Consider the following 120,964-nt stretch of genomic DNA (forward strand, 5'->3'; position numbering starts at 1 on the left):
CCCTCCGGTGCTCAGGGCTTACTCCTGGCTCTGCACTCAGGAATCATTCCTGGGAGCTCAGGGAACCATATGGGATGGTGGGGATCGAACCAGGGTCAGCTGTGTGCAAGGCAAGCACCCTACTGGAAGTACTATCGCTCCAGCCCCTACTTTCTTATCTACCTGAGGTGAAGGAGGTTTAGTTTCCAGAGCACTGACTTGTGTTCTAGAAAAGGCTGCTGCTGGGGCCGGAGCCTGTGAAGGAGTGACTGCAGGGTGTAGCCAAGAGGAGAGAGGCTGTTTGTGGAGTCCCCACTGTCCCTGACCAGGCTCCTGCCTTCTGGGACCCGGAGACTGATGAAAATCTGAGCCTGCACTGATAACTGAGATAAACCACCTGATGTCACAGGATGGAGAGTAGACTGGAGGGAAAGCTGCCACTCAGGGAAGCACCCTGACACCCTGGAAAAGTAGGCTTTTTTTTTTTTTGCCACACCTGATAGTGCTCAGAGCTTACTCTGTGCTGAGATTCCTCCTGACGGGCTAGGGGAAAGATATGGGGTGCTGGAGGTTGAAACTTGGTTAGTCGTAGGCAAAGCAAGCACCCTACTTATTGTTCTTCTTGGCCCAAAAGTGTTTTTTTTTTGGGGGGTGCCCGAGGCTATACCCAGCTGGACTCAGGGATCATTCCTAAGTGGTGCTCAGGGGACCACGTAGGGTGTTGCGGAGCAAACCCACCCTGGTCACATGTAAAGCAAGCCCCCTACCTCCTGTTGTATTCTCTGGTCCCCTAAGCAGATTTTTTTTCTTTTTGGGTCACACCTGCCGATGCACAGGGTTTACTCCTGGTTCATGCACTCAGGAATTACTCCTGGCGGTGCTCAGGGGACCATATGGGATGCTGGGAATTGAACCCGGGTTGGCCGCATGCAAAGCAAACGCCCTACCTGCTGTGCTATTGCTCCAGCCCCCCAAAGCAGATTTTTTAAATGTGTTGGGGGTGGACGGGCAATGACAGACGAGATGAGAGAGTGTGGGCTGAAGACTGGTTTGTTTGTTCGGGGTCACACCCGGCGATGCACAGGGGTTACTCCTGGCGGTGCTTGGGGGACCATATGGGATGCTGGGAATCGAACCCAGGTCGGCCGCGTGCAAGGCAAATGCCCTACCCGCTGTGCTATCGCTCCAGCCCCCAACAGTGTGGCACTAAGTAATCTCACTCTGAGGTTACTTTCCAGTCTGGGTACCAAGGCGTGTGGACGGACAGTGCCCACTGCCAGAGACAAGGGCCCAGGTCCCCGAAGGCGGGATAGGCTGTACCGGCCCACACCCCTCCCTGACCCGACAGCCTGGGCTCAGGCTCGCGCATCCTGGCGCCCTGCTCAACACCCACCTGCCCTCAGGCCCAGGAAGCCGCAGACTGGGGTCCAGCTCCCAGATGGCCGCGGTGCCTGCCTGAGGGGTCCTGGGCATGCTCTCACTGGGGGCTCCTGCTCCCCCAGCTCACACATGTGGGCATGGCTTATTGGGCTGGCAAGGGGGAGGCAGCAACTGGCCAGTCACCAGGGCCACAGGGCCCTGGGGCTTGCCTGGGACCCTCTGACGGCTGTGGGGACAGCAGAACACTGGGCCAGTCCCTCTTCTCCTCTCGTGGGGGCTCCTAGAGTGGCTGGTGACACCGCTGTGAAGCCCCCCGACCTCTGGGAGCCCCCCTTCACCTCTCCTTTGCAAGCACCCAGCACGGGGCCTGGAATGGGCGTCTCTCCTCACAGCAGCAATGGCAACCACTCTGGACGCTCCCTGGTGACCGGACTGATGTCTCTCCTCTGCCTGTGGCAGCCATGGGAGGCCTCGCCCAGGCTGGAAACCCTGCTTGCTCCTCCCTTTGGGGACCCTCTCCTGTCCCCCGGGCCCCCCACACCCACTGTTCAGAGGTGGAGGCTGAGGGCAAGGGCGTTAGGTGCCCACACCTGCCCTTGAACTTGCCTTGTAAGGCCCGGGAGGAGAGAGGCCCAGGCAGTGGCCTGAGCTCCAGTGAGGGCTGGGGCAGATGTTGAACAGGAAGGCCAAATGTTCCCTTCTACCTCTGCTGTGCAGCCTAGCCTGGAAGGCCATCATACCCAGCTGGGGAGAGCGATGGGGAAGGACCAGCTGCAGCTGATGGCCTTGCTCTGGGCTTGTCCGTACACCACGGAACCCCACACTTGACAGAGATGCGCCCAGCCTTGCTCCTCGAGCCCAGGTTCTTCCTGGAACACAAATCTCACTTGCTCGTCTCTCTTTTGTTTCTTCACCGGCACCTTTTTCCACTCTGGAGAAGCCCGTGAACTTTAACATGAACTTCCTCTCCCCTCGCATCTAACTTTAAATAAAAATGATCTTGCTTAGGGTCAGGGTGATAGTATAGTGGGTAGGATGCTGGCCTTGCATGCAGCTGACCCAGTGTGAGATTCCCCAGCATCCCAGATGGTCTCCTGAGCACTGCCAGGAAGTAACCCCTGAGCAAGTGACCCAAAAAATCAATTTAAAAAACCCCAACCCCCACCCCCCGAAACCCCATCCTGTCTTGCCTAAAACTGATGAGTCTTAAAGATTTTTTTTTCGGAGGGTGGGTATACTTAGCAGAGTTCAGGGTTTACTGCTGTATCTCTTCTCCCAGGGGTCCGTCCTGGAGGGGCTAGGCAAGCGCCCAACCCCTCTATGTCTCTGGCCCAGGACTCCACTACTCCTGCAAGCCCAGTTACGTGATCCCAGAAGGACGATATTTGATTCATGAGAATATCTAGCCAGGATGAACCTGAGTTAAATCCAGCTGGGATGGCGCTTGTGAAAGAGATCCGCAGGCTCAAACAAGGACACAGGGGCAGTTACATACAAGAGCGCCTCTGAGAGTGACCAGCAGGTGCCCCGGGAAGATGGACACAGGGCTGCTTTAGAGCGGCCGTGCAAACCGGCAGCTCATTCCATGGTGGAATCTCGACACCTGGAGCAAGGCCCTGCCAGAGGGCACCAAGTTTTAAACAACAACGACAACAACAACAAAGTGTTTCTATTTCCGTTTGAGTGGTGATGCGCCAGTGTCGAAATACTGAACCAAAGGAGAGAGAACGGGGGAAATTGTCAGCCACACAGGCAGGGGAAGGGTTGGAAGCAGGGGGCGGGCGGGAATACTGGGGATTTTAGAGGTGGAAAATGTGCACTGGTAAAGGTATGGGTGTTTGATGATTGTATGACCAAAGCACAAACATGGAAGCTTTGTATCTCATGGTGAATGAATAAAAAGGGGGAAAAATAATAATAAAATAAAATTAACATTCTGAATAAAAATAGTAATGTGGAGTTCATGCCCAATTCAATCAGCTTAATCAATGGCTGAATAATAGCAGTACTCCTACATTATTTACCTTTTTTTTTTTTTGCTTTTTGGGTCATACCCGGAGATGCTCAGGGGTTACTCCTGGCTCTGCACTCAGGAATGACTCCTGGCGGTGCCCGGGGGACCATATGGGATGCTGGGAATCGAACCTGGGTCGGCTGCGTGCAAGGCAAATGCTCTACCCGCTGTGCTATCACTAGCGATAGCACAGCGGTAGGGCGTTTGCCTTGCACACAGCCAACACGGCCGACCCGAGTTCGATTCCTCCGCGCCTCTCAGAGAGCCCGGCAAGCTACCAAGAGTATCTCGCCCGCACGGCAGAGCCTGACAATCTCCCCGGGACGTATTCGATATGCCAGACACAGTAACAACAAAGTCTCCAATGGAGACGTTACTGGGCCCGCTCGAGCAAATCGATGATCAACGGGAGGGCCTCCTACATTATTTAAGAAAAAAAGTTTCTATTTCCTTATAGCAAGCTCACCATCTTTTGCAGATGAAGCCTGAACCTCAGCTATTCATAACCTCATCCCCTCTGCACCCTGATGTGGGGTGGACCTTCACTCCCTTACTCTGTCAAGGTCTTATTTTCTCATTTCCCAGCTCCTCTCACCTCGACAAAGGTCTTTACTTTGGTTTTAGAGCCACACCAAGTGGCGCCCAGGGCTGACTCCTAGCAAGGCCCAGGGACCGTCTGGGGTGCAGGGAGAGCATGCCGGGTTGGCTGCGAGTGAGACAAAGCACCTTCCCTGCTGCACCGTCTCCAACGCCAGCCCCTATTACAGCAGCCTGCACTCACCGACTAAGCCAGGACTGGTCAGTCTTCTCACAGCACAGGCTTGTCAGGATCACGGATTGTTTCGTTCTGCTGTTGGGTCATTACTGACGGTGCTCAGGGAACCAGATGGGGTGGCTGGAAATCGAACCCAGTTCAACTGTGTGCAAGGCAAGCGCTGTACCATTGGTCCAGCCCCAGAGTCCCATTCTGAAGGCCTGTCCCTGAAGGGCCCATAAGGAAAATAGGCTGCCATCTTCACTCAAGGCCTGTTTTTATTCCCATTGCCAAGGGCAGCTGTTCTTGCAGTTCCCACAGGGCATATCTGAGCACGTACCCCCCTCCCAATGAGATTCAAAGACAAGCTTGCCAGATGTAGGGTTGGGGCAACCTCAGTGTTGCTGGGTCAGGAGACCTGGGGGAACAGTCCTGGAAACGCTTGCCCCAACTGGGCAGACCCGACAGTGGACACCCCATTGGACCCTCACGGTGCCAATTCTGAGAGGCACACTCAGTGGCATTGGGGGACAGGGGCATGTAGTACCCCACAGGGTCTCTTAGGCCCCACCAGGAGTGATTCCTGAGTGCAGAGCCAGGAGTAAAGCCTTGAGCATGGCAGGTGGTGGACCCAAAACCAGAATGTCGGGGCTGGAGAGATGGCACAGCGGGGAGGGAGTTTGCCTGGCAGACAGCCGACCTGGGTCCCCCGAGTACCGCCAGGAGTAATTCCTAAGTGCAGAGCCAGGAGTAACCCCTGTGCATCGCTGGGTGTTGACTGTAGTTGTCTTCTGCTCTGTTTACTAAAATATAAATGGTTTAGGGCACTTAAGTCTCACTAAAGGGTTTTTTTCCCCCCCTTTTTGTGTCATACCTGGCAATGCACAGGGGTTACTCCTGGTTTTTCACTCAGGAATTACCCCTGGTGGTGCTCAGGGGACCATATGAGATTCTGGGGATTGAACCCGGGTCGGCTGCATGCAAGGCAAACGCCCTACCCGGTGTACTATCACTCCAGCCCCAAGGTGTTTCTTCTTATTTGGGTCACTGTTTCATGATTTAGGTCACACCTGCTGGTGCTCAGGGGACCACACGCAGAGCTGGGGATGGGACTAGGGTTGGCTGCATGCAAGGCAAGAGTCTTAACCCCCAGTTCTCCCTCCTGCCCTATTTGGATCAATTTTTTAAATCTGATGCCACATTTTAACATAGGTAATCCTCCACATCATATTCAATCGACGGTTTTGCCTGACTGATGTCGCTGTTGTCCCAAAATTTCGAATGGGATCGGACCACCGTCTCCTTCGTGCAAAATTCTACTTCACAGAGCGGGGAGAAAGGGCTGCAAAGTTCAAAAAGAGAACTCCCAGAACGACCACCAACTGGGAACTCTTTGGTACTATTGCGGCAACATGGGAAGATGCCATTGTTGACAACATTGACGAGGAATACGATCGACTGGTTCAGCACCTCCATGAATGTGCGAGGAACGCCAAGAGAGAGATAGCCACAAAAAGTCGCCTATCTTCGAAAACTCTTGAGCTAATTCGCCAGCGTGGTTTGGCGCATGCCTCAGGCAACCGCAAGCTAACGTCCGAGCTCGCAAAGCAGTGCAGAGATGCGATCAAGGAAGACCTCAAAGAGAGAAGAGCAGAAGTACTGTTAGATGCGGCAGAAGCTGGGAAAAGTATTCGTAACGCCCGCCTGTCCTTCACCAACTATAAGACCAAGATGACTGCCCTCCGACGTCCTGATGGATCCATCACATCCTCCAGAACGGCAATGGAGAAGATTATCCATGACTTCTACTCAAATCTCTTCGATAGCCATGTCCACTTGCCGACATACCAAATTCCACAGGATGGGTATGTCGTTCCCAACGTTCTCCCTTCCGAAATCCGACACGCCATTTCGTCAGTAAAGAAGCAAACAGCACCCGGCCCAGACAAGGTCAGACCTGAACACCTGAAGAACCTGCTGTCAGTACTCATCAATACACTGGCTCGGCTCTTCACTCGCTACCTGTCTGAATGCAAGGTTCCATCTCAATGGAAAACCAGCAGGACCGTACTACTGTTCAAGAAGGGAGACATCCATGACATTGGCAACTATCGCCCGATCTGCCTATTGTCTGTCATCTACAAGTTGTTCACTCGAGTCATCCTGAATAGGATTGGCAGAACACTAGATGAAGGACAACCATGTGAGCAAGCAGGGTTCCGCAAAGGATTCAGCACCATCGACCATATCCACACGATAACCAAGCTCATTGAGGTTTCTCGGGAGTTCAAGATGCCGCTCTGCTTAACGTTCATTGATTTAAAGAAGGCCTTTGATTCTGTTGAGACGGAAGCGGTCATTGAAGCCCTAGCCAATCAGGGCATTCAAGCCCAATACATCAGGATCCTCCGTGAGCTGTATTGCGGATTCACTACCAGGATCTCACCATTCTACAAAGAAGTGATCGTTGATGTCAAGAGAGGGGTGCGGCAGGGTGATACCATTTCACCAAAACTCTTCAGTGCCACCCTCGAGAACATCATGCGACGACTGGAATGGGAAGGAATGGGAGTGAAGATAGATGGTCAGCAACTACACCACCTCCGCTTTGCTGATGACATTGTTTTAATAACACCAAACATCAGCCAAGCGGCACAAATGCTGGCCGACTTTGACCGTGAGTGTGGAAAGGTAGGACTACAGCTGAATCTGACGAAGACAATGTTTATGAGAAACAGCCTTGTTCCTGACGCCCCATTCGCTCTCAATGGAACGACCATCTCCGAATGCAACAGCTATGTGTACCTAGGTCGAGAGGTCAACATGACAAATGACCTGGCACCCGAGCTGCGCAGGAGGAAGAGAGCGGCTTGGAACGCCTTCAAGAACGTCGAAGAAATAGCTAAGAGGACGAAGAACCTCCGGCTCCGGGCACATCTCTTTGATTCCACTGTTCTTCCTGCATTAACATATGCCTCAGAGACCTGGGCCCTACGCAAACAAGATGAGAACGCCATTCAGGTCTCCCAAAGAAGAATAGAAAGAGCTATGCTTGGAATATCACGTTTCACTCAAATGAGAGAACGAATCCGGAGTTCTGACATCCGTCGACGATCAAGGATCAGGGACGCTGTCTCATTTGCCAAGGTGTCGAAAATCAGATGGGCTGGTCACGTAATGAGATTTAAAGACGACCGTTGGACTAGAGCTGTTACTGATTGGATTCCACGGGATGTCAAGAGACCGCGTGGCCGCCCACCTACCAGATGGTCAGACTTCTTTGTCAAGATCATGAACGATCGGTTTGAGGCCCTCCATGTTCCCGGAGCGAAGAGATGCCATTGGGCTACACTAGCACGCGACAGGGACAAATGGAGACGTTACTGGCGCCCGCTCGAGCAAATCGACGACTAACGGGAAGTTAAGTGATAAGTTAAGTGATAAGTGATAATCCTCCTATGTTAATACTTAAGTCTTTTATAAATCAGACATGAGAAAATATAATCAAACATATTTTTGGGGAGAGGGGGCACCCTCAGTTGTGCCCAAGGCTTAATCCTGGCAGACTCAGGGGACCATATGGGGGTGCCAGGGATTGAACCCAGGTTGGCTATGTGCAAGGCAAGGGCCCTATCCGCCACGCTCTCTCCAGCCCAATACTTACACCTTATAAGAATTATTCAGTTTAGTTGGGTCTGATTTTTCTTTGTAAAGCCCAAACACTTCCAATATGTTGATCTAATTGGCAATTGAGAGGAAAACCTGGAAACTTTGTAATAATCGATACTATTTTTCTATCAAAGTACAGTATATATTTTTTCAAGGCCTTGGAGGATTACACAGACAGTACACATCGGCAACTCCTGGCTCAGTGCTCAGTCATGACCCTTGGCAGAGCTCAGGGTGGTGGGGATTCGAACTAGGGTCAGCGGAATGCAGAACAAGCAGCTTAACCCTGGTACTATTTCTCTGGCCCTAAAGTTCCAGTGTTTAAGACAGTTTTCTTGTAACTGGTTTTTCCATGTACTACTGTTTTATATAATTTTGGACTTGGACTTTTCCTATTTGCATTTGTTTTCTTAAAAAGCTCAGTTAAGAACAATGATCATGATTTCTGAATGCTACCAATCAACAATTACTAATAATAACAAAGGTCAAAAAAAAGTCTAAACAATTCCAGAGGGAAAACTGGAGACAATGGTGGAGGGAAGGTGGAACGGTGGTGGGATTGGTGCTGGAGTATTGAAGGCCTGTAACAAATCATCATGAACAACTTTGTAAACCACAGTGTTTATATAAAGCAGAAGGGGGAGGGTGAAAAAGATGAATTAAAAAAAAAAGAAATTCCAGAGGGTACTGAGAAGTGAGTTTCTCACAGAATAATGCTGCTCCTTTTGCAGAGCTACTGCAGGAGAGAAGCCTTTATTCCCCCACTGGACAAGTGCTGAGAACCATTAGCTGCCAAAGACGCATCAAGTGCTGAGGTTAAAGAATACTGTTAGTAAGGAGAAAGCATTTTTAAAAAGTCATGACATCTCGGAGGCTGGAGCGATAGCACAGCAGGTAGGGCATTTGCCTTGCACGCAGCCAACATGGCCGACACAGGTTCGATTCCCAGCATCCCATATGGTCCCCTGAGCACCGCCAGGAGTAATTCCTGAGTGCATGAGCCTGAGCATCGCTGGGTGTGACCCAAAAAGAAAAAAAAAAGTCATGAAATCTGGGGCCAAAGCGACAGTCCAACAAGGAGAGTCTTACTTGCGCATGGCCGACCCGGGTTCAATCCCCGGCATCCTACATGGTCCCTCTAGCTATGCCAGGAATAATTCCGGAGTGTAGAAATGAGTGTGGTCAAAAAAAAAACAAACAAAAAACAAGTCATCACATCTAATTGAATGACAAGAAAATAACAGGCTACCCCAGTGAGACCAAGCAAAAGTGCTCAATCGTGCACTGGCATTTAGTGGCTGACTCACGTCAGGCAGGGAAATGAGTTACTCCTTAACGACCAACTGTTCATTCAGAGAAAGTAGCGGCGATTCCAGAGCCTTCTGCAGCAGTGCCCAAGCGGAAATCCAAGCTCGCCTCTAAGAGTCCGCCTGCTGGTGGTGGGACTCTCTGTTCCCCTTAAAGGGCAGGATCCCGGGGGTTGGTCGGACTCAACCCACAATCCCTTGAAAAGGTCATTCCGGTAACAGGAGAGCAAGCGAACTACCACGTGGTGAGAGAGGCTTATGGCCAGGCCACGGATGGCCCCACGAATGGCAGGGGTCCACCAGCGAGCAGGGCCCTGTGCCCCCCACGAGGCTCCTGGCCTGCTGACAAGATGTGGGTGTACCCTGCCACCCAGCGAGAGGTTATCTGTTACCTGACCTGCTAGACTCATGGACATGTTAACACAGCAGCTCCGACAGACCCACTACCCCCCTTCTCAAGGAATCTGGAATAAGTAATGTGGGAAATAATTATGTACTTGGCTGCGGAGAGCAAAACTAGTATTAGTATTTTCGACCTGGTGAACTCTTTACCCCAAATCCACGTGGGATCAATCTGTGTATAAGCAACACCCCAATGTCCTACCATGATCCCAGAAAGTGGGCTTCATTTGACATTCTTTGTAAATGTCAACCTATCGTGTTAATTTATGGCCTGAACAGAAGCCTGAGTGTTTTAACCTGAGTAACACCTTTTCATTCATAAAATTCACAACATGGGCCTTCTGTCTAATAGCAGAAACCCAGTTTTATTACACCGCAATGACGAATTTTGAAGAACTGGCTCTAAAATGCGTTGCTCTTAATCAGAAATGCAAAGCAAACTTAAAGTAAACTCTCTCTAGGGACAAAAAGATTAGGATTAAAAAATAAATAAAAGTTCACCAGAAGAAAAGTGCCTGCCATAGAGGTAGAAGTGGGAAGGGTGGCAGGAGGAAAAATGGGGTCACTGGTGGTGGGAAATGGACACGGGGTGGAGGGATGGGTGTTGGATCGTTGTAAGACTGAAACCCGGGGCTGGAGCAATAGCAAAGCAGGTAGGGCGTTTGCCTTGCACGCAGCCGACCTAGGTTCGATTCCCAGCATCCCATATGGTTCCCTGAGCACCGTCAGGAGTAATTCCTGAGTGCATGAACCAGGAGTAACTCCTGTGCATCGCTGGGTGTGACCCAAAAGGCAAAAGGCAAAAAAAAAAAAAAAAAAAAAAAGACTGAAACCCAATCAAAACCAGCTTTGTGGGGGTGGAGCTGATAGTACAGCAGGCACTAAGCAGGGCTCGATCCTCGGCATCCCATATGCTCCCCCGAGCACCACCAGGAGTAATTCCCGAGTCAGGAGTTACCCCTGAGCATTGCTGGGTATGACCCAAAAAGGCCAAAAAAAAAAAAAAAATCAAAACCAGCTAATTGTGGAGAAAAAAAAAAGTTCACCAGTAAGGATCTAATGAAACATACTAAGGCACCTGAATAATCTGCAGCTGTTACGTGGCAGCAACAAACTTGCAGTCACTCAGCTATACTGGATGATGGTATGAACTGTTCGGAAGTGTCTGCACACCCACGTGTGGGAGAGACACTAGGCGCTTTCTTCATTATGCCAAGAAACGATGTGAGGAGCTGCTGTTCGATGTTCACCTGTTTCTCTTCAGCAATGCATCGTGGATCCGATTCATCTCTTTTTTTTTCACAGAGTAACAACTCTTCTGTTAATCTTTTGGGACAACGACATCCAGTGCAGTGCTTGGGGACCATGCGGGGCCAGGGATGGAGACGGGCCTCCAGCACACAGAGCTCCTGTGCCGGCCCTCTGAGGTCTCTCCTGGTCCTTTTTTCATTTTTGTGGATTTTGGGGTCACACCTGGGGGCGCTCAAGGGTTACTTCCAGCTCTGTACTCAGGAATTAGTTCTGTTGGTGCTGGAGGGATTAATGGGATGCTGAGGATCACCACCCAGCTGATCAGAACTCAGGTCGGCCACACGCAAGGCAAACGTGCTCCCCGCTTTTCTATGGCCTTGGCTCCTCTCCTGGTCCTTTGAACTACGCCCACCCCCTTCCTTTCCTGTTTTGCTGCAGTGATGACTGGGGGTCACATGCACTGTGCTGTGGTATGGGGCGTGATCGATGTGGTGCTCACACAGTGCTCACACACCTCGTGGGTCCCACGCTTGAAGCTGCAGCGCAAGCTGACCTGGAGGGCTCTGCTGTGGTGAGGGGCTCCCAACACAGCGCCTCCTGGATTATTACACAGGGCATACAGAGGGGACGACGAAGATCAGACTCAAATTCTCACGCCTTCAAGGCAAAAGCTTTTTATTTGGGGAGGGGGATTTTTGGGGGCCACACCTGGCTGTGCTCAGGGATTACTACTGGCCCTCTGTGGAGAGATCTCTCCAGACAGGGCTGGGACCGTACAGGCTGCCAGGGATGAAACCCGGACCAGCTCCACGCACGGCAAGTGCCATCTCTGCCCCAATGCTTTTCCCACTGAGCCTTCCACTATATCATCTATTTTTTTTTTTTTTGCTTTTTGGGTCACACCTGACGATGTTCAGGGGTTACTCCTGGATCATGCACTCAGGAATTAGTCCTGAAGGTGCTTAGGGGACCATATGGGATGCTGAGAATCGAATCTGGGTCGGCTGCGTGCAAGTTTTACACGCTGTGCTATTGCTCCATCTATTCTTTTTTTTTTTTTTTTTCTCCTTTTTTTTTCATTCACTCATTCATTGAATCACCGTGGGAAAGGCCACAAAGCCTTCAGGTTTATGTCCCAGTCATGCAAACACCAAACACATTTCCCCTTACCAACACCCATCCTCCACCATGAAGAACCCCAATAAAACCCCACCCCCCACCCCTCCCCGTCCCCGTGAAGCAGATGAATTCCAGTCAACACTCCATCCGCCCTGACCAGATTCACCGCTTCAATAAAAGATTCACCACCATTATCTAGAGCTTACCCCCCCCCCCCAAATCAGACACGCTGAAAAAGCATTGCGAAGTGATCCGCTCTCCACGGCTGGGTTCAAGAACCAAATGTTGGTTTTGGATTTCTGCTCTTTTACCTATTGACCCTGGAAGTATTTCTACTGAAAGTCAGATAGTTAAGAAATTGGTTTCTGTGTTCTGGAGTCCTGGCCGTGCTGGAGAGCCGCTCGCGGGGGGCAACCGGTGGCCTCGGTAGGGCGTGAAGGGCGGACCGAAACGCCCCCCTTCCCATGAGGTTTTAGTCGCCCCCACACTCCCGGCTCATACCTGCTGTCCACAAGGCTCCCATGTGGCCGCCATCTTTCTTTCCAAAGAGGAGAGGGCGAATGGGGCAACACCCTTTCCCCTCCGGCAGACTTGATGGCCTGGATCAATGCAGAGTCCGTTCACTTTTCTGCTCCAAGCTGCTGGGTTCTGCATTAAGTCCTTGTGCTTCTGGGGCCGTGGCCGTGCTGGAGAGCCGCTCGCGGGGGGGCAACTGGTGACCTCGGTAGGGCGTGAAGGACGGACCAGAACGCCCCTCTTCCCATGAGGTTTTAGTCGCCCCCACACCCCCGGCTCATCTCTGCTGTCCACAAGGCCCCCATGTGGCCGCCATCTTTCTTTCCAGAGGGAGGAGGGCGGAAGGGAGCAACACCCTTTCCCCTCTGGGCAGAAATGATTGCCTGGATTAACATATAGTCCTTTCACTTTTCTGCTCCAAGCTGCTGGGTTCTGCATTAAGCCCTTGTGCTTCTGGGGCTGTGGCCGTGCTGGAGAGCCGTTCGTGGGGGGCAACTGGTGACCTCGGTAGGGCGTGAAGGACGGACCGGAACGCCCCCCTTCCCATGAGGTTTTAGTCGCCCCCACACCCCCGGCTCATACCTGCTGTCCACAAGGCTCCCATGCGGCCGCCATCCTTCTTTCCAGAGAAGAGAGGGCGAATGGGGCAACACCCTTTTCCCCTCTGGGCAGAAATGATGGCCTGGGTTAACGCATCGTCCGTTCACTTTTCTGCTCTAAGCTGCTGGTTTCTGCATTAAGTCCTTGTGTTTCTGGGGCTGTGGCCATGCTCCACACTTAACTCTGATTTTCAGGGAGAAAGATTGGGTGGTTTACTTCTCATTGATCACTTTGTATATAAAGAGATGTCGCGCGGCCGCGTAAGCGGCCGCGCGGTCTTGAGAAAAAGTCCTCGTTCCCGCCTACTCGAGCTGTGTTTGTAGAGGCTTCTGGTCACCAGGGTTCCATCTGGGGGAGGCGGGATGCGGCGCCTACTCCATCTGGAACTTCCCGGTGCTCTCGGCTCTTTTTGGAACCTGTTTTTTCTTTTTTCTTTTCCTCCGGGATCCCGCACCCTCCATGTGTTCCTTCTCTTATTCTGAACGTTTCAAAGATGGCGCTGGGGGGCGGGCTGTGGGCATGACTTCCGGGATCAGAGGTTACCTGGGAGGTGTAGTCCGGCAGATTTGAGAAAAAGTCCTCGTTCCCGCCTACTCGAGCTGTGTTTGTAGAGGCTTCTGGTCACCAGGGTTCCATCTGGGGGAGGCGGGATGCGGCGCCTACTCCATCTGGAACTTCCCGGTGCTCTCGGCTCTTTTTGGAACCTGTTTTTTCTTTTTTCTTTTCCTCCGGGATCCCGCACCCTCCATGTGTTCCTTCTCTTATTCTGAACGTTTCAAAGATGGCCTGCTCCATCTATTCTTAACAATATTTTTTATTTTAATTTTTAAAATTTTTTTCTTCTCAAAATTTTATTTTGATAAATCACCATGAATTACAAAATTATTTATAGTTAGGTTGACATACATTGTTCCATCACCAACCTTACCACCAGTGTTTTCATATTCCATTCTCCCACTCTACCTCTTTTTTTGAGGGGGGGAGGCATAGCCAACAGTGCTCAGGGGATACTCCTGGCTCTGCGCTCAAGAATCACTGCTGGTGAGCTTGGGGGACCTTATGTGATGCCGGGAATCAAGCATGCATTGGCCGCATGCAAGACAAGCACCCTACCCGCTGTATTATTTCTCCAGCCCAGCTTTTTTAATACTGTTTAAAAAAAAAAAAGAGTAAATGAAGGACTAAAAAAATAGTACACTGCATAAGGCATGTACCTTGCATGTGGCTGACTCAGGTTCAAGCCCTGAGATCCCCAAATGGTTCCCCAAACCTGCCAGGAGTGATTCCTGAGGTAGAGTAAGGACTAGTCTCTCAGCATTGCTGGGTGTGGTCCCACAAGCAATAAAAACCCAATAAATAAAAGAGGAAATGAGCCAATGTCCCCTTCTCCCCCCAAAAAAGATGAGCTTAAAAAAAAAAACATACAGGGGCTGGAGCAATAGCACAGCGGGTAGAACGTTTGCCTTGCACGCAGCCAACATGGCCGACCCGGGTTCGATTCCCAGCATCCCATATGGTCCCCCGAGCACCGCCAGGAGTAATTCCTGAGTGCATGAGACAGGAGTAACCCCTGAGCATTGCCGGGTGTGACCCAAAAAGCAAAAAAACAAAAACAAAAACAAAAAAACAAAAAAAAACCCATACAAATTATTTCAAAATCTTAACACAAGTTACTGTTCTAATCTTGTTCTACTGCATTATTCAGTTAACTGTAAATAATAGTCTTCCTAGCGTAGACGCCAGTGATTCATCCAATAACTCCCACTGTCTTGAGGAAGCTGCACATCTGCCCCAACAGGGAGGGCTCCACTCCCCGGAACACCCAGGACCCAGCGGGCCCGCAGCCAGGCCTGCAAGCTCAGAGCTGGGTGAGAGGCGCAGCCTGGTACATGGCTGCCCGCACAGCTTCACCTCACCCAGGGCAGCCCATGCATCAGCTACCACCACCACACTGCGGAGGGTCTGAGTGACCTTGAGACCAACTGAAAAAGCAAACAAGGGGCTGGAGCGATAGAACAGTGGGTAGGGTGTTTGCCTTGCACACGGCCAACCTGGGTTCAATCCCCGGCATACCATATGGTCTCCCAAGCACCGCCAGGAGTAATTTCTGAGCGCAGAGCCAGGAGTAACTCCTGAGCATCAATGGGTGAGACTCGAAAAGGGAAAAAAAAAACAAATAGTGAGCTTTCCTTTGGAAAGTTGGTCCTTTTTTTTTTTTTGGTGATGGGGGAGGAGTTAGGGGCCATACCCAGCGGTGTCCAGGGCTGACTCCCGACAGGCACTGGGGATCAGATGGAGTGTTGGGGATTGAACCTGGGTCGGCCATGTGTGCAGGACAAACACCTTACCTGCTGCACTATTTGCTCTGGATCCTCCTGTTGAGAGTTGGGAAGAGACAAAGGCACAGGGGGACAAATGACAGCAAGACACAGGAGGGACGGCTGAGTGCTGGGAGAACATTGTATCTGCCTCCCAGGACAGCAGAAGGAGCGGTCAAGGACAGGTGTGTGCCCAGTAGCAGGCGCAATGCTGCAGACACGTTCCTCGGGGACATCCATCCCACCCGGCTCCTGCCTGTCCGTACCCCCAGCGTCTGCCCTAGGAAGGAACACACAAGCGTGTGGCCCAAAGCAGTCTGATGCGTCTTCCCTTGATAGACAGACGATGAGAAGCCAACACGCGTCCTCTGTGGCCACCAGGGAAATCACCGAGTCCAGACTGGACAGACCCTTCCCGCCAGCGGACAGGCAGAGTCCCAGGCGGCTGTCCCCAGCCACGTGTGTGGGTGTACCCATATGGAACTCCCGGGAGTGCGGGTGGGTGGCCAGGCCAGTGTCCGGCCACACGGGCTTTCTCATGACACTAGATCTGCCACTGCCCTCCGGCTGCGCATCCCCACTTGCTCCCAGGACTCACCGGGACAACCACAAATTTAAATCCACAGAGGATCACAGCAATTTTACAACAGCCCCCGTGGGGGTTGGTGGGCTAGTGGAGGGGAGACCCATACAACTCCCAAATCCCTACCAGGACCTCCTGCCCGACAGAAAGGAGGGATCTTTGGACTCACACCACTCCCAACTCCAGGAAAACATAGGAAGGGGTGGAGACCGCGCAAAGGGCCGGCGCTTCTCCTGTCTCATGAACTGGGGGAGATGGCAGATGGGATAGAGAAGGGATCGCTAAGTCAATGATGTTTGGACGGATCGCTCAAGATGGGAGATGTGTGCTGAAAGTAGATAAAGGACCAAACGCGATGGCCTCTCAGTATCTGTATTGCAAACCGTAATGACCCAACGGAGAGAGTATGGAGGGAATTGTCTGCTATGGAGACAGGGGGAGGGTTAGAAAGGGGGATACTGGGGACATTGGTGGTGGAGAATGTGCACTGGTGAAGGGATGGGTGTTTGATCATTGCATGACTGAAACTCAAACATGAAAGCTTGTAACTGTATCTTACGGTGATTCAATTAAAACAAAAAGTAATAATAAAGGGCTCTGTTTTCATGCTGCCCAGCCCCAGTGGCCTCCACTTAAAAAGTGAGAATCTCTGGGGAGGAGAGAAGGCAAGGAGACTGTGCTGGAGTAAAGAAGCCAAGGACACAGAAACAACCAGAGACGCTGCACAGCCCTTGACATCAAGCCTGCTTTCAAACAGGGCCATGGTAGGTGAGGGTGTGGGTGATGGGTGTGGTGCTGTAGGTGGGAAGCCCCCAATGACAGTGCTGTGAGTCACGGAACTCCCATCAGTTAAGGATAAAATTAAAAAATAATAATAATAGGGGCTGGAGAGATAGCACAGCAGGTAGGGCGTTTGCCTTGCACAATTCCCAGCATCCCATATGGTCCCCTGAGTACCGCCAGGAGTAACTCCTGAGTGCAGAGCCAAGAGTAACCCCTGTGCATCGCCAGGTGTGACCCAAAAAGCAAAATAATATTAATAATAACAATAATAATGCACTGGATTGGAGGATTACTCCATAGCTTAGAGGCCAGCCGGGTATTCTAGGGGAAAGGACAGTTCAGATAGAAAAGGGAACACCAAATGGAGGGTGTTTGGAGGATCCTCCCAGGAGGGGAGATGCAGGTTGAAAGTAGACTGGACTGAACATGTTTGCCACTCAATGCCTCTTTTGCTGATCACAACACCCAAAAGGAGAGAGAGAACAAAAGGGAATGCCCTGCCACAGTGGCGGGGGGGATGGGGGGATGGATATTATCCTGGTGGTGGAAAATGGGCACTGGTGGAGGGATGGGTATTTGATCATGGTATGACCGAAATCCAAGCACAAAAATTTGTAAATCTACAACTGTACCTCATGGTGTTTCACTAATAAAAAAAAAAATGCACTGGATTATGCACTGTCTGCCTGTTGTTCATCAATTTGCTCAAGCGGGCCCAGTAACGTCTCCATCATGAGACTTGTTACTGTGTTTGGCATATCCAATATATCACAGGTAGCTTGCCAGGTTCTGCCGTGCAGGCAAGATACTCTCGGTAGCTTGCCGGGCTCTCCGAGAGGGGTGGAGGAATCGAACCCGGCTTGGCCAGACTGGCCACACGCAAGGCAAATGCCCTACCGCTATGCTATCGCTCCAGCCCACTAATCATCATCTCATCATCATCATCATCATAAAAAACAAGGCCACAAGCACATTCTTGGGCCAATGAGGAAAATTCAAATCTTGGGACAAGATGCACTCAAGTTCTTACAGAAATGCCGTTAGTTTTTCAGATGTGGTAACAGCCACAGGACAAGGCCTCCAATCTTAGAACGGAAAAGCTCACGTGTCCACAGAGCAAGGGCAGACCGGAGTGGAACTCAGGGGGCTGGGCACAGACTCTGCATGTGGAAGGCCGGGTCCTGCTCCCGAGCATCGCCAGGACCGTCTGGACACAGCTGGACCTGGTCCCCAAACCAAAAGAGGGGCTGGAGCGACAGGACATCAGCTAAGGCGCTCGCCTGGCATGCGGCTGACACAGTTAATTCCTGAGTGATTCCTGGTAACTCAGAGCCAGAAGTAACCCCAGCATCATCTAAACACACACACACCCAAAAAGACAAAATGAAAAAAATAAAATAATAAAATGAAGCAATTTGCTTCTCTTTTTTTTTTTTTTTTTTGCTTTTTGGGTCATACCCGGCGATGCCCAGGGGTTACTCCTGGCTCATGCACTCAGGAATCACTCCTGGTGGTGCTCGGGGGACCATAGGGGATGCTGGGAATCGAACCTATATCGGCAATGTTGGCTCTGTGCAAGGCAAACGCCCTACCTGCTGTGCCACTGCTCCAGCCCCTGCTTCTCACATTTGAGGGGGAAAAAATGTACTTGCGGCTACACGCTCTTTTCTAAAACATGACAGGATGCGAACAACAGTTTCATCAACATGTACTATACATGGATGTTCACTTGTTCATATACTATTCAAATTCTCCAGATAGTTCATCATTTAAAAAAAAAAAACGTACCATCAACCTCTCCGGCTCCTGATCAAGACATTTAATGGCCATGATCCCAGAGACTCAAAAACAAATCTAGAAACCCAGCGGCTTTTGGCAGAAATGCGTCTAGTCCCTGCAGTAGGTTACCAGCGCTGGGCCACCCCAGGTGGGAATAGGTTTTGTGCCTTGGCCTGTTCCTCCTGGCAGCCTGGTGACCACCATCCTCCAAAGGCCACTGAACAGTCAAGTTTGAGCCCACAGTAACGAGATACAAGGGGCCTTACGGGATGAGGGTGGAGCCGGCCTTTCTTCCCCACCCCAATGAAACCTCGAATCGCCACCCATGAATGGCCTCTCTGGCTCCTGATCAAACTGCTTAATGCCATGATGAAAGAGATTCAGGAACAAATCTCGGAACCCAGCAGGTTTTGGCCGAAATCCCTCCAGATTTAATTGTTAAAATTTCAGAATTCCAAAATCACGTGGCCACTACTGCAGCTACGTGATATCATATATTATTCTCAACCAGCAATAGAAAACAAATTGTCTACTATTGCCTTTTTCAGCAGATCTGAGTGTTGGGGTAAAATCCCAAACAATAATGGTGGGTCTGGTGTCAAAATATTGAATGAATGAGACAAAAGTAGAGAGAGAGTAATGTGAAAATCATCTGCCCCACAGGTAGGGGGAGGGTGTGGGATGGGGGTAGACTGGGGTTGTTGGGGGTGGAGAATGGGCACTGGTGAAGGTACGGGTGTTTCATTGTATGACCGAGACTTAAACCCAAAAGCTTTGTAACTGCTCTCAAGGTGATTCAATAAAAAAAATGAAAAAAAAAATGTAGTGAACATGAAAGCTAGAAGCTAAAAGTGATTTGGTGCCGGGCCAGGCTCCTGCAACAGGAACCAGAGTCATGTGGTCGTCAGTGTCACCGATCGAGTGCCCATGGCCTGGGCACATGCCATGGCCACGGACACGCACAAGGGAACCGCGAGGGGGCGCTGGACAAGGGGGCGGCTGCGGATCCCAAGCTATTCCAAAGTGAAAGTAGACTATGAAAAGGGACAACCAGTACATAAAAGCTAGTTTTTATTGGGTTTTAACAAACAGAGACTCGAACAACTTGGAGATCCAAGGGCCAACCATGACGTCGACTGTGGTCAGGCCGCAAGACTCTCCACACGCCCGGAGGGTTCCCTGGGCTCGTGGATCTGACAGAAGGGGCCCCCCTGGGCCCGAGACGAGGGAGTGGGGGTGGGGAGCCAGCACACGGGGGTTGGAGGGGTGGGAACAAGCGTGGTCTGGCTCGGTGGCGACTCCTTAGTTCAGCAAAGACATGGGCTGCCCGGGCCACTTGGGCAGCACCGACTGCAAAAGCGCTGCAAAGAGGAGGAAGAGGGTCAATCTCCCGCCCCTGCCCGCTGGGAGACGGTTCTGTGCACGTTCCTGGAGTCGAGGAGCCACCACAATGCCAGCCCTCCCCTGATGGGGTGTGTGCAGGGTGCGGGGTGTGCAGCCAACACCCCACTCCCCACCCCTCTCGACCACTGGGGGTTTCTGGCGCGTCTCCCCCGTGGCAGCCCAGGTTCGTGATGTCCACAGGGCAGCCTTGGGGGCATGACCCCAGACCCACGTTTCTCACCCTGACACTGAAGAACCAGAACCGGGGGACACAGGGGAATGCTGGCTGGTGGTGACGGGTGTGGCTGGATGAGCTAGGACTGATGGGTGTTTTTGTTTTGGTTTTGGTTTTTTTGTCAACCACACCTGTTGGTGCTCAGGACTGACTCCTGGCTCTGTGCTCAGGGATCCGTCCTGGAGGTGCTTGAGGGAATAGAGGGACGGAACCACACAGGGTGCGGGAAATTGAACCCAGGTCAGGACTGATGTGTTTTCTTTGGTTTTGTTTGTTGGTTTTGTCTGTTGGGTCACACCTGGCAGTGTTCAGGGCTGACTCCTGGCTCAGGAGTCAAATTTCCCAGGAATGATTCAATCCTGGTGGGGTCGGCGGTTGGGCGAACCATCAGGGTGCTGGGGATCGAAACCCAAGTGGGCTGTGTGTAAGGCCCTATCCCTGCCGTGCCAGTCCCAACCACCTTAAAGCTGTGTCACCTCACAGTGAGAGTGTGACAGCTTAGGGAGCAGCCTTGGGCGTGGAGCAGGTGGGGATGGGGGGGCCGGCTGGGATGTGTCTGGCCAGGCGGGGGGGGGGGGGGGGTATATCCCCTGGCGGGCGGATCTGGGGAAGGGACCAAGGGGCCCCGTGTGAGACGTGGAGACTAGGAGGGAACACGGCAATGTGGAGCCCTGCACGGAGGGCTCTCGGCTTTTTAAAGGTTTCACCGACGACCAGTCCTTGAACTCAGGACTGACAGGTCCTGAAATCACTAGAGGCCGCCACAGGGGCGAAACAAGGTCTCTTGGGTTCAAATAAAGCCCCCCCCCCCCACCCGCGTGTGTTGGGCAGGGTCCCGGGGAATGAGCCAGGGAGAAGGGGCACTGGCCCCGGGTCCTTCTGTCTCCCTCCCTGGCGCAAAGGTGCATTCTTGTCCTGACCAGGACCCCTGTCGTGTGTCCTTCCTGGGACCACTCCACCCCAATGGCTGCTCCCCCAGCCCCCATTCACGTCATTTGCACTGTGGAACCCCTGGGCTACCCCAAGGGATGCGGCCCACCATGGCAGGACCGGCCTCAAGGACACCGGCGTCACCGAAAGCCAGGACGAAACTCAAAATGGCGAACAGCGCCAGGCGCAGGAGACGTGGGCAAGAAGGCGGGTCCTGAAATCTCACGTTCCAGTCCCAGATCTTGACAGGAGAACAGGCGGGCGGAAGGCGCTTGCTCGGCACATGGCCAAGCGGCATTTGATTCCTCATCTGCTCTTAGGTGCTCCTGAGCCCCGCCAGGGAGTGACCCCGACCCCCCCCCCCCCAACAGAGCTAGGAGGAAGCCCTGAGCACCCCAGGGTATGGCCGAAAAATCAAACCCCTCAACCACCACACACACTCTCTCCCTCTCTCCTCCTCTCTCTACCTCCTTCCCTTCCTTCTTCCCTCCTTCCCTCCCCAAATCTCAGCACAGAACTCGAGCTGACCAAGAAGGACCCAGGAACAGTGAGAACTGAAGTTGGCAGGACGCCTGCTGGGCACCAACACCCCACTCTGGGATGCGACCTCGGCTCTTGGCCCATTTAACAGACCTGAGTTGGAGTCCTCATGCCTGGGGTGTTAGGGCCAGGCTGGTGGCCACTGGAACCGTCTCCCCTTCCCCGCCTGTAGCGGGAGGGCGGCCTCAGAGGAGGCGGAGCGGGGCAGAAGGGGATATGGCCCAGGGCCGTGGGGCTCCCTGATTGGAAGCCTAATCAGATCCCACCCTGCCCTCCTGCCAGGCCCAGAGGGTGGCAGGGGATGGGAGATGTTCCCACCCTGAGCCAAACAAGAAACCGAGATGCAGCCCTGAGCAGAGTCGGCTGTGCTGGGATGTGACCAAACCACACGCACCAGCCTAGAGGTTTCTCCAAAGCCATCTGCAGAGCCTAGGGCAGCTTCCGCCGATCAGGGGCCCAGGGACTGCCCTCCACACCGTGCTGTCGCTCTTCACAAAGGGAGACCGAGTCACACACAGCAAAACCCAGGGACATGGCTTTTGTGCCCCTTTTTTGGGGGGAGGGGGTGGAGTGGGTCATACTCAACAATGCTCAGGGGTGAGGCTGGAGCAATAGCACAGCGGGTAGGGCGTTTGCCTTGCGTGCGCTTAACCCAGGTTCAATTCCCAGCATCCCATATGGTCCCCTGAACACTGCCAGGAGTAATTCCTGAGTGCATGAACATCGCTGGGTGTGACCCAAAAAGCCAAAAAAAAAAGTGCTCAGGGATTACTCCCGGCTCTGCACTCAGGAATCACTCCTGCCGGTGCTCAGGTGGACCATACCAGATGCCAGTGCTCGAACCTGGGTCGACGTGTGCAAAACAAACACCCTGCCTGCTGTGCCTCCTGTTTTTCACATGGTCACTGATTTTCCAGCAACGGAGAATGAGACCTGTTTATGGCAGGGATGTGGGATATGCAGCTTCAAAAGACAGCAGCGAGGGGTGGGGGAGAAGATGGAGACATGGTAGATTTCCACAGGCCCCCCACAGCTCACTTCCTTCCCCCCCCCCCCCCCATGGCCAGGCTGCTGAATATGCCGGCCGGCTCAGAAGTGCGCTGCTCACAGCAAGAGATAGGACCCACACAGGCCAGCCACTGCGGCCCCCGTCACGGACATGAACTGAGATCTGTCCACGGTCCTGTCGGTCCCCGATGGCTGGAGTCCTTGCCTGCTGCCCCCACCCCAAGGAAGTCTGCCTCCTCAGCACACACCCGGTGGCTGGCTCAACAGCACACCTGGCGGCTTACCTGGCGGTGGTGCTAAAAGGCCTGGTTTCTCCCCGAGCATGGGGCGCTTGGCGGGCTTAGGCGGGAGACCCCCCAAAGGAGCAGGCCTCTTGCAGGGGGCCACCAGCAGCAGGGGTGGGGGAAACGGACCTTTGGGGTTGGCCAGTCCTGCAGAGAACAGAGACGGAACTATAAACAGGAAGACGTACCCCCCACCCCCAGGGCTGAGCATGTGTTCACACCTCCTGCCTCTGCTCTGCAGGGGTGGGGTGGTGGGTAGGGGGGTCTCCCAATTTCCCAGTGAACCCAGACAGTGCCTCAACGGTCCAATCCAGGAGTCTGAGGCTAGGGACCAAATCCAGCCTGGCGATTGTTTTGGAGGGGTTCAATTAGAGATTTTTAAAACCATTTTCTATGGTGGGGGATGGATTGGGGGTGGGGGGGGCGCTGACCCCAGCTCAGGGCTGGGGAGGGGGGTCTCAAGGTCCAGGGGGTCAGACACACAGAGCAGGTGCTCGGGCCCACTGAGCCCTGCAGCCTTCTTTGGGGGAACTGCATTCATGGGGCCGAGCTCTCCCCAGGCTGTCCCCCCTCTCCCCACTGTGTCCCCCGCTTTCTCTCTGCTGTCCCCCTTCCCTTCCCCATTCCCCCGCTCTTCCAGGCCGTCTCTCCCAGGCCGCACTGACCTGTGGACGCCGCAGACCCTCCTCCCGGCCGCTCGCCCAGGCGGAAGGAGGGCAGCGGGCCTGGGTAGGAGCACTGGCCCGGGGTGGGCAGCAGGGGCGGCGGCTTGCCCTCGGACGGGGTGCTCCGGCCTGCAAAGGAGGCGGCGTCGCTGCTGGCCAGAGGACTGGGGGTCTCGGGGCCTGTGGGAGAGACGTGGCGGGCAGTGAACCTCCAGAGTCCACCCGGGCTGTCCCGGCTGAGGGAGCCTGTGGGTTCCCCCTCCTGAGAGCACAACACAAACGCCCAGAAACAATCTCCACGTTGGTTCATTTGTGGGGGTGGGGCGAGGGGAGGCTAGGCAGGTTGGAGACGACCATACCCAGGCCCTGCAGTGCCCGCCAGCCACCCGCACTGCTTGGGGAAAGAGCCAGGACCCCACGCAGGCAAGGCAAGCACCCCACTGTCTCCTGGGGGCAAACAACGGCTTCCCGGGTATTTAACACGGTCCTCCAACATCTGCGGCCTTTTCCTCCGAGGGAAAGGAATTGTTTCCTTTAGCCTGCAAGCAAAGAAATAAAAGCCTCCTTCCTCTCCCCCTCCCTCTTTCTGTTGTCCCCTTCCCCCATATTCAGAGGGATTCGTGATGCTCAGGGCTGGCTCCAGTGCTGCTCAGGGGACCGTGTGGTGCCACGGATCACACTGGGACTGGCCACATTCAAGGCAAGGAAGTGCCTTAATTCTTCGCTATTTCTAGGGGTCAGAGCCGCATCGGGCTCTACCCCAGGCGGTGCTCAGAGAACCTCAGGAGATGCCAGAAACCTGAACTGGGGTCAGCGGCACGCAAGGCAAGCGCCTTAATGCCTGCACTATCTCTGACACAAGTTAAGGACTACTTTAAGGGGGTGGAGCCATAGCACAGCGGGTAGGGCGTTTGCCTTGCATGCGGCCAACCCGGGTTTAATTCCCAGCATCCCATATGGTCCCTGGAGCACCACCAGGAGTAATTCCTGTGTGCATGAGCCAGGAGAAACCCCTGTGCATGGCCAGGTGTGACCCAAAATGAAAAAATAAAAGACTACTTTTAAGTGTATGGGTAAACATGGAGGAAGTACTCAATTTTGAAGATTTCAAAGAATTTTCTAATTATCAGACGAGATCGGGCTGGAGCGATAGCACAGCGGTAGGGCGTTCGCCTTACAAGCGGCCAACATGGCCGACCTGAGTTCGATTCCTCCGCCCCTCTCGGAGAGCCCGGCAAGCTACCGAGAGTATTGAATATGCCAAACACAGTAACAACAAAGTCCCCAATGGAGACGTTACTGGGCCTGCTCGAGCAAATCGAAGATCAACGGGAGGGCCTTTACCTTTACCTTTTCTAATTATAAGCAAGCCTCCTTAAAAAAGTGACTTTTCAGAGGCCAGAGCTCAATGGACCACTCCCACACACAGACACTCCCATCCCAAGTCTTGGGGAAAAACTACGGGGGCTGGGAAGATCGTGCAGAGGGGGGATGCAGGCCCTGGCATGTGACCCAGGGTGGGAGTCCAGTGGACATCCCGGAGCACCCGCGGGTGCGGATGCAGCTCCGGTGGCCTCCAGCACTGCAGGGCAGGGCTGGCTGGAAAACTTAGCTGTCAGGCCCAGCGGATCTGAGTGTCACTGGGGGGGGTCCCAGAGACCTGGGCAGTACCTGGTAGGCCCCTGTCCTACCAGTAAAGAACTAGCTAAATAATCAACTACCAGAAACAGAATCAGTAAAATGAACTAGGGCTGGAGTGATAGCACAGCGGGGAGGGCATGTACCTTGCACACGGCCGAGCCAGGTCCGATTCCCAGCATCCCATATGGTCCCCTGAGGACCGCCAGGAGTAATTCCTGAGTGCAGCACCAGGAGTAATCCCTGTGCATTGCCAGGTATGAACCAAAAAGAGGAAGGAAGGAAGGGAGGGAGGGAGGAAGAAAGACAGGAAGGAAAGAAGCAGAGAGAGAGAGAGAGAGAGAGAGAGAGAGAGAGAGAGAGAGAAGGGCTGAAGCAATAGCACAACGGGTAAGGTGTTTGCCTTGCACACGGCCGACCCGTTTCAATACCCACCATCCCATATGTATATGGGCCCCCAAGCACTGCCAGGAGTGATTCCTGAGTGCAGAACCAGGAGTAACCCCTGAGCATCACTGGGTGTGACCCACAAAGCAAAAAATATATATGTACCAAAAGAGAGTCTGGCACCAAAAGAGAAACTGACAGGGGGAGCCGAGGCGGTGGCTCAAAGGGAGAGGCACAGGAGTGAGGCCACACTGATGCCAGCACCACACACTGCTGGGTGGCACAGAGTGCCGAACAGTGACACATCTCTGGGTCCAAACACCAACTCGCCAGGCTTGCAACGGGGTGAGGATTCCAAGGAGCGTCTCCCACGTCGCCAGCCCTGGATGGGGGAGGGCTGCCCGGGCCCTGACCAAAGCAATGCCAACACCTGGCAGCGGATGGAACTACTCCCTCTACGCTCGCCCTATTTCCATGCTCCAAAAACCCATGGCTCGGGAGCAACGCTCTGACCTGCCAAGGTGGCTGTGTGCAGCACACTCAGACCAGAGGCCTCCATGTGCTGTCATTGTGAGAGCGTTTGTCAGCGCTACGAGGTACTCTGAGGGGCTAGAGCAATAGTGCAGCAGGGATGGCACTTTCCTGTAACACGGCTGACAGGGGTCCGATAACCAGCACCCCACATGGTCCCCCACCTCAGCCCTGGCAGGAGCGATCCCTGAGCACAGAGCCAAGAGTCAGCCCTGAGCATCACTGGGTATGGCCCCAAAATAAAACGGAGAGATTCTGAGCCTTTGCTCTTCCAGGGGGTTGCAGAAATGGGATTTTCAGGGGGTCCCAGTGGGGGGGGCAGGCAAACGGACAGAGACAAATACCTTCCAGCTGACCTCTCCTGGTCTTCAGGTAGTCGATGAGCAGGTCCAGCTCATTCCGGTGCAGATGCTTCCCCTCGGTCAGCAGGAAGAGGAGGTGCCGGATGCCCAGCGGGACGGTGTGGCTGCTCAGGCCCTCCCGGGCCAGGAAGTCGTCCACCAGGTCGCCGGCGCGGAGCGCGATGCTGGCACGTTCCCGCTGCTCCCGTTGCGTGAGGAAGCGCTGGTACTCTCTGCCCACCAGCGCCAGGGCGTCCTCCAGCGGCATGTGGCGATGGACTGCGGGCAAAGAGAGAGCCTCTCAGTCAGGGGCCCCCCGCACCCCCTCAGAACACATTCCCCGAAAAGGCTAGAAGGAAAGACTAGCCCCGGGTAGCGCTTAACCTGTGTGTGTGTGTGTGTGTGTGTGTGTGTGTGTGTGTCGGGGGATGGGGGTGGGGGGAGACAGGCCAGATGCATCTGCCAAAGTCTGTGCACTGTAAAGAAGGGAGTAAAGGCTCATTTGGGGGGCACGGTCATGAGCTCCAGAACAAAACAGAAGGGAGAGAGAAAGAGAAAGTCAAGCTGGCAAGAAAGAACAATAAAAAAAAAAAAGTGAGGTAGGTGTGCGTGGTCCCCTCCCGCCTCGCAGCGGCAGCCTGGCCCCAGGCGGGTGTCTGAAGTGACAAGTGCCCACGCGTCATCGGGAACTTACTTTTGATAGACTCGTGCAGCAGAATCACGGTGCAAGAGGAGAGTTTTACATTCGACCGCTCAACGAGAATGCAGAACGGGGACCCGTCCTCCCTCACTTCCTGGAGCGCACGGGTGAGCCCGGACTCGGAGGTGAGGTGGATCATTTCCACCACGAGGCCGTGATCCTGCAACCGGTGGCCGACGGCTGTGGCGTATTCCCTTCAAACACACACACACACACACACACACACACACACACACACACAGGAAAACGGGAGGTCACTTGCCGTGAAGACATGCCGTCTTCAAACAACAGAAGAAAAACCTCCAGCACCTAGCAGCTGTTTTCGCAGACACATGGGTGCCATGAATTTAAGTGAGGGGTACAGATACACCATATTTATTTCAATCGGCTCAAGGGTTACTCCTGGCTCTGGCTGTACTCAGGAATCACTCCTGAGTTGGGGCACCACCAGATAGGGATGCGGGGTTGGAATCCAGGTCAGTCGCATGCGTGGTGAACACCCAACTTGCTGGACTGTCTTTCTGACCCTGATATACTATATTTCAATTCTGTGCAGGTAAATGAGCCAGACAGTGCCAGGAGTTTGGGGGAGCTTTGGGGGGAATGGAAAGTGGGGAGCACAGAGGCTCCCTAGCAGCGTCATGAGCCCAGGCCCAACACCCAGTATTACCAGGCTGACCAGGCTGGGTCTGGCACTGTGGTGCAGCTCATTGAGTGGTGCAGGGGGTCCCCAGACCTTCTCACCCTTGCCACAGGGGCCTGGCTTGGCACTCAAACTTCCTCAACCTCGTGACTCAAGATGGCAAGATGGCGGCAGCATCTCTCTGAAGTTTTGGTACCTCACTGAGCATCAAGCATCGGTTTCTTGTTCCAAATTTATACCTTCTTGTGATTTCTGGGCTCGCTCCAAAGTCCTTCCAGCTGGGCCGTCCCTGCCATTCTGTTTGCTGAACCCTTAGCAATTCTCCCCTCAGATCCCATGATCCCCGAGCACGACTGAACTCGCTTCCTGGGACCCTTCCCCAGCCTCCTCCTGGTCCCCGGCTGGTCCCCGTGCCCGGGGCGGGGCGGCCTCTCCAGCATCCCGAGACTCCTGCAGCACAAATCCCGACACTCAGGATGACTCCCGTGGACCCTCGCCGGGCACCAAGCTCGACAGGGAGCATGCGGCCATGCAAAGCCCACGTGTGGGGGCTGGAGCGATAGCACAGTGGGTAGGGCGTTTGCCTTGCACGTGGCCGATCCAGGTTTCAATTCCCAATATCCCATATGGTTCCCTGAGCACCGCCAGGAGTAATTCCTGAGTGCAGAGCCAGTAGTAAGCCCTGAGCATCGCCGGGTGTGACCCAAAAAGCAAAAAAAAAAAAAAAAAAAAGAAAAGAAAAGAAAAAAAAAGCCCGCATGTTGTGGATGAAGAACGACGATGGCAGTAGCTAGAACACTTTCCTGGCAACGGCAGAGACCGCGGATGACTTCCACAAATAAAGACAGGGCGCTGAGCAAAACACGACACAGCACCTATCCAGAGTGACACCGCCATACCAGTAGGTCGCCCACCCCATTCACCCTACCTGGGTGCGGCTCGCGCTGGTAATTCATTCCCATTTCAGAGGCTCATTCAGAGAATGAGTGAGTCAACCAAATCATCCCTACGAATCCTTCCAGCACTGAAGTGCCAACAGGTCATAGGTCAGCCACATCCCTGGCCCCCACGGCAGAGGCCTGTCTGAGTTGTACCTCCCGGGGTCCCCATCCCTGGGGCTGAGCCCAGCTGAGGCTCCAGAACGCAGGAGGAACAGCTTCTCAGCCCCACTCCAGATGGAACGGAGAGGAAAATTGCTCTCCAGCAGTCCACAGCCCTTGGCGGGGCAGCAGAGTCAGGCAAGGCCCAGAAAGGAGCACGAGACGCTACAGGAGAGAAGAGAGGAGGGCTGGGCTGCAAACAGTAGTTCCAGGCAACGGCTATCCCCCCCGCTCCCCCAGCAAAGGTGCAGAGCATCCTGAGACGCTGAAGCCTCTGGATTCCAAATGGGCTGAAATGACGGCAGGATCGGGGAACTGTGGTCCCAGGGCTAGAGCACCCACCTGGCAGGCGCGAGGCTCTGATCTGAAATCTCAGAAAGCACTAAAAGCCCTTCTCTCCCCCCACCCCCACCCCCACACGGTCCCAGTGGCTCTCAGGCACTGTCAGGATCGCAGCCCACCCCCCTCCCCAATTTATAAAATTAATTTATGAAATTAAACCAGGGCACGAAAGGTTGCCTTGCAATTATTCCAGAGAAACTCCCGAATTTTCTTAGGTAAAAGGAAGTGTTCTAGCTTGGAAAGTAGCTTAGTAGCTCAGCACTTGCCCTGCCCGTTTGAGGGGGAGGGAAAAGGGGTGGGGGGGGAAGAGGAAGGGAAGGAAGGAGGGAGGGAAGAAAGAAAAGGAGGGAGGGAAGGAAGGGAGGGAGGGAAAGAAGAGAAGGAAGGGAAGGAGGGAGAAAGGACAGGAGAGAGTGATGGGCTCCCCTCTCTCTCTTTCTCTGTGGTGCTTGAACAATATGCTGTCAGCCAAGGACCGATCCAAATACACTCCAAATGACAGCTGGCTAGACTGATGCTTCCACCGCTTTTGCAGTCAAGACGCCATGTACAAACAAAGTAGGTTGCTACAGAGGAGCTGAAAATCTCCATCAAGTAGTATAGGGATTAAGGCACTTGCCTTGCCCACAGCTGATCCCAGTTCAACCTGACTGACACCTCACCTGAGTCCCGCCCCGCCCCCAGCCCCACCAGGAGCGCTCCTTGAGCACAAAGCCAGAAGCAAGCCAAGAGCACCATGGGGTGCGGCCCTGAGCACCTCCAACAAAATCTCCATCACTGTTAAGATTTTCAGATCTTCAGAGAAAAAACAAAGCCCGTGCTGCCTTGGCGGTCAGTTCTCTGCTGGGCACCCGTAGCCTCCCGCTCAGGAATCCGGAGTTATCTGTGCCTTGGGCTTTGCTGAATCACTCACGACCTAGCCCAGAAGCAGTGTGCTTGCCCCCGGCCAAACATGGATGCCCCACACCACCCAGAACCCCTCCCGCCCCCCTCCCCCTCCCCCTCCCATCACGTCTCACATCCCTGGCCGCAGTGAGCACTGGGCACATGACGGGATACGCTGCTCAACAGGGCAAGCCTCTGGCCGGGCACGACCAGACTGTGGAATACACAGACCTTGGCCAAGCACACGTAGTGCAGTTCAGGGAAGCAACACACGCTTCTCTTGTCCCCCATCAATGAGGACGCTGCTCCCCACATCACATGCAGTACCCCACAACAACAGGCCTGTCTGCAGTGCACGGGTGGGGGGAGGGGGAGGCCAGGAATGGGTGGGCCCCTACCCTGAAGGGTGCCTGCCGTGTTTTCTGATTGGGAGACACCTGGCTGCCTGTTTTGTATGACCGTAAAGATAACAGAAAAGCCAAACAAACAGCCGGGACAGGTGGAACCGTCCCGAGCGCTGCCTGCACAATGCCCGCAGTCTCACTCTTGGGAGCCAGAGACCCGGCCCATCACGGCATGTGCACCCTTTGACCCGCGTGCTCAGCAAACCCAGCCTACCTCTGCTCTTGGAAAATGGAGACCACGATGCAGTCTGAGGGTCTCTTCTGTTCGCGATCTCTCTGAAGCACCTGGTAGAAGTGCCGGAACAGCCCTTCCTTCTGGGCATCCCTGCCACCGCCGCCGGCATCATCTGGAAAACAGGGACGGCTCAAGCCTGAGGACCCACGGGCCTTCTGACGGCAGGAGGACAAGGCCGCCGCCGTGGCCACAAGAAACGGGCCAGGAAGACATGCCAGAGGCACAGCCAGCAGGAGTCTTACCTAACTGAGAGTATCGCTCCTGGTCATCTTCGTTCCCCTTGGAATCAGTCATGGTCCGCCATAATTCTTCGATGCGGCTGGATTAGTGGAAACACAATCATTTGCGCAAAATGGAATTTTCCTCTACATGTGTAGCGCCCCCCCCCCCCCCAAAAAAAAATAAAAACTCAACCCAAATACCAGATCCTTCAGGTAACACAGAGAAATTTAAAGGCTGTAGTCGGGGCTGGAGTCATAGTACAGTGGGGAGGGCATCTTGCCTTACACATGGACGACCTGGGTTCACTCAGGAATTATTCTTGATTGTGCTCAGGGGACCACATGGGACGCGGGGGACGGAGCCAGGATCGACTGCAAGCAAGCACCCTCCCCGCTGTACCATCTCTCCAGCCTGAGATACATCAAAGGTGGTATTTAAGAACAAGAGAATCTTTCCGAAATGTCTGTCTTTTTTTCTTTTACTTCTGTTCTTTCTTTCTTTCTTTCTTTCTTTCTTTCTGCTTTTTAGGTCACACCAAACAGTGCTCAGGGGTTACTCCTGGCTCTACACTCAGGAATTACCCTTGGCAGTGCTCAGGGGACCATATGGGATGCCGGGGATTGAACCCAGGTTGGCCCCGTGCAAGGCAAACACCCTACCTGCTGTACTATCACTCTGGCCCCGACTTCTTTTCTTTTCTGCAGTCCTGGGGATCAAACCCAGGCAAGCCATGCACCAGGCAAGCCATCTACTCACCTCATGCTATCAGTTTAAAGAGGGGTGCATAGCGCTGAGGTTGCATAGGAGATGAATGAAAATAAATCCCAGTTTGCAGGGGAGGTGGGGGGGGGAGGCGGAGGTGTGGCACCATCGACAGAGGATGTGCCCAGCCTTGCTCAGCCTGAGTGTGAGCCTTGGCAACCACAGAACCCTCTGAGCACTGCCAAGTGGTGCCCTGCTATTCCCTGGGCATGACCCCTATTTTAAAAAGAAATCGACAATATGTTTTATTCTACTTTTAATTTGGGGGGAGGGCACTCCTGACAATGGTCAGAGGTTACCCTTGGCTCTGCAGTCAGGAATTACTCCTGGCAGTGCTCAGGGAGGTCATGTGGGATGCTGGGGATCGAACCCTGGTCGGCTGTGTTCAAGGCAAATGCCCTCCCCACTGTTCCCTCTCTCTCTGTCCGGCCCCAGTAAGTTTTCATCCTAAATACAGCACCAGTGAACAAGTCAGTCTTGCTACAACAATGTGTGAAAACGAGAGTCAGATGCTGGGCAGCTGATTAGCAATCTCAAGTCCCCTTTGCGTGATCAAACAGAACCAAGGATGGACAGGATGGATCCTGTACCCCCAAATCGGGCATTTTCAGGTGTCCCGGTCAGGGGAGAGCCACCGAAGGCAGCGATCACTCCTTGCCCCCAGAGGCGGCATCCTGTCTGCCCAAACGCTGCCAGGCAGTGTGGTGCTTCTGCCCCTCTGTCGCATGCTGCATCCTCGAGCCATCCTGACGGGGCAGAGCTGCGAGTCCTTCCCCTGGTCTCTGCTCCCTGCTGCTCTGAGAACCCCCAGCTTGCACACAGCAACACAATGGTCTTTCACAGGGGCTGGCTTTCCATTGTTGCCTGCCCATAGGCACTGGAGGTCACCTTTTTTTGGGGGGGGGGGTGGGGGGAGGCTTTTTGGGTCACACCCTGCGATGCTGAAGGCTTACTCCTGGTTCTGTACTCAGGAATGACTCCTGGTGGTGCTCAGGGAACCATATGGGATGCCGAGGATCAAACCCAGGTTGGCTGCATGCAAGGCAAATGCCCTCTCCACTGTGCTATCGCTCGGGCCCCCGGAAGCCACCTTTAAGTCACCTGTTCTCACACCCCCCTTGCAGTTCTTCTTGCATTAGAACTTAAGAACTCAGACCTTAGAACTTCCTGTAAATGCAAGGGGTCCTCAGATGCACCACAACCTTACAGGAGAAGAGGGGGTTGAGAAGGACTGGAACACCAGTACCTGAACCCCCCCCCCGCCCCCATTTCAAAAAGTAGTGTGATAAATGTTAAGGATGGCCCCCGCCCAGATTGGAACCTCAGCTGTCGCTGGCCAGGGAAGCCGGGATGAGTTACATCACCATGTCAAATTGGGCTTTATGGAGAACCTGCCTCTGACGGTGGTTACGAGAAAGAGTAGATGAGGGGCGGTGCAGGCCAGGCCCTCCGCAGATGAGGCCTGTATTGCCCATCTCAGCCCTCTGGCTCTTGGAGACCGGGGCCAAGAAAATCTCTGCATCTGGCTCAAGAGTTCTCAGTGTCGTTTTCCAGGAAAAGTTTACCTGGGAGGAACTAACCTCCATTAATAGTCACTCCTGATTCTCCACTGCCAAGTGCTTCTGTAGCTGAGGAAAGCGTTTTTCAATTCTGAATTATTAATCCAATCTGACACAAATCTCATATTTAATGCAAGCTAGAGAGAGGCCCTGTCAAGGCTCATACATATAAAAATCAATTCAAACACAGTTCAAGGAAAACTGCGTTTACCAAAATGACAGAGGGAGACCCAAGGCAGGAATCTTGAACTGCCATGTTGATTTACCTATTTAGTTACTCAGAAGGCCTCGACTGCCGCATGCAAAGAACAAAGTAAATCAGACACAGTAACTCCAGAAGCGGCGGGCACGACAGTGGCAAAAAATCAATGAGATGGAGGTGGGCAGACAGCTCAGAGGGTACAGGCTTCGCATGCAGGAGGCCCAGTGTGCTCCCCAAATGAAAACAAAATGAAACACACCAAACAACATTACAACAACAACAACAACAATTCCAGAACAAGAAGAATGAACACTCCTCTACACTCAATTGATAAAAGAATTCAGTCATGGAATTATCTACCAGATGCAAGAACAACTTAAGAAGAAGAGAGTCCAGCTGGCTGAGTAGATGCTTTGCATGTGGGAGGCCTGGGTTTGATCTGGGGTACCACATGGCTCTTCAAAGTCCTCTGGGAATGACCCCTAAATACAGATCAGCGGCTGGAGCGATAGCACAGCGGGTAGGACGTTTGCCTGTACGCAGCCAACATGGCCGACCCGAGTTTGATTCCCAGCATCCCACATGGTCCCCTGAGCACCGCCAGGAGCACTTCCTGAGTGCATGAGTCAGGAGTAACCCCTGAGCATTGCCGGGTGTGACCCAAAAAGAAAAAAAAATACAGATCATAAGTGTGGGCCCCAACCTAATAAAAACCAAATTCAAAGGTTTGCAAAGGCCAGGGAGGGGCTGGAGCAATAGCACAGCGGGTAGGGCGTTTGCCTTGCACGCGGACAACCCGGGTTCGATTCCCAGCATCCCATATAGTCCCCTGAGCACCGCCAGGGGTAATTCCTGAGTGCAGAGCCAGAGCCAGGAATAACCCCTGTGCATTGCCGGGTGTGACCCAAAAAGGAAAAAAAAAACATGCAAAGGCCAGGGATGGGGCAGGAGGGCAGCAGCTTGCTGTGTGTGTGTGCAGCCTCTGTGTGTGTGTGTCTCTCTCTCTCTCTCTCTCTGCAGCCTGGCCAGGGATGGGGCAGGGGGGATGGCAGGCCTGCCGTGTGTGCGCGCGTGTGTGCACGCATGTGCGTGTTCAGAGCCTGGCTTCCAGCCCTGGCACAGTGAAGGAAATAAAGGCAGGGAAAGAACCGGGAGAATTCTACAATGTTTTATTATTAGACATAGTTTCCTTGGGGCTCTGACATGGCGTTCAGGAGGCCTGAGGCCCCTTCTGGTGACTGGGGAACAGTGGGTCAATGGCCAGTGCTCAATGCCAGGGCCCAAGGGCGTACAAAAGGGTTACATGGGCCACCTCAGCAGTGCTCGAGGAACTCCAGGGCTGCACTCAGCAAAATGCTCAAGGACCACGTGGTGCCAGGGATCCGACCAAGTAAGACGCCTTAACCTCTGCACTATGTCCCTGGGCCCCAATCATCAGACTTTTGCTTCTTGGGGATGGGGGGGTCCCACCAGGGGATGCTCAGGGCTTTCTACTGGCTCTGCACTCAGAAATTACGCCTGGCCATGCTCTGGGGGTCATACGGGTGCCAGGGATCAAACCCTGGTCAGCCATCTGCCAGGCAAATACCCTACCCACTGTACTATCGCTCCAGCCCTTCTCCAACATTTTAACATATATTTGTTCATTCTTTGAGTAGAAAAAAAAAGAAAAAATATATATATATGTTTTGGGGCTGTTTGGTGGCCATACCCAGCAGTGCTCAAAGCTTCTGGCTTTGTGCTCACTTAAGAGGCTTATGCATATAGGAGTCAGAGTGAGAGTACAGTGATAATACAAAAAGAAAATGATTTTTGCTTTGCATGCGGTCAACCCGGGTTCCATCCCCAGCATCCCCTATAGTCCCCCAAGCATCGCCAGGAGTATCCCCTGAGCACCACTGGGTGTGACCCAAAAAAGCAAAAAAAAAAAAAAAAAAGAGACTGATGCATATACACTTGGATCTGGAGTACTGGTTCACCTAGTAATAAAATTACTTTGGATTTCTTCAACAGAACAACGGTAGTGCAATAAAGGGGTGAAAGGTATGGAAGAAGGGCACCTAGATCTGCTAGGGCCCCCCAGCGGGGAGCCCTCGGAAGCTGCCCGAAATGCTGCAGAGGAAATGCCAAAGCAGCCACGTCCCGACAGCCCGCAGGGCCGCTCTCCCCGCCCGCATCCGGGCGACAGCGATGGAGGGAAGGTAAACGCCAGCACTGATGGGCTCGAGATGATGCAGGCGACCTGGGGGACTTCCCCAAAAGTGAGTATTAATAACATCCACTTTAACAAACACACACGTCTGCACAGTAAGAACACATCTGAATTACACGAAAGCTTTTAGCAAATTGAGCCACAACAATAAAATTTTACCTTAGCATGTCTTCACCCTCCTTTAAGTAGCTCTCTTGGGGAGAATAAGCAGTCGGCAGAATGGGTTTATATGGCTTACTGCTAAAAAAACCAACAAAGACAAAAATGACTCTTTAGAAGAAATTCTTTCCCCGAGTCCACGCATTAGTCTCCGCGGCTCTGGCTCACTCCGAGGCGATTAACTCCCCCCGTTAACGCCATTTCCAAAACTCTTTTTAACAACAGCTCTTCTCAAGACCTGGTATTTTTTTCAGCGCCTCTATTTTTGCTTATGCTACGCCAGAAAATTTTCGGGTCTTGTTTGCCTGCTCAAATGCTTTTGCCGAGTTGACAACTGGAGAAATATCTGCCACGAGACAAGACCGTTATGATCTCTCCAACCTCACCGCCCTGACGGCGAGAGTGAGAATCTTCTTTTTTTTCTTTTCCTTATTTTCTTTTTGGTTTTCGAAGCTCGGGGCACCATAACAGGTGCCGTGGGGGGCCAGAGTGATAGTACAGTTGGTAAGGTGTTTGCTTTGCCCACAGCTAACCCGGGTTCAAAATCCCTGAGTCCCATTCGTCCCCTGGGCACTACGAGAAGTAATTTCTGAGCGCAGAACCGGGAGTTACCCCTGAGCCTCATCAGGTGTGACTCGAAAAGCCTCCCCACACACAAAAGAGAGTTACCATAGATAGAACCCATTCAGCTGTGTGCAAGGTCAGCACCCTACTCACTGCTCTATCTCTTAGGTTGTCCGTATTTTTCTTTTTCGTACTTCCCATTTACAGATACATGGGTTTACAAGAGTGCAATGTTTAGGTGACTTAGGGGTACACTTCCCACACCCTCCACACCAAACTGCCAATCTTCCCTCCACCACCATCCACAACCTTCCCTCTCCTGCTCCCCACTTGGTTGTCCCAGTTCTGGTACCAGACGGGAAGGTTGTTTTCCAAATCAGACACTTCCCGCTTGTTTTTACTCCAGATATGGATGAGATCATCCACGGAGTCTCTGTCCTTCCCTTGTTGACCTCTGGTTTGTTTTTCAAAGCCTCTTTGCAAGATGCTCCACCAACATCACCGCCATTTTTCATGGCTTATCAGCCGTTTTTAACATACTATAGGCTAAATTCCACGATGGGGCTTATGAGGAAAAAAAAAAACCCACAAAACTAATAAATCATTTGTGTACATCATGTCCCAGAACTAAGAGTACCATTATTTACATGCCTGGCACATTCAGACCTGGGAACTCATTTCATTTTCTCTCTTTTTTTTTTTTTTTGCTTTTTGGGTCACACCCGGTGATGCTCAGGGGTTACTCCTGTCTCATGCAATCAGGAATTACTCCTGGAGGTGTTCAGGGGACCATATCGGATGCTGGGAATCGAACCTGGGTAGGCTGCGTGCAAGGCAAACGCCCTGCCCACTGTGCTATCACTCCAGTCCCCAGCAACTCATTTCAGAGCTGCAGGGTGGGGGCAGGCTCCATGATTAAAGTGGGGCTGTACTCTGTTCAAGCCTCAAGAGTTGCTGGTGGATGGGTGTGGAGCCGGTTCTGTCCTCCCCGTCCCAACGAGACCCCAAGTCACCGTCCACGAACAGCCTCTCTGACTCCTGATCAAGCTGCTTAACAACCATGATCCCAGAGACTCAGAAACAAATCTCGAAACCCAGCGGCTTTTGGCAGAAATGTGTCGAACCCCACAGCAGGTTACTGTCACCGGGCTACCTCAGGGGGGAAAGGGTGTTGTCCCTCCGCCTGCTTCCCCCTGGCAGCTCGGTGGCCGTCATCCTTCAGAGGCCATTGGACAGTCAGGTTTGGGCCCACAGAGACGAGACATTTTGGGCCTCACGGGATGGGGATGGAACCAGTCCTGTCCTCCCCACCCCAACGAGACCCCAAGTCTTCGCTCATGAACGGCCTTTCTGGCTCCTGATCAAGCTGCTTAACGGCCAAGATCCCTGAGACTCAGGAGCAAACCTTGGAACCCAGCAGGTTTTGGCAGAAATCCCTCCAGATTTAAGTGTTAAAATTTTGGAATTTCAAAATCGCGCAGCCACTACTGCAGCCATGCGACATCATATGTTATTCATAACCAGCAATAGAAAACAACTTGTCTACTGTTGCCTTTTCAGCAGATCTGAGTGTTGGAGTAAAATCTCAAATAATAACGGTGGGTCTGGTGTCAAAATATTGAATGTGATCAAAGTAGAGAGAGAGTAATGTGGAAATCATCTGCCCCACAGGTAGAGGGAGGGTGTGGGATGGGGGTATACTGGGGTTGTTGGGGGTGGAGAATGGGCACTGGTGAAGGTACAGGTGTTTCATTGTATGACCGAGACTTAGACCCGAAAGCTTTGTAACTGCTATCAGGGTGATTCAAGAAATAAAATTATAAAAAAACTAAAAAAATAAAAAGAGTTGCTGGTGGGCACAAAGAACGGGCTCAGCAGCTCTGTGCTCTGGAATCCCACCCAGCGGTCACAGAGGCTGCACCCAGTATACGCGCAGGTGTATGTGAACACCAGAACTAAAAACGGTGGAGCACTGGGCCCGTGAATGGGACCCCCAAGAACATATGTGTGATCACCACAGTAATCCCCAGCATGCACAAGCCCACAACCAGGGGTCTCGATACTACAACCAAAGTGTGCGAGGTCCCTAATCATCACGACACCACAGCAAAGGAAAAGGGGCTGGGGGCAGGGGTGCAAAGCGACACCACAGCGGGAAGGGCGCTTGCCTTGTGCTTGGCCGACCCGGTTTGATCCCCAGCATCCCATACGGTTCCCCGACCACTGGCAGGAGTGATTCCTGAGTATAGGAGCCAGGAGTAAGCCCTGAGCACTGCCGGGTGTGGCCCAAAGACAAAAAAACCGAAACAATCATTTCCCCCTTCCTTTTTCATTTTTATTTTTTTCTTTTCTACCTGCTGTTCTGCGGCTGCAGCCAGGAAATGATTTTCCAGAGCTGTGATTAACGGAGAACGCAGATCTAAATCAAAGATGAAAACAAACGAAAATAAAGGCTCGGGTTGTAAGAAGAAAACAAACTCTGGCTCCAAATGGTGAGCGGAAAGGAACAAGGGGTAAAACGAATTCAGCTACGAGGACCGCGGATAGAGGGGGTTAGAAGAATTAACAGAAAGTGTTGCTTCACTGGTTGAACTCTGCAAGAAGAAAACATCTAACCCCATCAGAAAATGGGGTGATGAAATGAACAGAATCTTTCTCAAGGAAGAAATACGAATGGCAAAAAGACACATGAAAAAATGCTCTTCATCACTAATCATCAGGGAGATGCAGATCAAAACAACTATGAGATACCACCTCACACCACAGAGACTGGCCCACATCCACAAGAACAAAAGCAACCGGTGCTGGCGCGGATGTGGCGAGAAAGAGACCCTCCTTCACTGCTGGTGGGAATGCCGACTGGTTCAGCCCTTCTGGAAAACAGTACAGACGATTCTCCAAAAATTAGAAATTGAGCTCCCATTTGACCCAGCAATACTACTCCTGGGAATATGTCCCAGAGATGAAAAAAAGTATAGCTGACGTGACATCTGCACTTGTTTATTCATTGCAGCACGGTTTACAATAGCCAGAAACTGGAAAAAACCCAAGTGCCCAAGAACAGAGACTGGTTAAAGAAACATTGGTACATCTACACAATGGAATACTATGCAGCTATTAGAAAAGATGAAGTCATGAAATTTATATACAAGTGGTACTACATGGAAAGTATCATGCTAAGTGAAATGAGTCAGAAAGAGAGGGACAGACATAGAAAGATTGCATTCATCTGTGGAATATAAAGTAACAAAACAGGTGACTAACACCCAAGAATAGTCAAAGTAAGTACCAGGGGGTTTGCCCCATGGCTTGGAGGCCAGCCACACATGCTGGGGGAAAAGGCAGCTCAGATAGAGAAGGGACCACCAAGTAAAGGGTGTTGAAGGAATCCACCCAGGATGGGAGATGCATGCTGAAAGTAGACTATAGACCGAACATGATTGCCACTCAATACCACTACTGAAAACCACAGCACCCAAAAGGAGAGAACAAAAGGGAATGCCCTGCCACAGAGGTAGGGTGGGATGGGAGGGTGGGGGATGGGGTGGGGGGGAGGATTACTGGGATCATTGGTGGTGGAGAATGGGCACTGGTGGAGCGATGGGTACTTGATCATTGTATAACTGAGACCCAAGCACAAAAATCTGTAAATCTACAACTGTACCTCATGGTGTTTCACTAATAAAAATTAAAAATCAATCAATCAATAATAAAATTTTTTTAAAAAAGTGTTGTCTTCCCAAACACAATCAGGGGCACAGGTGCCCCACTGAGCCCTCTTCTCAAGGATTCTGGCCAAGTCTGAAGGCCACGAGGAGGCATCAGCAGATGGTTCAACGCGAGCAAGTCAAAAGGAAGTTGCATTCGCCTTGATCAGCTTCCTAGCAACTAGGCTGAACGATGCCAAGAAAGCAGCTGACGCCACAGGGAAGAGCCACAGGAGATGCAGAACCCAGCAGGGCAGGCAGAGGAGGGGAGGCCTCCGGACAGCCCGCCAGCAAGAGACTTACCGAGACCCACAGCCCAGCTTCCCTGGGACTCCCCTTTCCTGTTTCCCCGCCCCCCCCCCCCACCTGGCCATTATCATAACGCCAACCACCTGATTCCTCCTCAAAACTACTTTAAACAGCAGCAGTCCCACCCGAGGGCTGGAGAGAGTACAGGCTTTACCAGGCCCCTGGGTTTGATTCCCAGTGCTGATCACCCCCCTAGCGCCCATGGGTGCAGCCCCACCAAAAAAAAAATAAAAGCCTCCAGTTGCATCCTCTGAGCAGCCTAGCCAGTCGGCTGAGAGTAAACTCCCTGGGCTCCTGGTTCTCCTACTCAGGAATTACCCCTGGAGGTTTTCGGGGGACCCTATGGGATGCTGGGGATTGAACCCGGGTCGGCCGCGTGCAAAGCAAACGCTCTCCCTGCCGGACTACTGCCCTCAGGTATTCTCCAGCTAGCACCGATGGTACCCACAGCTCCAAAGGCCCAGGGTCTAAGAGGCTTCCTCCTGCAGCCTTAGGATGCTGGTGCCCCTGCAGGGGCTGCAGAAGAACCCCACTGAGGTGGGACGTCCTTGGGCGGAGTTACGTCAGCAAGTTCATCAGATACATCCACAGCAGGCGCCAATGCCAAAGGAAGGCTTGGACAGTAGTAAATACTGGTCTCTGGAGCCCTGGCAAAGCCTCTCACTCTATTTTGCCACCTTCTGTGTCTCTCTAACTAGGGGCACCCTGAAAACGGTGGTTTTCCTACTCGTTGAATGGGTACGAGGACCACTGCCACGTAAGAAATGAACTAGAAACTGAAAAAAAAAAATTGGGAATGAAGATGTTTTCAAAGTAAGAGATTTAAGCCTTACAACAATTGCAGGAGCAGGGGAACACCAATCTCCACACACTTTTTGGTGGTTGCTGGTTTGGGGACCACACCTGGTGGTGCTCCAGGCTTACTCGTGGCTCACTGCTAAGGGATCATCCCTGACAGGCCAATATGGGGTGTCAGGGACGGAACCTGGGTTTGCGGTGTGCCGGGCAAAAGCCCAAGTTACTGTCATATGGCTCCAGCCCCCACCCGCTACTTTTTAGAGATAGACAAGGAGGAGTCAAGGCCAAGAGTACAGTGGGGCATCTGCCTTCCATGCAGTCAGCCTGGGTTTATCCCAGGCACCACGTGTGGTCGGCTCCCCCACCTCGCCACCCCCTACTGCAGAGCCAGGAGTGATTCCTGAGCAATGCTGGGTCTGGCCCCAAGTCGAACACCAAAACCATCACCAGACAAGACTGAGGCTCTGGTCACGTGACTTCCCATGAAGTTAAAGCTGTCAAGTCCAAACCCAAGTTCAGGACGGTCTGAGTCTAAAATCCAGGTTCCTTCCAATAACACCTCACAGCCCAAGACACTCTCCTGGCCATAACCTGGAATTATTTCTAAAACAATGAGCAAGAGGACACGTAAAAGGGACAGAGATGGGGCTGGAGTGGCGATAGCACAGCAGGTAGGACGTTTGCCTTGCACAAAGCTGACCCGGGTTCGATTCTCAGCATCCCATATGGTCCCTCAAGCACCACCAGGAGGAATTCCTGAGTGCAGAGCCAGGAGTAACCCCTGAGTATCACCGGGTGTGACCCAAAAAGCAGAAAGCAAAAAAAAGGGATAGAAATCTTAAGTCACTCTGAATTTTTATGAAAAACAGATTTACATTAGCATAGAAAAATAAATTTTAAAAAACCTTTCATTTAAGAACATGGGGCATGACAGGGCCTGAGTGAACGTGTTACCTTCCTGACACCCCTGCCATGGGGACAGGAGCTGCCCCCCCATCTCCACCTGCTGGACCACACAGGGCAAATACAAAGGAAGCCTCAGAAGTCTCAGTGCTGGGTCGGAGCGCTAGCACAGCGGTTAGGGCGTTTGCCCTTCACGAGGCCCATCAAGGCTTGATCTCCAGCATCCCATAGGGTCCCCGAAGCAAGCGCCAGGAGGAACCCCTGAGCATCGCCACGTACAATGGCCCCATCACCCCAGAGAACCACGCCAACTTGCTGGAAAGCAAAACACACAGAAGCAAGAGTGTCGGCTCCTCCCGTTCCCCTGGCAACAGACCACAGCCAGTGTCCACACACAGGCCTGCGCGCTGGCTGCTGGCAGTCCCCGAGTGGGAACGAACAGTCGGAGTTCCTGGCCTGCTCAAGCTGCCACGGCAGGACGCACACACAAATAGGTTCTTGGCGGCCCGGAGGTAGGGGGTGTGGGGTGCAGGACCAAGATGCGGGCATGGGGTGGGGGGGCAGGGGGAGATAGGAAGAGGACGGGGCGCGCTCTCTGCCAGATGGCAGCCTTCTCACTGGGTCCTCATCCAGCTCTGGCCAGTGCACACACGGCGTCACAGGGGGTCCTGTCCAACCCGTCTTCCCTCTTCCAGCCCTGAACACCAGCCCACAGCCCTGCCTCCAAAGACACTCACACGGGCGCACAGTGCTTCTGGACATGAGATCTGGAAGGACGTCAGTCCATGGGGCCAGAAAGTTTAACACCACCCAGCAAAACAGAAAGGCAGCGGGGCTGGAGCAATACCACAGCGGGTAGGGCGTTTACCTTGCACGCGGCCAACGTGGGTTCAATTCCCAGCAGCCCATCTGGTCCCCTGAGCACCACCGGGAGTAATTCCTGAGTGCATGAGCCAAGGAGTGACCCCTGTGTATCACCGGGTGTGACCCAAACACCCAAAAGGAGAGAGAGAACAAAAGGGAATGCCCTGCCACAGAGGCAGGGTAGGGGGATGGAGGGGGGAGGGATACTGGGACCCGTGGTGGTGGAAAATGGGCAATGGTGGAGGGATGGGTACTCGATCATTGTATAACTGAAACCCAAGCACAAAAACTTGCAAGTCTACAACTGTACCTCATGGTGTTTCACTAATAAAAATTTTTTTAAAAATAAATAAAAAAATAAAAATCATTAAAAAAATTTTTTAAAAAAAGGCAAAAAAAATAAAGAGATGGAAATTTTGTTTAAAAAAAAAGAAAAAATGGGGAGTGGGAGGGATACTGGGACCCGTGGTGGTGGAAAATGGGCACTGGTGAAGGGATGAGTACTTGATCATTGTATAACTGAGACCCAAGCACAAAAATCTGTAAGTCTACAACTGCACCTCATGGTGTTTCACTAATAAAGAAAAAAAAAAAAGAAAAAAGAAAGAAAGGCAGCACTACAGAGATGGCTCAACTAACCAGGCTGACAGGGACCCCAGAGACAGCTCGGTGGGCTGGGGTGGAGGCTTCGCACACACTTATTTGAGACCCAGCACCACGCAAACCCTAGAACACATTGTACCCCCAGCTCCCACCCCTGCCAGACCTCCAGGAATGGCCCCTGAAAAATAAGACAATTACACATTGTCCAACCTGGGGGGCGTGAAAAATGCAAATCTCTTTTCTGGAGCACTTTTTACAATTGCCGGTTTTATCATCAGAAGGTTTCATGTGTGACAAGTTTCCCTACCGGTGAGAAAATGTGTTTGATTCTGGTATTCCTGACACAGTGAGAACCTGATCCACCCAGGGCAGAGACCACCAAAACGCTTTCCTCGGGATGGCAAATTTAAAGTGCATGTCACCTCCCAAAGCCTCCAGGAGTGCCTCTGCGATTATTTTTAACTTTCTACTGTTGTATCTCAATTTCCTTGACTTATTAGACAGCTCTCTATTAAGTTCTCAGGGTAGGACCCACTGGGGATAAATTTTAAAATTAAAAAGATTTTTAAAAATCCACTCTTCGAAGTTCCATCATAATTTCAAATTTCACTGAAAACAATTTCAATTCTAACACTCCTCTGGAGAAATTTCAATCTAGTAGGGAGAAGATGAGTAAGCTGGAGCGCAGGGGGAAAAAGTCCCCGAGTCGTCCTGCTCAGCGAGGGTCAACTTGGAGCTGACAGGGTCGCCTTGGGACTCAGCCACTTCAGAACCCCCACAACGAGGAGGAGCGTTGGGGCCACAAAACAAACAACAGCAGGGAAATTACAGCACAAAAATTCCTAACTTGCCCCAAGCAGGAAGCAAGCAAGATGCCCTTCATTCACGGATAAACAAACTGCAGCTGATCCACAGCCATACAATGAGTATTATTAAATGATAGAAGACGATCACGATCACGACCATCCTGTTGTTCGTCAATTGCCTCTAGCAGGCCCCAGTAACGTCTCCTTCATCCTAGCCCTATGATTTTTTTTTAAAAGTGCCATATTCAAGGCTCTTTCAGGGTTAGGAGAATGAGACCCATCATTGTTACTGGTGTTTGGCATATTGGGTACGCCACGGGGAGTTTGCCAGACTCTGCCGTGTGGGCAGGTTACATTCGGTAGCCTGCCAGTTTGTCCAAAGTAGGAATGAGATAATAAGATGTTGCGCAGCCGTGAATGCGGTTGCGCGCTTCCTGGAGCTGGGTTTTATAGTCTCTGAGTCTTGGCCGTTGATGGGATTACACGGGCACCAGGGGGCCAATTGGTGGGTGTGACCCCTGTCTACTGGAATTTGGAGGATCTGGGTGGAGGATGCTCAGCCCCAATCCGAGCAGGCTTGGAGATCTCAGCCCCGGGACCGCATGCCTTTGTCCCTCTGCCGGTACCTTCATACGTGTGCAGAGTGGTCTCAGGATGGTGGTGGCTGGTTCTGGAGGTCTTCGGCTGCCGGAGCCCTGGTCAGGGCGGGGAGGGAAACTCAACCTGCTCCCCTCCAAGGGGCCCAGGCGAGGACAGCCAGGCGCGGGGACAGGAGACCATGGGATATGTTGATATCTACTGATTTCAACATATCCCAATAACATCAAGTCCAAAATCGCTAAAATACCAGCACTCTCTGACTGATATAAAAATGTGAGCATGTCATTAACAAGATTAGCAGTTTATCCTTAAGATAAACATTTAGCCCAATTCACAAACCTTCCATAATCTCTTCTCCGCTTATTTTTCTAGATTCATTTCTTGCTCCTCCCTATGCTCTACTGAACAAGACTTTTTCAGATCTCAACTAAATCACCCAGACTTCCTTCTACCTAGCTATTCCCTCTCTACCTGTAATAGCCTCCCCCATCCTGTTTCTTCCTGTTTAAGTTCTATCTTCTTTCAGTTCTTCCCATTAGAATGGGCTTCTTAGGTCTCACCTGGTGCCTACGGGAGGTCAGATACATATGTACTTCAGAACAAAACTCTATTATTGTCATGATTTTTATACATGTGTACATTAGCACTGTAGCACTGTCCTCCAAATGTCCATCGATTTGCTCGAGAGGGCACTAGTAACGTCTCACAACAAATTGTGAGACTTGTTACTATTTTTGGTATATGGAATACATCACAGGTAATTTGCCAGGTTTTGCCATGCGGGCGAGATACTCTTGGTACCTTGCCAGACTATCCAAGAGGGCTGGAGGAATTGAACCCAGGTCGGCCACGTGCAAGGCAAACACCCTACCTGCTGTGCTATCACTCCAGCCCACGTGTGTACATATATAAATAGATATTAAATACATGTACACATTATGTCTAGCCCATACCAAATTTCAAGCCAAATGAGAACATGGACCATGAATTCTCTTTGGCTGTTACAGTACCCATATGTGTACACACTACCCATTCAAAGAGATGATCAATCATTCATCAACTCAGTTTTATATTAAAATACAGGGCACAGATATTCGACCTTTTTACACATGTGAAGCATGTGTCTATATACCATTGCACCTGTCTATATACCATTGCGCCTGTCTATATACCATTGCAACTGTCTATATACCATTTCATGGACCTGCAGTAATAACCACTGTGGTTGGCCACAGTGGGTTTTCAACCTTACTACACCTGTGGACTGGCAGTTAAAGACCACTATTATAGGGGCCAGAGTGATAGCACAGCAGGTAAGTGTTTGCCCTGCACGCGGCTAACCCGGGTTCGATTCCCAGCATCCCATATGGTCCCCTAAGCATCGCCAGGAGTAATTCCTGAGTGCAGAGCCAGAAGTAACCCCTGTGTATTGTCATAAAAAAAGACCTCGGGGCTGGAGCGATAACACAGCGGGTAGGGCGTCTGCCTTGCACGCAGCCAACATGGCCAACACATGTTCGATTCCCAGCATCCCATATGGTCCCCTGAGCACCGCCAGGAGCAATTCCTGACGGCATGAGCCAGGAGTAACCCCTGAGCATCGCTGGGTGTGACCCAAAAAGCAAAAAAAAAAAAAAAAAAAAAAAATTAAATTAAAAAAAAGACCTCAATGAATTGCGGGGCACCATACCTGGAAGTGCTCAGGAATCTCTCCTGGCAGGTTCAAGGGACAAGATGGGATGCCAGGGATTGAGCCTAGGTTGGCTGTAGGCAAAGGTAAAACGCCCTTTCCTCTGCACCACTGCTCCAACCCCAAGACCTGAATGAATCTCAGGTACGTATGGCTAAGTGGAAGGGGTCAGTCTAAAGAGGTTCTATTGCCACGATGGCCACTCAATACCTCTATTGCAAACCAAGGAAAAGAGAAAGAGAGCAAAAGGGAATGCCCTGCCACAGAGGCGGGGCAGGGAGGGGAGTGGGTGGGGGAGGATGGGAGGATTACTGGGACCATTGGTGGTGGAGAATGGGCACTGGTGGAAGGATGGGTACTCAATCATGGTATGACTGAAACCCAAGCACGAAAGTCTGTGAGTCTACAACTGTACCCCATGGTGTTTCACTAAAAATAAAAATTAAATTAAAAAATAAAAAAATAAAGAGGTTCTATTTCCACGATTCCAGTGAATGACAGGCTATGCTGGAAAAACAGAACTACAGGGAGGGTGAGAGAGAGCGCAACGGTTACCAGAGGTTCCAAGGAAGGCGTGGACTCCATAGCTGACAGTGAAACTGCCGTGTCTGACACAGTGAGGGGACCAGGGACACAGCACTGAACGAAACCCACTGAACGGAGAGCCGAAAGGAGCATAGTTTTTATCACAAGGGGCTGTGCTCAGAACTTACTCCTGGCTCCGTGCTCGGGGAATCATTCCTGGTGGTGCTGGGGACCGGTCTGGGTCAGCTTGTCAGGGCAAGCGCCCTGCCTACTACCCACAGTTCTCTCTCTCCGGCTCCTACCTGGGCATTTGATTACATTGATGCCCTCACTCTGAACAGTGCAGGTGACAAACAACAGTGAGATCTTTTAGGAAACGAGCGGCTGCAAGGTCTTGGTCCAGAGTCGGAAGCCAGCCAAGTGCCAGAACAGCCACCGAAGGTCACAGACAGACACCAGAGTTGCCTGTGTCCACGTTACATGGCACGTACCATCGACTGAGATGACAGGAGGGCCGTCCTGCTCAACGTACCAGCGTGGAAACTTTTCAATCTGTTCTGTGTGAGCGGAAAATTCTAGTTATTCAATACGTCCTCACTGCACACCTAAGCTCTGGCGAGCAAGTCCTTCGAAAGGTTGTTCTTTGGGGGGCCAAAAATACAGCTTCACTGGTTGAGTGTGTGCCTGGGTTCGACCCTGGCCCAGCATGTCTCACCAGCCACCAGCACTGCCAGAGGAAACCCACACAGAGAGCTGAAGGCAGTCGTATGTATGTATGTATTTATGTATTCATGTATGTATCCCGCTAAAATACATGAAAACGGATCCTTTTCATTCACCACCACCCAGCACATGGTGTGCCCTAGATAAATATTTCATTTGTTTTGTTTTATGACCATACCCAGAAGCACTCAGACTATGAGGCGCCAAAGAATCACACCAACTCACTGACCTTCATCCCTCTGGTCCTAAACCGTTTAGAGAAAGCATGAAAAGGTTTAAATTCCTCCAACAAGTGAAAAAGCGTAGTATGTCCGTCAATACTAACCCCATAAGCCAGGAGACAAATCTGCATATTATTCTAGAATTCTAGACTTAAAAAAAAAAAGTTACAGCTGAGAAAACAATTAAATTTACAAAGCTGAACCAAATCTTAACCTCAATTATACCAAAGAGCAAATTCAAGAAGTACTCTCAGGAGGAATTAATACAATTCCAAAACGGCCGACAAAATGTTACAGACTGCCCTGAGTTTTAAATTTGGAGCAGGAGTCAGTCGGTAGCACACCAAGAGCGAACAAGGAGGGGGAGGGGGGCTGGAGCAATAGCACAGCAGGGAGGGCATTTCCCTTGCAGATGGCTGACTGGGGTTCGACTCCCAGCATCCCATATGGTCCCCCGTGCACCGCCAGAAGTAATCCCTGAGTGCATGAGCCAGGAGTAACCCCCATGCATCGCCAGGTGTGACCCAAAAAGCATAAAAAAAAAAAAAAGAATGATCAAGGGTAAGTTCTGGCCCTCGGCCCTGGCCTTGGCGCTATTTCCGATGGTGCCGAGGGCACAATCTATAGTGCTGAGAATCGAACCCAGGCATTCTGGGCACCACCCTTCTGAGCTAGCCCCCCCCCCACCCCCGGGGCCCGAGAGTTTTAATTTTTAAAACATTTACAAAGTGACTCAAACCCTTATGAGAATTGAACAAAACGGAAAGGACTCGGGGCTAGAATGATAGCATAGCGGGTAGGGCGTTTGCCTTGCACGCAGCCTGACCCAGGTTCAATTCCCAGCATCCCATATGGTCCCCTGAGCACCGCCAAGAGTAATTCCTGAGTGCATGAACCAGGAGTAACCCCTGTGCATCGCTGGGTCTGACCCAAAAAGCAAAAATAAATAAATAGATAAACAAACAACAAAACCGGAAAGGACTTAAAACTCTGCACAAATGGCTTTTTAGAACATTTATTTGAGGGGGCTGGAGCGATGGCACAACGGGGAGGGCGTTTGCCTTGCACACAGCCGACCCGACCCGGGTTTGATCACTGCCATCCCACAGGGTTCTTCGAGCATCACCAGGAGTGATTCCTGAGCACAGAGCCAGGAGTAACCCATGAGCATCACCAGGTATTACTCCTGGGGGTGCTGGTGGCCTCCTCTCGGGAACCGCAGATGTATGGACACCCACATCAGAGCTACCGTGACCTGGGACTAAAGGACCCTACACTGCAGAAGAGACCCTGGCCCTAAGGAAGGTTATACGCCTTGAAATCTAGGGCCATAGACAGTTCATTTTTTTTTCTTTCTGGGTCACACCCAGCTATGCTCAGGGGTTACTCCTGGCTCTACACTCAAGAATCATTCCTAGTGGTGCTTGGGAGACCATATGGGATGCTGGGGATTGCACCCGGGTCAGCTGCATGCAAGGCAAATAAAAATAAAGGCCCTTACTGCTGTACTATCGCTCCAGCCCTTTTTTCTTTTTTAAATTGGGGGCGGGGGGCACATCCTTCAGTGCTCAGGGATTACTCCCTGCTCTGCACTCAGGAATTATTCCTGGTGGGCTCAGGGGACCATATTTGGTGCCGGGATTGAACCCCAGATGGCCATATGCTAGGCAAACGCCCTCCCCACTTTCCTATTGCTCCAGCCCCTGCAGACAGTACTCTGATGGGCACAACCTCACTGCATTAGCCGCTGAAGGCAGAGGAGCGCCTGGCAGCATGGAGAGATGGGCCGAAGAGGAGAGAGGTGGCACTGTGCTGTGGCTGGCACTGAACAAAGAGAAGGTGTCGCGAGCCAAGGAAAGCCTCATGGCCTCTGGCAGCTGAGCCAGCAAGTTTACGGAGAGGAAGAAAGCCCCGTCACAGGTCTGGAGAAGCGTGATCTCACTGCAAGGTCTGAATTCAACCGACATTCTGAGAAGGCAAGGAAACGCTCTCTCGCCAACAGCCTCTCCAGCAAACAACAGTCAGCTGGCACCGGGACTCTAGCCCAGTGAGACCCACGAAAACCACAGACCAGCAGAGCGGTAAGAGAAGTTCTTGCCCAACGCTAAATCTGTGGTGTTCTGATCTGGCTGAAACAAGCATCTAGGGGACGGAGCGATAGCACAGCGGGTAGGGCATTTGCCTTGCACGCGGCCGACCCGGGTTCGATTCCCAGCATCCCATCTGGTCCCCTGAGCACCACCAGGAGTAATTCCTCAGTGCAGAGCCAGGAGCAACCCCTGTGCATCAACGGGTATGCCCCAAAAAGCAAAAAAAAAAAAAAAAAAAAAAAAAAAAGGCGGGTATCTAGTCCCCGTGCTGTCCGGTGTTCTGTCTACCACCGCTGGGCCTGGCTTTTCCTCTGGCAGGCAGCTCTAGTCTCTGTGACGTCAAGCATATTATTTCCCGGCTCACAGATGTGCAAAGGGAAGGCGAGGAAATGCTCCTTTATTCACCTAATGCTGCAACGGGGGCTGACTGGAGTCAGGCGTCCACCTTACACCTATAGGGGCTTGGCTGACAGGCTGTTGTGAATCCAACCACCAGCAACCAGCGCCCGTGTCCCATGCCGGGTGCAAGCTGGGCTTAGCAGGCAGCAGGAGTTTCCCTCAAGAACTGGATACTCAGGATTGGAGCAATAGCACAGCAGGTAGGGCTTTTGTCTTGCACGCAGTGGACCCGGGCTCAATTCCCAGCATCCCATATGGTCCCCTGAGCACCGCCAGGAGTAATTCCTCAATGCAGAGCCAGGAGTAACCTCTGTATATTTCCGGGTGTGACCCCCCCAAAAAGAAGAAGAAAAAACAAAATAAACAAACAGAAAGCAAAAAACAAGAACTGGATTACTCAGGGGCAGGAGCGATAACAGAGCGGGTAGGGCATTTGCCCTGCATGCGGTCGACCTAAGTTCGATTCCTCCGCCCCTCTTGGAGAGCCTGGCAAGCTACCGAGAGTATCTCGTTCACACAGCAAAGCCTGGCAAGCTACCCGTGGCATATTCGATACGCCAAGCACAGTAACAAGTCTCACAATGGAGACGTCATTACTGGGCCCGCTCAAGCAAATCGATGAACAATGGGAGGACAGTGCAACAGTGCAGTGCTACAGTGTATAACTCAAGAGTGGCACTAAAACCCACAGCGACTGCGGAGTGAGACAGACAAGAGACCTAGACCCCAGGTCTCAGGTCAGCAGGAAACTGCACCTTCAGGAGCTCTCCTGGTCATCTTCGGGTATCCTGCAGCTGCAGGTAGGCGGGCGCTGCAGGGACAGGATGGATGACCCAGCCCGGGTCCGCTACGGAGGGGGACAGAGTGTGGACTCCCTCCAGGGGGTGCTGGCATAACAACGCTCAAAAGAAAAGCGCATGCATTCTCAGACTGCCTCCAATGCGGGATGGAGAAGCTGAGTGTTCGAAGCTGAGTGTTCTGCCTGAGCGCCGACTCTGCCAGCACCAGCACAGAACACCGACAGAACTCTTCCTTCAAGGCTGGTGCAGTCAGCGAGCGCCCAAGGGTGGGGTCCCGGAGGGTTTGCACTTCTCTGGGAGAGCGGGATCTGGACGACAGCCAGCCTGCTCCGGCTCTGCGCTTGGGGCTCACTCCTGGCAGTTCCTGCACTCCGGCCCCTGATTCATCACTCCAGTGTCCAGGGTTTATACTCTTTATTCTCTGTGGTAATGCAGTATTTAAAAGCACATGTGGGGCTGGAGTGATAGCACAGCGGGTAGGGCGGTTGCCTTGCACGCAGCCGACCCGGGTTCAATTCCCAGCATCCCATATGGTCCCCCGAGCACTGCCAGGAGTAATTTCTGAGTGTAGAGCCAGGAGTAATCCCTGTGCATCGCCAGGTGTGACCCAAAAAGGAAAAAAAAAAAGGAAAAGCACATGGGGAAAAAAGAAGAAATATATATGTATACTATTTTTGATATGAGGGGCTGGAGCGATAGCACAGTGGTAGGGCGTTTGCCTTGCACGCAGCCAACATGGCCGACCCGCGTTTGATTCCTCTGCCCCTCTCGGAGAGCCCGGCAAGCTACCGGGAGTATCTCGCCCGCACGGCAGAGCCTGGCAAGCTCCCCGTGATGTATTCGATATGCCAGACACAGTAACAGCAAAGTCTCCAATGGAGACGTTACTGGGCCCGCTTGAGCAAATCGATGAACAACGGGAGGGCCTTTTGATATGAGAAAAGATGGAAAAAATGGCCCAGAGTTACAGTACAGCAGAGAGGGCATTTTGGTCTTGCACGTGGCCTACCCAGGTTCAATCCCTGGCATTTTATAGGGTCTCCCAAGCACTGCCAGGAGTTAATACCTGAGTGCAGAGCCAGGAGTGACCCCAAAAATTGCCAGGTATGATCCAAAAGGCAAAAAATAAAAATAAAAAAAATAAATGACAGGGGTCGAACACCAGTACAGTGGGAAAAAGCACATTGGGGAAAAAAGAATATATATCACACACTATTTTTGATATGAGAAAAGATGGAAAAAAAGGCCCAGAGTTATAGTACAGCAGGAAGGGCATTTTTGCCTTGCACGCAGCCTACCTGGGTTGGATCCCTGGCATCCTATATGGGTCCCATAAGCATCGTCAGGAGTAATCCCCGAGTGCAGAGCCAGGAGTAACCCCTGGTTCTCTCTCTCTCTCTCTCTCTCTCTCTCTCTCTCTCTCTCTCTCTCTCTCACACACACACACACACACACACACACACTGATGCAGGATTTTGTTTTGATTCTGTCTGGGGGCCACAGCTGACAGAACTCAGGGCTTACCCCCGACCCCATACTCGGGGATCACTGCTGGTGGGTTAGGGAGACCATGTGGGGTATGAGAAGCAGAATCTGGATGACTGCGTGAAAGACAAGCATTGTACCGTTCTACTATCGCTCTAGCCAGGTATAAAGTTTTTTTTAAAAATTCTATGACCTGAAAGTAAAATCAGCAAAAACTGGCAAAATTAAATCTTGGAGTCAAAGAATAGTACAATGGGCAGGGTGCTGGCATTGCATGTGGTCAATCTGGTTTTCATCCTTGGCACCCCATACTGAGCCCCCATCCCCACCAGGAGTCATCCCTGAGCACCACTGGGTGTGGCCCAAAGACAGAAACAAAAACAAAATCTTGCTATCTATTTTGGCACGTTCCTGTTTGATCCCAGGCATGGCATACAGTACCCATGTCCTGCCACAGTCACTCTTAAGCACAGTCATAATAGTCCCCGAGCATCACCAGGTGTAGGCCCCTGAACAAAAAAAAAAACTAAATAAAAATTAAAAATTGGGGGGCTTGGGGCTTGGAGCAATAGCACAGCGGGTAGGGCATTGCCTTGCAGACGGCTGACCCAGGTTCGATTCCCAGCATCCCAGATGGTCTCCTGAGCATCGCCAGGAGTAATTCCTGAGTGCAGAACCAGAAATAATCCCTGTGCATTGCCAGGTGTGACCCAGAAAGCAAAAAAAAAAAAAAAAAATGGAGGGCTGGAGTGATAGTACAGAGGGTAGAGCGTTTTGCTTTGCATGTAATCAACTCAGGTTCAATTCCAAGCATCCCATATGGTCCCCCAGACAGGAGTAATTCTTGAGTGCAAAGCCAGGAGTAACTCCTGTGCATCGCCAGGTGTGACCCCAAAAGAAAAAAGAAAAAAATTAAAAATAGGTACCCGCATCTATGAGTTAACCTAATCTGCTAATATACAACAGAGCACCATCATATTTTAAATTCTTCATTGTTATAGTTCAGGTAACATTACCATCAGAGTGTTAAAAGTTCATGTTTTTTTGGTGTACAAAGTCACTGCCCCTTCACCAAAAAACTGCCCAGTACTCGCCACCACTGTCCCCGGATCACATTTGTCAGATCTTCTTTCTTCCCCACCCCACAACCTGAGTTTTGTGTTCCAAGGCCAGGGGTGTGTCCTCGATCGACACTGAATAGTTCCACACATAGTGTGATTGCACTCATTTGTGGGACATAAAAAACAGTATGAGAATAATACCCGAGGACTATAGGAACAAGGGCCAGGAGAAATGGTCCACCGTTGGAAGCCTGACACAAGTGTATGGCGGGAGGCAGGTAGGATAGAGAAGGGACCACTATGCTGAAAGGAGGTGAAGGGATATATATGACAACCTTTCAGTACCTGTGTTGCAAACCACAATGCCTAAAAGGAGAGAGAGAATGCAAGAGAGAGAGAGAAGAAAATATCTGCCATAGAGGCAGACAGGTGTATGGGGGGATGGCGGGAACACTATATGACTGAAACCAAATCATGAACCATCTCACAGTGATTCGATAAAAGAAACAAATACTGCCTAGTCCCTTGTTCCATCTCTTTAGGGCCCCGGATGAGTGCGAGACATAGGCTTAAGGAACTTTCCACTGTACCTTTTCGTTACCAAAGGTCTTCCATATTGTCCTCTGTGAAGCCTGACCAACGACGACATCTTAAGTCCTAGGAAGAGACATCGCTATTTTAAGGATTAAAACTCACAAAGCATTTCAATAACAACATCAATTGATTCACATCATCGTCACAGTGAAACTGTTTTCCAAAGCATGCCTTCGCCTCCCAGTCTTCTCCCCTGACATCAAATTTTAAGCAAACGGAACAATGAATACCAGCTGACCACAGCCTAAAGACAGCAGCCTCCCAGCTCCACGCCTCGGCTCAGAGGAAGCTGAAGCCAAGCGTGAGAAGGTCCCGTAAGCTCAGGCCAAACGATCCCTGCCCGTAGCAAAGGGAACCAGAATGATGACGACAGTGTGGGTGTGCTGGCGAAAAACAGAGGCAAGGGAGTAGCTACAAAGGGGTGTGGTACTGCCTAGCATGCACGAGACCCCTGGCACCCTTGCCCCCAGCTTTCACGAGGCCGAGCAAAGCATGAGTGGCTCCCGAGTACAGCTGGGGGAGCGAGTTCCCCCAAGTTAAAAAAAAAAAAAAAGCCCCTGCCCCACACGGATTCTATTTCTCTGGTTTCTACCTCATCCTGTGCTGCTGGAGAAAAGAGACGAGGGAAAACAAACCGCCACCAAACGCACTGTCCAGGGCTGGGACTAGCAGGGAATTTTTTGTTTTGTTTTTCTGAATGAGCTGATTTCTGCACTGGAGTATCATCTCTTGCTCCAGATGCTTTTTTGGGAGCCACGCCGGCAATTCTCAGGGCTCTATTATCATTCCTGGCAGTGCTTGGGGGGGGGGGGGGGTAATGGGATGCCAAGGATCAAACCCATGTCAGCCACAGGCAAGGGAAATGCCCTCCCAACTGTTACCATCTATCAGGACTCAGAAATTTTTTTTTTTTTGCGCTTTCTGGGTCACACCTGGCGATGCACAGGGGTTACTCCTGGCTCATGCACTCAAGGAAATCCATCCTGGCAGCACTCGGGGGGACCATATGGGATGCTGGGAATTGAACCCAGGTCGGCCGCGTGCAAGGCAAACACCCTACCCACTGTGCTATCACTCCAGCCCCAGAAATTCCACTTTCTAAAAGAGCTGAGCTTGTAAGTTTTTCTCTCCTTCCTTCCCTCCCAGACCTTTGCTCCTAATACTTAAAACTAAAATGCAGAATAACATCGTCCTCCTGTTGTTCATCAATTTGCTCAAGCAGAATAACACATTTAAAAAAAAAAGGGAAGAAACATCTAGTTAAGGAAGCTGTCCACTTTTCAATCCATATAATTTCACATACCGTAAAACATGGGCTGGAGCAATAGCACAGCAGGTAGGGCGTTTTCCTTGCAAGTGGCCAACATGGCCGACACAAGTTCGATTCCTCCACCCCTCTTGGAGAGCCCGGTAAGCTACCCAGAGTATCTTGCCCGCACGGCAAAGCCTGGCTAGCTCCCTGTGACGTCTTGAATATGCCAAACACAGGAACAGTTGTCACAATGGAGACATTACTGGGCCCACTCAAGCAAATCGATGAACAACGGGAGGTCAGTGACAATGACAGTGACCATAAAATATACCTTACGGACAGGGAAGCTAGCTCAAAGGGTTCAAGGTATGCACAGGGTTCCATTCCCCACACTGATAGCCCTGGCGGCTGCCCAAACTGCTGAAAAGGGCCCCCAAATAAGCAAAGGGAAGAAAAAGTTCTATGGCATGAGTTTAAACACTGTCACTGTCCTCCCATTGTTCACCGATTTTTCTCGAGCGGGCCCAGTAACGTCTCCATTGTGACACTTGTCGTTACTGTGTTTGGCATATCAAATACATCATGGGGAGCTTGCCAGGCTTTGCCGTGCAGGCGAGATACTCTCGGTAGCCTGCCAGGGTCTCCGAGAGGGGTAGAGGAATCGAACTCGGGTTGGCCATGTTGTCCACTTGCAAGGCAAACGCCTTACCCACTGTGCTATCACTCCAGCCCATGAGTTTAAGCATATTCACAAAACTACATAACCTAATTCTAAAATAATTCTTCCCCAGGGCTTTCCTTTGCACTCAGAATCAAATCTGAACAGTGTCTGACCTCGCAGGGAATCTACTGTGTCCTGGGGTCACTCCTGGCCAGGTCCTCTGCCTATAGTTACCCCCACCCCATCCCATCCTCCCAATGCTGTGTCAAGTGTCTCTCTCATCCCAACGCCGAACCCTGGCAACACTAAGCCACCTTTAAGCTCTGCGGAGCTGTGTGTAGATGTCACGGGTCCCTCTGGGTCTGCGCACAATTCACTTGGTCTGTCTCCAAGGCCTCGCTCTGTTGTGCGATTTATCAGCATTCCACTCGGAACACTATACTTCCTTGTAGACAGGTCACCTCTTGTTTACCCGTGCCCTGACCAATGGGCATCTAGACTGTCCCCACTGGAGCGGTCGTGGATAATGATGCAACGAACACTCGTGTACAAGCAGTGGCAAGCACATGCTTTCAGCTGTCCTGGGTATTCTCGAGGTGGATCCCTGCTGGGTCACATATGGGAAACTGCATCGCCAACTTTCTGAGGAAGCGCGAGACTATTCCCCTCTGCTCCACACTATTTCTCATTCCCACCAGCGTACGAGGGTTCCGGTTATTATCTCCACATCCCTGCCACATTTATTATCATCTTTATTATCTTCATTACCACCCCCTTCCTTAACTGCAAATGGTTTTGCCAAGTTTTTTTTTTTTATTGGTCTTGGGGACATACCCAGTGGTCTACAGGGCTACAGGTCTGTGCCGGGGGGTGGCGCCTGGTGATGCTTGGGAGACCAGGGATGGTACCCGGGCCTCCAGGATGCAAAGCGAGGAATGGGCCTGCTGAGCTATTTCCCCAGCCGTTTCAGGGTGGTTTCAGCATCATGTTTCTCTAAGAACAAATGATGCCATGGAGGCAGGTGTGAATGTGCGTGGGGGAGGGGGAAGGGGCAGGAAAGATAAGGGGGATATTGGTGGCGGGAAATGTACGCTGGTGGAGGGATGGGTATTGGAACACTCTATGACTGAAACTCAATCACGAAAGCTTTGTAACTGTACCTCAAGGTGACATGGTGATTCAATTTAAAAAATGAATTAAAAAAAAAACACAACTAATGATGCTAACTAAGCATCAGCGTCTACCTTTATGCTGGCGGGCCACATCTCAGTCTTCTCTCTGTCCCTGCACGCACACGGGACATGGCTTTTGAGGAAGTTCGGAGTGAGCCCCTTTCTTTGGTTGCTTATGCTTCGGATGTCACATCAAAGACACCAGAGACTCACGCAAGGTCCCACTGCTCCATATGTTTCTGTCTGTGGTGCCAGGGATCAAGGGATCACACAGTGCCTCACAGTGCCAGGCACATACTCAACAGCTGGGCCACATTCCCTGCCCCAGCTCTACGTTTCTTTAGGTTAAATTTTGCTCGGAGGGGCTGGAGAGACAGGACAGAGGTTAAGGCGATTGCCCAGCATGCAGCTGAACCCCAGTCCAATACCCAGTGATCCCTGAGCAAAGGGCCAGGAGTAAGCCCTGAGAACTGCTGGAAGTGGCCCACACCGCCCCCCCCGCCCCCACCCAACACCTCTGTAAGATTGGGGAGATCACGAACAGCCTCTCTGGCTCCTGATCAAGCTGCTTAATGGCCATGATCCCAGAGACTCAAACAAATCTCAGAACCCACTGGCTTTTGGCAGAAATGCGTCCGGTCCCTGCAGTAGGTTACTGTTGCCGGGCCACCCAAGGGGGAAAAGGGTACTGTCCCTCTGCCTGCTCCCCCTTGGCGGCTTGGTGGCCACCATCCTCCAGAGGCCATTGGACAGTCAGGTTTGGGCCTGCAGTGACGAAACACGTGGGGCCTCACAGGATGGGGAGTGGAGCCGGCCCTTTCCTCCCCGCCCTAAAGAGATCCCGAGTCGCTTCCAACAAACGGCCTCTCTGGCTCCTGATCAAGCTGCTTAACGGCCATGATCCCAGAGACTCAGAAACAAATCTCGGAACCCAGCTGGTTCTGCCAGATTTAATTGTTAAAATCCCAGAATTCCAAAATATTGCGGCCACTACTGCCACTGTGCGACATCATATGTTATTCATAACCAGCAACAGAAAACAAATAGTCTACTGTTGCCTTTTCAACAGATCTGAGTGTAAAATCCCAAATAATAATGGTGGGTCTGGTGTCAAAATATTGAATGTAATCAAAGTAGAGAGAGAGAGTAATGTGGAAATCATCTGCCCCACAGGGAGGGGAAGGGGGAGGGTGGGAGGTATACTGGGGTTTTTGGTGGTAGAAAATGGGCACTGGTGAAGGAACAGGTGTTTCATTGTATGACTGAGACTTAAACCTGAAAATTTTGTAGCTACTCTCATGGTGATTCAATAAATAAAATTATAAAAAAAATGGAAAAAAAAAAGTAAGGTGGAGTTCATGCCCAATTCAATCAGCCTAATCAATGGTTGAATAAATAGCAATACTCCATTTAAAAAAAAGATTGGAGCGAGGCCAGAGGCTCTTGTTTTGCATCTGGCAAAGGGTGCTTGATCCCCAGCATGGCATACGGGTACTGCCAGGAGCGACACCAGAGCACAGGGCCAGAAGCAGGCCCTGAGCACCATCAGGTGTGACCCAGTCCTCCCCCGATCAGGAAATATAGCCCAGCAGATAAGGCCGCATGCAAGCCAGCCTGAACTTGAACCCTGGCATGATATTGCCTCCCAAACATCCCTGGAGGGGAGAGGGGGTGGTAACCCTGGTGGTCTGGCACCACATGGCCCGAGAAGCTTAGCATCCCCTGCAACCAGCCCAGCTGGCAGAGTATCACCAGGAGGGAGCCCTGGTCTCTGAAAGCACTGCTTGAGAGTCCTCCCAAAAAAAAAAATCAGTAAGACAGCTCAAAGGCTGGAGAGCATACTGTGGGTGTGAGGATCCTGAGTCAGTGATCCCTGACACCACATAAACGCCCAAGCACGACCATGCGGCACCATGGGCTGGGCACCCTACTGTCAGCCTTCACTGCCAGGACACAGATCACTCCAACTGGCTTCCCGGGTCCTCAAGAATCACTAGGGTGCCCCCCACCCACGAAATAAACAGGATGCCCAGGGCCCAGAGCAACAGCAGAACAGCACCTGGCCTCAAAGCAGCTTTGCAAGCAGACGGTCATGAATTCAAATCCCAAGAGGCCCCGCATAAGCCAAGCACGATCCAAGCCTGATCCTGCCATCTCGGCGGTTAGAGCCTGGCCACCTATAATACCTGGGGCTGCGGGCAACTACAGGCCACGCATCACCACGGCCAGGTGTGCAAGGAACGCATCGCCAAGAGAGGGAAGCACGGCAGCTACAGATGTGTGACGTCCACTGCCAAGAAGTGAGCCTGGGGGCTGGAGCAATAGCACAGCGGGTAGGGCGTTTGACTTGCACGCAGCCGACCCGGGTTCAATTCCCAGCATCCCATATGGTCCCCCGAGTACTGCCAGGAGTAATTCCTGAGTGTATGAGCCAGAAGTAACCCCTGAGCATCGCCGGGTGTGTGTGACCCCCCCAAAAAAAAGGAAAAAAAGAACTGAGTCTGGCAAACATCTGTGTGAGAACCAAAGCCACAAACACAACCGCAGGCCTAGACTCTTGAGTGTGTGAGACTACAGTCAGTCACGTGAACACCACGATCGAAACAGCTCAACAAGTGTGTGTAAGCATCACAGCCAAGCCTGGGTGCAGCCCCCGGCCCACCCACCCCCACCCATCACCATCACAACAATGACTGGGAGAAGGAGGGCGAGGGGCTAAAAATTCATCATATCATTAGACGACACACAAAACTCAATTAAAAAATCTACCAGACCCTGGGGCTGGAGCAATATAACAGCAGGGAGGGCACTTGCCTTGCAAGTTGCTGACCCAAGTTCAATCCCTGGCACAACATATGGCTCCCTGAGCACCACCAGGAGTGATTCCTGAGTACAGAGCCAGGAGTAACTCCTGAGCACTGCCAGATGTGACCCCCAAACAAAACAAAGTAAACAATAAAAATACATCAGGGGCAGGAGCGATAATACAGCAAGTTGGGCATTTGCCTTGCACACAGCCAACCCGGGTACAATCCCCAGCACCCCATATGGTCCCCTGAGCTTGCCAAGAATGATCCCTGAGGGGGCCGGAGCAATAGCACAGCGGGTAGGGTGTTTGCTTTGCACGTGGCCGACCCAGGTTTGATCCCCGGCATCCCATATGGTCCCCCAAGCACCGCCAGGAGTAATTCCTGAGTGCAGAGCCAGGAGTAACCCCTGAGCATTGCTGGGTGTGACCCCCCCCAAAAAAGAATGATCCCTGAGTGTAGTCAAGTAAGCCCTGAGCACAACCAGGTGTAGCCCAAGGACCCCCCACACTCCAAAAATGTTGCACTGTAGCACTGTCCTCCCATTGTTCATCGATTTGCTTGAGTGGGCACCAGTAACGTCTCCATTGTGAGACTTGTTACTGTTTTTGGCATATTGAATATGCCACAGGGAGCTTTGCTTGGCTCTGCCGTGCAGGCGGGATACTCTTGGTAGCCTGCCAGGCTCTCCGAATGTCGTGGAGGAATGGAACCCGGGTCAGCCAAGTGCAACGCAAATACCTTACCCACTGCGCTATTGCTCCAGCCCAACATAATAATGATAATAATAAATATAATATTTATTATATCAAAAAATAATGTAGCACTGTCTTCCCGTTGTTCATCGATTTACTCCAGCGGGCACCAGCAACGTCTCACAACAGATTGTGAGACTAGCTGTTACTGTTTTTGGGATATCAAATACACCACGGGTAGCTTGCCAGGCTTTGCTGTGCGGGCAAGATACTCTCTGTAGCTTGCCAGGCCCTCCAAGGGGGCAGAGGAATCGAACCCGGGTCGGGCGCATGCAAGGCAAACGCCTTACCCACTATGCAATCGCTCCAGCCCAACATAATAATAATAATAGTAATAATCACTGTCACTGTCCTCCCATTGTTCATCAATTTGCTCCAGCGGGCCCAGTAATGTCTCCACTGTGAGACTTGTTACTGTGTTTGGCATATCAAATACACCACGGGTAGCTTGCCAGGCTTTGCTGTGCGGGCGAGATACTTTCTGTAGCTTGCCAGGCCCTCCAAGGGGGCAGAGGAATCGAACCCGGGTCGGCCACATGCAAGGCAAACGCCCTACCCACTGTGAACAAACCATTGTTCATCGATTTGCTCGAGCGGGCCCAGTAACGTCTCCATTGGAGACTTTTGTTGTTACTGTGTTTGGCATATCGAATACGTCACGGGGAGCTTTCCAGGCTCTGCCGTGCGGGCGAGATACTCTCGGTAGCTTGCCGGGCTCTCGAGAGGGGCGGAGGAATTGAACTCGGGTCGGCCATGTTGGCCGCTTGTAAGGCAAACGCCCTACCTCTGTGCTATCGCTCCAGCCAGTAATAAAAATAAAATAAATATATCTATTATATTATATCCAAAAATAATAATAATAAAATAAAGATATATCAGACCCTGGGGGCAGAGCAACGCCTTACACATGCCCTATCTGGGTTCGGAGTAACCCCTGTGCATCGCCGGGTGTGACCCAAAAAAAGCAATAAAACAAAAACAAAGGGCTGGAGAGCTTGTTCCGAGTTTGAGTGCTCTTAGTTTGATCATTGGCACTGTGTGTTTCCCCCAAATATCACAGGGGAAAACCCCTCAAGTACGGAGCCAGAAGCAGCTCCCAAAAGCCAGGAAGGGGAAAGGCAGGAGCCTGGACATGGCTCTGGGGGGAGAGGGCATGCCGTGGCACGGCCTGAGGTTCAGTCTTGAGAACCACCTAGAAAGGGTAAAAAAAAAAATGGGGCCAGAAGATAGTTCCCCCGGCCGAGCACAGGCTCTGGGTGCGGGAGGTTCGTGTCCACGCCCGACACCACCTGGTCCTGTGAGCACTGCCAGATGTGCCCCCCAACAAATGAATCCAGGTGAACTCCATCTGCTTCATTTTGCTCAAAATATAATCAGAATATGCACAGAAGACAGGAGGCTCTGAAAACCTTTCTAAAGTATAATCAGAAATAACTTAGCTGTCAACTTACAAACGTCTGTGATTCCTTTTGGTTTTGTCCACCATGAATGTGGGCATGGGGGTCACTTCCCAATAAACCTGTAACACTGACCACCACCATCACCCCCACACCAAAAAAAAAAAAAGGCCAACAGCTGACTGCTAGCTTTGTTCAAACGACTCTTCAGACAGAGGGCAAAACTGGGCGAGGGGATTCCCAAACAGTGCTCAGCATGTCTGTGGGGGCCACTCCCCACTGGAGTTGGGGAGGAGAGTCCCTGCACAGATGCTCTCCCCGCCTCAAAGCACTGTCTTGACCACCCCAACTGCCCCCTGGCACAGCGCTGGGCTAGGGAGCAAGAGGATGATCAGAGACTGATAGTCAGGGGCCGGAGCAATAGTACAGCTGGGAGGGCATTTATTTGCCTTGCACACGGCCGACCCGGGTTCGATCCCCAGCATCCCATATGGTCCCCCCAAGCACCGCCAGGAGTAATTCCTGAGTGCAGAGCCAGGAGTAACCCCTCGGCATCACTGAGTGTCACCCAAAAAGCAAAAAACAGAGACTGATAGTCAAATGGAAGGAAATAATCACAGATGCAAAGTGGCAATAGGGCAGGTGGGTAATTAAATTGGGGCACCTGAATCTAATCTCCGCTCCACACCTTCATCCTCAATGACTCAAGTAATGACCCCCCCAAGATCCCTTACCGGCCAGAGTAATAAGCGCAGCATCCCGAGTTCTCCTGAGCACTGCCCAGAGGGGTCCCAGCACTGAGCCCTGCCAGAGTCTAGCCCCAAACAAGATTTTTAGAAAAAAAATAAAGGAAATCCATCAAGGGTAAATTCTGTTATGATTCCATCCAGATTGGGAAAAGCCAACAGGCACAGAGAGAGAGAGAGAGTTCCAGATGCTCCTTTTCCCGGGGTCACCCGGCCTGCCCCTGATACACCCACATCCACGTCGAAGGGGCAGACGCCTGGTACCATCGCCGGGTTCCTGGAGGCACAGCGCATGAAGGCGTGGGGATGAGCAGGGCTCACCTGCAAGGTACCAACCTGGGCAGGGTGAGGGCAGAGGATGCTGGCAGGGTGCAGCCACCTGGAAGATGCAGGCCGGAAGGTGGGGGGGGGAGGAAGGGGGAAGGGGCGGGCTCAGCCCGAGCTCCCCGGGGCCAGGCCATCAGCCCACTCCCCAGCCCGGGAAGATGAGGCCCCCCTCCCCCAGCAACCGCAACCCAGGGGAGTCCTGGGTCCACCGAGGCCGTGCTGGACTCCCAGCACCCCCTGGGAACGATTCTTAGCAGCACTGGCCCGCGGGGAACAGGGACAGGGCACCCCCGCCCTCCCCGGGCCGCCCCCTGGGGAAACATACCTGGCCCAGGTGGCCTCGCTCGCCTCCCTCCAGCCGCCTCTGCGCACTGCGCACCTCGCCTGCAAGTTCCCTCTCCCGGCTTCCCCCGGGGCCACGCCCCCAGAGGCCCCGCCCACCGGAAGTGGGCGCCCACAGCGCCCCCCGCAGGCTGGGAGGCTCGGCCGCCAGCACCCACCCGGCCCACCGCGTGATGTTCAAGGGTTATAATTCCTAGCTCTGTGCTAGGGAATTAGTCCTGGCGGTGCTCGGTGCAGGGGACCATATGGGGGGTCAGGGATGGAAGCTGGGTCAGGCATGTGCAAGGCAAGCTTCCTACCCATTGTACTATGACTCTGGCCCCCCCCCCATTTTCTTGATTTTTGACAGTTTTAGAATAGTGGAATATTTTTCCACTGTATTGCCTGGTTCCGGAGAGATCTATGAATTCTTAAATGGCAGTCCAACTGCCAAACGGAAACGTCTTTACATGCGGTAGAATTATTCAAAAGGAAAGGAAATTCTGCGTAACAATAAGGATGAATCTTGAGGACAGGATAGCAAAAGAACTAAGTCTCAAAAAGACAAATTCTGGAGGCCTGAGCAGTTTTATAGTGGGTAAGGCATTATTTGCCTTGCACACGACCAACCCAGGTTCGATCCCTGGCATCCCATATGGTCTCCTGAACAACTCCAGGAATGATTTCTCAGTGTAGAGCCAGAGGTAACCCCTGAGCATCGTCGGGTTTGACCCCCCCCCCAAAAAAAGGGGGGGGTGCTGGACCAGAGAGACAGTACAGTGGGTAGGGCACTTGCCTTATACTCGGCTGACCTGGGTTTGATCCCCAGCATACCATATGGTTCCCCCACGCACTGCCAGAAGTGATTCCTAAATGCAGGAATGCACCCCATATGGTCCTACAGTAAGTCCTGAGTGCAGAGCCAGGAGGAACCCTTGAGCAAAGAGGGGTGTGGCCCCAGAAACAAAACACAACAAAAGAGAGTGGGGCTCTGTTCCTATAAGGTCAGTATCATTGTAAGTACAGATACCTGGACATGAGCAATAGCACACAAGTAGGGAGTTTGCCTTGTACGCAACCAACCTGAGTTCAATCTCTGGGATCCCATAGGAGCAATTCCTAAGTGCAGGGCCAGGAATAACCTGAGCACTGCTGGGTGTGACCCAAAACAAAAGGAAACAAAACAAAAGAAATTGCAGATACCTGAATGGGCTCATTCTCATTCTCTCCCTCTTTCTTCTTTTTCCTCCTCCCAACCCTCCACCCCACCCATCTTCCCCTCACCCCCATGAGCACACTCAAAAGAAACTGTGAGGACATTGTGGCAGTTGTCCGGCAACCAGAGCTCTTAGCAGGGGGGATGTGTTAGAACCTCAAATAGCACAAAGGTCAGCAGAGAAAGATCAGCCCCATGTCCCTCCTCTGTCCTATGAACTTTCTGCTGTAGAATCACAGTGAAAACAGGGCGGAGAGTGATAGTCCAGAGAGGAAAGTACTTGTTTTGCATGCAGTTCCCCAAGCACTTTCAGAACTGATTCCTGAATGCAGAGCCAGAAGTAACCCCTGAACATTGCCAGGTATGTCCCCAAACAACAACAACAACAAAAATGACAGTTAAAAAAACAACAAAAAGTGATGAGAAGGGGCCACAAAGATAGTGCAGGGGTTAGCACTAGCCTTGCATGCAGCCGATCCCAGTTCAAATCCCCAGAACCCCATATGATTCCCCAGAGTGATCCCTGAGCACAGCCAGGAGTAAGACTTGCGCGCCACTGGGTATGGCCCCCAAACAAACAAAATCATGAGAGAAAAGATAGTAATAACACAGGAATGCGCTAATAACAGTGTTCACCATCAGCTCCTCATGAGAGTTTTCTGCACAGCAAAAATTCGAGCAGAAAAAAAAAAAAACATGGCTATTGAGATCCGTGGTGGTGGAAAATGGGCACAGGTGGAGGGATGGGTACTTGATCATTGTATAATTGAAACCCAAGCACAAAAATCTGTATGTCTACAACTGTACCTCATGGTGTTTCACTAATAAAAATTTAAAAAAAAAAATTCGAGCAGAGGGGCTGGAGCAATAGCACAGCAGGTAGGGCGTTTGCCTTGCATGTGGCTGACCCGGTTTCGATTCCCAGCATCCCATATGGTCCCCCAAGCACTGCCAGGAGTAATTCCTGAGTTCATGAGCCAGGAGTAACCCCTATGCATTGCCGGGTGTGACCCAAAAAGCAAAAAAAAAAAAAATTCAAGCAGAGTCCTGCCTCCTAAGGAGTCATACCTGAGGGTCAGGGTGACGAACCCGAGAGGCAGCAGACAGGGCAGCTTCCTGGTTGAGAATCCCAGGTGGTTTATGGGTGTGGAGGGGGGTGTCTCAGCTCGATCCCGGGAAGCCTCCAGAATTCCTGAATGTCAGCTCCTGAAGAGAGAGTCAGGGAGTCCACTGAGCACGCATGCCCCCGGCCTGGCATCTGCTGCTGCCCACAGGTCCCACTGCTCAGAGACTCTGCCAGGCCATAGGCGTGCCGCATCCTTGCCGTCACTCGGGGAACTCACCGCCACATCCTTCCATCCCATCGTGCACTCTGCTGGCACAGTGTTATGGGTGAGCTCGGGTGGCGCGGCAGGCATGGCACAGAGAACCAGGACTCGGGGATCAGGACAAGCGGTCCCCTGCACAAGCTGGGAACACAGCACTGGCCGGTGAGCTGACTGCGCTCAAGGTGTGGTCGGATCGGGCCGCACAGGCTAGTTCTGCTTATCTGACCTTAGAGAATGAAAGGCCTTCTCCACCCCACCCGGATCCTGGATGGACGGTGCTTAGGGGAGAGTGGCCCTCGTGCCCGTGGGTCTGGGGCAGCAGATGAGATGAGCACTTTCCCCAGTATCCTCTGGGGGTGGGGCTTGCAGTCACAATGGGATTCCACGGTGACATTGCCGATCCACTGAGAACTTGAACGAAGCCACTGTGACCTCAGTGTTCCAGGAGCTGCCCCCCTCCCCCAAGCCCACCCCCCACAGTAGGGACTGTCCTCCCTGGTTCAGCCCTGGACCACATGGCCCCCATCAATTCCTGGTGATGCGCCGAGACTCGCCAGCCTCTGCAGGAACCATCCCCATCGCGCTGGTCTCCTTTGTAGGATGCGGTGCTACAGGTTTCACATATCTTGCTACACTTGGGAGTGTCCCCACCCCAAGGGCCAGGAGCCAGGACATGGACATAGAGGGGCAGAATAAGGCCTGCCACCACTGTGGCTGTCAGCCCACAGGAAGCCAGACCTTGTTTTGTTCAGAAATTCCAGACTGTGGAGGGAAAGCCTCCCCACCACCACCCCTTGGGTAGCTATCCTCACCCTGGTCCCCACAGCAAGTGAGCAGGGCCCCAGGGGATCCCTCCAAGTCCATATGCCCATTGTCACTGAGGCAGATCCCGTCCAGATCATGGATACCACTCTCCTTTTTAACAAGATTAGGGGAAGTAGGGACTAAAGAGATCTCTGGCACCCAATATAGTCCCCGCAGGACCCACGGGATCCTGATCTCTTCTGCACCGATAGTTCTTTTATAAATTGAAAAAAAAAAAAAAGAGGGAGGGGGGAAAGGGAGCACCTGGTGTGATGCTCAGAGGTTATTCCTGGCTGGATCAATAGCACAGCGGGTAGGGCATTTGCCTTGCACTCAACTGACCCAAGTTCGATTCCTCCATCCCTCTCGGAGAGCCCGGCAAGCTACCGAGTATCCTGCCCACACGCAGAGCCTGGCAAGCTCCGCGTGGCGTGTTCGATATGCCAAAAACAGTAACCACAAGTTTCACAATAAAGACATTACTGGTGCCCGCTCGAGCAAATCGATGAACGGGAGGACAGTGCTACAGTGCTACAGTACTCAGGGATCACTCTTGGTGGGGCTGGGGGAACCATAAGGGATGCCGGGGATCGAACCCAGGTCAGCCACGTGCAAGGCAAGCACCCTCCCCGCTGACTATCTCTCCAGATCCTGATAGATTGCCAGACAGTTTGGCCTCCATGGCAGGGCACCAGAGCTTCAGGCAAAACCATCTTCTTAACATACTGACCTCAGCGAGGGGCCCCCAGTCTCCCCATGGAGCACAAATCCACGTGCACAAGAGGTGTCCAGCCTGACTCTACCCTCAGAGCAGCTCACCAACAGGCAGTGGCAATGTGGCCTGGTTTAAGCTCCAGTCCGCAATGCCAGCCGGCTGGGAGAAGCCTAGAATGGGGGGCATTTGGGAAACTGGCTCCGGGATTTATCGGGCAACTAGAGTATGGCGGAAGGAGGTAACCCAGGAACAGCCGGATGGAAGAGATGCCGCTTCACCACTGTCAAAGAATCTTCAACCTGCCCACCACCGTAAGCCCCTAGGTTAAGTTTTGGATGAAAAGCTGCTAAGTTTTTGTTTTTGTTTTGCTTTTTGGGTCACACCCGGTGATGCACAGGGGTTACCCCTGGCTCTGCACTCAAGAATTACCCCTGGCAGTGCTCAGGGGACCATATGGGATGCTGGAAATCAAACCCGGGTCAGCCATGTGCAAGGTAAACACACCCTACCCGATGTGCTATGGCTCCAGCCCCACTGCTGTTTTAAGTTTTTAAAAGTAAATCAAGGGGCTGGAGTAAATCAAGGAGTCACCCCTGTGCATCGCCGGGTGTAACCCAAAAAAATTTTTTTAAATAAATAAAATAATAAATAAAGTAAACCAAGCCACGGAGGTGACTCCACATTGGAGCACGTGCCTGGCATGTGTGAGGCCCTGGTTTGAAGCCCAGCTTCAGGAAGATAGTATGTGACACGGTGCAGCACCAAAAGCCAGATAAATGGGTGTCTAAGTCTTGCGAGGTTATCACATACGACACTCGAGGCCAGAAAGATAGTACAAGAGTGAAGGCACTTGCCTTGCATGTGGCCAAACCCCACTTTGCTCCCTCAAGCACCACCAAACATGATCTGAAAACAAAGTGTTGATAGCAGCCCCCAAGCATTATGTGCGGGTGTGACTCCCCTCCAAAAGAAGAAGCGTTTAAATAAAGGGGTAAACTTATTACGATGAGCAGAAGAAACTCTTGCCCAAGTATACCAAGAGACATGCACTAGCAGCGTCCATCAGCAGCTCAGTCAGCAGGACACTTGCCTTGTACTCTGCTGACCCAAGTCAATTCCCAGCACTACATGGGGTCCCCCAAGCCCTGCCCCCAACGTACCATTCATAGCAGAAGGAAGGAAGGAAAGAAAAACTGACCCCTGAACATCTATCACCTGGAGAGAGAGTACAGCTGGCAGGGTGCTTGCCTTGCATGTGGCTGACCTGAGTTCTATCCCCCACATCCCATATGGTCCCCGGAGCTGCACCAGGAGACCCCTGAGCACAGAGCTAGCAGTAAGCCCTGAGCACCACCAGGTGAGTCTCAAAAACAAGAACAAAAAAGACAAATATCTATCAGCAACAAAATGCATGAGTAACAGATCTTACAGTGGATTACTAGAAGAAGGGAAATGCAATGCCTAAGACCAACACAAAGGACTCTTAAGAATCAGTACCAGGGCTGGAGCGATAGTACAGCGGACAGGGCGTTTGCCTTGCACTCCGTCAACCTGGGTTCGATTCCCAGCATCCCATATGGCCCCCTGAGCACCGCCAGGAGTAATTCTTGAATGCAAAGTCAGGAGTAACCCCTGTGCATTGCTGGGTGTGACCCAAAAGGGAAAAAAACAGATACAAAAGGCTACCGATGGACAAGCAAAATGACTCAGAAATACTATGAACATGCCACTATTTGGTGAACTATACAAACAAGAACTACCCATAATACACTGCTTAGAAGTCCATGGGTTGGAGGATAGCACAGCGGGTAGGGCGTTTGCCTTGCATGCAGCCCACCCGGGTCCGATTCCTCCACCACTCTTGGAGAGCCAGGCAAACTACCTAGAGTACCCCGCCCCCACAGCAAAGCCTGGCAAGCTACCCGTGTATTATTCGATATGCCAAAAACAGTAACAAGTCTCACAAATGGACACGTTACTGGTGCCCGTTTGAGCAAATCAACGAACACGTGAGGACAGTGCTACAGTGCTAGAAATTCGTATCTATGGGGCTGGAGTACAGTGGGCAGGGCGCTTGCCTTGCCTGAGGTCCACAGGGGTTTGATCCCCAGCACCCAGTATGGTCTCTGAGCCCTACCAGGAGCTCTCCCTGAGCACAGAGCCAGGAGTAAGCCCTGAGCACTGTTCAGTGTGGGGAAGAAAGGGGAGGAGAGGAAGGAGAGGGGGAGAGAGAGAGGAGGGGAAGGGAAGGGGGCAGAAGAAAAAGGGAAAAGAGAACAGAAGAGAGAAAAGAGAAGAAAAGAAAAAAAGAAAGTGAAAATTCAAAAAAAACGGGGGGGGGGGGGGCGAGGCCATAGTACCGCGGGGAAGGTGTTTGCCTTGCACGCGGCCAGCCCAAGTTGGATCCCGGCATCCCATAGGGTCCCCCAGCACCGCCTGATTGCAGAGCCCAGAGCATGTTCGGGTGTGACCCCAAAAAGCCAAAAAAAAAAGGGAGAAAGAAAAGAAAAAGTAAAAGGAAAGAGAAATTAAAACGACCTGCCCATGGAACAAAAGTACAAACTGCCGCCTGGGGCACAGAAACCTGAGCGTAGCCGGGGCGGTCGGAGCCGCTCACCCACATCAGTGCGTGGGTCAGTGGTGCTGGGAGGGGCGGGAGACGCCGTGGACACGCGGAGAAGCGCGCTAGCCCCCTACCCCACCCCCCGCAGGGGGCACACCGGGAGGGGAGGCTCGGCGGGCACGCACGCGCGCGCGCACGCCCCACCCCGCTCCGTGCGTACCGGGGATGCTGCAGGCGCGCGCGGGAAGCTCAGGTGCCTTACCTGGGAGCACGCGGGAGGGACGCGGGGGCCGGGGCTCAACCCCTGGAAGAGAGACAAAGGCGGCGCGCGGGGCTCCGCCTCTGAGGACTCCCCAGAAGTGGCGCCGGAAGGAAGCCGGACCCCGGTCCCTGGAAGCCCCGGCGCGGGTCCCGGGGCTGCAGCCCCAGCCCCACCTCCACTCCCGGGCTGCAAGAAAAGGAGGCGTGTTATGTTAAATTAAAAACAAAACAAAAAGAACGCACGGCCGCGCCCTGGCCGCCTCCCGAGGGACCAGGCACCCCTGGGGTGCGCCCACTTGGTTGCATTCTTGCATTCTTTGTCGTCTTTGGTTTTCTTTTTCTTTTTGGAAAGCTTTCCATATTTTCGATTGTGTTAAAAGTTAAATCCGGAAATCCCGTGCCCTGGCCGCGAGTCTGCGGACCATTCAGTAGCACGAATGCCAATACAATGTTGCCATTGACCCTGCAGCTTTGTCCAACCGCTCAGGGGGCACTTCAAGAGGCTGATGTTTTCCTGGCTCGGTTCAGGGCACTGTTCCGGCCAGAGAGACGGAAATGCACGTGAACACACAGTTCCCCCGGGCGCTCCTGACCGCGGCGTCCCCACCCGTGAGCCCCGCCCTGTCCCCAGGCAGCACGAGGCTCAAGGTTCCGTGGTGGTGGCAGCGCATGGAAGGTTCTCACGGCACCCCAATCCAGCCCCTTGGGAAGACCGACTGTTCTTTAATTTCATTTATTTATTTCAGTTTGGGGGGGTTAGGGCTGCACCAGGCAGTTCTCAGGGTTTGTTCCTGGCTCTGCACTCAGGGATGACTCCTGGAGGTGCTCAGGGGGATCAGAGGAGGACGGCAGGGATAGAACCCGGGTCAAACTGCGTGCAAGGGACACACCCTACCCGCTGAATGATCGCACGGAGCCCCAAAGCCTGTTCCTTTCAAAGCACAGTAACGGAAGGCACGGAGTCAAAAAGTCAAGAGACTGAGGGAGGGGCGGGCCGCTGGTCCCGCTGCAGGACGCCAAGATCTCTCCGTGGGCAGAAAGCAAAGAGGGTGGGTGAGCAGGGCCAGGGAGCGTCCAGGGCACGGGTCCAGGACGAGCACCAGCCCAGGGACCCATGCCAAAGGAGCCCCAGGGGAGCTGGGAGCAATTGCCCAGGTGTGACCGACGTAAGCCGGACCCCCTGCCAGGTCAGACACTTCCGGCAGATTCTGAACCCAAAGTGCAGTGGAAAGCCACCCCGGGAGGTTTGATACCCGGAGGGCAGGACCCCCCGCAGAGTCTAGACAAAGCAAGAAGGAGGTGTGGGGGGAGGGGACAATTAAGACTGATGAATGGCCCCTTCCAGGGAAGGGCCGGGACAGTGGGGAAGGGAAGAAGATTTGGGATCCACTTTGAAAGTCAGGTGAGTCAAACTGATGGGGTGAGGGGTTGGGGGCAAGGGGAGGAGTTAAGGAGGCCCCCCTCTTCTCCTTGCACAGGGCCTACCCAGGTTCAATCTCAGGCATCCCATTTGGTCTCCTGAGCCTCTCCGAGTTGTAATGCCTGCCTGAGTGCAAAGCCAGGAGTAGCCCCAGAGCATCACTGGGTGTGGCCCAAAAAACAAAAAGCGAAACAAAAAGAAAACAGAGCACAGCAGGGTAAGACCACATAAACTACAAAAGAAGAAGGAAAGAAAGAAAGAAAGAAAGAAAGAAAGAAAGAAAGAAAGAAAGAAAGAAAGAAAGAAAGAAAGAGAGAAAAAAGTTCTTTTTTTTTTTGAGGAAAAGCTGTCAAGGACAGTTTCTTTTTTTTAATTAGTGAGACACCATGAGGTACAGTTGTAGACTTACAAATTTTGTGCTTGGGTTTCAATTATACAATGATCAAATACCCACAAAAACATGGAACGCTTCACAAATTTGCGTGTCATCCTTGCGCAGGGGCCATGCTAATCTTCTCTGTATCGTTCCAGTTTTAGTATTTGTGCTGCCGAAGCCAGCACGAGAAAAAAAGTTCTTTATCTTGAACATTTGCATTTAAAAAGAAGGTATGGGGTTTTTTATTTTTTTTTTGGAAGTAAAGGTTCTGATGAAAATGAGATTCTGCTATCAGGTTTGACTGATAGTAAGGAAGGATTACCTTTGCCAAGGATTGAACCTGGCCTCCCACCCTCCTGCCCTCTGAACTATCTTTCACACTGGCCTGCTGGCTTTCAATGGAAACACATCTAAGATGTGTCGTACAAAAAATGCTTTTTTTTTTCATTATTAGCAAAGATGCATTTAAATGACCCATTTCCCTAGTTGATTAAGGGAAGGACCAGGAAAATTTTGTTTTTATTTTGATATGTTTTAGTAAAGGCTTATCTCATCAATTGTTTTTGTGCCACATCTAGTGATGCTCAGGGCTTACTCCTGACAGTATTCAGACAGCTACCCTCCACCCTACCTCATTATGGGATGCCAGGGATCGAACTTGGGTCGGCCACAAGCTAGGTAAATGCCCTACCTACTGCACCAGACCCTAGCTCATCAATTTTCTAGAAAGACACGAGGTGAGCGGGTTACAACCAAGTAAATCTTTTGTCTGGGGCCAGAGAGAGAATTCAAGGGGCTGAAGCATATACTTTGCATGTAGGAGACCCGGGTTGGATTATTAAACTGGGAGTAGCCCTCAAAATACTCCAGAGTGTGGCCTCAAATCTCATCCCACACCACCCCCCCCCAAAAAAAAATCTTTTTGCAAAAGAGGAAATTTCCACAGTATTGAGGAGGATCTATTTTATTGACCAGACAATAAACTTTTTGTTTGGTTGGGGGGACCACTCCCAGCAGAGCTCAGTCTATTTCTGGCTATGTGTTCAGGCAGTTACTGCCCAACTTGTTGGGGATCGAACCCAGGTCCAGTTCCCACAAGCAGTGAGCAAGGATTCCAATTGCTATGGATTTTTTTTTAATTGAATCACTGTGAGATAGACCATTACAAAGTTGTTCAGGATTGTGTTCCAGTCATAGTGTTCCAACACGTCTATGGATCCTTGACAATAATTGTTACTCTGTTTTTTTTTTTTTTATGATTCCAACCATCCCAGTAGAAGTGACAGCATATTTATGGGCTGTTTGGTTTTTAACACATTTGTGGGATTTATTTTTTTTTTTGGTCTATTTGTTTTGGGGACCACACCCAGCAGTACTCAAGTACTCAGGGCTGATTCTTTTTTTTTTCCTTCTTGGGTCACACCCAGCGATGCTCAGGGGTTACTCCTGGTTTTGCACTCAGGAATCACTCCTGGCGGTGCTCAGGGGACCATATGGGATGCTGGAAATTGAACCTGGGTCAGGTTCGAGTGCAAGGCAAACACCCTACCCGCTATGCTATTGCTCCAGCCCCTCAGGGCTGATTCTTGGCTCTGCACAGGGATCACCCCTGGTGGAACTCAAGGGACAATGTGGGATGCTGAGAACCAAACCTGCATGCCAAGCGCCCTACCCACTGTACTATCACCCTGGTCCCCCATATTTGTGGTTTGGACTTGCATTTCCCTGAAGCTAAAGGTAGGGAGCACGGTTGTGCCCAGTTGGTCATCTGTTTCTCTCTACTGGTTCTCCATTCAATTGCTTTGGACACTTTTTTTTTTAAATGATTTTTTATTTTATTGACCGCCCTTGGCAGTGCTTGGGGGCTATTCTCAATGCAATGCTCTAGGATCACTCCTGCAGGTGTCGGAAGGACCCCGTGGCACTGGTGATCGAACTTGAAGCTCCAGCCTTTGAGCTATCCCTCTGGCCCTCTTTGTCAACCTTTTTTGGGGGGAGAGTTATGTAGGCCACACCTGGTGGTGCTCATGAACTGCCCGTGGCTAGAGATACCTTACAGCAGCTGGTAGGGCACTTGCCTTTCACACTGCTGACCCAGGATCTATCCCCAGCACCCCGTATCCCTTGCAACCTTCCAAGAGGGCTCCCTGTGCATAGAGCCAAGAGTAAGTCCTAAGTACCACCAGGCGTGTCCACAAAACCAAACCAAGGGGTAGAGCAGCAATACAGTGTGTAGGGCAGTTGCTGTGTACATGGCTGACCTGTTTTCCAGTCCTGAACAATGCCAGGAGTGATTCCTGAGTGCTGAGCCAGAAGTAACTGCTGAGCATTGCCAAGTGTGGCCCCCCAAACAAACAAAAAAAAAAAAGTAAACCCAAAACATAACAAAGAACACAATAGCTATTCCTGACTATAATTGAGGGGTTCTCCTGCTGGTGCTCTGGGGATCATTTGGGTTATATATACACATTTTTTAAAGTTTTTTTATAAGGTTGTTCACAATAATTTATTACATTCAATATTCCAACACCAATCGACCACCATTACACCTTACCAACACCATTATTTTGAAATTTACCACCACCACCCAAGCCTGCCCCAAAGGCAGATCCTAAATAATTTATTGTGTATTGATTGTTGAGTAATCTGCTAAAAATGATCCAAAAAGGTTTCCTTAGAGAAAAGTGTATGAAGATTGTTGTACCTCACCTTGGAGCCATTAAGCCCTAGCATAAGAGATTACTAACATGTTGTTACAGGTTGAGCCTTGTGTGCTAATATACATATATATATATTTTGTTGAGATTAGTTGCCGTCTACTTTACAACTGGGGATTATTTGATCGAATCCAAGATTCCATACTCAAGCATGCACTTGTCCTTTGAGCTTTCTCTCTGGCTCTTTCATTATTTTTATTTCCTTTTTTTTTGGAACGGGTATTTGGACCACATCCAGTGGTACTCAGGGCTTACTCCTGGCTCTGTGCTCCGGAATCACTCCTGGTGGTTCTTCGGGAACCACGTGTGGTACCAGGGACGGAAACTGGGTCAGCTGCATGCAAGGCAAATACTCTACCTACTGTACACAGCCCTGGGTTTTGGGTTTTGAATTTTTGGTTTTGTTGGTGTGGCTTGATTTTGGGCCACACCTAGCAGTACTCAAGAATCACTACAGGAGGTGCCTGGAAGACCGTATGTGGTACGTGGGACCAGGGATGGAAGCCAGGTTGGCCTCATACAAGGCAAGTGCCTTACCTGCAGCACTATTTCTCTGAGCTAAGTTCTTTCATTGTGTGGCATTGATTAATACTTCCTTTCTGTAAAATTCCGCCACATAGAAATACATTTTGTTTATTTATTCATGAGGCGACAGACACTTGTGTTGCTTCCGCTCTGGCTTTTAAGAATAATGATGCTATGTACATTTGAGTACCAGATCTTGATGAACATATGTCTCAGTTCCCTTGGGTGTATAGGCACATAGGAGTAGAATTTCATGGTCATAATATATTAACTGAATATTTACCTTTTTGAGGACCTGCCAACTGTCTTCCAAAGGGGCCACATTCTTGTCCTACATTTCCACCAGCAACGTATGAGTACTCCAGTTTCTCTACAAATCATGTGGTTTGTTCTTTGTTCTACTGATATGATATCTTATATTAATTTAATTTTGTTTTTTTAGGGGCCACACCCATGGTGCTCAGGGCTTTCTCCTGGCCCTCTGCTCAGGGATCACTCCTGGCAGGGATAGGGGGACCATACTGGCAGTTGAACCCGTGTCAGCGGTGTACAAGGCAAACATTCTGCCTGCCCCCAACATTGTACCGTGTACAGTCCCATCACTTTTTGATGCTAACCCAATTTTGCTTTACTGAGATAAATTATATATCATGTTGTATAATCCTTTTTATATATTGCTAGATTCAAGTTTCTAACATATGATGATTTTTTCCATTTATATTAACAGGTACTGTTAAGTTGGTAGAGGGGAGTTTGGGTCACATCTGGAAGCACTCAGGGGATAGATGCTCAGGGCTATGTGCTCAGGGAACTATACATGTAGTGGTAAGGATTGAACCAGGATCAGTCACATGAATGACGAGGACTTCAACCTTGCATTTTCTCTCCCACCAGTTTTTTGGGGTGTGTGTGTGTGTGTGTGTTTTGGAAGGGGGTTAACCCGGCAGTGCTCAGAGCTTATCCCTTTCTCTTAGCTCAGGAATCACTCCTGGTGAGCTTAGGGGACCACATGGAGTTTCAGGGATTGAACCCAGGTACAAGGCAAATGCCCTACCCACTGTATTATCACTCTAGCCCCATCTCATCATTTTTGTTTTGCTTGTGCCATGAGAGAAAAAGTAGATAAACATAGATTTAGAAGTATTATAAATAGAAAGAAAGGAAGAACAGAGAAATAAAAATGGCTAGAGGGATCGAGGCCAATCAACTCAGCGACTCCTCTGTACACTCGTCTCTGAAATGGGTTTGATGACAGCCTTTGGCTCACCTGTTGCCGTCAGAGGAAAGAAGAAATAAAGCCTAGGACTACTGGTAAGAGGTGAAGAGCTTTAGTAACAGATAAGCTAGCAGGCCACAGAGATAGCTCAATGGGCCAGGCACAAGTTTTGCATGGAAGAGAGCTGGGTTTATCCTACGACAGCAGGGTTCCTTGAGTACTGCCAGGAGACAGAGCCTGGAGTAGCCCCCAATACTGCCAGGTGTAGGTCCCAAACCAGATAAACTTTATTTTATTTATGTTTTTGGCTTTTTGGGTCACACCCGGTGATACTCAGGGGTTACTCCTGGCCCTGCACTCAGGAATCACTCCTGGTGGTGCTTAGAGGACCATATGGGATGTTGGAGATTGAACCTGGATCAGTCACATGCAAGGCAAGTGCCCTACCTGCATTATCGCTCCAGCTCCTACACAGATAAGATTTAGCTTATTTATAGGATCTTGCTGACTTTTATCTTTCACTAACCCCCCTGGACAAAGGGCATAAGAGCCTCTTACAGATCTCAGCACTGACTCCTATACCACAGCCCAGAACCTGTAGACTAACCCCTGATTTGTTTCCATCAGTCAAGACCTAGTAACAAGATGGTTTTATAAATCTTGTTTTGTTTGGGGGAGGAGAGGGTCACACCTGCAGTGCTGGGGATATGGAACACTCTGTGGTACTAGAATTGAACTCAGTCTCACTCATGCAAAGCATGCACTCAGCACTGGCTTCAGGCATCTCTCTGGTTGTGATGTTTCTAAAAATCTATTCCCTTTGGCATGTCCTCAGCACAGTGCTGGGGTTGCAGGCGTCTGAATGGTGTTTGCCTTGCACACGGCCGACCCAGATTCGATTTCCAGCATTTGATAGGGTCCCCCGGAGCTAGCCAGGAGCCCCACCTGAGTGCAGAGCCAGAAATAAATCCTGAGCACTACAAGGTGTGACGCCAAAACCAAAATCAAGTGTCCAAAGGGACTAAGAGACCCTATTTCTCTTCACACACTAACCACGAACTCCCACAATCCATACTTGGAGATGCCAAAGGTAGTGCCACAAAGAGTACCTTTTCAGAGAAAGACATGTTCAACATTTATTGGTGCACAGGCGAAAATGAATAGTGGAGAGGAAGAACCCCAGGAGGTAATCCTTGGTCTTCTCTCTGCTGTCCTAAGCTCTTGCTAGAAACGTGCACACCCCACCAGGCACACAAAAGCTCGGCAGTTAACAGAACTGTCTCCTTTGAAGGCAAGTTAGCAAAACTCCCACTTATCACAATGCTTTGCAACGTGCTATTCATCAGTCTGTCTCGCTCCTCACCTCCCCAGGATCGTGCCCAGGAGAGCCTGTCATGTAACAGATGTTCAATAACCATTCTCTCAGCTCTGCTGGGTACCAAAGGGAGAAGTGATGAATAAGATTTGGAGATGGAGAAATGCAACACTGAACAAGAAGTCAAAAGGGAGAGTTTGACTTACGGATTAAACCCAAGCTAGGATAATAATCGCAAGAACTAGGCAACTACTCACTTTCCTCCTTCAAGGCCTTTTAATACCTAGCTGGGTAAGTTTCAAACTTTTTTCTTTATTAGCTGGAATATGCTTTGCCTTGGGATCAGAGCACAGCTACTACACACAGACACAGACACACACATACACACACACACACACAAACACACACTAGCCTCAAGGGGGGTGGGGGGTGGGGGAGATCATGAGACTATTCACTCTTTACTGATTTTTTTAAATTGTTTATTTCAGTTCATTAAAAGTCCGGCCTAATCAGTGGCTGAATAAATAACAATACTCCTACATTAAAAATTTTAAATTTTAAAAATTAAAAAAAATAGTCATAATTAATTCAATGAGCTTCACAGCTCTCATTGGTTTTGACTCACAGTTCAAAATATATAGTCTCAAAGAGGGAAATAAAATTATGAAAGCAAAAGGTATGGCCCAATTTTCTGGGTGGGATGTGCTAGTAATGCTTCTTACATCACCATACAAACAAAATTTACCAAGGGAAAAAAAGGGTTTTGTCTCTTGTCCCTAAACTTTGAAGTGTTAAAGTAAAGTAACCAGGACCAGAGCAGTAGTACAGTGGGTATAGCCTTTGTCTTGCACAGCGTCAGTGTGGGTTTGATCCTAGCACCCCACATGGTCCCCTGAGCACAGCAGGAGTGATGCCTGAGTCCAGAGCCAAGAGCAAGCCTTGAGCAAACCTGGGTGGGGGCAGGGGTGATGGGTGGGGGGGGGGAGGTAAAGTAACCAACAAAATGAAGGAATGAGGAGAGGAGGTTAATTCATCAAGACTGATGAATGAATTAAATACACAAAATGCTGATACTCCATACTGCTTGGAACTTCCTTAGCCTCATTGCTTGACAAGTTTCTTCTGACCTCTCTTGGGCTTCTCATTTGAATTGAGTGCCCAGAAAGCGCCACCATCCCCAGCACTAGCTCTGGCTAGCGCTTATATATAGAAAACTTTATTTACTTGTGTATCACCTGTTGTAACTCTTCCATCAGGAGGAATAATCTCGATCTCCTTTGAACTTATCTCTAAGAAAGCGCTTAGCACATCATGCACTAAAGAGCTGTTGAACAGGTGATGAGCAAGGAAACATTTAAATCCAAAATCAATGTAGATGATGCCTTTCAGATTTTTTTTTTCCTGGTAGAAAAATAGAAGATCTAGGTATCGGGGCTTATACTTTGCCTCCTTTAGGATTTGGATGAGCAGGGTGACGGAGAAAAAAAGTTCAAAGACATACATACTTACACGAGGGGTTAGGTATCTAGGAAAGAGATCCCTTCTTTAGAGAAATCCGTCCTTTTTGAGTTGGGGTCCGTTCTGCACATACCTTATCTCCCCTTGCATCCTACCAGGAGGGCCGGCTCGATGATTTCCGTGTCTCCCCGTTTGCATCCCGAGCCTTGCCGGGAGATAGTTGGCCGCTCAATCAATATTTGAAGACTCCCAAGAGGAACCAGCCGGAAACTACTAGCAAAGAAGGCACCAACGTGCTGCGGGGGGTGGGTGGCTGGGGAGGCGGGGAGAGGGGGTTGTTGCAGTTCCTCCCCGGGCCGAGCGGCGGCGCCAACGTTCCGCCAGCGTCCGGCCGGCCGCCGGCGATTCTTGGCCCCTCCGGCTGACCGTCCGACACCGAGCCCCCGCGGCCAGGGCCGGGCTTAGCCAATAGGAAACGTCCTTAGTGGTGTGGTCACCCCGAGCTAGCCAATGGGCGTGGGCGACCTAGGCGAGGGGCGGTGCGCCGCGGAGGGGCGGAGGGGAGCGGGGCGAGTGGGAGTCGGCGGCGCTGCGGGCCGGGCGCGGGGCCGCGGGGCTGAGATGCGGCGCTGAGCGGAGCGGCCGCCCGACATGAACTCGCTGGAGCAGGCGGAAGGTAGCGCGGGGCGAGGGGGCCGAGGGAGGTGGGGGTGGGGGCTCTGCGGCGTTTCCGACGGGGTCAGCGGCGTTCCTGGGGGGAGGGGGAGGGGGCCGCCCGGTCCTTGTTTCCCGTATTTCCCCGCCGCTCTCCGGGCCCGGGTTCCTGGCGCCTGCCGGGGCGGGGGCTGCCTGTCGCCTGCCCCTCGGAAAGGTCCCGTCGAGCGCGAGTGGGGACGAGTGTCCACCCGAGGGGCCTCCCTCCCCACCCCCGCGCGCGCCCCCGAGCAGGACGGGCCGCGCGCGGGCTCTGGGATTCCGCTGGAGCGCGCGGGATCGCCGGGCGGGACGTCCCGTTCCTGGGTGGGTGGGTGGGTGGGTGGGTGGGTTGGTGGAACTCTCGGCTCCGGCAGAAGGGAAGCTGGAGGGTTGGGTTGGTTTTTTTTTTTTCTTTTTTGGGGGGTGGGAATCCGGGTGAGCTGGCGGCGCCGGCTGAGAAATCGCTGCAGATTTCCCACCCTGGCGTTTTCGATGCAAGGGTTTGTTGTTGCTGCTGCTGCTGCTGCTGCTGCTGCTGCTGCTGCTGCTGCTACTGCAGCAGCTAACTGCGGTGCCCGGGATCGAGCCTACGCCTCGCGCGTGCAAGCCCCTGTGCTTCCCCGTTGTGCCTCTTGCCACGCTCACCCACTTATCAGCTTCATAAGCTGGGGGGGAGAGAGGGCGGAGCGATAGTGCTTGCCTTGCACTATCTTGCATGTGCCAGACCTGGGTTAGATCTCGGGGTTCCCGTACGCGTGTATACACACACACACGCACGCACACACCTGCTTTTGCCCCCCAGCTCACCAGGAGTGATTCCTGAGCACTGCACACATACACACACACACCTACACACACCTGCTGCCGCCCCCAGCTCGCCAGGAGTAATTTCTTAGCTCTGCTGGGTGTGGCCGGAAAACAGAAACACTGAGCACTGCTGGGACTCCAATATGCGTGCATGAGCGCGCACACACACGCCCCTACTTGCCACCGCCCCCCAGCTTACCAGGAGTAGTTCCTGAGCACTGCATGCACACACACACACACACCCCTACACACCCCTGCTGCCTCCCCCCAGTTCACCAGGAGTAATTCCTAAGCACTGCACACACATACACACACCTGCCGCCCCCCCCCCCCACCAGGAGTAATTCCTGAGCACTGCTGAGACCCCCATATGAGTACAAGAACACACACACACCCTCTGCTGCCCCCAGCTCACCAGGAGTGATTCCTGAGCACTGCACACATACACACACACACCTACACACACCTGCTGCCGCCCCCAGCTCGCCAGGAGTAATTTCTTAGCACTGCTGGGTGTGGCCGGAAAACAGAAACAAAAAAGACATCTCTCTGCTGCCACCCTTCAGCTCACCAGGAATACACACACACACACCACCACCACCACCCTCACCACCCTCACCACCCTCACCACCCTCTGCCGCTGCCCCTCAGCTCACCAGGAGTAATTCCTGAGCACTGGCTGGGTGTGGCCGGAAAACAAATCCAGTGTTCTTAAATATGTTAACGCCCTCACTGCAAAGAAGTAAACAGTGCAGTCCACGTAAGTTGGTAAGACCTGAACTGCAGTAGCGAGGGTTTCATCTTCATAGCTCTGTACTTGTAAGAGAGACTGATAAAATCACGAAATCTTTTTACCTAGATCTTAAGGCTTTCGAGAGGAGACTTACTGAATATATTCATTGTTTACAACCTGCCACTGGACGTTGGAGAAGTAAGTTTCTGAATATTTTTTTGTTTGCTTGTCTTGACGAAAAAGAGAATTGATTTACTTTCAGGTAAACAAGTGTGGCTGCCTAAGAAAGTACAGGGATAAGGCATTTCCCTTCTATGCAGCCAGACAGGGTTCCAGTCCCAACATAGTGTCCCCCAAATGCCACCAGGGGCCACTTACCAAGCTTAGGGCAGGGCAGCGTGGGGCCCAGAAATCAAAAAGTTTTCTCATCTAACAAATGATTGCTGTGTTTAGCAGTGAAGTCTTCCTTTTCAACTCTTTGGTTGACTTTGTAAGCCGGAGAGAGTGCAGCAGGCAGGGCACTTGCCTTCCCTGATGCCAACCTGATGCCACCCTGGGTTCTGTCCCTGGCACCATATAACAGTCTCCCCCAACCCCATGAGGAGTGATCTCCGGATGGAGAGCCAGAAGTAAATCCCGACACTACCAGATGTGCTTTGAAACAAGCACACCAAACTGCTTTATAAAAATACTTTCATAACACCAAAGTTAGAAGAAAAAAAAAATCAAAACATTTTTTTGGTGTCGGGCATCGAACCCAGAGCCTCATATATGAGCTGTGTGCCCTACAGCTGAGCCAAATCCTTGGTACTTGAAGAAATTTTTTTTTTTTTTTTTTTTTTTTTGCTTTTTTGGGTCACACCTGGCGATGCACAGGGGTTACTTCTGGCTCTGTACTCAGGAGTTACTCCTGGCGGTGCTCAGGGGACCATATGGGATGCTGGGAATCGAACCCGGGTCGGCTGCGTGCAAGGCAAACGCCCTACCCCCTGTGCTATCTCTCCAGCCCCGGTACTTGAAGAAATTTTTAAGAAAAGTGAGTACCCTAGGAAAACAAACTGTCTTTTGGTTGAATTTTAGGCTTTTGTTTGTTTTAATATCACAAACTTGATTTGTTTTGTTTTGCAGCCAAACCTGGCAGTGCTTAGGGCTTATTCCTGGCTCTGTGCTTGGGGATGATAATTCGTGGTGGGGCTTGAGATCATATGGAGTGCTAGTGATTGAACCTGGGTTGAACGTGTGCAAAGCAAGCGCCTTGCCCACTGTACTTTATCTAGCCCTGGAAAACTTTGTTTGTTTGTTTCTGTTATGGGGCAATATCTGGCTCACACTCACAAATTACTCCTGACAGAGCTCAGGGGACCATACGAGATGCCGGGGATCAAACTCAGGTTGGCTGTCTGTAAGCCCTATCCACTAAATTGTCTTTCCAGCCCCTAGACTTGAAGTTTTAAAAGCACACGTAATGAAAATTTCAGTATGCTGTTTCGCCATCTTAAAATTTGTATAAAATTGTTGGAAGTAGTTTTTATTATTGGGGGGCCACACTAGCTGTACTCAAAGCTTACTACTGGCCCGGTATGTAAGCAAAAGCCTTACCCACCCCTCACATCTATGCAGCCCCAAGGAAAAAAAATTTTTTTTTTCTTTTTGGGTTCCTCCAAAGCTCAGCACTCAGAAATTACTCCTGGTGTTGCTTGGGGGACCATATGGGATGGTGGGGATTGCATCTGGGTTGACCGCGTGCAAGGGAAATGCTCTACCCACTGTACTATCACTTCGATCCCAGAAATAATTTTTATTGTATATTTGCAAATTATGAAATTAACGTTCATTGATTTTTAACAGCATGATTGTGTTTCTTGGGGCCTGAACTAGATGATAAATTTCATTACTGCTGTTTATTTTAAAATACGATGATTTGAAATAGCTGGTTAACTACTCTTGTGAAAATACAGACAAATACTGGAGGGACGACATCAGAACGTTTTCCTTTCATCTCTCTTTCAACCAGATTCACTTTCTTTCTGGTTTTGTTTTTTTTTTTTTTTTTTTTTGAGCCAAGCCTGGCAGTGTTTAAGGCTTACTTCAGGCTCTGTGCTCAGAGGTCACTCCTGGGGGCCTTGGAAACACTCTACTGGGTGTTGGGATCAGACTTGACCTGACCACATGCCAGGCAAGCCCCTTACCCACTGTCCTGTCTTTCTGACCCCAGCCCCCAGTTTCAGTTTCTTTTTTCAGTTTTGGTTTTTGGGCCATACCTTGCAGTGCTCTGCACTTTTAGTAGTCACTCCTATCGGGGCTGGGGGGGCTGGATGGGATGCACGGGATTAAACTCTGCTATGTGCAAGGCCTCACCCGCAGTACTATCTATGTTATCTGGCTCCAGTTTAAATTTTTTGGGCTGTCACTAGTGGAATTTAGTTCTTCAAGAAGGAAGTGCAGTAGCACACATCCAGGATGTTCTTTCAAAGAATAATTCCGTTTCTTAAGTTAGAGGCCTTTTCTATGTCAGATCTTATTATTTTTATTATTGTTTTGTATTAGAGCTTGAGAGAGAGTACAGGGGCTGGATCGATTGTACAGCGGGGGGGTATTTGCCTTGCATGCAGCCGACACGGGTTCGATCCCTAGCATCCAGTATGGTCTCCCCCCAGCACCACCAGGAGTAATTCCTGAGCATCACCGTGTGTCACCCCCCAAAAAAAGTAAAGATAAATAATTATTTAAAAAAAAGCTCTGGAGATAGAGTACAGCGGATGAGGTGCTTGCCTTGCGTGCAGCCAGCCGAGTTGGATCCTTGGCACCTCATCTCGTCCCCTGAGCAGACGGGGAGTGGTCCTGGAGTACAAAGCCAGGAGTAAGCCCAGAGCACGGCCGGATGTGGTCAGTTTTTTAATTAATATTTTTTGTATTGGGTCTAAACAATATCATACCCCAGGTTGAGCATGAATTCAAACTGGGATACATTTCCAGCACCGCATATGGTCCCTGAGCATCGCCAGGTGTGACCAAAAAACAAAATAAGATTTTTTTTTTGGTTTGTATCATTTTTATTAGATTGGTTTGTAAGATTTTAATCTTGTGAAAATCTTGACAGTGTCAAGGATCAAATCAGGGGTCATGTGTTGTGAGGTTTGGGTTTTTGTTTGCTGGGGATTCCTCAGTAATGGTTTTCCCAGATTCTCTGGTTTACTTACGAATCACCACTGCTGGAGAAATGGTCCAAGAGGTAAGCTCCTTGCCTACCGCACACCACATGCGGTCAAGCTTGGTTTTAATGCTGCTTGACAGTCTCCTGCATTTGTTTTGGGCCATACCGAGCAATGTTGTTCCTAGCACGGCAGTGTCCAGGGCAGAGTCAAGTATCAGAGATCCAATCTGGGCCTCTTGCGTGCTTTAGCCAGTTGAACTGTCCCGTCTCTTTTTACTTTACTTTATTTCATTTTGGTGTTTGGGCCACACCCGGTGGTGCTCAGAGCTTAGTCCTGGCAGCACTTGGAGGACTGCATGTGGTACCAGGAATTGAATAGGGTCAGCTGTTCAAGCAAGCACTCACTTTATCCACTTTACTCTCTGTCCAGTCCTTTTACCTCCTTATTTGTTTGTTTTTTGTGTTTTTTTGTTTCTGATTTTGAGCCATAATTATAGTCCTCAGGGCTCACTCCTGTCTCTGTGCTCAGGGAACTCCTGGTGGACTTGGGGGACCTTGTGGAGTGCTGGGGATGGAACCTGGGTCTGCAGCATGCAAGACAAGTGCCCAACCCACTGTACTATCATTCGGCCCCTCATCTTTTAAACTATATAGGATGTCCTACTTTACAAAATAAAATGTACTGAATAGACATTTTCTGCAGTTCAAGGTCTTAGCACTCCCATGTAAACAATATAACTGGCTAATGTAACAATCATAATATATTTATGTAGTCCTGTTTGATCAATTTGATTTTGCTTGTGTTTTATATAAAAAATAATTGGGCTGGAGAGATAGTGCAGCTGGGAGGCATTTGTCGTATGTGCGGGTGACTGGAGTTGATCCCTGACATCCCATATCAACCCCAGACTTCCTGCCAGGAGTATGCCCTAAGCACAGCTAGGTGTTACCCTCAAACAAAAAGAGGGTGTTGGAAAGGTAATTTAAAGAGATGCTTTGATCCTTGACTTTGCATAGTCTCCCAAGCATCGCGTGGTCCTCTGAGCACTGCCATGTGTGGCTTTAAAATAAACTGGGTGCTATAGCATTATGTGTACACCCCACTCACACTTCTTATTTATTTTATTTATGGTGTTTAGAATTTCTAAAATAATGCCAGGCCGGAGTGACAGTGCAGTGGGTAGGGTATTTGCCTTGCACGCAGCCAACCCAGGTTCAATCCCCAGCATCCCATAAGGTCCCCCAAGCACCGCCAGGAGTAATTCCTGAGTGCAGAGCCAGGAGTAATCCCTGTGCATCAATGGGTGTGACCCAAAAAGCAAAAATAAATAAATAAAATAATGCCAACTTAGTAGGGAAACTGTTGGGAGGTGGGGCCTTGGTTTTGGTTTTTGCTTTTTTTTTGTTTCTTGTTTTGGTTTTTGGGCCACATGCAGCGGTGTTCATGGTGTACTCCTGGCTCTCTAATCCAGGCTCACTCTTGGTGGTGCTCGGGGACCAAATAGGGTGCTGAGAATTGAGCTGGGTTCGCTGCAAGCCTGGCAGGCACCCTCCCCACTGTACTATCATTCTGGCCCCATGTTTTGGTGTCGGATCACACCCATTGATGCTGGAGAACCATGGGGTGCGCGGGATATGTCGCAGCCCTCTGCCTGCAAACTGCGAGTGTGGCCCGTTGAGCTCTCTCTGGCCCCTGAGCAAAAACCTTAACAACATTTTTATAATCATTTTTGGGGAGTTACTTTTCAGCCACACTAGTGATGTTCAGAGACTACTTCTAGCTCTATGCTCTGGGGTCATTCCCCAGGGGTCTTTGGGGATTGAACCAGAGTCAGCCGCATTCATGCTAGCCAGGTTCGTTGCCTCTTGCACTAGCTCTCCAGCCCAAGAAAGAAACCTTTCTAAGATCCACCACTGCTGATGTCTGTCTGACCTTCCTTTAAGTCCTTAAAGAAAACCTAATGCTGATGGTTGTGCTCCAAAGTTCCTAACACTGGTCTTTGTTTAATAGCAGGCATTTAGCTGCGAGGAATCGCTACTTTCATAAAGAAGTCTTTGTTTGGTTTGTTTATGTTGGAAAATGATGAGAGATTGGGGGGGCAGGTTGTTTTCAAATAGAGCTGCAAAAAAACAGTGCAAAGCAGGGTGAAAGTTACATAACAATGTTGTATGAAAGTTTTTACCATCTATTTTGCTACTTCTTGTGGTGGGAGGAGGCATACCCAGTGGTGCTCAGGAGTTACTCCTGGCTCTTACCCAGGAATTGGGGGACTATATTGGATGCCGCGGATTGAATCTGGGTTGACCATGTGCAAAGCAGTCTCCCTACCCGCTGCACTATCTTTTTAGCCCCATGTTCTTGATACTTTTAATTTCAGTAATTTACATATGTTCTAACTGAAGTAATAAGAGGAACAGATTGGCCTCAGTTAATGAGGTTTGCAGGTGTTTAAGGGAATTCCTCAAGGTTATGTGCATAAGTTCCTTCAGTCCTGAGTCAGGTACGTTTTTCGTTTAATAGAGACTCATTTATTAGGGCCGGTGGTAGTAATATTGAATACTGAGCTTGTTTCTTTGCTAATTTTATGTTTGTCTTTTATCAGTGCTTCTCATAGTGGTATCTGTCTGTACAGCTACTGGTGCCTGGAACTGGCTAATAGATCCCGAGACACAAAAGGTAGAGTTTTTATTTAAAATCTTTAATGAATTACATGAGATACATCATGCTTGTTCTTTATATTATTCAAATGTTACTTTTTACCAGTAGGAATAATCACTTTACTAAGATACAACTTATAACAGGGCCAGAGGAATAATACAGAGGTCAAGGCACTTGCCTTGGTAGGCCTTCAGCCCAGGTTCAGTTCGAGCCTCTCTGGGAATGATTCCTGAGCACAGCCAGAGTAAGCCCTGAGCACCACTGGGTATGCCCCAGAACCTGTTATAGTTTACCATCATTAATTAGTATGTTAATATGTTAATAACTTGACTAAAAAAAAACTTTGTTATGAATTAAGTCTTTTTTTTCTTTTTTTTGGTCTATTTTGGTTTTGGTTTTGGGTCAGATCCAGCAATGCTCAAGAATGCTCAGGGGTTACTGCTGGCTCTCCACTCAGGAATTATTCCTGGCCATGCTTGGGGGACTATATATAGTGCTCTGGGGATCAAACCCCAGGTCTGCCGCCTGCGGAACAAGCATCTTACCCACTGTACTGTCTCTCCAGTCCCTAGAATAACAGTTCACTGGGGAGTTAGGTCAAGTGGTAGATGCCCTGAGTTAAATCCCTAACATCACATGACAGCATGGTCGGATATGGCCCCTATTAAAAGCATTGACAAATGACATTTTCTTCTGTTGATTTTCTCTATTAACACCTTTCCTCATTGGGGCCGGAGCAGTAGTACAGCCGGTAGTGCATTTGCCTTGCCCTTGGCTGACCTGGGTTCATTCCTTAGCATCCCAAATAGTCCCGCGAGCCAGGTGTACTTCCGGAGCATTGCCAGTGTGGCCCAAAAAGAAACCAAAACCCCATCCCTTATCAGAAAACCTTGTAGGAAACTTCTATAAAACGGCAAAATTAAAATGTCAGAACTTGAAAACAAACTAGACAAAGGTCAAGATTCAGAAGGAAATCGGGTCACTGATATGTAGGCCAGGTGAGGTAGCACAGTTGTAAATTAGTCTCTGAACTTCCTAAGCCGTAACAGTGCTGTCAGTTTTGTGGTATTTGTTGCCTGTAAAGAAAACGTGTATGGTCCCTAGAGCTAGCAAAGCTTTTGCTTCTGTGTGCAATCTCTAAAACATTTTTTGCCTGGGGTTTAATACAGAAAGCACAGATCTCCCATTAGGTGCTGTCCAAGAACATCCCGATACCAAATACAACAGCAAGTTTATAACATAATAATTTTTGTGGGGGGAAGTGCCCATGCAGTGTTTAGAGGGCGGGCTTGCAGCTTAGTACCGAGGGCCAAGAAGCGGCACGCGTGCCCCTCTCCCAGCACCATGTCCTGCTGGGAATCCAGCCCCGTGGGGCTTGTGTGGGGAGTGGCCCTGATCCCGGGATAATCCCCACATTGGCTCCCCAGCCGCCTGTATATTTTTTTCCCTTGGTTTTTGTTTGGGGACCATACCCCACAGTCTTCAGGGCTTAGTCCTGGCTCTGCGCTCCAGTATCCCTCCTGGAGGGGCTCAGGGGACCGTAGGTGGTGCTGGAAGGTCAGACCCAGGTCAGCTGCGTGCAAGGCAAACTCCCCACCCTCTAGGATCTCTCTGAGTTGTCCCCCTCCCCCACCCCATAGTATTTCCTAGTTTCTAATCACTGTCTGATGAAAGCTGGTAGCATGTTTCCAAACTGTCTCTACCAAACTTTTTCTTAATTTTTTTAATTTAATCACCCTGAAATACAGTTACAAAGTTGTTCATGATTGAGTTTCAGTCATACAAATGTTCCACACCCGTCCCTTCAGCCCTGTACGTTTCCCACCACCAGTGTCCCCACTTTATGTCTTATTTCCAAACTCAGTGTTTGTGGTGGGGCCAAGGCTCACCTCTGGCTTGGCGTGTCTTGGTTGCTGCCAGTGGTGGTCAAGGAACCATGCGATGCGGGGGATTAAACCTGGGCTCTCCTGCCCATCGAGTTTTCTCTCCAGTCCTCAGATTCAGGTGGTGTGGGGAGGCGGATGCAGTACCCAGCAATGCTCAGGGTTACTCCTGGCACTGCACTCAGAAATTACTCCTCACTGTGCTCAGGGCACCAATTAGAGTGCCAAGGATTGAATCTAGATTGGCTCCTTGTTGGGTCTGGAGAGATAGCACAGCAGGTAGGGTGTTTGCCTTGCATGCGGCTGACCCGGGTTCGATTCCCAGCATCCCATATGGTCCCCTGAGCAACATCAGGAGTAACTCCTTAGTGCAGAGTCAGGAGTAACCCCTGTGCATCACCGGGTGTGACCCAAAAAGAAAAGAAAAGAAAACAGATTGGCTGCTTGCAAGCAAGCACCTCACCCACTGTACTATCGCTCTAGCCCCCAAACACAGACGTTTATACTAGAGAAGCAAAAATCTCCAATTTTTTTGATGAAGATTTTTCCCTCCAGTGCATCTTTCTTTAGGTAGAGTGATGTGGATTTTCACAGATCTTAAAAACCCCACTCAGGAGGCAGAGAGCTAGCTCAGCCAGCTAGAGCGCATACTGTGAATGCAGGCAGCACTGGGTACTGCCACACTCGAGCTCAGAGCGCCTCCAGGGGTGGCCCCCAAACCACGAAAGGAACCCTCACTCTTCACTCTTAGGCTGCAGTTAGCAGGTTGGAGAGACGTCCAGGGGTTAAGCCTCTTGCCGTGCGTGCGGCCGAGCCCAGGGCACTCTCTGGCCCTGCATACGGTCCTCCCGCCTCTCAGCACTGCCACCGGTAACCTCTGAGCACCTCTTGGTGTGGCCGCAAAAGACAAAACGGCTGAGAGTAAGTTAGACTGCTTCAGTTGGCTATAATCTTCAGCTTACAGAGCAGAAGAAAACCTAGTAGCGAGGCTTTCGTTACCATTGTAAACAGTAATTCAGTTAGCGCAGTTTATTTAGCTTGCCGTCTCCCTAGCTTTATCTGCTGGAGTGCAGATATAAAAAGATCGGAAGCAGGGGAGGTTGGTGGTGGAGTTCTGTGTTAATAGAGGATTTTTTTATGGTAGATAAAAATGTCTCCTGTGTGTTCATTTATAAAAATCAGATCTTAAGGCTGCACTTGGTACTCCTCTTTAGGGGAAGAGTGAAGGAGGCCGACAGAAGATTGAAAAAGGTCTGTCTTGGGAGACGAATCCGACTTCTAATTGGGGGAAAAATATAAGCTGATTTCAGCTAGTTGAGATCTTAATAAAACACAGAATTAAATGTAATTTGAAATAGACCCAAAACTCTGTAGTTAATAAAATTTTCTAAATTAGATGAGAGTATAACTATTAGCCTAAGGGTTGGCTCTTTATATTTCAGTATTTAATAACCTCAGATCTGACAAGAGTTTTAAATAGCGTTTGTATCTATAGCAGAAGTTACAAACGGCAAAGCCGGTGGCTAGCTGGGAAGAAGCCAACGGGAGACTTGCAGGCTGGAAGTAGACGGATGACGGCGGCGCTTGGGGGCATCTCTGAGTGCAGCTGGGTGCAGCCCTGGGGAAAAGGGTGGTGATGCCCACGAATCTCGTTAAGACCTGGCCCCAGAGCACTTGGTGTGCTAAGTGTGCGGACCATGTCAAGCAACGCCACCTGTGGAGTCCGCAAGCTTGAAGGCAATCTTCCTCCACGGTGCTCAGTTAAACATACAGAGCCAGGAAATTGAACCATGGAAATTGAACCAGGGCTCCTGCAAGCGCAGCCTAAGTACTCCAGACCTGAAGAAACTTTTCAGCTTTAAAACTAAATTAGGGGCTAGAGCCACCATACAGCAGGGAAGGCGCTTGCCCTGCGAGCATCCAAGCAAGGTTTGATTATGATTCCTGATTCCATATGGTTCCCCGAGCCCCCCAAGAGTGAATCCTAAGTGTAGAGCCCAGATTAACATCTGATCATTGCCAAGTGTGACCCAAAAAATAGAGGGTCGGGGGGAGGAAAGAGAAAGGAAAGAGACAAAGTTAGTCGTGCTTGACTCTGTTTAGTGAGTATCGCGGGATGAGAGTTCCAGATATCAACCCAGGACCTCCTATTTGAAAAACTTTCATTTAACCACTGAACTCATCCTTGGCCCTTTACAGTATTTATTAATCACCTATATTTTCCAAATGCGATTTTATCCTCTTTTTTTTTTTTTACTTGATTTATTTTGTTGTTGTTGTTGTTGTTGTTTTGCTTTTTGGGTTACGCCTGGCAATGCACAGGGTTTACTCCTGGCTCTGCACTCAGGAATTACCCCCGGCGGTGCTTAGGGGACCATATAGGATGCTGGGAATCGAACCCAGGTGGGCTGTGTGCAAGGCAAATGCCCTACCTGCTGTGCTATTGCTCCAGCCCTATTTTTTAACAGATTAAGTATTTTAGTCTAGGGATTAAGACACTTGCCTTGCATGTGGCCATCTGGGTTTAATTCTCACTGCCCCAATGTGGTCCCCTGAGCACTTCCGAATGTAGCCTAAAAACAATAAAGAATGTTTTTGTAAAAGCCTACATGAGGGGGCTGGAGCAATAGCACAGGGGGTAGGGCATTTGCCTTGCACGCAGCCGACCTGGGTTCGATTCCCAGCATCCCATTTGGTCCCCTGAGTACTGCTAGGAGTAATTCCTGAGTGCAGAACCAGGAGTAACCCCTGTGCATCGCCAGGTGTGACTCAAAGCAAAAAAAAAAGGCTACATGATGTTAGCTTTTATGATAGTAATGTATTCAATTACCCCAGCACTACCAACGTGCCGACGACCCTCCACCGGTGTCTCAGTACTATTGCTTGCTTTGGGGGAGCCATTCCCAGAGCTGCTCCTGGCAGTTCTCAGGACTGTCTATGGTGCTGGGCGTTGAGCCTGGGTCAGCCAGTTGCACGGCAAGTGCCATAATCCCTGTGCTATCCCTCCAGTCCTCCAGGTGCTGTTTTTGATGTTGGGAGAAGAGTGACACGGGTCAGCATCCTTGCTGTCAAGGAATTTGTATCACAATAGGAAGAGCTGAGTGGGTAGTTTTGATAGATTTTGGATGGTAGGAATGGATTTGTAATGGCTTAAGTATTTGAAATGGCGGGAAGAATTGCTAAATTGTCTTGCTTACATAGCATGCTTTTTCTAAAATATCACAGCATAGGAAATGTAAGCTATTTGAAGTATTCCGATTTTCATAGGTTGAGTTAAACATTTTGTTTCTGTGTGCGTGAGTAGTGGAGGGATCAGTACTGTTTAAAATGATCACAGTTTCCTATTTCAAACTCTGTACAGGTGTCCTTCTTCACCTCGTTATGGAACCACCCGTTCTTCACCATCAGCTGTATCACTCTCATCGGCCTGTTCTTTGCTGGAATACACAAGAGAGTAGTCGCACCGTCAATGTATCCTTTCCTGCAGATGAGTCCCGTTCTCTGGACTAAGTTACAGTGCGTTCTTGGGGGTGTAGCTTTGCGAGATGCTTAGTTTTGAAATGATTGGTTTTCCTTTGACCACGTGTATTCAGTATAGCCGCTCGATGTCGAACTGTATTAGCAGAGTACAATATGTCTTGTGATGATGTAAGTATTTTTCTGATTAGGAAAATGTAGATACACATAAAAGAACCGTGAGGTTTGGCTTGAATAAAAGACTTTTAAGGGGCCAGAGTGATAGTACAGTGCCTAGAGCATTTGCCTTGTATGCAGCCTACCTGGGTTTGATCCCCGGTATTGCATATATGGTCCTCCTTGCCCTATTGGTAGTAATTATTGACTGCAGAGTCAGCTGGAACCCGAGCATCACTGGGTTTGACCCAGCTTCCCCCCTCTGCCAAAAATTAAAGAAAAAAAGAATAGAAAGATAACTAACTAATAGCCCCAGTTCTAAGATTTTTTTTCTTGGCGGGGAGGGGCTGGTGTGTGGGTGTGGGTGTGTGTGTGTGTTAGACCATGCCTGCCAGTGCGCAGGGATCACTCTTGGCAGGGTCAGGGATCGTGTGTGTGTGTGTGCGCGCGTGTGTGTGTGTGTGTGTGTGTGTGTGTGTGTGTGTGTGTGTGTGTGTGTTTCAGGCCATGCCTGCCAGTGCTCAGGAATCACTCCTGGCAGGGTCAGGGAACCATATGGTATGCCAGGGATTGAATCTGGGTTGGCCAAGTGCAAGGCTAAAGCCTTACTGTACTAGCTCTGGTCCCCTACCTTTAATTGTTTGTGTGTGTGTCATGTTTTGTTTATGTTTGTTTGGTGGTGGTTTTGATTTGGGGCTACACATGGCAATGCTCAAGAGTTCTCCTGACTCTACACTTGGGAATCATTCCTGGCAACTCTGAAGCCCGTATGGGATGCCAGGGATCAAACCCAGGTTAACTGAGTGCAAAGTACAAACCTACTTGCTATACTATTACGCTGACCCCATATTTTAAAATATATTACTGGGCCAGGCTGGAATGATAGCACAGCGGGTAGGGCGTTTGCTTTACACGCGGCTGACCCGGGTTCGTTTCCTCTGTCCCTCTCGGAGAGCCTGGCAAGCTACCGGGAGTATCCCGCCCACACAGCAAAGCCTGGCAAGCTACCCGCGACGTGTTCGATATGCCAAACTCAGTAACAAGTCTCATAATGGAGATGTTACTGGGCCCGCTCGAGCTAATCGATGAACAATGGGGGACAGTGCAGTGCTACTTACATATTGTGTTTTTTGTTTTGTTTTTGTTTGGGGCTACTCCTGGCAGGGCTCGGAGCACCATATGGGATGCTGGGAATTGAATCTGGGTCAGCTGCATGCAAGGCAACATGCCCTACCCACTGTACTATGATGCAACACCAGCCCCATTAAAAAAAAATAAAAACATTATTAGCCATTAGGAAATTAGAATAAAGAGAAAAAGATGTAAGGGCAGGAAGACAGCGAGCTGGGTCAGTGGAAGATAATGAAGGCTAAGCATTTTGAATTTTAAAATAGAGGATTGAGGGCCAAAGTGATAATAGCACGGCACATAGGATGCTTGCCTTGCATGCCGCTGACTCAGGTTTGATTCCCGGCACCCTGTTTAGTTTCCCAAGCCCTGCCAGGAGTGATCCCAGAGCACCGCCAGGTGTGGACCCAAAACTGGTCAGAGCGATAGTACAGTGGGTAGGACATGCTTTGCACTCAGTCCGGCATTTCATACGGTGTCCTGAGCATCTCCCAGAGTAATTCCTGAGTGCAGAACCAGAAGTAACCCCTAAGCATCGCTGGGTATGACCCAAAAAGCCAAAAAAAAAAAAAATCCCCAAAAACCTAAACCTGAGTGTGGGGGTATAGCTCCAAGGGCTGGAGCACGTGCTCTGCTTGCTGGAACCCTGGGTTTGATCCCAATTCTGCGTGGCTCCCTTGAGCCACTGCTGTGAGGATCCCCAAGCACCACTCGGTGTGGTACAGAACAGAAGAGGAAAACTTTGAAGAAAAAAAAAACATAGCTGTTAATTGCTTAAATTTGACCGGGGGTCCAGTGGGGTTCTGATACCTTGTGAATGCCTTTCAAGTTCAGAGATATGGCATCTCTTAGAAGTGTACATTGAAAAACTGTTTCTTGTTTGTTTCTTTTTTTCCCACAGACAGGAAAACTAATTTTGAAACCTAGGCCTCATGTTCAATGACAATCTGCACTGGTTATTGTGGGACCTAAAATAGCCTTTCTTCAAATTAAGTTATACCGCAAAAAGCCATAAAGGATTCCTTTCACAGTTGGACATATGAAGGTCACAGTAACAATTGACAAGAAGTGTGCAATATTTACCCAGATTCTCTTGATGACGACTCGCATTGTCAGTGCTTTGGTACCTTTGATTATCTGTGTTTCAGTATTAGTGTCACTTTAATACTTCGGATCCTGCAAAGATCTTTGCAGATGAAGTATGTATGTATGTTACTAAGTTAAACTTAGACACAGAACCTCATCCAGTTTTTATAATGTATTTTTGCAAACTACTGTAAATAACCAATCAATGCCAATGGTAAAGAGGAAGATGTTATGCGGACTGTGTTCTCCTGCACCAGTATTTCAGGAACATCTTGCATCTCCACAGCCCTTTCCAACCAGCTCTTGTGCAGAGCTGTGCCTTCATCTCACGCTCCGCTTTTTCTCTTAACAAAGGAAAGACACCAGATGGGGCGTCGACGGAGGAAAAACTCATTTCCTTTATGCTGAAAGAAATTGCATAGGTTTAGAGACATGATTTTTGTTACACCACATAGTCATGTCAGCCACTGTTGTGGTGTTATTCAGTTCGTTTGTTTCCATGCTCAACATACTTTCTGTACTTTTTAAAATTATTTTAAGGATACTCCAAAGGCTTCTGAGTATACAGGCTTAGTTAAAAACGGCATATTGTCTGGGGGTTTGATAGCCCTTGTTTTAGACCGTTGGATCTTAACGCTGTGGTAGACGGGCAAAAGTGAGTGTCACGCAGGAGTGGGCCCCCTCCTCCATCTCTGGTATCGTGGAGCGGTGCCACACACCAGGCTACAGTTCTCACTGCTCCGAGAGTGTTAACGACATACTGTGTATGCGTATTAGCCACGTGTACGATAATGGCCCTTAAAATCAAACTATTGGGATTGCTGTAAATATTTTAAAGAACTGGAGGTGCCTTTTACCTGTTTATTAGAAGATTTTGAAAGGGTTTGAATTATTTCACACGCCGTCTTTTAAATTTCAATGAACAAAAACTGAAAATTCAGTAATTTCAAAACAAATTTTAATTGGGCAAGTAACCGTTTAACTGAAATGTGTTCATTTTGGCTTTCACATGTATAAAATTTTATTCTTTAAATGGCAGCAATAAAACCCTCTGCTCCTAAGAAGTCTTAAGAGGGTACTCTATATATCTGCATTGTTTTATTTTCTGTAAATTTTGTAGGTAAATATGTGCATAAAAATAAATACTTTATATATAACTAGTTGGTTGGCTCTTCTTGTTTATTATGTGTGTAATTTTGAAAAATGGATGTGTTAGCTATAAGATCGGTCCAAATCAGAATTTTTAGTTTCATGTCCAGTAGTACCAATTTCAAGTAACGGTTGTAGCTGCCAAATTTCTTAATAATCCCTTCAGTGGTTCCTTTATTTGACAAAGAAAGAGGTGGGGGACCAGACCTAATGGGTCTTGGCCTGGTTCGGTGTGAGGGCCCTGCTGTCCCAAGGGTTACCCAGGCCACCTTGTTGGGACCTGGGCTGTATCCAGTGATGGCGGTGACCGTGCGGTGGTGGGCAGCAAACCTGGGTTAGATGCATGCCAGGCCTGTTCCTTCACCCCTTTGCCTTGCACACCGTCAACGCTTATGTGTGATCCCCGCATCCCATATGTTCACCGAAGCCCACCAGGAGTGATTTCTGAGTGCAAAGCCAGGAATAAGCCCTGTGCTCTGCTGGGTGTGACCCCAACATCTAAAATAAAACACGGGTGGGAGGGCTACTGGGATCATTGGTGGTGGAGAATGGGTACTGGGGAAGGGATGGGTACTCAATCATTGTATAACTGAAACCCAAGCACGAAAGTTTGTAAGTCTACAACTGTACCTTGGGCTGGAGCGATAGCGCAGCGGTAGGGCGTTTGCCTTGCACGCAGCCAACATGGTGTTTCACTAATAAAATTTTTTTTTTAAAAAATAGTAAAATAAAACTCATGGGGCTGGAGTGATAGCACAGCAGGTAGGACGTTTGCCTTGCGTGCGGTGAACCCGGGTTCGATTCCCAGCATCCCATATGGTCCCCTGAGCATCGCTGGGTGTGACCCAAAAAGCAAAAATAAAAAAAAAAAAAACTCTTCCTTGCAACTGGAGAGAGTCTACTGAGACGCTTGCTTTGCACATGTTTCACCCAGATTTGATCCATGACACACCATGTAGTTCACTGATCACTGCTAGGAGTGATTCCTGAGTGCAGAGTCAGGAATAAGTCTCAGTCTCAAGCACTGGTGGGTGTAGCTTCTTCCTCCCTCCTCTCCCCCCCACCTCTCTCCCTGCCAAAAAAAGAGAAGGATATTTGGCATCTGATGACTTAAGAAATCTGAAATGAGTCTCACTCTTCATGCCCTTGTTCCCCCTTGGACACTTAACCCTGCTTGCTTGTCTCTTTGCTTACCTACTTCCACTCTGGAGAAGCCTATTTCTCTCTTGAACAATACTTCTCTCCCCTCACATCTTTCTCATTTTGTTTTGGGGCCATACCTGATGGTGCTCAGGAGTTCCTCCTGGCTCTGAGCTCAAGTTAAAGGTAAAGGTAAAGGCCCTCCCGTTGTTCATCGATTTGCTTGAGCGGGCCCAGTAACGTCTCCATTGGAGACTTTGTTGTTACTGTGTCTGGCATATCCAATACTCTCGGTAGCTTGCCGGGCTCTCCGAGAGGGGCGGAGGAATCCAACTCGGGTTGGCCATGTTGGCTGCGTGCAAGGCAAACGCCCTACCGCTGTGCTATCGCTCCAGATCCTGAGCTCAGGATTCATTCCTTTTTTGGGGGGAGGGGGGTGTCACATCCAGCAATGCTCAGGGTTTACTCTTGGCTTTACACTCAGGAATTACTCCTGCCAGTACTCAGGAGACCATATGGGATGCTGGGAATTGAATCCAGGTTGGTCATGTGCAAGGCAAATGCCCTACCCATTGTGCTATCGCTCCAGCCCCAGGATTCACTATTGTTGAGCTCAGGAGACCATATGGGATGTTGGGGGTCAAATGTGGGTCAGTTGGCATGCAAGGCAAACGCCCTACCCACTGTGCTATCTCTGGCCCCCTCACCTCACATCTTTTTATATAAATTTCACTAGAAACTATGTTGCTTCACAAAAAAAATACATATGAAATTTCTTCTCAAGCAACCTCAAAACTATTAGATCTTGTTAGTAACTAATAATGGGTTTTTTTGTTGTTTTTGTTTTGTGTGTAGGCCACACCAGGCAGTGCTCAGGGCTTACTCCTGGCTCTTTGCTCAGAAAACAGTGTTTTATTTTTTAAAGAATCACCATGAGATACGGTTGTAAACTTAGAAACTTTTGTGATTACGTTCAGTCACACAATGATCACATACCCATCCCTCCACCAGTGCCCATTCTCCACTACCAATGTTCCCAGTATCCCCCCTCATCACCCTCCCCCCCACTCCACCCCACCTCTGTGGCAAGCACATTCCCTCTTGACTCTCCTTTTGGGTGTCATGGTTTACAATACAAGTACTAAGTGGCCATCATGTTACAGGGAGTTGACAGGGCTTGGGGATCCAATTCGGGTCAGCCGTGTGCAAGGCAAGGGCCTTGGCTGCTGTACTATCCCTCTGTTCCCTGGAAGTGCCTTTTTGCAGGGGCTCTTTCCCCTTTTGAAGTGGGTTCTTCACTATTAATCGAGAGAGGTTGAACTGCTTCAGCTGTGACTAGCTGCCCTAGCCTCTCTGGTCTCTTTTCAGGCTCTAAAACTTTCAATACGTTTTCACATATAGTAAATACAGCTTTTATTTCCTCTTTATTTCCCGCTTCCGCCCCTCCACCCCCTCCAAAAAAATACAATATGCATCTTACCTGTTTCATCATGGAGTACACTTTGTTTTGCTTTGGTTTGGGGTCATACCCAGCGGTGCTTACTCCTGGCTCTGTGCTTGGGGATCACTCCTGGGGGTGGGATTCAGGGGACTTCATGGGGTGCCAGGGACCAATCCTGAGTCAGCTGTGTGCTAAAAGGATATTTGTGTATGGTGTATGCAGGGATGTGACTTGGCAATAGAACACACTATTTGTCTATGGGAGGCTCTAGGTTCCATCGCCAGCACTGGCAAGATAAATACATTTAATATACAGAAATTAAAACGGATGTGTTTAGGGTGCAGTCGCCCGCTGTGAGTCTGCGAGTGTGAGACTGTCCGAGTGCTTAGCTGGAAGCTGCCATGTGGCTGACCAGGTTTGGTCCCCAGCACTGCAGTTACTCCTGGCTCTGCGCTCATCACTTTTGTAGGTGGCCTTTGTGTGGCAAGTGCTAGACAGAAAAATGTCCAAGGGAAGCCAAGAGGCAGGACAGCAGGCAGGACACTGGCCTTGTATGAAGCCGACCTGGGTTCGATCCCAGACATCCCCTATGGTCTCTGAACCCCACCAGCAGAGGTTCGTCCTGAGCACAGGGCGAGAAGCCTTGACCGTTGTGGGCGTGACCCCCAAAAGAGAGAAAGGGAGGGAGATGAAGAAGAAGGGAGGGAGGGAGAAAGGAAGGAAAGAAAGAAAGGAAGGCAGAAAGAAGGGAAAGATGTACGAAGGGGCAAGGCAGACAGTCCAGGAGGTGTGGCATTTGTTTTGCACGTGTCCAGCCCCAGTTTGAATCCCCTCCACCACATATGGGTCCCCAAGCACCAGCCAGTATGGCCCGGACTCCACCCCACCCCACCCCCAATGTTTAAGAAACGACTGGAGAGAGCTCAGGAGTTGGGGGCGCGTCTTTTATTTATTTTGTTTGTTTTCGGGCTGGGGCTGGAACGATAGCACAGTAGTAGGGGGTTTGCCTTGTGAACAGCTGGCCCGGCCGAGCCGGGTTCGATTCCTCCACCCCACTCGGAGAGCCCAGCAAGCTACCGAGAGTATATCGCCCGCACGGCAAAGCCTGGCAAGCTACCCATGATGTATTCAATATACCAAACACAATGACAACAAAGTCTCACAACGGAGACGTTACTGGGCCCGCTCGAGAAAATCAATGAACAACGGGAGGACAGTGACAGTGACAGTTTTTGGGCCACACCTGGAAGTGCTCAGAGGATACTCCAGCACTGCACTCATTCAGGAATTGCTCCTGGTGGTGCTTGGGGACCCTATGGGATGCCGGGGATTGAACCCTAGTCAAGGCACGCATCGTCGAGCTGCTATACTATCTATCTCTACATCCCCAAGGGACACATGTCTGCTAGTGACAGGAACCAGAGCTTGATGCTCACTAAGGACCAGTGTGTGTGTGTGTGGGGGGGGGGGGTTCCTCTGTGCCACCCCCCTCCATCCCTGGGCAGCAGCATCTCAGTGCTGGGCATTTCCCCACCCGGCCCCACTGCTGAGCGATGCTGGGCTGGCTAAGGATTACGACTGCATACCACTCAGTAGGTCTGAGCACCTCTTGACCTGGCACCCTCACGAAAGGAGGGTGCAGAGCATTCTTGCTTTCTAGTGGGGAACACTAAATAAATGGTCAAGTCTGGCTGTGTGGTGTAGGAATAGGGCTGGAGTGATAGTACAGCAGGTATTTGCCTTGCCTGAGGCCATCCCGGGTTGGATCCCCAGCATCCCATATGCTTCCTTGAGCATCACCAGGAGTGATCCCTTAGTGCAGAGCCACCTCCAGATATGACCCCTCCCCCAAATTAGAAAGGTCAGAATAATGGCTGCTATGCAGCCCACCATGAGGATGCCACCCTAGCAAAAGCTTTCTTTTTTTTTTTATTTTTTTTCAGGTCACATCCGGCGATGCACAGAGTTTACTCCTGGCTCATTCACTCAGGAATTATTCCTGGCAGTGCTCAGAGGACCATATGGGATACTAGGAATCTAACCTGGGTCGGCTGCGTGCAAGGCCAACGCCCTACCCACTGTGCTATCGCTCCAGCCCTAGTAATAGCTTTCCAAAGGTCATTTCCCAGCTGAGCTGCAGGGCCCTTCAGGAAGAACAGGGACAGTTCCTGAATGTGACAGGCAGCATGGAGGCGGAGGCGGTGACAGCAAGAGATGAAGCTAGAGAATGAGATGAGGGAGGAATGTTGCTTTTCCAAATCCAGAGTGTTTGGAGAGGCCGGCGGGAAGCCTCCCCACCAGTGTCTTTCTGAGCAGGACAGTGAGTGAACTGAATCACGGTCACGTGCTCCTGGCTGAATCTGTGGAAACTGAAGGAAGATGGGTGGGCAGCGGGAAGAAGTGGGAGCGCTGAACTTGGAGTTCAGTTCGTGGAGTTCGAGAAGACTTTTGCTCCTGTTTGGGACCACTCCTGGCAGTGCTCAGGTGAGTAGTGCCAGACACCAAACCTGGACTCCACCCCTCAGGTGCCGTATAAGCGCGTGACCCAGACACTCACAAATACATCTCAGAAGAGGGCACCATGCTGCAGAGATGCCCCCGGACCCCAAAGTCACCATCCAGTTAAAAATTTAACTCCAGCTGTGTCACCTATTTAAAATTTTAGAATTCTTGGAGTGACATCTCATACTCTATAGCACTGATGTACCAGGAATAGCACACCACGTTGGATGGGGTGTAAAGCAGAAGGCAACCAATCTTTAGATACAGAGATATACAGATAGATAGATTAGCAAACAAGGCTCAACCTGTAACAACATGTTAGTAATCTCTTATACAAGGGCTTAATGGCTCCAAGATGAGATATAACAATCTTCACACACTTTCCTGTAAGAAAACCTTTTTGTATCATTTTTAGTGGATTATTCATAACAAGCAAGATGAAATAAATTATTTAGGATCTGCCTTTGAGGCAGGCTTGAGTGGTGGTGGGAAATTTGGAAATAATGGTGGTGGGAAGGTGTAATGGTGATAGGATTGGTGTTGGAATATTCGGTGTAATAAATTCAGTCACAGTCACAGTCCTCCCGTTGTTCATCGATTTGCTTGAGTGGGCCCAGTAACGTCTCTATCGTGAGACTTGTTGTTACTGTGTTTGGCATATTGAGTACATCACGGGTAGCTTGCCAGGTTGGCGAGATACTCTCGGTAGCTTGCCAGGCTCTTCGAGTGGGGCGGAGGAATCGAACTGGGGTTGGCCATGTTGACTGCGTGCAAGGCAAATGTCCTACCGCTGTGCTATCACTCCAGCCCAGTGGGCTCCAGCCCTTGGGCCACTCATGGGGGGCCCAAGTGTAATAAATTATTGTGGATAATTTTATAAAATTCAAACACTGGAGTTCACACAAGCAGAGACATGCATTCTGTCCTTATGAGCCTTCTTCCTGGCTCCAACAACAGCTCTGAGATGCCTTTCATCGGAAGACCAAGGCAGAGAGCTATTGAACAGCAAACTGACCCCCAACTTTTCCAACCTGCATAACCTGTCACAGAATAAAGGTTCCATGATCACCATGGTTCAAGAGCAAGTCCATCGTCATCTGCAAGATTCCTCATCTTCCAAAGCATTCGAGGCGCCAACATAATTCTGCAGAAAAGAAGCCTGTTTGAGGGCTGGAGCAATAGTACAAGCATAGAGGGCACTTTCCTTGCACACAGCCCACCAGGGTTTGATCCCTGGTGTCCCAGATGGTTCCTGAGCCTACCAGAAGTGATCCCTGAGCACAGAGGCAGGAGTAATCCCTGATCACTGCCTGGTGTGGTCTAAAAGCAGGAAAAAGGTAGGGAGAAAGGGAGGAAGGGGGGAATTCCGGATGGAGGAAGGGAAGAGGGAGGGAGGGAGGGAGGAAGGGAGGGAGGGAATTCTGTCTCCCTGCAGGCTTTTTTTATTTTTCTTTTTTTTGCTTTTTGGGTCACACCCAGCGATGCTCAGGGTTTACTCCTGGCTGTGCACTCAGGAATTACTCCTGGCAGTGCTTGGGGGAACACATATGGGATGCCGGAGATTGAACCCGGGTTGGCCGCATGCAAGGCAAACGCCCTACCTGCTGTATTATTACTCCAGCCCCAATCCCTGCAGTTTCACGATGTGCTTATTAGGAATGTGCATGGTGGATAGTTTGACATCTGTCGCTGTTCCTGTCTGCTCAGTGACATTGGCATACCCTTGCTAAGTCTGGAGATTGCTGTCCAAATCAGTCCAACTTCTCCAAATATAACCCAGAAGATTTCTGTTTCCATTGGAAGTGCAGGTGGTGGGTGCCCAGAACCCTGTATACTGCTCTCAGATGCTCAGTAGGGCTTGCTGGTGGCTCACATCAGGCCAGATGGGTGTGAGATTTAAGCTTTTTTTTTCTTTCTAAAAGGTTGGGTTTTTTTTTTTTTTTTGCTTCTTGGGTCACACCCGGCGATGCTCAGGGGCCACTCCTGGCTCTGCACTCAGGAACCACTCCTGGTGGTGCTCAGGGGACCATATGGGATGCTGGGATTCGAACCCGGGTCGGCCGTGTGCAAGGCAAACGCCCTACCCGCTGTGCTATTGCTCCAGCCCCTTTTCTAAAAGTTTTCCCTTGAAAAAAAGAACAAAAGTTTATATACATATATAAACTTTTATGTATATAAACTTTTAAATATATTTTTGGTGGTGCTCAAGGCTACTCCTGTCTCTGCACTCAGGAATCACTCGTGGTAGTGCTCAGGGGACCATATGGGATGCTAGGGATCAAGTCCAGGTCGGCATCCATGCAAGGCAAGCATCTTAACCCACTATTACCTCTCTTCCCTGTTTTTTTTTTAATTCGATAACTTTATTAAGTTATCGGTTTAGTTACATTCAATATTCCAACACCAGTCTCACCACTATTATTTCCAATTTTCCCAATCACCCCTTACGCAAGGTAAACGCCCTACCCGCTGTGCTATCGCTCCAGTCCCTCTTTCAAGATTTATTTATGAGTCTCCGGATCAAGGCTGGAGAATGAGCTTACTTCTCCGGCCCGCTGTTTAATCAACCAAAGTAAGTTTCTCTCTGTTTCGTTTTGCTTTTTTTTAAGTGGGAGGAGAGGGAGTAGGAATAGATCCCGCCTAACTGTGTTCAGGGTTCACTCCTGATGGACTTGGGAGAACACACTGGCTGCCAGGGATTCCACCAGGGTGGATGCGTGCAAAGTAAGTGTCCTCTCAGCTGCACAGTATCTCTGGCCCTAGTTTCCTTTATTTGCTTTGTTTTGGGGTCACGCCCAGCAGTGTCCAGGCCTTCTGACTCTGAGGTCAAAGATCACTGTTGGCTGGCATTGCTAAGGAAACCATATGAGGTGTTGGAGATCAAATTCAAGTCAGCTGGGCGAGAGTTCAGAGGGCAGGGCGCCTGTCTTGCACACAGCCCGAGTTGTATCCCCAGCAGCCCATACAATTCCCCAAACCCACCAGGACTGATTCCTGAATGTAGAGCTAGGAATAAGTAACCTGAGCACCCCCAGGTATGGCCCCCAAACCAAAACCAAACAGTGAAAAGAAATTTTAAGTCTGCTGCATGCAACCCAGTGTACTAGCTCTGGTTCTCTGAGTTAGGATTTACCAATAGTGGGGTTTTTTTTGTTGTTGTTTGTTTAACAGCCAAACCCCTTTTATATTTTGTTTGGTTGGTTGTTCAGAAGAGGACTAGGCTATCCTGGCTGTGCTCAGGACTTATTCCTGTCTCTGTGCTTAGGGATGATTCCTGGAGGTGTTTAGGGAATCTCATCTGTGGGGCTGGGAATGGAACCCAGGTCATCATAGAAGACCAGACCCCCATACTATGGCTCTGGCCCCAAAGTTAATTTCTCTCCTTTCTTTTTTTCCTTTTTAAGTCACACCTGGCAATGCACAAGGGTTACTCCCGGCTCTGCACTCAGGAATTACTCCTGGGAGTGTTCAGGGGACCATATGGGATGCTGGGAATCGAACCCGGATTGGCCGCATGCAAGATAAACACCCTACCCACTGTGCTAGGGCTCCAGCCCCGATTTCTCTTACTCAAAACTAAGATTCAGGTGGAATGTTGGAAGCAGATTTGGAGGCGGGGAGTCTGGGGGGTTCCCCGGCAGTACTTCGAGGTCCCACTGCCAGCAACACTCAGCTGACTTGGACAGACAGTTGAATGCTAGTAGGGCTGGTATGCGCTGCTCTCAGACCCTTCGGTACCAAGAGTAAGCCCTGAGCACTGCTGGGTGTGGCCTCAAAGCTAAAAAGAACAACCACCACAAAGCCTGAAGCGACTTCCAGGCCGAGTTCCAGGCTGCGTGTGGTAGGAGAGGCCAGGCAGGCAGGTCCACTTATTTGACGTGGATCATTGGCCTTATCCATGAACTGCTTGAGTAAGTCCCTAAATCTCAGTTCAGCCTATCATAACTGTTTTGGAGAATTGCTATGAGGACTCCATGAAATAGTTTTTGTAAGAAAAAATTTTGGGGGGTCACACCCGGTGATGCACAGGGGTTACTCCTGGCTTATGCACTCAGGAACTACCCCTGGCGGTGCTTGGAGAACTATTTGGGTTGCTCGGAATCGAACCCAGGTCGGCCATATGCAAGGCAAGTGCCGTACCCACTGTGCTATTGTTCCAGTTCTGAGTTCTTGTAAGAAATCTTTAAGGAAGCCAGAGAGATAGTACAGAGGTTAAGGTAGTTGTCTTACATCCCAAAAACCCTAGTTTAAATCCCTGACATTGCTTATGGACCCCTGACCTCCGCCAGGGCTCACTCTGGAACACAGACTTAGGACCAGTCCCTAGTACCCCTCCCCTAAAAGATACCGGACAGCTTCTAGTTACTAGTTTAAAAATCCCAGTTAAGAGTTCTTTTCAGTTCCGTGGAAAGCATTTGATGTGAGCTTTAGCAAAAATAGAAGAAAAAAAATTATATCCTTGTTAGAGGCCAATTATTAAAATTTATTTCCTACATAATATTTGAGTCATTTTTCCCATTTATTTATTTATTTATTTTTGCTCTCTGATCCCTGAAAAATATTTTTGGTTGTTGTTTTTTTTTTGGACCATACCTGGTTATACTAAGAGCTTACTCCTGGCTCTGTGCTTAGGGGACACTCCTAGCAGGCTTGGGGGATTATATGGGGCACTGGAGATTGAACCCGAGTCGGGCTCATGCAAGATAAACACCTTACCTGCCATTCGATCTCTCCAGCTCCCTGAAAACTATTTTAAAAGCAGATTATTGTTGTGAAAATTGTATTATATTTGGGGCTGGAGCGTTAGTACAGTGGCTAGGGTGTTTGCCTTCCACACGGCCGACCTGGGTTCGATTCCCAGCATCCCATATGGTCTTCTGAGCACCGCCAGGAGTAGTTCCTGAGTGCAGAGCCAGGAGTAACCCCTGAGCATCACTGGGTGTGACTCAAAAAGCAAAAAATTAATTAATTAATAACTGTACTCTATTGTATTTGTTTTGTTTGAGGCCACACCTGTTGGGGCTCAGGGACTACTCCTGGGTCAGTGCTCTGGCAAAACTGCTAGTGCTTCTCAGGAAATCAGGAATCCAGCCTGGGCGTTTTGGACACAAAACATGTACACTGGCAGGGCTGGAGTGATAGCACAGCGGGTAGGGCATTTGCCTTCCACACAGCCGACCGGGTTCGATTCCCAGCATCCTATATGGTCCCCCGAGCACCGCCAGGAGTAATTTCTGAGTGCATGAGCTAGGAATAACCCATGTGCATAGCCGGGTGTGACCCAAAAAGCAAAAAAAAAAAAAAAAAAAAAAAGTACACTGACCTCTTGAGCTCTCTCTCTCTCCATCTTCATATGGAATATATATTTTTTCACTTTTAATTTTATTTTATTGGCTTTTTGGGTCACACCCGGTGATGCTCAGGGGTTACCCTGGCTCTGTACTCAGGAATTACTCAGGAATTACTCCTGGCGGTGCTGAAGGGGATCGATCGTATGGGATTCTGGGGATTAAACCCTGCTCAGTTGCCAGCAAGATAAACGTCCTGTCGCTCCAGCCCCTCCATATGGAAGATTTTAAATACACATAAAAGTAGAGAAAATAGCACAATGAACACTGTGTTTATATAACCATCACTGAACTTTTCTGTTTAAGTGGGAGCCACACCGGGTGGTGGTCAGGTACTATCCCTGGCTCCATGCTCGTGACTGACCCCTCGTGGTGCTGGGGGGAGGGGGGATGGCATGCAGTGCCAGGAATTCAAACCGGGGCCAGCTGTGAGCACCTTTATCTTTATCAATTTTCCACTCTCACTCATCGCTCAATTTAAATAACATATATATGGTCAGTCTCATCTCATATAAACCCCACTTCTGCTTCTTCCCTCATCCCAGGAAGGATTCTTTTAATGTAAATCCCAGGGTTTTACCATTTTATTTGAAATATTCCAATAAATATCTCCCAAAACTAAGGACTCAGCCAATACCCTATCGCACAAAAACAGTGAAATATTTAGCCCAGCTCAAGCTTATTGTTTCACAAAAGGTTTTTTTGTTGGTTTGAATTAAGATTCAGATGAACAGTGGCAATTTGGAAAAATACCAGTTAAGAGCTGGGGGAGGGCTTCTGAATTGTTTTGTCTTGTTTTTCCAGCCACATCCAGCTGTGCTGAGGGCTCAAGGCTGGCTCTGTGCTCAGCGGTTACTCCTGGCTCTGGGGGACCATATGTGATGCTCTGGGGATCAAACTCAGGTCGGCTGTGTGCAAGGCAAGAACCTGGTCCACTGTGCTATGTTTCTGGCACAGAGCTTTTGAACTTTATTTGATTTTATTTATGAATCCCTGGAATACTTGTCAAAAAAACAAACGTAAAGTGACTTTTTTCCACGAATTTCCAGAGTTGGGACTAGAGAGATAGCCCAGCGGAGAGTGCCCTTGCCCTGCGTATGACTGACCCAGGTTAAATCCCCTGTACCCCATATAGTCCCTTAAGCCTACCAGGAATATTCCCTGAGTGCAGAGCCACGAGTAAACAGAGCCCTCGGAGAACCACGAGGTGTGGCACTACTCCCTCCTCCCAACCACACAAAGAATTTCCAGAGTTAACTGTCCCTATTGAAGAGTTCCAGAGTTATCCTCCAATTATTTTCAGCCTACCTCCATTATTCTCTTTCTTTGTCCTGCGTGGTGATCTTAGAACCAAGATTTTGTCATTGGTTGTTACTGTCAATTTTCTTGTTTTGTCTCTCTATACCATAGATGAATGAGATGCTCTGGTGTTTTTCCCTTCATCCTCTGACTTATTTCACTTAACATGATCCCCTCCAATTCCACCCATGTTGCCGCAGAATCACAGCAGAGGCAAAGACTGAGAAACTCCAAGGTGGGATGGAGGAACCTCTTGAAAGCAAAAGATGATGGAAAAAATGTCTGAAAAGAACAGCATGCCAGAGAACTATGGGGTGAACTCAAGAGGAACAATGTGATCCCAGAGTGAGAGTATAGCAAGTAGGGCATTTGCCTTGCACGTGGCTGGCCCGGGTTTGATCCCTGGCATCCCGTATGGTCCCCCAAGCAATTATTGAGCAAAGAGCCAGGAGTAACCTCTGAGCATCACTGGGTGTGACCCAAAAACACAGAGGAGATATAGAAAAAAAGGAGAAAGAAAGAAGGAAAGAAAGAAAGAAAGAAAGAAAGAAAGAAAGAAAGAAAGAAAGAAAAACAAACAATGTAAGAATCATCAGTCAGGGTTGGAATGATAGCACAGTGGGTAGGGCATTTGCCTTGCATGTGGTCGACCGGGGTTCAATTCCCAGCATCCCATATGGTCCCCTGAGCACCACCAGGAGTAACTGCTGAGTGCAGAGCCAGGAGTAACCCCTGTGCATCGCCAGGTGTGACATAAAAAGAAAAAAAAAAGAATCACCAGAGTCTCTGATGACCAGGAAGGCAAATTTGATAAAGAACTAGTAGTTTTTGCGTGTATGCTGCCTGAGCCCAGGTGCTGCTTGCGCCCACGTGGTCGAACACATGTGATGCCCAAGCACATGTGTCACCTGTATCTCCCCTCTTGAGATGTGTACTTTTGTGCTTTCATGTCTGATGCCAGGGTATGTGTAGGGACTCTCTCCGCCCGTGTTCTCTCTTGAACAAGTTACTCTCTCACACACACTCTCTCTCTCTCTCTCTCCCCACCCCCCCACTCTCTTCCCCTCCACATCTTCAAAAACCTTCAAATAAAATCTGTTTTACTTCAAAAACCTAATCGTTTAAAAAAATCATAGTTAAGAATTTTTCAGAGCTGAGGAATACAGGCAACCAAAAACAAGAGGCCCAAAAGGTCCTAGCAAAAAATATACTCAGTTGGGAAAACTCCAAGATGCATTATGCTCAGAATGACAAAAACCAAAACCAGAATATTGAAAGCAGGAAGATGAGAAAAAAAATCACTTAATCACTTAACTTCCCGTTAGTCGTCGATTTGCTCGAGCGGGCACCAGTAACGTCTCCATTTGTCCCTGTCACGTGCTAGTGTAGCCCAATGGCATCTGTTCGCTCCGAGAACATGAAGGGCCTCAAACCGATCGTTCATGATCTTGACGAAGAAGTCTGACCATCTGGTAGGTGGGCGGCCATGCGGTCTTTTGACATCCCGTGGAATCCAATCAGTAACAGCTCTAGTCCAACGGTCGTCTTTAAATCTCATTACGTGACCAGCCCATCTGATTTTCGACACCTTGGCATATGAGACAGCATCCCTGATCCTTGATCGTCGACGGATGTCAGAACTCCGGATTCGTTCTCTCATTTGAGTGAAACGTGATATTCAAAGCATAGCTCTTTCTATTCTTCTTTGGGAGACCTGAATAGCGTTCTCATCTTGTTTGCGTAGGGCCCAGGTCTCTGAGGCATATGTTAATGCAGGAAGAACAGTGGAATCAAAGAGATGTGCCCGGAGCCGGAGGTTCTTCATCCTCTTAGCTATTTCTTCGACGTTCTTGAAGGTGTTCCAAGCCGCTCTCTTCCTCCTGCGCAGCTCGGGTGCCAGGTCATTTGTCATGTTGACCTCTCGACCTAGGTACACATAGCTGTTGCATTCGGAGATGGTCGTTCCATTGAGAGCGAATGGGGTGTCAGGAACAAGGCTGTTTCTCATAAACATTGTCTTCGTAAGATTCAGCTGTAGTCCTACCTTTCCACACTCACGGTCAAAGTCGGCCAGCATTTGTGTCGCTTGGCTGATGTTTGGTGTTATTAAAACAATGTCATCAGCAAAGCGGAGGTGGTGTAGTTGCCGACCATCTATCTTCACTCCCATTCCTTCCCATTCCAGTCGTCGCATGATGTTCTCGAGGGTGGCACTGAAGAGTTTCGGTGAAATGGTATCACCCTGCCGCACCCCTCTCTTGACATCAACAATCACTTCTTTGTAGAATGGTGAGATCCTGGTAGTGAATCCGCAATACAGCTCACGGAGGATCTTGATGTATTGGGCTTGAATGCCCTGATTGGCTAGGGCTTCAATGACCGCTTCCGTCTCAACAGAATCAAAGGCCTTCTTTAAATCAATGAACGTCAAACAGAGTGGCATCTTGAACTCCCGAGAAACCTCAATGAGCTTGGTTATCGTGTGGATATGGTCGATGGTGCTGAATCCTTTGCGGAACCCAGCTTGCTCTCATGGTTGTCCTTCATCTAGTGTTCTGCCAATCCTATTTAGGATGACTCGAGTGAACAACTTGTAGATGACAGACAATAGGCAGATCGGGCGATAGTTGCCAATGTCATGGATGTCTCCCTTCTTGAACAGTAGTACGGTCCTGCTGGTTTTCCATTGGGACGGAACCTTGCATTCAGACAGGTAGCGTGTGAAGAGCCGAGCCAGTGTATTGATGAGTACTGACGGCAGGTTCTTCAGGTGTTCAGGTCTGACCTTGTCTGGGCCGGGTGCTGTTTGTTTCTTTACCGACGAAATGGCATGTCGGATTTCAGAAGGGAGAACGTTGGGAATGACATATCCATCCTGTGGAATTTGGTATGTCGGCAAGTGGACATGGCTATCGAAGAGATTTGAGTAGAAGTCATGGATAATCTTCTCCATTGCCGTTCTGGAGGATGTGATGGATCCATCAGGACGTCGGAGGGCAGTCATCTTGGTCTTGTAGCTGGCGAAGGACAGGCGGGCGTTACGAATACTTTTCCCGGCTTCTGCCGCATCTACCAGTACTTCTGCTCTTCTCTCTTTGAGGTCTTCCTTGATCGCATCTCTGCACTGCTTTGCGAGCTCGGACGTTAGCTTGCGGTTGCCTGAGGCATGCGCCAAACCACGCTGGCGAATTAGCTCAAGAGTTTTCGAAGATAGGCGATTTTTTGTGGCTATCTCTCTCTTGGCGTTCCTCGTACATTCATGGAGGTACTGAACCAGTCGATCGTATTCCTCGTCAATGTTGTCAACAATGGCATCTTCCCATGTTGCCGCAATAGTACCAAAGAGTACCACATCATATTCAATCGACGGTTTTGCCTGACTGATGTCGCTGTTGTCCCAAAATTTCGAACGGGATCGGACCACCGTCTCCTTCGTGCAAAATTCTACTTCACAGAGCGGGGAGAAAGGGCTGCAAAGTTCAAAAAGAGAACTCCCAGAATGACCACCAACTGGGAGAAAAAAAAAGTACATATAAAGGAGTGATAGCACAGCAGTAGGGCGTTTTTGCCTTGCATGTGGCCAGCCTGGCCGAGCCGGGTTCAATTCCTCCCCCTCTCTCGGAGAGCCCGGCAAGCTACTGAGAGTATCTCGCCTGCAAGGCAAAGCCTGGCAAGCTACCCCTGACGCATTCAATATGCCAAACACAGTAACAACAAGTCTCACAATGGAGACGTTACTGGGCCCACTCGAGCAAATCGATGAACAACGGGAGGACAGTGCTACAGTGGTACATATAAAGGAAAGTCCATAAGATTCACAGCAGATCTATTAAATAAAACTCTAAGTCACAAGAGAATAAAGGGATATAGTACACAAACTCAAAACAAATACTCTGTCCTGCTAGATTATCCTTCAGATTTGCAGAAATGATACAGGCTTCAGGGACAGGCAACAGCCTAGGGAATTCACAGCCTTGGAACCAGTTTTGCAAGAACTGTTAAAGGAGCTTCTTTAAAAGATAGAACAGGGGGCCAGAGCGATAATACAGCAGGGAGGGCTTTTGCTTTGCACACAGCTGACCCTGGTTAGATCCAAGGCATCTCATATGGTCACCTGCCAGGAGTGATCCCTGAGCTACAGACACAAGAGTAAGCTCTGAGCACTGCCAGGTGTGACCCCTTTATCAAAATATATAAATTTTGGAAACTGGAGAGATAGTACAGTGGGTAGGGCGTTTGCCTTGCACGCGGCTGACCCGGGTTCAATTCCCAGCATCCCATATGGTCCCCTGAGCACCGCCAGGAGTAACTCCTGAGTACAGAGCCAGGAGGAACCCCTGTACATCGCCGGGTGTGACCCAAAAAGCAAAATATATATATATATATAAAAAGGTAAAGGCCCTCCCGTTGATCGTCGATTTGCTCGAGCGGGCCCAGTAACGTCTCCATTGGAGACTTTGTTGTTACTGTGTCTGGCATATCGAATACTCTCGGTAGCTTGCCGGGCTCTCCGAGAGGGGCGGAGGAATCGAACTTGGATCGGCCATGTTGGCCGCTTGTAAGGCGAACGCCCTACCCGCTGTGCTATCGCTCCAGCCCATATATATATATATATATACATTTTTTAAAAAGGACAAACTTCCCAGCACATGGCATTAAGTGTAGTACTCACTCATGGCGCTTATAGTTGCCCTCTACTAGACTAAGAAAGGTATGTTTACTCCTAGCTGGCAAAAGGATTATATATATTTTTTCAGTAATAAATTAGCATCTCATTTACTTGCCATTAACATGCCACTAGAAATTAACATTCATTTATATTGAATGTTCTTTGTATCAACAGTTTTTTCACATCCATATATACTGTTTTACAATCTCTCACTAATGCAAACACTTAAGCAGTATCTGTATTTTTTCCTCTTTTTTGGCCACACCCAACAATGCTCAGGGGCTACTTCTGCCTCTGCAGGGAGGAATTACTCCTGAAGGTGCTCAGGGGCCCAAATAGTGTGCTAGGGACAAAACCAATAGTGCTTTTCTTAGGCTAAAACACACTTTGTACTTTTAGAGGCCTGTCCAGAATTTTCAGATTTCCCCCTTTAAATCGTTTGTTTGTTTATTGATTTGTTTGCTTTTTGGGTCACTCCAACAATGCTCAGGGGTTACTCCTGGCTCTGCACTCAGGAATTACTCCTGGCAGAGCTGGGGAGACCATATGGGATGCCGGGGATCGAGCTCGGGTCGGCCACATGCAAGGCAAACGCCCTACCCGCTGTACTATCGCTTTGGCCCCCTTTTAAATTGTTTAAATTGTCTCCTGACTCTTACTAAATTTTTATTCGTATGATTTACCTATTTTCATGTAAACTCTAAAATATATTAGCAAAGAATTATACATAATATATGTATATGTGTGTGTGTATATATATATATATATTTGAGGTCACAACCAGCAGTGCTCAGGGCTTACTCCTGGCTCTGTGCTCAGAGGGCTTTGGGGGGCCATATGTGGTGCCCGGCATTGAACCTGGGTTAGTTGCATGCAGGCTAAGCACTCTCCCCACTGTACAATCTCTCTTCCTCCATAAAATAAAATTTTAATTGGCTAATAAGTATATAGTAAGCATGTATCGTATTCATTAATAAAAGAATCAAATAAAATAAGGAAATAAAGGAATAAGGATGGTAAGACTGGTTCAATGGAAGAATAGAAATTTGTAATCAGTATAGGATAATCTACCTAAATAAGTATTTAGGTAGATGTATATTGCTATGGTTGTTGTAAATCTGGTTAGTGCTCAAAGCCACAACAAAAGCCTCAAAGTTTCCTTTGAAAATACATTTTCTAGGTGCTGGAGTGATAGCAGCTGGTAGGGCGTTTTTCTTGCAAGGGGCCGACCCGGGTTTAATTCCCAGCATCCCATATGGTCCCTTGAGCACCGCCAGGAGTAATTCCTGAGTGCAGAGCCAAGAGTGATCCCTGTGCAATGCCCGGTGTGACCCAAAAAACAAACAAACTATATATATATATATATATATATTTATATATATTATTGAATCAAAATAATTTGCATTTCAAATGGAAAACATAATTCGCACTCATCTGTAGCACTGTAGCACTGTCCTCCCGTTGTTCATCGATTTGCTCAAGCGGGCACCAGTAACATCTCCATTGTGAGACTTGTTGTTACTGTTTTTGGCATATCGAATGCGCCACGGGGAGCTTGCCAGGCTCTGCGATGTGGGCTCATCTGTAAATTAATATTTAATTTCACAGGGTCTAGACTATTAACTCTTCTCACAGCTAATAGTCGGGCAGAAGTCCATTGCTCTAGTTGCGTGATTCTCAATAAGAATGATTTCTCTGCCCAGGGGACCTACGGCAAGTGCCGGCTCACATATTTGGTTGTGAGAACTGAGGGTGCTGCTGACCTCTAGTGGGCAGAGAGCAGAGCAGCTGCTAAACATCCTACGGTGTACAGGACAGTTGCCCCAGGGACCAAGAACCATCCAGCCCCAGCTCTCAGCAATGCCTACCCCGGCCCCTCTCGGTGCCCACCTGGTGCCAGGGCGGCCAGAGCACAGCCCTGCCTTGTTACTGTAGAAAGTTCTAGTGCTCAGCAGCAGTCCCAAGAAGTAATCCTTGGATGGGCACATCAGACATTGGACCAAAAGGACATTGGAAACACAGACTGTCGCCGAGGAATCTGCGGGCTCCTTGCTCAGGGGTCCCTCCCAATGGTGCTCAGGGTTCAAGCAGCCCAGTCTCCACATGCACCCCAGCCTTTTGAGCTATGTCCTGCTCCCTGGATGACTTTTCTTTGTAACATACTTCTGTAATAACTTTAGTAGAAAGCCTCAGTCTGAGAGTTCAAAACTCCCTGACCTCAGGGCTGGGGCTCAGTTGCCAGGGTCCAGGGGAGTGAATATGTGAGGGGATGAATGAATCGGGATTTCTCATGAGCAGCAAATTTCGCTGGAGTGGATTTCTAGGGCTGTCAGTGGTTACAGTAGAACAAATCTCTCAAGACATTTTTCATTCTTTTCTTTCCTTTTTTTTTTTTGATTTTATTTTTTTTTTTTTTGTGAGATCTTTAAAAAAAACACATCCAGTAGTGCTCAGGACTTTCTCTCGGTTTTGTGGCAAGGATCACTCCTGCCAGTGCTCAGGTGTGGTGTCAGGGATTGAACCTGGATCAGTTGAATGCAGGATAAGTGCTTACGTGCCATTCTGTTTCTCTGGCCTTGTTTTTGTACTTTTTGGTGCAGTAGCGGGGAGGAGGGTGCCAGGAGTCAAAACCAGGACTTCGAGAGTCAGAGAGAGAGAGAGAGAGAGAGAGAGAGAGAGAGAGAGAGAGAGAGAGAGAGAGAGAGAGAGAGAGTACAACAAGTAGGACCCTTGCCTTGCACACAGCCAACTCGGGTTTGACCTCTGGCATCCCATATGGTCCTGGAGCTTGCCAGGAGTGAATCCTGAGCTCAGAACCAGGACTAATTCCTGAGCACTACCTGGTGTGGTTGAAAATCTCAAAACCAACCCACAAACAACACCCTCCCCCACCCCGCAGGACTTCATATCTTCAAGTTTCTGTCTCTTGAGCTGTATCTTTTTTTTTTTTTGCTTTTTTGGGTCACACTCAGCGTTGCACAGGGGTTACTCCTGGCTCTGCACTCAGGAATTACCCCTGGCGGTGCTCAGGGAATCATGTGGGATGCTGGGAATCGAACCTGGGTCGGCCGCATGCAAGGCAAACGCCCTACCCGCTGTGCTGTCACTCCAGCCCCTTGAGCTGTATCTTTTTACCCCCTCCATACACCCCATTTCTTTCTTTTCCTCTCCCGCCCTCTTTCTCTCTTTTTCTTTCTCTCATTCTCTTTCCTTCTTCTCTTTCTCTTTCTCTCTCTTTCTTTCTTTCTTTCTTTCTTTCTTTCTTTCTTTCTTTCTTTTCTTTCTCTTTTGTTCCCTTCCTCCCTCCCTGTCTCTCTCCTCTTTCTTTCTTTCTTTCTTTCTTTCTTTCTTTCTTTCTTTCTTTCTCTTTTGTTCCCTTCCTCCCTCCCTGTCTCTCTCCCCTTCCTTCCTTTCTTTCTTTCTCTCTATCTTTCTCTCTCTCTCTTTCTTTCTTTCTCTTTTGTTCCCTTCCTCCCTCCCTGTCTCTCTCCCCTTCCTTCCTTTCTTTCTTTCTCTTTCTCTCTCTCTTTCTTTCTCTCTCTTTCTTTCCTTTCTTTCTTTCTTTCTTTCTTTCTTTCTTTCTTTCTTTCTCTTTTGTTCCCTTCCTCCTTCCCTGTCTCTCTCCCCTTCCTTCCTTCCTTCCTTCCTTCCTTCCTTCCTTCCTTCCTTCCTACTTTCTTTCTTTCTTTCTTTCTTTCTCTCTCTCTTTCTCTCTTTCCCTTGAATCCCTGGATGCTTAGAAATCCATTTCAGGAAGTTTTATTTTGATTTTGTTTGGTTGTTGGGCCACACACAGCAATGCTCAGAGAGGTTACTACAGGCTCTGTGCTCAGGAATTACTCCTGGCAGTGCATTGGGGGATCATATGGGGTGCAAGGGATTAAACCTGGATCAGCTGCATGTTCTACCTGCTGTACTATTTCTCGGTCCCACCTCATGAAGTTTTGATACTTAGAGTTTAGGGAATTGCTCTAACATTTCCGAGACCCTTAAATAGCCTTTGTCGGTTGCTTAGGAAAGGGAAGCTTCTGGCCTTGATCTGTTTGCTGGGAGCGGTGGGGGCTAGTGATGAAACAGGGCATGTGTTTTATTACCTGCAAATGACGTTACATGGTCCTGACGACCAAGTCACTTTACCCAGGGGTAGTTGAGGCAGAGGGCAGGAGTCACGAGGATGGGCTTCTGCAGGACTCATCTGAGGGCCAGTGGCTGCTAACCCATAGACTGCACAGTCCCTGCCCTGGAGAGAACTCAGAGTTGGTCTTGCGTTTGGGAGTTCTCTGCTCAGGAGCGACCCCTGGTGGTGCTCAAGGTGGTGCCAGGGAATTGAACCAGGATCAGTAGGATGCTCACCAAGCACCTTGATCCTTGGACTAGCTCTCCTGACCAAGACTTTGACTCTTTGTAAAATTTAATTTTATTTTTATAAAGTTGTTCACAAACACCAGTCCCACCACCAGTACACCTTCATACAGATATATTTTGAATTACTCCACCCCGATTCCCCAAGCCTGCCCCCCAAGGCAGAATCACGATCACAATCGCGACCATCCTGTTACTCGTCAATTGCCTTGAGCAGGCCCCAGTAATGTCTCTTTCGTCCTAGCCCTGAGATTTTTTAAAAAGTGTCATATTCAAGGCTCTTTCAGAGTTAGGAGAATGAGATCCATCATTGTTACTGGTATTTGGCATATTGGGTACACCACGGGGAGTTTGCCAGACTCTGCCGTGTGGGCAGGTTACATTCAGTAGCCTGCCAGTTTGTCCAAAGTAGGAATGAGATAATAAGATGTTGCGCGGCCGCATTTGCGGCTGTGTGCTTCTGGGAGCTGGGTTTTATAGTCTCTGGGTCTTGGCCGTTGATGGGATTACATGGCGCCAGGGGGCCAGTTGGTGGGTGTGACCCCTGCCTACTGGAGGATGGAGGATCTGGGTGGAGGATGCTCAGCCCCGATCCGAGCAGGCTTGGAGATCTCAGCTCCGGGACCCTCATGCCTTTGTTCCTCTGCCAGTACCTCCATGCGTGTGGAGAGTGGTCTCAGCATGGTGGTAGCTGGTTCTGGAGGTCTTCGGCTGCCGGAGCCCTGTTCAGGGTGGGGAGGGAAACTCAACCCGCTCCCACCAAGGGGCCCCGGCGAGGACAGCTAGGCGCGGGGGCAGGAGACTCTGTGCTGTTCTCTTCCGGGAGCTGGGTTTTATAGTCTCTGGGTCTTGGCCGTTGATGGGATTACACGGCCCCAGGGGGCCAGTTGGTGGGTGTGACCCCAAGGCAGAATATAACAATTTATTTTTGTATTACTTATTATGAGTAATCTGCTAAAGATGATCCAAAACAGTTTCCTTAGAGGAACGTGTGTGAAGACTGTTGTATCCCCCGGGAGCCATTAAGCCCTTATATAGAGTATGAAGAATTCTCAGGTTTTAAATAAGGTGATACAGGGGCTGGAGTGATAGAAGAGCAGGTAAGGCATTTGCCTTGCATGCGGCCAACCCGGGTTTGATTCCCAGCATTCCATATGGTCCCCCAAGCACTGCCAGGAGTGATTCCTGAGTGCATGAGCCAGGAGTAACCCCTGTGCATCACCAGGTGTGACCCAAAAATTAAAAAAATAAGGTGATACAGTTAGAATTACATTTTTAACTGGTTGGTGACTTTGGTGTGTGGAGGCATCTCTGTGGCATGTTGCTCTCTTCCTCTTCCAAGGTTTATTTGTGAGTTTCTGGATCATGGCCATTAATGTGCTTAAATGGCGCCAGAGGCAGTTCATGGGCCTGACTGCCAGGCTACTGGAAGCACAGGGAGATGGGGGGGGGGTCACCCATTCCCGACTCAGTGCAAGCCTAGAGATTTCAGTCACAAGTCCCGCATACCTGTTTTTTTTTTTTCAGCAGGTTCCCTCATGGATGAAGTTCATCTGAGCTTGTAGAGACCTGCCGTGAGCATGGCGGTGATTGAATTCTGGAGGTGTTTGGCTGTGGGGCTCTTGTGGGGCAGATGGTGGGGCTCACTCATCCCCCTTCCAGTTGCCCTGGATGAGACAGCCTGGCGTGGGGTCTGGTGGCATCTCTGTGACTCTCTTTCTCTTCTGAAGTTTATATGTGAGTCACCAAGACTTTGACTTTTTTTTTTTATTGAATCACCATGAGATATAGTTATAAAACTTTCATGTTTGAGTTTCAGTTATACAATGATCAAACACCCATCCCTCCACCAGTGCATATTCTCCACCACCAATGTCCTCAGTATAATGCCGCCCCCCCCCCATTTCCAACCCTTCCCCTGCCTCGATGGCAGACAATTTCCCCCATACTCTCTCTCTACTTTTGGGGATTTTGGTTTGCAATATAGATACTGAGTGGCTATCACGTTTGGTTCTTTATCTCCTTTCAGCACACATCTCCCATCCTGAACAATTCCTCCAACCATCATTGATTTAGTGATCCCCTCTCTATTCCAGCTGCCTTCCGCCCCCAGGAGACTTAGACTTTCAAAAGAGACTTAGATAATATGTTCTATATTCTTTTTTTTCTTTTTGGGTCACACCAGTGATGCACAGGTATTAGTCCTGGCTCTGCATTCAGGAATCACTCCTGGTGGTGCTTGGGGGACCATATGGGATGCTGGGGATCAAAACCGGGTTGGCCACGTGCAAGGCAAATGCCCTACCCGCAGTGTTATTGCTCCAGCCCGCCCTGTTCCATACTCTTATCATGGGCTTTTTTTTTTCTTTTGATTCTTCTTGTTTTTTTGAGGAGATCCACCTTTCTCCGGGCGGTGGAGACCCGTTCCTGTGTGGCACAGATCAAGGCGATGTCAGGAACAGCTTCACAGCACTGGTGTCCATGCAGTGATGCATTTAGTCGACTCCACCAGTCTTGACACTCCTGGGCATTTCCTGGGGTGACCGAGGCAGGTAGAGGGGTAAGGCAGTGGCCCCCACTCCTCCCAGTCTCCTGCAGCATCTGGTGAGACAGCCAGGAGCCAGTGACCTACTCCAGAATTAATGAGGCAGGCCAAGGAAAGAACTGCAACATCATTTGCGAGCCACACTGAAGACCTACTTCTTTTGGAAAACTACTTCTCCCATCCACGACACAGCTCTGACAGGACACTGGAGTTCACCAGAACATGGTGGGGGTCTGGGCCTGGTTTCAAGTAGCAAGGACCAGAGATAAGTGTACAGGGGCAAGGTTGCAGGCTACTTCTTGCAGGCTATTTCCCTGAACCCTCCCTGGATCTCTGGTACTTCATATGGTCCCCGGAGCACCACCTGGGGACAGTCCTGAGCACAGAGCCAGGTATAACCCCTGAGCACCACTGGGTGAGACACCGAAACCCAAAAACAAACAAAGAAAAAGAATTTAAGAGCTGAATTTTATACCATAAACTCAGAAAACTTGCAGACCAAGAGCTCACAGTGCTGAGAGATGAGAACATACTTTGTACACACTAATTTGATCCCTGCATTTCATATGGTCCCCCAAACACTGCCAGGAGAGTACAGAGTTGGGAGTCCCCCTGAACACCACTGGTGTGACCCCAAATTTTAAAAATAGCTTAATTAGGGGCTGGAGCGATAGCACAGAGGGTAGGGCATTTTCCTTGCACATAGCCGACCCGGGTTCAATTCCCAACATCCCATATGGTCCCCCCCACACTGCCAGGAGTAATTCCTGAGTGCGGAGCCAGGAGTAACCCCTGAGTATTGCCAGATGTGACCC

The 120,964-nt window shown here is 50.2% G+C and overlaps 2 protein-coding genes, 1 long non-coding RNA gene and 1 other non-coding gene across 6 annotated transcripts; 1 reads left to right on the plus strand and 3 right to left on the minus strand.

Annotated features, from left to right (window-relative positions):
• Positions 1 to 19,696: 19,696 nt before the first annotated feature.
• LOC130044393 (nuclear receptor coactivator 5-like) lies at positions 19,697 to 30,804 on the minus strand. The gene is made up of 6 exons (XM_056137120.1): positions 30,685 to 30,804; positions 27,091 to 27,290; positions 26,400 to 26,675; positions 23,500 to 23,679; positions 22,835 to 22,981; positions 19,697 to 19,815 (listed from the first exon to the last, which is right to left on the minus strand). Exons 2-6 carry the CDS (start codon positions 27,233 to 27,235, stop codon positions 19,757 to 19,759), a joined length of 807 nt encoding a protein of 268 aa, XP_055993095.1. The 5' UTR covers positions 27,236 to 27,290; positions 30,685 to 30,804; the 3' UTR covers positions 19,697 to 19,756.
• Positions 30,805 to 30,947: 143 nt separating this feature from the next.
• Positions 30,948 to 80,104, minus strand: LOC130044397 (uncharacterized). 3 transcript variants are annotated; one of them, XR_008795391.1, is made up of 5 exons: positions 80,049 to 80,104; positions 66,286 to 66,423; positions 54,560 to 54,626; positions 35,822 to 35,902; positions 30,948 to 31,024 (listed from the first exon to the last, which is right to left on the minus strand). It is a non-coding gene; the product is annotated as an uncharacterized LOC130044397 (long non-coding RNA). The 3 variants fall into 3 exon arrangements; XR_008795392.1 differs by lacking the exon at positions 80,049 to 80,104 and adding an exon at positions 70,890 to 71,117 and having other exon boundaries at positions 35,822 to 35,899; XR_008795390.1 differs by lacking the exon at positions 80,049 to 80,104 and adding an exon at positions 70,890 to 71,117.
• On the minus strand, positions 72,763 to 72,869 carry LOC130044635 (U6 spliceosomal RNA). Its single transcript, XR_008795470.1, has one exon. It is a non-coding gene; the product is annotated as a U6 spliceosomal RNA (small nuclear RNA).
• Positions 80,105 to 80,460: 356 nt separating the features above from the next.
• On the plus strand, positions 80,461 to 96,854 carry CNEP1R1 (CTD nuclear envelope phosphatase 1 regulatory subunit 1). The gene is made up of 6 exons (XM_056137123.1): positions 80,461 to 80,591; positions 82,278 to 82,349; positions 87,909 to 87,982; positions 93,209 to 93,318; positions 93,441 to 93,495; positions 95,510 to 96,854. The coding sequence occupies exons 1-6, from the start codon at positions 80,567 to 80,569 to the stop codon at positions 95,549 to 95,551; spliced, it is 378 nt and encodes a 125-aa protein (XP_055993098.1). The 5' UTR covers positions 80,461 to 80,566; the 3' UTR covers positions 95,552 to 96,854.
• Positions 96,855 to 120,964: the final 24,110 nt, after the last annotated feature.

This window comes from Sorex fumeus, unplaced genomic scaffold, assembly GCF_029834395.1.
Source record: "Sorex fumeus unplaced genomic scaffold, SorFum_2.1 ptg000122l, whole genome shotgun sequence".
NCBI classification, from domain to species: domain Eukaryota; kingdom Metazoa; phylum Chordata; class Mammalia; order Eulipotyphla; family Soricidae; genus Sorex; species Sorex fumeus.

Coding starts and splice junctions, on each gene's coding strand:
- LOC130044393 (XM_056137120.1), bottom strand. CDS start 27,235: ATGATCCACCTCACCTCCGAGTCCGGGCTCACCCGTGCGCTCCAGGAA. Junction 26,676..27,090: donor GCTGCACGAGTCTATCAAAA/GTAAGTTCCCGA, acceptor CTTTGCCCGCAG/TCCATCGCCACATGCCGCTG. Junction 22,982..23,499: donor AGGGTCTGCGGCGTCCACAG/GTCAGTGCGGCC, acceptor TGTTCTCTGCAG/GACTGGCCAACCCCAAAGGT.
- CNEP1R1 (XM_056137123.1), top strand. CDS start 80,567: ATGAACTCGCTGGAGCAGGCGGAAG. Junction 82,350..87,908: donor TGCCACTGGACGTTGGAGAA/GTAAGTTTCTGA, acceptor GTCTTTTATCAG/TGCTTCTCATAGTGGTATCT. Junction 87,983..93,208: donor TAGATCCCGAGACACAAAAG/GTAGAGTTTTTA, acceptor AACTCTGTACAG/GTGTCCTTCTTCACCTCGTT.